The 144179-nt window shown below is 40.6% G+C and overlaps 6 protein-coding genes across 9 annotated transcripts in view; 1 reads left to right on the top strand and 5 right to left on the bottom strand.

The window, feature by feature from the left end:
* Nucleotides 1-293: 293 nt before the first annotated feature.
* sec14l7 (SEC14-like lipid binding 7) lies at nt 294-16973 on the bottom strand. The gene is made up of 12 exons (XM_022199804.2): nt 16809-16973; nt 14445-14520; nt 5861-5904; nt 5513-5575; nt 5234-5422; nt 4623-4718; nt 4491-4551; nt 4335-4418; nt 3194-3300; nt 2967-3106; nt 1677-1846; nt 294-808 (listed from the first exon to the last, which is right to left on the bottom strand). The coding sequence occupies exons 1-12, from the start codon at nt 16860-16862 to the stop codon at nt 675-677; spliced, it is 1218 nt and encodes a 405-aa protein (XP_022055496.2). The 5' UTR covers nt 16863-16973; the 3' UTR covers nt 294-674.
* A 1128-nt stretch (nt 16974-18101) lies between these two features.
* On the bottom strand, nt 18102-54754 carry zfyve16 (zinc finger, FYVE domain containing 16). The gene is made up of 18 exons (XM_051938754.1): nt 54558-54754; nt 49613-49721; nt 46587-48538; nt 44992-45088; nt 36716-36892; nt 36477-36613; nt 36057-36273; nt 33880-34002; nt 32989-33142; nt 32675-32901; nt 32137-32219; nt 31426-31530; nt 29038-29188; nt 28832-28912; nt 28591-28753; nt 27596-27701; nt 27324-27500; nt 18102-25991 (listed from the first exon to the last, which is right to left on the bottom strand). The coding sequence occupies exons 2-18, from the start codon at nt 49680-49682 to the stop codon at nt 25833-25835; spliced, it is 4179 nt and encodes a 1392-aa protein (XP_051794714.1). The 5' UTR covers nt 49683-49721; nt 54558-54754; the 3' UTR covers nt 18102-25832.
* Nucleotides 54755-57118: 2364 nt separating this feature from the next.
* Nucleotides 57119-68900, top strand: ube2l3a (ubiquitin-conjugating enzyme E2L 3a). The gene is made up of 4 exons (XM_022199798.2): nt 57119-57237; nt 60783-60878; nt 65526-65712; nt 68084-68900. The coding sequence occupies exons 1-4, from the start codon at nt 57211-57213 to the stop codon at nt 68236-68238; spliced, it is 465 nt and encodes a 154-aa protein (XP_022055490.1). The 5' UTR covers nt 57119-57210; the 3' UTR covers nt 68239-68900.
* Nucleotides 68901-76462: 7562 nt separating this feature from the next.
* On the bottom strand, nt 76463-82555 carry LOC127530951 (uncharacterized). Its single transcript, XM_051938956.1, has 4 exons — nt 79917-82555; nt 78601-78911; nt 77524-77853; nt 76463-76522 (listed from the first exon to the last, which is right to left on the bottom strand). The coding sequence occupies exons 1-4, from the start codon at nt 81361-81363 to the stop codon at nt 76463-76465; spliced, it is 2148 nt and encodes a 715-aa protein (XP_051794916.1). The 5' UTR covers nt 81364-82555.
* A 4720-nt stretch (nt 82556-87275) lies between these two features.
* On the bottom strand, nt 87276-95637 carry ckmt2a (creatine kinase, mitochondrial 2a (sarcomeric)). Its single transcript, XM_022199784.2, has 10 exons — nt 95568-95637; nt 93300-93494; nt 91559-91757; nt 91230-91325; nt 90914-91135; nt 89065-89150; nt 88707-88830; nt 88085-88219; nt 87688-87813; nt 87276-87585 (listed from the first exon to the last, which is right to left on the bottom strand). The coding sequence occupies exons 2-10, from the start codon at nt 93446-93448 to the stop codon at nt 87469-87471; spliced, it is 1254 nt and encodes a 417-aa protein (XP_022055476.1). The 5' UTR covers nt 93449-93494; nt 95568-95637; the 3' UTR covers nt 87276-87468.
* A 3424-nt stretch (nt 95638-99061) lies between these two features.
* rasgrf2a (Ras protein-specific guanine nucleotide-releasing factor 2a) overlaps nt 99062-144179 on the bottom strand; it is a 56315-nt gene continuing 11197 nt past the window's right edge. The window contains exons 2-28 of one of the 4 annotated variants that reach the window (XM_051938755.1): nt 131512-131618; nt 130480-130627; nt 130150-130239; nt 129810-130063; nt 127405-127484; nt 126634-126827; nt 126056-126165; nt 124414-124532; nt 124161-124324; nt 121850-121913; nt 121612-121748; nt 121439-121521; nt 120234-120482; nt 119991-120083; nt 118302-118810; nt 114707-114832; nt 114527-114616; nt 113647-113753; nt 108583-108695; nt 106111-106171; nt 105684-105787; nt 105305-105389; nt 101987-102184; nt 101834-101913; nt 101634-101751; nt 100125-100193; nt 99062-100028 (exon numbers count right to left, since the gene is read on the bottom strand). In XM_051938755.1, coding sequence (XP_051794715.1) covers nt 99933-100028; nt 100125-100193; nt 101634-101751; nt 101834-101913; nt 101987-102184; nt 105305-105389; nt 105684-105787; nt 106111-106171; nt 108583-108695; nt 113647-113753; nt 114527-114616; nt 114707-114832; nt 118302-118810; nt 119991-120083; nt 120234-120482; nt 121439-121521; nt 121612-121748; nt 121850-121913; nt 124161-124324; nt 124414-124532; nt 126056-126165; nt 126634-126827; nt 127405-127484; nt 129810-130063; nt 130150-130239; nt 130480-130627; nt 131512-131618 — 3648 coding nt within the window. In that variant the 3' untranslated portion in view covers nt 99062-99932. Of the gene's footprint in view, nt 100029-100124; nt 100194-101633; nt 101752-101833; nt 101914-101986; nt 102185-105304; nt 105390-105683; nt 105788-106110; nt 106172-108582; nt 108696-113646; nt 113754-114526; nt 114617-114706; nt 114833-118301; nt 118811-119990; nt 120084-120233; nt 120483-121438; nt 121522-121611; nt 121749-121849; nt 121917-124160; nt 124325-124413; nt 124533-126055; nt 126166-126633; nt 126828-127404; nt 127485-129809; nt 130064-130149; nt 130240-130479; nt 130628-131511; nt 131619-144179 lie in introns of all 4 variants that reach the window. The other 3 variants (XM_022199796.2, XM_051938756.1, XM_022199797.2) reach the window with 3 other exon arrangements.

The following is a 144179-nucleotide window of genomic DNA, read 5'->3' on the forward strand; positions in this document are numbered from 1 at the left end:
GAATGTAGTGTCATAAATGAAAGTTCTGTTTCAAATTATGCTACCGTTCAAAAGTTTGGGATCACCCAGACAATTTCATGTTTTCAGGGAAAATTCACACTTTTATTCATGTAATCATCAATCAGCTTTTCAACACCATTAGCTAACGCAATGTAGCATTAGAACACAGGAGTGATAGTTGCTGGAAATGTTCCTCTGTACCCCTATGTAGATATTCCATTAAAAATCATCCATTTTCCAGCTAGAGTAGTCATTTACCACATTAACAATGTCTTGACTGGATTTCTGGTTCATTTAATGTTGTCTTCATTGAAAACAAAAATGCTTTTCTTTCAAAAATATGGACATTTCTAAGTGACCCCAAACTTTTGAACAGTAGTGTATATCCATTAGGCTACTTATATCATGTAACATGACAGCAATACAGGCGTTCAAATAGTGCTGGTTGTCCTGAAAAAGGGATATCATGTTTTCATAATGTCATGTTGTGGTGGAACAGCGCTCATTTCAGCCTGGTGTTCACGTATTAATCAGGCTACAACAAATTAATTACTGAGCTCAAACTAACACTAAGTGGGATGAATGGGGCCTTTAAGAAGGCAAATCCAGCCCTGATGCTGTGGTGTTGATGTTGCTGTTGGGAATCTGTGATGTGTCCTTCAGGTATGGACGTCCTACTGCAGCCTCGTGTCTCCTCCTCTGCTGCGTGGACTCTGCATCTGTCCATCTGCAGGAGGAACAACCTCCACTTTGTAGCTCACCTTCTTGGACTGAAGGATACTGTAGCTGTTGTCAAAACACAGCACATCTACACAAAGCAAAGGACACAGTTGATTAATGTAATGACTGTATGCTAAATATGAAGCTACATGTTAGGCTAAAGGTTGCAGGGAAAACAGTGTATCTGATCTTTTGTGTATATACACTATGATTTGATTCAGCAGCTGCATTTTTATGTAGCATTTATGTAAATAACAGACTACATTACCAACACTTTGGGGCATAAAAATATATATTTTTTAAATACAAGAAAAAGGGAAATATGTTAATTAGCTGGCTGTCTCAGCTAGCTAGCTGGGACGCGCCGAGGTCAATCACTGCATTTTTGTTCTTAATATATTGTTGTTTTATATATATATATATATATATATATATATATATACACACACACATAAATACATACATACACAAATTACATTTCTATGACATTAAGTTCACATGGTTAGGTAAAATGTTCAGGGAAGTAAAGACAGTAGCTGGTTAGCTTAGCTTAGCTTAGCACAGCACAGGGACTGAGAATGGGGGGGGGGGGGGGGGGGAGCCTGGCTCTGGCAACAATATCTTCTAATGTGACATAAATCATTTTAAAAGAAAAGCTGAATTTCTTTGATTATTTATTTTACAAAATTGAAAAAGATTAAACTAACTCTGGACGGCAACATTTTTCAAGTGCCCATGAATGCTACAAATATTGGAAAAAATTACGGTTGCATGATCCTAATGAGGATTAAGTGGTGTATAGATAATGGATGGATGGACATTCTGTAATCACGCCTGTATAGAACTCTATATAACATTTTTCATCATTGGAGACCATCCTCATAGGAAGTAATACAGCCCGTCCTCCATATTCCAGCTCATGTGACTTTAATGTAAACTACTGTGCAGTCACTTACAGACTCCCGGCTCTGTACAGGTGAGGCAGCTGTCTTCTGGGACCAGGTGGGCGTTGTAGCGTTCGCTGGGCAGAACCTGCAGCATCTCAGCCACCTTTTGACCGCTGCCCTCTTTAGTCCGCCGGTACACTCCAAACCCAATATCTGCTCCATCACTGGCAAACTGCCATCTGGACAGGAATGAGGCCAGAAAGTTTTTATTTTATTTCCTGTATTTGAAAGATCGTTAAACTATAAACATCCTTAAAGATAAATCTGGATACCAGCAGACTGATCAGCATGTGAAGGATCAGGTCACTTACAGTTCTTGGGTGTTTGACTACATTTAATTCATGACATGATTCGTGGTAAATTTAAAAGATCCAACTTTGTGGGGCATTCAGTGTTTCTGTTACTCTGCTGTTCTAACTTTGTGAGCTCCTTGAGCATCATTTTAGCTGCCAGCTGTCACAAAGAACTCTCAGTTTCTTCTCAGCACAAATAAACATTACTTTCCATGAGAACTTGATGGTTTTCATGATAGTTTACTGTTGTTCTAAACGTACAAATTCAAAATTAGGTCTAAAAATTTCCAGATTTTCAAGAACACACAAGTACTAGTCCTGTCACAATATCAGAATTTCATTACATGATTATCACAGTCAAATGATTTACAGTCAAAATATGAGTGTAAGCAGGTGGAGAGCCTGTAAACAAAACTATACTTTATGTTCTTACAATATTACTACATGTGTATTATTAACTTCACATCAAGATTTCATTCTCTAAATGTCACAGTTATTGTAAATAACAGCAAACTGCAATAATTGTAGAGGAAAACATGTTTCTATTGTTTGTATTGCAAATTATTGTATTTGTTTTCTTGTGCATCTAAGTCTGAAATTGTTTTCCTGTTACTGTCAGTCACCTGTAAAATCATAAAAATGTCATAAAAGGTGCCTCACAAATATAGACTAAAACAAATAAACTCATTATGTTGCTTTATTTGTTGTTTACTTTCCTTGCCTTTTTAATTTTATAGTTGTCGTGTATTTGTGTGGATTCATGACTTTTGTTTTGGATTTGATAAATACTGAGATGTATCTAAGTATATATTGATGGGGTCAGTAAGATCACAGAGAGGTGGACTCATGAGGGATGATACCAGATTCAGACACAGAACCAAAGAAGATCTGCTGTATTTATGGATTTAATGTTTTACAGCTGCATTTATGAGGCCACCAATCAAACCCTGTTATTAAATCTGTGTTTTAGGCCTCAAACAGGTCATAAAGTTAAGTAGTCGTGTACCTCAGCAGGCTGCTGGCTGCAGGAACGTCGTACTCGAGCTGGAAGACGGAGCCTCGGCTGATGGTCACACTACTGTCATACTGAACCTTCACTGAGTCCTGCACGTAGTAAGACCGGGGAACTGTGCCGCCGTATTTTATCTGCAGTCACAAACACATCCAACCGTTCATCATTTCAGTCACCGTGTTTGAGCAAAGCAGCACAGCGCTTGTTCAGTCTGTTCTCACCATGGTTCTGCAGCGAGGGTCTCCATCAGGGTCGGTCAGGGTTCCTCCATACACCACAGGGAGCTGCTCCGCGTCAATGTGTTTACGCAGAACCTCCTGCCAGTTACCTGCAAACACAGGAAATGAGTGGAAAAGTACTCAGATAATTACTTTTTATAGTGCTTAATACTTCTACTGCAGTGATTTGACAGCTTCAGTGACATTCTTGTGTAGAAAAAACATATGCTGCAAATAGCACTCCAAAGGTGGAATGATAATGTGCTGCTTTTCCATTTTACTAATTTTATTTGTAATAATTCAAGCTGTTGGTTGTACAACAAAACCATTATGATGATATGAACTTCTGGTAAATATGATGCCATTTCTTACCATCATCTAAATTATTATAACACAAAAAATCAGTGAAATAACACAAATGTAATAATCAGATGAATCCACAGCAATCATTAGCTGCAATCCTAAATAAAATATTTAACAAACTAGCACCACCTTGACTAACTATATCAGTAAAACTTTTTAAGAGCTTTTAAATATCAATGCGTTACTGATAAATCCATTCTCATTAATACTGTTATTACTATTTAGAACTGTACAATGTCACAACAACAATTTATCTTCATTCATTCAATTTTCCTGACTTTATATGACAAGTTTTTCTATTTCAAGAACTTATGTAACAAGGTCTGGTCAGATTACTACATTACAATACAATGTACATGTACATTACTAGTTACATGTTTGTAATTTGATATGTAATAAGTTGAATTACAGAAACTTATGTAAATTAATGTGAGTACTTTAAGATTACTTTGGTCACAGCTGAGCACAGAATTTACACATTTTTCTGGTAACATTCTAAATGAAACGTGATTTTGATGACATGTCTTGATTTTTAAGCTTAAATTTGTTTCATTTTCTCAACACAGCATGACATGGATGATTCATTCAAGGACAAAATCCAACTATTCTTTCTATTTATACAGTTCCTGTCTGTGACAAATGGTGTAATTTTGTTAATTTTTTTTAAAGATCTGCTATCAGATTTTGGCATTCAGGGATTTAAAAAAGACAGCCCATTAGCATGCTGATGTTACTTCAAGCCTGAACGAATAATGCAGGATTAAAAGAAAAGTGGTCTTACTTCCTAAAACAATGATCTTGCGTCGTGTTTCCTCACATAGAAAGTGTTTGATCAGGTTGTAGGCCGTAGGAAACATTCTGGGAGCTGCGGCAAAGACACAAAATCATCAATACAATCTGGACGTCAGACATACACACAACAGAGGTGCTGAGGTACCTTTGATGAGGAACACTCTCTTCAGCCCCTCAGGATAGTTGTCTTCAAACATGGTGAGGATCTACAGGACAGATGCATGTGTTTAACATGGAGCAGTGGCTGATGTGACAGATGTGTGAGAGCAGGACAAACCTCTCCGTAGGTCTCAATAGCAGGTTTCCAGATGTGCTTCAGTCCAAGTCCTTCACAGTCATAAATCAGAGTGATGGCCTCAATGTTGGTCGCCAACTGAGACACAGGAGAAGGAACTTTAGAGGAGGCAAGAGAGGAAATAAGAAAGGAGACAAGGGGAGAGGAAACAGCAAAAAGACAAGACTAGTAGGCATGGAAGGAGACAAGAGGAGAGGAGATTAGGAGACAAGAGAGCAGAGGAGACTAATGGACATGTAAAGAAAAGAGGAATCCAAAGAGGAGGGGAAACAAGAGGAAATTAGGAAACTGGAACATCCATCCATTATCTATATACCGCTTTATCCTCATAGAGTCTATCACAGTTGCCTTAGGGTGAAGGCAGGGGACACCCTGGACAGGTCACCAGTCTATCACAGGGCTACACATAGAGATAAACAGTCACACTCACATTCATACCTATGGACAATTTAGAATCTGGAGATCTTCTAACTGCAAGGTGACAGTGCTAACCACTGTCCACTGTGCAGCCCGAAATGGGAACATGATAGGATTAAAACAAGAAGCAAAACAAGAGGAGGAAGTGAAGACAGAAGCAGAAATCAGAGTCTGACCTTCTCCGACTGCCTCCTGCACTCCCTCTGCAGCATCTCTGTGTGTCTGATCTTGGTCTTCATGAAGTCCTGTTTGGTCGCCGACAGCAGCAGGCCTTTAGGATCCAGAGGACCAATCACATCATACCAGATGGGACTTCCCTCCTTGTCATAGCCGCACATCCCTCCAGACACGTACTTCTCAATCACCTGAGGGACGAAGAACAAGGATAAACTGCTGACATGAACATCACAGTGCAGGAACTGAAGCTGAAGAGTTTTTACTCGCCAGCAGGTTACCTCTGGAGGCTTCCAGTCAGATATGATGGAGTCCAATCTCATCTGTCTCCTGAAGTCCACATGCTGCAGAGACACAGGGGAGGGCCAATCTCATCTTTGTTTTTTAGCAGGAATAAAGGATCATCGCATTTCTTTTAACACGACATGGGACTCAACTAGATGCATATTTTCTGTGAGGTGCTAAAAGTCAAAAAGCTTCAGATGCACTGTTTTGCATTGTACTCTACAAACTTATCTATGCTTCTAAAGAAATGCAATGTGCAAAAACAGCAATTTGTCTTTTTAAATGTTGTGTAGGAGCAGATTACTGTACAAAAAGTCCAGTGAAGTGACCAACAAAGATCTTACCTTTCTGACCATGGCCTCGGCTTTCTGAACATTGAAGCTACGAGCTGCAAAAGAAAAACATCCCACATCATTTGGGAATATCAAAACATTTTTTGGAGCTAAAATGTGTGAAATTTTCACCTAAAGTATTTATGATGCAGAATCAAAAGCATCTGTTCTTTTATAAAGAAAAAAAAAAAGTTATTACACTTTAAAATACTGAGTGTTTAACCCTGTGAGCTTTATGATTCTATTTTCTTTACCTTCAAGCTCTCATCCCTAGTTATTTTAAGGACTTTTATTCAGAAGAGTCTGGACTATCTAGATTTCCCATCATTAGATAGAATAATACAGGCAGATTTTTTATATTAAAAATGGGATATTTGTTGTGCAGGAAATTTCCAATATGACTGTCATTCTGCTATATAATTAAATTGTAAGCAAATATATTTATATAGATATGATACATAGAAATATATATGCTATTCATTCTCTTTAAGTAGGGTTTTAGACTTGTATCTATTTTGTATTGAACTGCAATCAGTGATCGTTTTTATTAAAGGTTATTCTGCTTATTATTTTCTTTATTAATCAACTAATTACTTCATTCGTAAAAAATAAAATAAAATAAAATACTGAAAATAGTGAAAAATGTTGTTACACAGACAATTAATAAAATGGTAGCCAACTTTCTGATAGTTGTCCAATCAGTTAATCATTATAGCAGTACTTGTATAAGCTGTTGGGTAGACTGTAAAAAAAATGGGGTTGCAAGGGTTCCCAAAAAATAATTTAAAAAACTGTAGAACACTGTTTTTAAAATTTGTAAAAAATTTGCGAAAAAAGGGGATTTTACAAGCTATCTGTAATTTAAAAAAACGAAAAACAAACAGGAAACGTCAGTTAAATATCAATAAATTGTTCAAAAAATGCAATGTTCATTTTTCACAGTGTAGCTTAATTTATAACAGATATCACATTTTCTGCCTGTGTTCAGCCGAGCAAAGAAACTGGTCCAGGCTAAGAGTTAATGTAAACAATCCCAGAGTCACCATCGATCTGAGCCTCCCTGAACTGTGGACCATTAAACAAACCGGTGCACTGACACGGAGTAACCAATACCAGTGTAACTCAGCACATTTACTCAAGGAATGCACTGAAAAACCATTTTAATATACTTTAAGTGCCTCCATGGTGCACTGCTTTCTTCTTCTCCTCCACTGTATTTTGTAGGCAAATACTGTCCTTTGCATTTCACTACATTTATTGTAAAGCTTTAGCTGCAGGTTATTTTTGTAGATTCAGGCTATTTTTATTATAGATGAGGCTACAAACAGATTATAAACTTATGTACATATTAACCTTAACACCTTTTTTAAAATATAAAATCTCATTTGTAGTTTTAAAATTGTGATATCCTTTTATAGATATCTGTGTGTAAAATTTTAACTTGCACCTCTACATTTTTATACCGCGTCTTGAATAAATCTTTAACAAACCTTTGCAGCTTAACTGGACTGTCAATTTTTTCGAGTGGAAAGCAAACATTTACAGTTTGCATATGGCAGTGAGTCGATCAGTTCGACGCTTCCTGAGTAAACGTTAATCCTCTGCTGTCAAGGACATGAAGTCAGAGCAGGCAGCATTACAGGAAAGAAATCACTGATTAACCAACAAAGCCCTCAGGATTTCATTCATTATCTGGTCAAATTACTCTTGAACAAGTTCATTTCATAGGAATGCTGGCTTCTACGTTCATTGCTAGCATCTCTAGATTTGCTACTAGTACAGGGTGACACAAAAATACGGGAAAATTGAAACTATTAATTGAAGTAATTGAAACTTAAAAACATGCCATTTAAGAAACAATGATGGAATTTTCATTTTTTTAAAAATTACTTCCTGTAGATGGCGTACGAATGCGTTCTTGAAATCTGCTGTTGAGATTCCTCATTGACCGCTGCAACATCTCAGCTGGGATACTATGAATTTCATCCTGAATTCTCTGTTTTAACTCATCCAGAGTTCTTGGTCGAGTCGCGTACACTTTACTCTTGAGATAGCCCCAGGTAGATTTCAAGAATGCATTCGTACAGGAGGACGCCATCTACAGGAAGTAATTTCTAAAAAATGAAAATTCCTATGAATAACATATTTTTCTTCCATCACTCTTGGTTTTATTGGATTGTTAAAAAGTTCCCGTTTTTTTTGTGTCACCCTGTATCTCTATGACAGGAACTTGTATTCCTATGTTGGCAATAATATCCCAAGGATAGAAACTAGCATTTCTAGGCTAATTATTTACTTTCTTAGGCTAATAACCAGCATCTCTTGGCTAGTTACTAATATTCCTCTAATAACTGCTATTACTTGACTGGTTACTAGAACCTGTAGGCTCAAGATTTGCAGTCTTAGGTTGGCCACTTACAACCCAAAACTAGCAACTAGTCATAGGCTAACAACTAGCATTCCTAGGTTAGTGGCTAGTATTCCAAGGCTGAGAACTAGCATCCTGAGGGTAGAAACAAGCATTCCAAGGCCAGTCACTAGCATTTCTAGGCTAGCTCTGAGCACTTCTAGGCTATCTGATGCATTAGCATTCCTGAGGAACATTATAGAACATTCATTTACACTTTGATTTAACTCAATTATGAGCACTACATTTACTTTTCTGAATGTGGTCAGCCTCGGCACATTATACACTGAGCACTTATAAATGTTCCTTTGGAATACAGATGTTAAAGGTCTTGTTTTGCAGTTTTGATCCAGTCAGTATCTGGATCATTCCAGAATTGGAGGATATTTTATGTCCCAACCATCAAATTTCAAATAATCTGTGTACAAAATACTAAAACATGCAATTGTTGTGTAAATGTACTTGTCCTGAGATCAAATCTTTAAAAAATAGGAGAAAAAAATGTTTGAAAATACATTTTAGATACATTTTTTAAAATACCAAATGAGCCTGGACTTCCCCCTAAAATGCAATTTTTCTCTTGTCCCATCCCCTTGATGATCTAATTGAAACTCAAATAAAACAGTTAAAATGAAATTTTAGCCTTCTTTTGTTCATTGATGTCTCTGGTTGTCAGGGCTCCCTCCTCGCCCCCATCCTTCCCACCTGACATCCCCAAATGCCCCCTTTCCCATCTGCTCCTTCTCCTGCTCCTCTCCCACTCATGCTCCCCTCTCCCTCTGTCCCTTCGGTCTCCCATCTGCTTCTCTGCCTCAGTCTCTCCCTCTGTCTCCTTGGTCTCCTGTCCACTCCTCTACCCCTGTCTCTCTCTGTCTCCCATCCACTCCTCTACCCCTGTCTCTTTCTGTCTCCCATTCACTCCTCTACCCCTGTCTCTCTCTGTCTCCCATCCGCTCCTCTGCCCTGTCTCTCCCCCTACAGCTCGGTGCCTGAGTGGAGTCCAGCTTCCCAGCTGACTCCACTCAGGCAATCAACCACCTCTACGGCTCCCGGACAGCTGAAGGACATCGACCTGATTACACACCTCAGCAATAAGAACCGGCTCATCCTTTCACTCCCTGCCAGATTGTTGAACAAAGACCCCACAGTCAGTTCGTTCTCTAGCCTCCTCTAAAATCTGTTCAGCTTGCCGGTTGTCTTAAGCTGTTTTCTCCTGCCGCTCTCCTAGATTCAGCTGTCCGGGATCCCCGCTGTCCTCCTTTCCCTCCGGCTCTCCCCAGACCTCTGGATACCAGTTTTCCCCCATCACTGGACCCCCCGTTCCTGCCTGGACCCCCCTGTTCCTGCCTGGACCCCCTGACCTGCTTCCCTCCCAACCTCCCGGAACCTCCAGACCGACCTGGCCAAAACACCCCACTACATCAGCCGCTCCCCGCTCCTGCACCCTGGTTTCCCCCCACCGAGCCATTATTCATCCCCTGCAATAAATCATTCTAAATCTCCTCTGGTACTGTGGCTCTCTGCTCGGGTCCAACCCGCTGATCCTTGACACTGGTAATTGTGGGAACACTTTTTTATTAATCAACATGTTATTTAAAATTATTATGCGTGGGACATGTGTGTCCGAAAACATGCACACAACGTTGTTAGCATAACGTTTTTAGGTAGAAGAAGAAAACAGTGAATCGCATGATATGCTGGAATTAACATCATCATCAACCAGTTTTCCAAAAGAATGTATAGAGCAAAGCTGTGTCCTCTCTTCTATTTTTAATGCTTTTTTATACAACATTGTCAGCTGAGACTAAATGTCTCATTCTACCTCATGCAACCCTGTTATGCATATAATCAGGAAAAGACAAATTCTTTTTACTTTTTTCTTTACAGTTTTACATCAGTAAGTTTGTCTTCTTGGTCAGCAGTAACAGCTAGCTAAATATCTAGCTTCTACTCCTGGCAAAAAGCTAACATTAGAATGGATTAGCAACCCTATTACTGTGATTAGAGTAGGATTAGCAAGCAACAAATAAAACATGGTGAAATATGGTAGCATTGATGTGTAAGCTGAGCCAATCAAGCCTTTGGTAGTTTATTACCGATTACTGATGAATACGTAACAGAAAATTGTAATCTTTCAAAGATTTTGATGCCCAAATGCCCTCCAGTTCTGGAACATGTTGTTTGTCCTGCTTTAACTACAGAGTTTAACTACACATATTAAGGGTTAGGGTTAGGTGCACATAAGTTTTTTTTTCAAGCATATTTAGCAAAAAATTTCATTCAAGATGAAACACAAGACAAATTTGGGCTTTAATCCAACAAACGCCTCATTAACCAAAGTGTCACAATGATTATAGATAATCATTACTTTATCATTACTCTCTCTGCTTTAACTGCTGCTGTTAGACTGTTCTGAATCACTGAGACTGATTCACAAAGACACACCTCACTACCTTAAGTTATGCAAATTAAAATACCACTGACAGTATCGGTTTGTAAGAGCTGAAGTGATTTGGGCTGTCACTAGCTGTGAGGAGTTATTTTTTTGTGAAGGCTATAATGATTAATAATGTATGTAATGGGATTTAGTAGCCTCTTTTAGTATACAAGGGCTAGAAAGTTTAAATAGTAATAAAAATTGAGCTGGCTTTAATTCTTAGGACAAGAGAAAGTGAATGATAAGTCATAATTATAACACACACTCTGAATTTAAGACCAAAACTCCTAGTAGTAGAAGTTTCACCTTTTAATTAGCTTTTAAAACACTTTGTGCTGTTGAATAATAAAGTACTGACACTAATTTATCAGTGTACCTCCATGGTGTGTGAACATGTTTAAATATTTAGCAAGTTACTCATTAATCAAAATAAAAGTCTGCATTAAACCAAAACAAATCTCTAAATTATTAGCAACCAATAAGCTACAAATATTTTGAATTAGAAATGTATAGCAGCTGCATTTGTTTTATAAAGTGCTCAACCAAAAAAAAAATTGCACACTCTAATATTTGTTGGTCTGCCTTTAGCTTTGAGTATGGCACTCATACACTGTAGCATCATTTTGATAAGCTTCTGCAATGTCACAGCATTTACTTCTGTCCTGAGATGGATTAATTTTTCACCAAAATTTTATATTGATGATGGGAGAGTCGGACCACTATGCAAAATCTACTCCAATGTATCCCAAAGATTCTCAGTGGCACCGAGGTCTGGACTCTTTCGAGGCCAATCCATGTGTGAAAATGACGTCTCATGCTCCCTGAACCACTCATTCCCAATGTGAGCCCCATGAATCCTGGCATCGTCATCTTGGAACATGCCCGTGCCATCAGAGAAGAAAAACTCCATTGATGCAAAGACCTGGTCATTCAGTATATTCAGGTAGTCAGCTGACCTCATCCTTTGGGAACATAACATTGCTGAACCTGACCAACCACAGATCAAAGCCCTAACCCCCACAGGATTGTAGGCACTAGGCATGATGAGTGCATCATGTGTATCTACCTCTCTTCTTACCCTGATGCCCCCATCACTTTGGAACAGGGTAAATCTGGACTCATCGGACCACATGACCGACCACTTCAAAGATGATGGTTCACCACTATCCTTCCAGGTTTTAATAATGCGTTGGACAGTTCTTAACCTGATTTGAGTAGTTTCAGAAATCTCCCTAGTTGTTTTCTTTGCTTGATGCAGGCCAATAATTTCACCTTTTTGAGACAGATTAACATCCTTTCTATGACCACAGGATATGTCTTCCGATATGGTTGTTTAAGAACTGAGGAGCTTGTCACTGCATCAGCTAGGGTTAAATAAGTGTTTGCAGCTGAAACATATTCATCACTGCAGTAATTATCCAATAAAAGGCTCTTACCTATTTGCTTAGTGAAATCCAGATAGCGACTTTTTTTCCTTTGGCCAGGTAGTGTAATTAATAAACGTATCATCATATTGTGTAAAACCTCTGCTCTTTATTATATGAACCCTTGTGAATAAGGAATGTAACACCCAAGAAAGGGTTTTAGCATTTATATTTTAGCAGGTTTATTCATATTTTAAAATGCATTGTTTTCAGATAAAATGTGTGTATTCAGTGCCCTCTATTGCAATAAATGAATCTAATTTATGCTTCTGAATATATTGGTAACAGAGTGTTCTCAACTTCAAGCCAATAATGAAGGTTCAGCAATTACACAAAAAGTTTTTTAAGTTTAAATATAAGGACTGTAAGGGGAATAACTGTTTGATAAGCAGTTTATTGATATCAACAACTGCAACTTCTCCTATGGAGATCTGTAATTCAAGCAGGTACAGAAACAGATGATGAATGATAATGTAGTGAAATATATTTGTAGTGGGTTTTTAACTATTCAGCTTTTATGCAAAGGGTATTGAGAGTCACCAGAATAACATTGTTATGCTAAAAATGTTCATATGTTGTACCGTATATTCTTGTGCAGGACAGTGGCTTACTGATGTAGGAGTGCTTCCATTCTTTAATTACTTCTGTTGCTTATTTGTCTTACGACTTTACTTACTTTTTAGATCACAAAATGAAACTATAAATCATCTTACTTTTGTTTTAAGAACTTGAAAAACTACTTCTGGGTTCTTATCTTTCCTTATCTCCTCCCAGATTTCGTCTTTATGTGTTTTGTCCATTGTCATCAGGACCTTAAATGCAACATGAGACATGCAAAGAGGACAGAAAAGTCCAACTAAACTGTGCTGCAGTTTCTAAAAAGTTGTATACAGAGGTTTGTTTTGAGAATGGCATCATACACATAAGAGCTTTTCACTTCCTCTGACAGGTATCGATACCTCCAGGTCTGGTATTTCCCCCACTGAAACTGGATACAGTGTGGGGAACAGGTTTGTTAGTTGCTGTTAGACGTCAGAGAGAATGAGCGTAGCCTCAGGCATTAGCTTCAACAGGTATCTCAGATATTCTAAGTAGTGACAGACCGCTGTCGTCGTTCAGAGGAAAGCTAAGTGGTGTGTTCAGTTTTGATCAGTTTCTCTCAGTCAGCACCACTGTTTACACAGCCTCAGTAAAAGTATTACTCTGGTGTCTCAGCACTATCTGATTGGTTACACGTTACAAGAAAAAGCCAATCAACTGAAACATAAATGTTAAAAAAAGATTTCTTTTGATTAAACATGTAAAAAATAAATAAAGGCATTTCAAACTTTCAAGTTTTCTTCTGGAATGTGCAGTATTCAAAATTTTTACAGTAAATGAGTAAATCAACTTCCAATATCATGCATTTGTCTCCTTGAATTCTAATAATCTGTAGCAAACATTGTGGTCACCCACTATGAGGGATTATATGACTCTCAATCTAGCAGCAGCTGGAGGAAGCTGTGCTACAAGTAAAGCATGTCAAGGGAGAACACTCAGCACGCTGGGACATCCAGAATTCAGATGTTTAAAAGAATCTTTATATAATGTAAGTTTGTTAAATTATTTTTGGGAATGTAGAAATGGACAGACTAATAATCTAACAATTAAGGCAATATTTTTGGTAAATCTCTGGATCTAAAACTGAAAGTCTGAACTTCAATCACACCTTGATTATTTCAGTTGAAATCCACTGTAGTGGTGAACAGAGGCAAAATTAGAAAAACTACATATGGATATGATTGTAAATACAACATTAGCATGTTTATGTAAACATATAGTTATATTATATTTGCATATAAGTAAAATAAAATAAACCCTTTCGTCATACTTTGGAAATCACTGCCCAGAAGTGGGTGAACGGTGCTGCTTCTAGACCTTTTCTTTCCACGAAGCCTGAAGTTGTGTAACCTGTGTTGCTTTAATTGTCTATGTGACAGTGAAATGGACAAGTGAGCACATCAAAGACAAAATCTGGAAGAAGATAAAGGAACATATAGGAAACAAGAACCCTAAAGCACTTTATAATACATTAAACAGAGACAAGGTGATTTATGGTTTGGTTTCTTGTTCTGAAACATACCTGCAGCTGTCAGATAGATGTCGTGCAGTAAAAAGTAACTCAAGCTTCTATTTCTGCTAGTCCATTTAAAATATTTTCAGGTGCTTTAACCATAGAAAAGGTGTCAGTCCTCAGATGTTTCTCTAGTACATTTGGCAAATGTCCTATCTCCTCTGTCTGTTAAGCCTGTCTGGGTTTCTGTGAGTGCCGGTGGCTGCAGGTCTCACCTCGGAGCCAGCGGAGGAGGTAGTGGTCATGCTGAGCAGGCAGACTGGGAAGGATGTCCTGGATTCTCCCCCGAAACTGCAGCCAGAGAACCAGAAAGAAGACAAAATGATCAGAAAGTTTGTGTATTGTTAAAGGAACAGTTTCACACTGCTGTAAACAGACAAACAGTTAGACAAGGAGCCCGGAGACAACCAGGAGATGTGTAGCTCTGCTTAGTATAAAGACAGAAAACTGGAGGAGGCATATTTCTGTCTATTAAAAACTGTGTGCAAAAACAACAATCTCCCAAACAACGAAAACCTACTTACAATTATCTCTAAAACCTTCAAGAAGCGTTAAACCCTCTTCTATGAACCCAGGAAGTCCCAAAGAGACATCTCCAATGACTACCAGAACATTGTGATTGACCCAGGACCTCCTCAATGGCCACTAAAACCTCCTGAATTATGAACACTGAACATCTTAAAGGGCCTGTACTTTTGGAACCCCATAAAGGCCCCTTTTAATCCCCTAAAAACATCTAGAACCTCATTTATGGCACTAGAACCCCAAAACAGACATCTAAACCACATTCAATGACCTCCAGAACCTCCAATATGACCGAGAATCACCTCAGTGACCATCAGAATGAATGTCACCATAGGCTTTTTCTTGAACAGTGAACAACTTGGAGGATCTGACCTGTTGAACGCAATGAAGGACCTCAGTTACCAAGCAAACCCCCAAAGGACATCTACAGCCTCTTCCATTTCATTTAAACTGCACAAAGGACCTAATGTGTCCACTGGAATAATTCATTTTGAACTATTAACACCTTAAACAACCAGCCTAACTTCATAATGGACCTCTACAAACCAAAGAAAGATGCCAGTACCTCTAAATCCCCTGAGAGACACCAACAACCTTGTCAGTGACTACTAAAACATGTTCAATGACTATCAGAACTTTTTACACAGCCCACAACCACCTCAATAATCTCTCGCCTTTTTTTTAAACAGTAAATACCTTTAAGGATTTGTAGAACTCACAACAGACCTCTAGAACACCATGAAGGGACTCAGTTACACAGTCAGCCCCCTGAAGGACTTCTGGAATCTCCTCAGTGACTACCAGAACCTCCTTCAGAACCTAGATCCTCCTCAAGGAACATGACCAAGAACCTTTCCAAAGACTTTATAAGGCACAGTAAGTGACATGTAGAACTGCATAGTGGACCTCTATAACTCCTTAAAAGATCTCAGTCACAACTAGACCCCCTAAAGGACATGTAGAACCTAGAGCAACCCCGAGAACCCTATAACAGACATCTAGAACTTGTTCAATGACTACCAGAACCTTCTCTAAAACCTTTTGAATATTGAATACATTAAATGAACCATAAAACTTTATAATGGACCTCTAGAACTCCTTGTAGGGCCTTAGTTACCACTCAAACCCACAAAAGACTCTCTGAACCTTGTCACTGACTACTATAAGACTACTAAAGAATTGTTACATTTTCAACTGTGACAGTCCTTGAACTAATTGTGTGTAATGTGCAATCCCATCCAGATAATTAACCAAACCTAAGCTTATAATCTTAATATTAAAATCACTTCATTCTGCATGTGCCACTTCAAATAGTCCAAGAATGAACTTACCTGGAAAAACACTTGGAAGAATGTTGCACATATTGATTCCACTTTTCAGCGTTTTTTGTGAGATAAATAACCATAGAAATTGCGTTTTTATTTATTCATCCGTTTTTATGATCTTCTGTCAACGTCCAGCCATGTTTGTATTGTTTCCACAGAAGTGCAGAAAAAATGTGATGGTGACAGATGAAAGCAAACAAAAAGTCCCAGTAACTGCTTGGAGTTTAGAGCCTGGAACTGTTCTTTACGAAATACTCTTTACAGTAATCGGATCATAGAAGAAAATGTGAATCTATGTCTAATATGCTGTGTATCTTTTTTTTTAAAACTGTTTTGGGGTCATTTCAGTACATTTACCCGTTTCGGTTCCAGAAACCATTTTTGTCAAACACATCTGTATGTTACAAGCCTGTTATATGCATTTATTAATAAATATGAACCTGACCAATAACTGTTAGCTATAGTTGTTACTTAGATGTCTTCAAATACAATTACAAAGTAGATTAAATCACAACTTTCCAGTAAGCTATATTCAGATAAACTGATACTTACTGATTAGTAAAAAAAAAAATGTTTCTGACAGACGTCACAATCTGGATCTGTGAATGACGGCTCAATAAAAGCAGCTTCCTGCCTCAGATACTTCCACTTGACAACTACAAACTAAAGCCACTCAGTAGAGTGTATATCTTGTTACTGGGATAATATGATCATAATATAATTTATTACCTCAGATAAGATTTCTGCCTGCTTGGGGCTTAGGTCTCCAACTCGTCCACTCATGTCTGAGTTGTGTCGTCTCTCCAACAGAAGCAGTGTCTGTGAATGAACAGCCGAGGAGGGTGATAGAGGTGTACTAGTGAAAACACCACGCCCCCTTTACACACCTTCAAGTTGTGTGTCCATGTCTTCAGAGGACATTAAATTCATTTTCTCAAGACCTAGTCCAAACCTAACGATAAGATTTACTGTCTAAATACCTTAAAATGAGACTTTACCCTAAATGTAATGATTTGCATCATAAGGACTTGGCTTTGGTCCCAATAATGTAACTTTATAAACCGGTTTAGACCCGCCCACAGTCACAACCACACAAAGAGGGCTGGACTTTCATCTCATAGCTCCAGGCTCTGCAGAGTCTCTGTCAACTGGTGAAACCTGAGGAAACCAACAGCAATATTTCATTACAGGACTGGCATTTCAAAATTTTAATTTACGTGTTATATGTATCATTAACGCAAGTCTAAAAATTCAAGTAAATAAATTAATACAGCTGAGTAATGACTACTGGTAATGACTAGATAACCTCTGTCTCTCATTGATCAAAGGTTTCTTGACAGCCTTGTAGGGCCTGAAGCCATGATCTGAAAGTTGGACACATACAATGCAGGTGGAACACTGGACACCAGTTTGGTTTGACCACTGCTACTGAAGCTAATGTGATGTCATTTGGTGGTTTTCTTGCACATGTGGATCAGAATGTGAAGTCTTGCTGAAGAAATCCTTGGACGCCCAGATCTTGGTTTGTCTTCCAAGGTGTTGTACCAAAATGATCCAATACTCAAAATTTCTTACATATTTTTCATGAAACCAATCAATTTTAAGCTTTTAATGGCTTTTTTGGGTTTTGCTTAGCATTTTGGCTGTGACTGTACTAAAAGAAGCTGCGCTTGAAGATCTAAGTAATTCTTAATGCAATATTGCACAAACGCATGAGGTGTCTGAAAACTTTTTTCCACCACTGATGCTGAATTTTTGGTGTTTCTTTTTTGTGGTTGGTCAAATAAAACAAGATATTCTGGAAATGATTATATGTTTTTTTTTCTTTTTTACTACTTTCAAACATTGTATGTACAAACCAATAATCAATGAATGGAGAAAAGGAATCTGGAACAAAATCCAATATTTCCCTGTGAAAAGTAGCACAGCAGAAGTAGAAAGCATTTCTAAACTATACTTACCTTTCCCCACTGGAAGTAGTTTTTCCTTTTGAAAATAGAAAGGGAGATTACATACAACACATTTCTTCCATAAAAGTCTGTTTATTTTTTTAATACAGATGCTATTCAGAAACTGGTCAGGGCCCAGGACCCCAGGGTCACGGAAATAAAGCTGGTGTTATGAATAAATAGATGATTTACAAGAAACAACACTTTAAAAACAATCAGAAAGCATTAAAGTGTTTCGCATGTTGACAGAAAGATGTCTTCTAGAAAGAAAAATCCATCATTATAATCACAATAATTTACCTCAGAAAATATCACCGCCCTGATAGTGACAACGGAAAAGAGAGTTTTTCCATGATCCAAGGTTCAAAAATGAAAACAGTGTGTACTTTGTCGAGATCAATACTTTTTCTACAAACTGCTGGCTGCAGTTTGGAGCTTATTTGCACGGCAGGCGAACCATGACCAACGTTCCTCCTGTGTTGAAAATGAAAAGTCACATTTCTTCCTTCAAACAGGCTTCGTGCTTCATCCTCAGGAAAACACTCAAATAAATGAGGGAATCTTTAACCCACAGCTGACACTGATACAGGCTCAGACAGAGAAGAGAAAGTCAACGGATTATTATGAAAGCGGAAAGTTTAGTGAAGATGTGCTCTGAAAACATGAACGGATCGCTGTCAGCTGACATTAGAAGAGTTTTGATTTTTTTTCTGTGCTGTGTGGAAAAATTCAAATATTGCTGGAAGAACAGTCAGAGGAAGTTTAGCCCCGTCTCCTAGGAATTCCATTTTTTTTAAGTTTCAAAACATTTTTTTGGGCATATTTGACCTTTTTCGGACAGTGCATATTGAAATAATGGACTGGAAATATAAGGGGCAACAAAGATGCATGACGTGCTACCAGGCTGCTCCAGACGTTACACATTACGAACCGCTTCAGTCTAACAGGAGGTCAGGGTAGATGGCAGGTGCAAAAAAACACCACAGAGAATGCACATTCAGAAGTCAGGGAAAGATAAAGGTTCTGGACGAACAGAAAAAAAACATTCATTTTTTTAGCATTAAATCAAAAACTGCAATCGTTGCAAAATCCTAACCAACAGCTACAAGACTCGAAACATAAATATAAAACAGCTTAATAAAGCTGCAGTCACTATAAGTGGACAATGTATTTCAAGAGAGGAACTTTTGGCAGAATCCAGCATCAACATGTTGCCAGATATGTAATAAAACACTTCCTCATTACAGATGTCTAAATTCTTCTCGGTCTGATGGGTCAGGCAGGGTCTCAGGTCAGCATACCAATAACGTCCAGCAGCAATGAATCCAATCGTGTGCTGCATCATATAAATTTGGTCAGAACAGGTTTTATTCTTGGTGTAGGAGGTGGAAAAAGTAACTTAAAACTGATAGAAATTTGCCTTTGCAGCTCACAAACAAAGCATTTCAGCTTCATATCTGTTCATAGAGCATTGTGAACCTCAACCTCACCAAATTCTCTCATTTTGGATAGATTTTTTTTTAGGTTTTCCACATGTCCTCTGAAACCTCTTGCTCATTTTGTTAATAAAAGCACATGTATTCATTTCTTTCATATTTTCTGTTTCATATTAGTTGTATATAATAAAGTGTGACTAAGATCAGCCAATATCATTGTCTGGTGTTATATTACAGACAAATCAGCATCAGCATACCTACTGTCCAATCAGGGCCAAAAGGAAAACTTTAAAAAATAAATAAATGCATAAAGCGGAGAAAAATGCTTATGGTGATTTCAGCATTTTACATAATAATATGGATATTATTCCTCTAGTTATGGGCCTCTCATCCACATGCAAAAACTTTAAGTCACACAGACTGAAATATTGCAGATTTATATGTAACCCAGTCTACATGCAAAATGGAGAAATTGGTAACAGATAATGTCACATTATAAATTTCAACCACCCAGGGTAGCTTGATGCAATGAGCATATACCTGAAACAACAACCACAGCATAGATGTACACTACCGTTCAAAAGTTTGGGGTCAGGCAGAAAATTTCATGCTTTCCATGAAAACTCACATTTTTGTTCATATGCTAATATAATTGCATAAGGCTTTTCTAATCATCAATTAGACTTTCAACATGATTAGCTAACAAAATGTAGCATTAGAACACAGGAGTGATGGTTAGTGGAAATGTTCCTCTGTACCTCTATGCAGATATTCCATTAAAAATCAGCTGTTTCCAGCTAGAAAAGTCATTTACCACATTAACAATACCTAGACTGTATTTATGATCCATTTAATGTTGTCTTCATTAAAAAAAAAATGCTTTTCTTTCAAAAATAAGGACATTTCTAAGTGGCTGCAAACTTTTGAGCAGTAGTGTATGCTGCCTTCGGTTAGCATCAGCAGTTAGAAATTGACAACATGACAATTCGGCACCATTTCACTGACACACAAAACCCTGTGTGTCTGTATTCACAATTTAAAGTCTGCAGAAGTGATGAAATGACAGAATGATCTTCTCTGGTATTTAATGTATTGTTGATGTAGACTGGTCCAGTATAACTGTTAGGCATTTGTAGCTGTTCTTGCGCATACAGACATATTTTGCTAAACAATAGTTGCGTGTATAAAATTATTTCTTTTTTAATCCACCTAGAAGAGTATCTGTATTAGAAAGAGTGCTGTCACATAGGTTGTCCAGCAGAGGGCACTCTGGGTCCACTGTCTAGAATATTCTCAGACCTGTCTGCAGCACATGTAGCAGAGTACAGCTGAGCAGAGGGTGGCGCAAAGTCAAACAGCATCTTCACGATAAGTTGCCATCTAGTTGGTCCCTCCAGGAATCGGTGATTCCGCAGATTTCAAAGCTCTCCGTGGAAATCAAAGCTGTCCGCGGAACATAGGGCGAGGTGCAGAACATTACATTTTACATGTAGTTTTCACGGAGAAGCATACTCACATGTAACCAATTAACGATGAAGACTCCATCCAAACAACAGCAAGTAACTTAAAACTTGCAACACTTAACTAAATGATTGCAGAACATTTAAGTGAAGTGACTTACGTATAAAGTCAGATAACGCATGGATATAACTGGCTGGGTCGGTCCTGGATAGACTCGCACACAGAGAGAACGAACACAATGTGCAGCGCTCAATTAGGACAAGAAACACTGAACAAACCAAAGGTTCCCCCCAGTCTTCTTAACAGGTATTGCAAATAATTTCTTAAGAGAATTCTTCCTTCATTATTGCTTTTTTTTTTTTAGATTTTTGTAATGCCCGCGGAAAATCAACTTTCAAGCCGCAGAATCAACACTTTTTCTCTGCAGATTCCTGGGGGGTCTATCTAGTTTGTTAAATATGCTGCTGGAAACAACTCAATCACTTTTCCTTTATAATATAACAATGTTCATGTATACACAGGGGTTTATTTGTATTTTAGCCAGTGTCAAAATGACAAGAACACATTTTTGAGTCAGTTTGGTTAATTTGGGTTTCTTTTACTCTCTAGCATAGATGGCATTGTTGTTTATCAAATGGTCAGAAATAACAGGAAAATGCATCGATTTATGCAACAGATTCATTTTCTAACAAGAAAAACCCTGTATACACATTTCAAATGTCAATATCAGAGTTTTTAACTCAAAATTTGATATCGGGCCCCTCAAAAAATTCATTATCAGTTTAGCTCTAGAACGTAAGCATAATTTCCAGGAGACAGGGTTACTAGGAGTGAACCTTGGGGGATAATAAATTAAATTTTATGTCAATCTATCCAACAGTTGCTGAAATATGTCCGCCATCAGACACACCATCAGCTAAAAATCTGCAGTCAGTTGTGGCAGTTGACCCTTCCAGTGTTTAGTAAACTCAACTCATGCTGGTTAGCAAAGTCAGCTGGTAGAAAATCAACTTGACAAATTCTGTGATGGAAAGCCCTGCAAGTACACCTCCATAAACGACTGAGAACTAAACACGAAGATCAACATGGCAGAAAAACTGTTTTTTACGATGCTAAGAAGATATTTTAGTTTTGTCAGGTTAAATCGCCTAGCTGTGAGCACTAAATATCAAATCTCAACAGTACAGAACATGCAGGGCTGTGTTTGCTTGGTAAATGGCTGCTGAAGAGGTTGAAACTCAGAGGGGTCTGTGCAACTGCTTTCGTTCGGTCTTCAGTTGCATTTTGGGATTTGATATTTTCCACATTATGACACATCATTTCTGGAATTCATTGGGTTTTTTGTTCCCGTCAAATATGTGTTACACAAACTGCAAAATTAATGTAGCCTACTTTCTATCAAAAATATTATTCTGAAGTTTTTATTTTAAACTTTTATACCAATGGTTCCAAAAATAATTCTTCAATATAAAAAAACAAACAGAAAACACAAGGTTTGATACAATCTCTATGCACACAGTATATCTTTTTATACATTTAGAATGAGAAATTCCTGACTGAAAGCTGAGATGCGACTGCGTTTTGCCCTAAAAATGGAGACCTGACCTCGGGTGATGGGGGTTTCACAAAGCCACTTCAAACAGTGCATGCTAACCTGGTTGTGTTTAATCGGAGCAGAGCCTCTCTTCAGCGGTATTTTCTGATTTTAAGCAGTATTTATGAACTTTCCTCTAACCACGGCACTTACAATGAGGAGATTGGCAGTTCAGATTTGTCTGACATTAAATTTGGTGAAAAAGAAGGGCTTTGATGCACCAACACACTGAAAACCTTCAGTCTTTTTTAATGCTTCGAAGGTGTCTTAAAGCTTCTGTGAAGATATATTTAATAAGTCTGAAACACGGTCTAAAGCGCTCCCTGTGCAGTAAAATACTTCAATTGACAAACTGGGAAATATTTGCTTTCTTGCCAAGATATGGATGAAAAGGCTTACACATCTTTGTAATAAATATTCAGCTAAATCCAGGGTTAGTCGGTGGTTAGCATAGATGAGCATAAAGACAGCTAGCCTGGTTCTGTCCAAAGGTAACAAAATGCAGTACCTCAAATTAACTCATATCTTTTTCGAGAGGTTCTGTGTTTCTGAAAGTCACAACCTTTTAATTTTTAACTCTTTGAGCCACACAATCTTCCAGTGGGATTGAAAGGCATGTCAGTTTTTCTAAATTACACCATTTATAACAGCCACAAACCGTAAAGTAGGAATTGTTTTGGTCAATCTGTGGCGTGAAATTCCGTCGGCAAACACGTTTCAAATCTAAGCAGAAAATCAAGATATTTAATCAAAATCACAATGTTCTACAAGCGTCTTTTAAAATTGCCATTGACCAACAGTCATATGACAAAAATTTGGGGACTTTTTGGCTGAACTGCAGGCTGTGTTTACACAGAGCAGAGACAAAGATCGAAACAAATTAAAAAAAAAAAAAAAAAGCAGTAAAAGCATCTATAGTACGTATGTGGAATCACTATGTTTTACCTGTATTGGTAAAAGCTGAGTGCTTGGAAAAATGTTGTACATACATTTTGTTTTTGTTGTACGTACAAAAATATAAGTAATTCAGTGGAGAGAATTACTTCTTTTCTTTCATTTTTCATGATTCATGGCTTACTGTCATACTGCACAAAAGCCATGGTTGTGTTGTGTTATATTGCAGTGAAAAATGAGCCCACGGTCAGTAAAAATGTGACAGGAGCATAAAGTGCTCAATAACTGCTTGTAGTTCATAGGGTTGAAAGGCTGATTTTGTTAGCGTCAGAGAAATTCAGGCGAGCTGTCTCCCTCTGCTGTAAGTGTTTATGCTAAGCTAGGCTAACATTCTCGTGGATTCTTGAGATTGGGATCCATCTTCTTGTCCAACTCTATTCCAAAATGTACTGTAAAAAAAAACCAAAACCTGATGACTTGAAAAATGTCTCATCGGCTGTGCAAAATCTGATTAAAGTGAGACTGAAACACTGAGAGAGAGAAATCACTGGTGTTTGAGTTACAGCTGTCAAATAGTGGTCAGCAATGAAAGGAGTGTTTAGCACAAGCATTGTGGCAGAGATCAAAGATACAGAAAATGAGCCTTTTGCCCCAGTCGGACAGGATTTCTCTCTCCAGGGTAGAATGGGTGACTTTAATACCACCTGCCCTGGTTGGTGACTTAAATGTTACGTACTACAGCTGAAGTTACATCCTGATTTTTAACAAATTTGCCATTTCACCTGAAATATAAATCCCTTCTGCTGCATTTTAATCAGCTCAGTGCAAACATTTTGAAAAAAATAGAGGAATTCAGATGTTGATGAAAACATTTGCGATCAAACATTAACACTATTAAGGCCTATTTTGGAACCAATGCAGAAAAAGAAACGAAATCCATAGGGAGAGTTGAACCTGTAGGCTCAATGTGCTGTTGTAGTCAGCTACAGGAATGATGCATTATGTCCACACATTCCTCCACAGATTTAATCATCAATCTTGTCTAAACGAGGCTTTAGTTTTAAGTAAAGTTTCAGGACAAGATGTTACCTCGGTCAACCAGACCGCACAAGGGCTGAAAATACAGCAGTCTGGTTCACTTCTAACCAAAATCCTTTGTGAATGAAGTGACTAATGGACAAAAGCTCACACAAAGCCTCATGCAGGAAAAACAACACAAACAGGTTTGTTTATGAGTATATACCAGTCAGAAGGAGAACTTAGAGTTAGAATTTGATAGAATTCTAGATTAATTTATTACATTAAAAATTAGTCTTCTTTTGTCCACAACTAAAATATATTCAGTTTACTGTCATAGAGGAAAGAAATAAGAAAAAAATTCACATTTAAGAAGCTGCGATCACAGAATTTACACTTCATTTTTCCCTGAAAAATTACTGAAACGGATACATTGATTATCAAATAGTCTGGGAAAGTAATTGATTACTTGTTGCTCTAATTTTTAAACCACTTTTTAACTGCTGTGAATGTGACAGCGCCACAATCACTATGCCAAGTGTATCAAGTGTGGAAATCATATATGGATACCACATCACAAATGCTGCTATATTTTTGCCCATAGATTTTTGACAGCAGGACTCTTCACTCTTTCGCACAGCATTTTTTATAAGTCAAACTGGCCTACAAACAAAACAGAACAGGTAACCAAATGGAAGCAATGTAAGGCTGTCAGATGCTCAAATGTTTGAACTTTATATGCGTCACGTTAAGATGAGCAACAAGCTGTGCAGAGTTCAGTAAATTTGATGAAAAGTCAATGAAGGAGGTAGAAAACGATTCCTGCATGAGGCTCGTGCAGCATCATCCTAAACCACAGTACGAAATGAGAGCCGAGTATCTTCAGAGAAAGTGAGATGAGATTTCTTTCCATCTCGGGGTGTACATTTTACCGGCCAACTATGGATGTTAAGCGGCTATATAGTAGCACCTGATCCCCTCTTTGCGTTCCCTTGCTTTCACTCAATAAGCCCATGGTAAATTATAATAAATACATCCAAATGAGACGTTTCAATTGAGCGTCCGTGGGAAACATTCACTGAGGAGCTCCGAGCAGACCCGCAGGGAGCCTGGAAGGCAAAGCAGAGGAGATCGGGTTGAACAGTTTGGTTGCATTTGGTCGTGTTGTCGTATTCCTTGTTTAGTGTTTGGCTTCTTGTATTAAAGCAGCTTTGGTGAGCATGAAACACTCAGCGGTTTCTTAAGAGAAAACCAAATCAGTTCACATCCCTCGCTTCAGAGTGGGAACGTCTGCAACTGGCCGCACATCCTGCAGCTGCTGCATTAATTCGACATGTCCTGCCACAACCAGCAGCTTCCTACTGCTTGTGTTCAGTGTGTTCAGAATGTGTCATAGTCTTCATTAGATGGTGTGTGTGATGTAGAAGATGAACTCCATGTCCATGGCTGTCTGTGGTACGCTAGCACTACCTCCGTGGATGACGGGGATCAGAGCGCTGTCCATCTCGTTCATGTAGCGCTGAGGTAGCAGCCTGCCTCTAGAACCAGCCTGGTACTCCACCTGAGACACGAAACACCGAGATACTCAACACAACTAGAATAGCTCAACAAAAACATTCATATCAAGACTTTAAGATCTTTTTTTGTTACACATTTGTTGTTCATCCTGAGATGCAGATAAACGAGATAAATGTGCGTTTAGGTTTTAATGTGATCTTTAGAGTAGACTTGAATTTGTTCCATATTTCTATTGAAGAAAAGCTCCAATACATTCAAAACAGCGCTGCTAGGATCCTGATGAGAGTGCAGAAGGAAGACCACATCACACCAATACTCCATTTACTCCCCTGGCTCCCCGTCTCCTTCAGAATTCAGCACAAAATCACTCTCTTCACTCATCAATGCATTCATGGCAATGCCCCGGATTATCTGAAAAAACTCCTCTGTCACCAATCATCTACATGAAACCTCCCCACCAATAATTGTGACCTCCTCCACCTGCCCAGAACCAAGCTCCAGACCATGGGAGACAGAGCCTTCAACTCAACTGCCCGCCACATCTGGAACTCCCTTCCTTATCACCTGAGAGCTCCACAGATAGTGGATGTTTTTTGTTTTTTCCAAAAAAAAAAAAAAAGCCTAAAGAGCTTTCTTTGAAACAAATATTTAAATGTGTCCGTGAAATTTTCCTTTGTATTTTACCTGTTTGTTTTGTTTTCATTCTTTTATATCTTTAACGTAGAACAGATTTTGTTGAAATGGAAAGTGCATTACAAATAAAATGTATTCATTATTATTACATAATGATGGTTGTATGTCAAAAAGTGTACAGCTGCCATGTGTTCATGCAGTAGAACTTCTATTTCTAGCCACAGTCATTCTGTTTGCAGGGAAATGCCAAACTTTCAATGTAAATAGAGGTTACTGCCACTGGGCATATCTCCAGCTTTATGGGTACATGTGTAGCCATCAAATGTTATTCGCCTTGAGGCAAGTCATCTGTAAACACAGGACCACAAGCACATCTTGTACCTAAACAATCATCTACCGTTTGTTTACAAGTGCAACAACTCACTCATTAACCAAAACAAATGATTCTCTGAGAATTCTTGGCAACATCTAATCTACAAATACATGAAACTGAAAATTTCTAGTTTACAGCTGTTTTGTTCTTAGTAAGGTATCTTCAAACATATCAAAAGTTTGGTACTTTTACATATAAACCTGGCATTTTGGTACACTTGTGAATGAGAACTACAGAAAGGTAGAATTATAAAACTGTTTTATGATTCAAAGAGTAACTATATCCTATAAAAACAAGAATTAACTTTGTATCTTCTGTGACTTTTGTTGTGGAACTGAATTCAAAACTTCTTAAGACTTTGCTATTTACCATGTCAGCCTGTGTGGAAATGCGAAGCGAGATCGAGTTGATGCCGCTGGAGGTGAGAACAGCGAGATGAGGTGTCAGAGCACTGCAGGTTGCCAATGCTATCTCCTTCTGGAACACGCTGCAGGACGACAGCACCGACGCCAGGCTGCAATCAGGAGACTTCAGCTGGTAGAACACCTGCACAGACATGAACACATCTCTACTGTAAGACTGAAGATTCAGCCAGTGCATGTCGGTGAGAATACGAGTGTTCATTAAAATGGAAGCTTCACCTCTGTGCATCTGATGGAGCGACCGTCAGCCTCAAACTCAGCGTCCTGCTGCATCCTCACACTGTGGACTCCATCCAAAGGTTTCCCGTCGACGCCACTAGTTTTACTGTAGAAGAACATTACAGTCCTAAAATCATTTGACAGATACAATAAATTTTGAACTAATAATTACAACAATTTTCCCACCCTATTTAGGGTGGGAACAAACTTTAAAAAAAAAAAAAAAAAAAAAAAAGAATCATTAAAATTGTTAAATTTTGTTAAATGGCAAAACTGTTTGTATTAGATCTGGTAAAAAAAAACAACAAAAAACTAAAATTCGGTATTCAATGGTATAACCAAGAAGCCATTAGCAACTCAGTGGTGACCAACAGTCCTGTGACAAAAAAATCTGGGACTTTTTGGCAGAACTGCAGGCAGCGTTTCCACAGAGCAGACAGGAGATGAGTAGGGAAACACATTAAAAACATAAGTAGTAAAATATCACCATTTGTCCCAGCAGTAGCAACTCATGGGCACTAGAAAAATCTTGTACATGATGAGTCCAGGTTTTTCACATTTTTAGAAAATAATCAGTCCAGCAAAATCACATTTTGTTATTTCTTTTCTGATTTATAGTTTTACAGCTGTCATACTAAACAGAAGACATTTCAGCGTTCTCTCTACTTCTAGCCACAGTTCTGCTGCTTTTGCAGGAGGTGCAAGACTTTATATTACAGTGAAAAAGAAGCCCACAGTGAGAAAAAAAACAAACAAAAAACTTACAGTTCAGGAGGGTTAACCTCCAGTTCACTGTGAAGGCTACTGTAATGTGTAAGCTTCTACATAGGAAATAAATTCATGATGAACAGGGAGAAAATCAGCTGAAAAAGACAGTCTATGCTAATGCACCCCCTCTACGTGCAGAGAGGGCACGGAAAAAAAAACTTGGAACACAAAGCATAACCAGTAAACAGATTTCACAAGAGTGTGTAAATAGCCGTTTGTATAGTTACCCTGTGTTGACAGGTGAATTCCAGTCAACCCAGCGGACAGTGACGTTCTCTCTGAGCTCCGCGCCATCATTCCTGCCACAGGGTATGTGGAAGTCTGTCTGCTCTCTCAGAGCTGAACGCAGAGACTCCATTGTCTCTGGAGGAATCTGGACCATTAACCCATCTGATAAATAACAAAACAGTTTAGTTATGTTTTCCCGTTGTTCACAGCACTGATAAAGCAACAAATCCAATATGTTACCTTCAACAATGCTGGACTTTGCAATGAAGCCTGAGGAGGCTTTCAGCGCTCCATTGAACACCACAAAACTGGCCCCAGTAACTGTAGGAAAACACACAAGAGGGTTACTACTTCATTTGTGATGTTAATTTACCAGCTCCTCCCTCATCCTCACTATTCCACAAACGGAAACTGGAGCTGTGATCAGTGTGACTCAGGATTCTCACCTGTGCGGGTCTTTCCAGGCATGCTGCTGGCCTGCGTCTGATAATTTCCTTCCTCATTCTGGAAACACACCAGGTGAGAGTCGGCCTCCGTGCTAAAACTTGCTCCGATGCTGATGACGTGCTCGTTGGATGCATTTACCACTTTCTGCATCTGTAAAACATAGAAAGAGATCCTCCAGTTGACCTCTGTGCTGTACTGTTGTGTGTCTACATGTGTACTTTTGATACATTTATATTCTGTCGACGTGGAGACACATGATTGGTGCCATTTTTCTGCCTGTTTATAAGCAAGACTATGCAAAAAGTAGCAAGCTGAATTTCATAAAAGTTGGTGGAAAGGTGGAGCCAGAGAAAGAAAATACACAGTTTAAGCAAGTTTAGGGCATTGGCCTTGGTGGGGGATGTGCTCTCTAGAGTGTCTTTCTGGTCTGACTTATTTAGCGTTTACTCCAGACCAACTGTCACCGTGTCAAAGAGGTCAACACTGCTGCAGTTTTGCAGCCAAAAAGTTTAGTATAAACTTTGTAAACAGCAGATTGTATATCACAGTCCAACAACCAACATGGCAGATCATCTCAAATCGGCAGGTTGTCTGTGTTACATTTTTTTAATAGTACCGTATTTTCACGACTATAAGGCGCACATAAAAGTCTTAGATTTTCTTCAAATTGTGCGGCGCGCCCTATGGTGCAGTGCGTCCTGTGTGTGTTGTTGTTGTTGTAAGGCGGACGTAGACCAGGTGGTTTTTTCCACGCATCACCATCGCTGTTGATCTGTGACTCTATGCGTGCCCATCTCACAGCCGATGTGAAAAAACAAGTGAAGCAAATGAACTCTGAGCTTGCTGTCATTCCGGGAGGCCTGACAAAGGAACTCCAACTGCTGGACATCGGTGTGAACCGGCCGTTCAAAGTAAGGCTGCGAGCGGCGTGGGAGCGATGGATGACCGATGGAGACCACAGTTTCACTAAGAGTGGAAGGCAGCGCCGGGCGAGTTACGCCACAATTTGCCAATGGATTGTAGATGCTTGGGCTAACGTGTCTGCTGGCACTGTTGTTCGAGCTTTCGCAAAAGCCGGCATCATTTCCGAGGCGCCGCACGGCACGGAAAGTGACTCTGACAGTGAAGAAAGTGAGCCTGGCATGTTTGATGGAGGTTTAGCGCAGCTGTTCAATTCAGAAACAGAGGATGAGGACTTCCATGGGTTTGATTGATGACGATTACCGGTAAAAAAAAAAAATGTGAATACCAAACTCAGTTTTGCTCCCGCTCTATTTTTAAATACGCACACTTGTGTGCTTGTTTAATCCGTGTGTTTTACCATGCCCGCGACTATTGATTAAAAAAATGTTAGTACTTTGTAATCAATACTTAAATAAAGCACAACCAAACTCAGTTTTGCTCTCGCTCTATTTTTAAATACGCACACTTGTATGCTTGTGTGTGTGTTGTTGTTGTAAGACCGACGTAGTAGAGGACACTATGAGAACGTTAAAGGGGGAAGTGTGGGCGTGGATTGTATATAAAACCCTCGCCATATAATCAGGTGCGCCTTATGTGTGTGTTAAATACAGTAATGGCACACATAACTGAGACTGCGCCTTTTGGTACAGTGCGCCTTTTGGTCGTGAAAATACGGTATTTGTGCTGGATAACCAGTTGATTTCACTCTATTTTCAAAAATTCTATGAATATGTACAGTTGATCTGCTCCGAGTTTGTTCCTGTCATTTCAGTATACAATACCCAGGTTGGCATGATTAAGTATGTCGCACATAGAAGGTTTTTATGTTGATTTAGAATTCATTGAGGCTAATAAGGCTAGCAGCTAGAGTGTAGAGGAACATTTCACTCATCTAGAGATGACCTGCTTTTTTTCCCCACCATGACAAAACTATTTCTGTCGACCAAGATTTTCTTTGATACAATACAACCTTAAAAACATACAGCGTCTGCCTGGATTATTGCTCGTGTCAAAACAAATTTTGGAACTCACTTTGCAAATTTAGATGACATATTCACGTTTTTCTTTCCACTACCTGCTCCAAACCCCCCTCCTCTATTTCAGATTTTAGTTCTGAGAAAAAAGATGTTGACCATTTCATTACATCCTATAAAGTTATGAGTAGCTCAGATGTACAATGACAACCGATGGCGTGTCTTTTGTCACAACATTTGGTGCGCCTCAGCACTGACATGTTACAGTCTGACACAAACTGCAGTCAAGTTGTTGATTAAACTCAATTCTTGTCTTCAAGGAATAGTTTGACATGATTGGAAATACTTTGATTGGTGTTATTGCTGGTGCCACCAGAAAGTATTAATCTGTGAATTTACAGATATTAGAGGATGTTTATCACAAAAATGATTCTTTTAAGGCTCTCTCACCTCATTAAAACTACTTTTGGGAATGTCGATGTAGCTGTGGCCCATCTCCATGTGGATCCTCAGGCCCTCCACGACTGACAGGCTGTACTGATAGTTCCTCAGATCCTGGAGGAAAAACAGATTTAAGTTGTGAAACACATATGCAAAGAAAAACATGTAAATATTTTATGCCCATAGCTGGTGTCACAAAATGTGACTTTGTTATTGTTCCTATTTGGAAATCACTGCCTGTGTCTTATACCTCTGCCTATCTGCCTCAGATATAGAAAATGTCTACGTTTAGATGAGCGCTAGTCAAAACTACATTGTTGTGTTGTGTGCTGTATTAGACAAGGTTGTTAATGATATGTTTATCATGTGATCAACTGCATAAAATGTTCTCAGATCAAGCTGCTTCTTTCTTTTCTCAACAACAGTAACTACGGATTCAGAGAAATTAGTGGAATTTTTCAGCAGCTTTAAAATATTTACCCGTTTACAATCTGTTTTAAAAAAAGATAGCTCTGGCAGTGGTCTATAGTAACAACACAATGGTGCTGTAAAGTGATTTTCTTTTAAACCACAACAATCTTCAGCACTGTTTGAGGAGTGACCTTATTGTCGGGAATGATTAACAGCAGTCAGCTGCTTAATTAAACGTGGCTTCAGTGGGATTAAGAAAATAAGTATGTGGCTTTAGTTCTGAACATCTGGTTGTCTGGTGGTACTTACAGCCAATAAATTCATAATGGTGTGTCCTGTCTCTCGATACACAGACTCCCGAAAACGCACACTTATCAGTGCCGTGGGATAAACTAAAAAAGAGAAAAGATTTAGGTTAGTTCATCCATGCATAAACTCTAAAGAATTTATTTTCCAAAAAAGCTTGTAAGACTATTCCAAAAATAAAGCAAAAAAACATCTGATTTGTCGCTTTTTGCAAATTGTACAATCTTTTGTGTATAATTTTCCAAAAACTACTGAAAGACCACAGTAATATAGTCAGTCTAATATGATGTATGAAGACAAAAAGAAACCTAATCTTCACAACTGAGAAAACAGAACTAGACAAACCTGAGTCAGTGTATTACTTGAAAAGCTACTTACACTCCCAATCAACAGCATGAGTGTCTAACTTAGGTCAATGCACCAACACAGCAAAGTAAAATTAGTCTATTAAAAGCAAAAGTCCTATATTAAGTCAAAGTACATAAGATTTAAGTGGAAGTTCTGTTTAAGACACAGACAGGATCGACAGTAAACTACACACCGCTGTATTCAGCTCCGAGCCGGAGAAGCAGTCTGAGCGGAAAGACTTTTGCCCAGGGAACCTCCAGTTTCTGGATGAGCAGGCCGAACAGGAAAGGCTGCGAAGGCAGAGTGAGTCCATCCAATGACTGACAGGTGGAAGAGAAGAAGAGCATGCCAGCGTGATCCTTACTGCCCAAGAAACTGCTCGTGAATGTCACGTTATCCAGCTCCTCCAAAAACTTCCCTGTAATAGAAGATGATAAGTCTGTAGTTCTGTGTTTTTAATAGGAAATAAAGTTGTTTTTTTAAATACATTTATCTTCACTTTCAACCTTTTGGGTGTCTTGGTAAATGCTGAGATAGAGGTTGAAGAGGTCTTTTGGCAGAGTTTTTTCTTCTGGCAAACACTCCAACAGAAACACCACTTCTTTCTGTCCTAGAGCCTGTAGTCCGTTAGATCCAAAGCACCAGCACTGCTTGCTGGAGTCTGGAAGATAAAATGAAACAAAAAAACCCCAGACAGTTAACAGGAGCTCGGTCTTCAGGAAAACGTGACCACTGTTCATGTGTGCTAAAAACATCCAAGGATTCTTCATCTCAAGGATTTACAATTTACAATGTGATAACAAATTTTAAGACTATTTGTGGTGCATGGAGTGTGTGATGACAGGACTTTGTGTGATTTTGTGCTCTGAACATCATGACCCGTGTTTCACTTGGTTTTGTGACCACTAGCAAGGTGCGCATTTGCACTTTCTCTATAGCGCTCAAATTTTTACAGAAAGCAAATATCTTTCTGGGGATCAGTGGTGCATCTGTAGCTACCGTCAAGAGCAGACACAGCAGTTTCCACAGTGGAAAAAGTGCAGTCTCTAAAACCGGGGAAGGTTTTCTGGCCGCAACAACATTGCTGTCCCTCTCAATCCACCCTACTAATCAGATCTGGCTCCCTGCAACTTCTTCCTTCTCTCGAAAATCAAATTCAAATGGATTGGTCACTGTTTCATACATTTTAGGAAATTCAGCTCTACACAGACAGTGTTCCATAGAATTACAAAACAATATTTTCAGGTTAAATTCAACTGCTGCAGAAGCACTGCTGTGTTGCTGCATAAGGAGAGTACTTAGAAGTGAATGCCAGTCAATAATAAATCAGGTAGGATTTATAATTTCTGGAGACACAGTCCCTGAACATTTTGATTAGATCTTGTGTATTTTACTTACTTGTAACCAGTTTGACGTTGATTAGGAGGTTGGCGTTCAGAATGAATGTGAGAGGACGAGGTCCTCCCTCCTCTAGTAAGTGCAAAATCTGGCATGGGGCAGGGCTTTCCTCAACCAAAACATCTGCACAGAAAAAAAAGCAGCATTAATTGATGTTTCTTGCATACGAAACAAGTCCATCGCAGTTCAGACTATAGGAGTTATTAAATCCTGATGAATTTTGAAATTAAGCCACATCACAAATCTACACGTATTCTTTTTCTTCTAATCTCAGACGTGCACATACTACAAGATCTGACACAAAAAGTGTGTCACGCTTGACAGAATAATATTAGGATTGTCATGACAGTGGGAACAATCGGGGAGCAGGGCACCACCTCATGATCTCATAGGGAAGCAGACGGAAACAATGGCGCAACAACTTGCTGTCACACTAATACTCTGACAAAAACAACAGGAGGATGTGTCAACATGGTTTGTCAACTCTTTCGTGAGAGCTGGAGGTAAGATTTTAACTTGTAATCAATTTTGATATATGTAGCTACTCTTACTAACAAAATTATCCAGCTTTTAACTCCTAAATATCAAACGCGTTATGTATTGTCAGGGCAGCTCAGATGAGTCTGTGACTAGTTCTGGAGGTTTCAGACTGGATCTGTTAAAACTTCACATGATCAGATTTATTTTCCAAATGTCAGGAGTAGGGCTGCAGCTATTGATTATTTTAGTAACTGAGTATTCTATCGATTATTCTGGCGATTAACCGAGTAATCAGATTGCACACTTGACATGGATGTTACAGCATCAAAAGCAGAAGTGAGCAAGCTGTGCAACAGGAATAACTGTCCTGGCAGAACATGGGCAGACATACACGCTGTGTTGTACATACATAGCATAGTACAGCGGTATTCAACTAAACTCAAAATATTTAGTTGGCGATGCAAAAATCTCATAAATATGTTTTTATGTTTAGTCCGTTCACACTGTTGATACTGCAGCTGATGGACCACAAATAAGAAAACTGATAAGTTTATTACAATTTATTATATTCAATCAGTGACATTAGTTTCACTTTGATTCGGCCAAAAACTGAAATAATGTCCTTCAATATGAAACGTGTCAGACCTACATGCACTTCAATGCAATATCATGTTTGAACATATGAAGTTTGATAGTTTTACTGTGCAGCTGTCTGTTATCAATAATCAGCTGCGTTGATTGGTAAATAAATACATTACGCATGTTTAACATTTTTTTTAACCAACATTCCTGTTTTACATCATTTCCAGTCACAGCACTTTTACCATTATATATATTTTATATTCCTCATTGTTCTCCATTAAAGCAATGACTATTTGCTGCAGCACCATTTTTTCATTTTTGTGTGGAAAATTAGTCAAATGATCATTAAACGCTCCTGTGGATGAGTTTGAAGCAGAAATTCTGAGTTAAAGAAAGTCGAAAACAACCTCCATACCTGATTACTCTGAGGTTGCAGTTTTTGTCGAGCTGACTTACACAAATATAACCTGACTATGTCAATCATCTTTTAAACTATTCATTTTATCGACAACTTTTTCATACTTGCTTAATTGCTTTGAGTGGTATACTGCACAGTGACTCGGTTCTGTCTTTTCTGATCTGCTGAATGCCATAAACACTAGCAAAGCTGCGCCACTTAAAATAGAAGTGTCTTGTCAAATTTAAAATCCCCTTATAATTCATTGATGATAGGTCCGTAAAGGATGAAGTCTGGGTCCCGACTATCACACGGTCACCCATAATAGAACTGGGGAGTATTAGTAAGCAGTTATTAAACGAAGCCTCGACTCAGAGAATTTTGTCTAGGAATTTTAGTAATCGAATTACTCGAATAACTTGTGGAATCATTTCAGCCCTTGTCAGGAGGGGTAAAATGGTGGTAAACTGTCTGGAAACTCCCATAGTCTGAGCAGCAGTCTTTCAGCAGTGTTCACCAGTGGTATAAGAACAGACTGAAATTTGATGTTTGTTCCTGTAAAATTTAAATTTAGCATCAAAACAAAATGAGACAAAGGTAGAGACTGGTTTTAACTTTTACTACTCACTATATGCGTCCAAATGTTGTGATTCTAGACACTTTGATGCTTTGCACTTTTGCAAAAGTGCAAAGCTCAGTCAACAAATGAAACACATACCTCCTCCATCATCCTCCCCGGTAATGATGAGCAAAGGAGGCAGCTCATCCTCATTATCTGGCAGCAAACTAGGAACCCGCTTCACTGAAGAACCTATCCCAGAGAGCAGTGCATAGTCCCAAGGTCCAGACACCGGAGGCCGGACTACTTCTACAGACTCAGGTGCCTCAGGGGCAGACGAACCACCGACCCCAGCCTCTGGACCTGCTGAGCCAGGCTGAAATGAGAAGGTCAGTGCTGTGATACAAAGCCTAGCCTACTTCAATCCTAGATTTATTTTAATTGGTCACAGTACTTAAACATTTTTACCCAGGAAAGCCTGGTGACAAACTGCCAGTTGAGAAGTTTCTCAGCAGCTTGTGGTATTTACGCAAAGGACGTTACAATATGCCAGCTAAACTGTGCGGATAATAGTCTTACTGTTGGGTCTGCGGTGACACCACTGAACTCCTGGGAGCTCCTGCGGCTCGTCACCGACAGTCTGGTTGTGTCTGCCACCTCTCCGTTGGGCAAGATGCCATCAGCAAACCACACGCGCTTCTGCTCACGAGGGCAACCTCAAAACACACAGAAGAAGAAACTCTTTTTAAACTTGCAGCTCAGGAAAACAAACAATCAGCAAGTTACACACTGTGTACGATATATAAGAGTAACCATACTGTCGTTGTTTGGGTGTTTGAGAACAGACACTGGCACCATGACGGTCGGCGGTGGAGAGTTTAGAGTGCCGGCGGCTCGAGCCTGCTGCAGAGGGGGGATGGTGCTGCAGTACTCAGAGGGGACATTGGGGTTTGGGCTGGGACCCGTAGGACTCATCATCCGCTCCAGGGCCTGGGCTACAAGGAGAAAGATACCATTAGAGGTGGGTTCATGTTAACCCTTTAAACTCATTGAGAATACTCTGAAATTCAAAATTTCAAAGTATTTCCTTTGGTAAACATTTGGTTATACTTTAAATAGCAGCTTTCAGGGAGTGTGGATGCCATCAGTTTCCACAGAAACGTTACGCCTCCCTAAAGAATCAATTGGAATTTAAACGAAACTGGACGCATATTTGTTGGAATTGTTTATCATGCTTTATTTTGCTTTCTCATGTTTTTGTGTCATTTGGCTTGGCCTCAAAATTACACATTTATTTAATGTCAGCCGCCTTCTCCTGACACACTAAAAGCTGATCGTGCTGGTGTGTTGGCTGGACATGACAACCGTGTTAGCTGCCTGGGCGTTACTGATGATGGCATGGCAGTTGCAACAGGATCCTGGGACAGTTTTCTGAAGATCTGGATTTGAAGCTTGAAGATGTTCTTCTAAAATTCCCTATACAGGAGGCTATAGGGAATTTTTTACTTTTGTGATTTTTTCAAAATTTTTAATTTTCATGTTGAAATTCAACATCAAAGAAGTTAACATACACGGTTCCTTGCCCGTTAGCGGTAAAATAAGTAAATAAATAAAAAATTCGAAGAAATGTATATATTGTCACTTTTCTTGGAATGTTTTTACAGTTGAGTAGTTGTGTTATGTATATACTATCACTTAGCACAACTACTCAGCTGTAAAATGCGTGAGTGTCGCCAACTAACCATGGTTTGTTTTGATGTTTCAACCGAAAATATGGAAGAGAACAGAGCCACAAGTCCGTCTTTTTCCAATTTCAGAGAAAAGAGGAAGTCTGATACGTTCCAGGTCTCTGCCGATTGGTCAAATGCCACAATGTCCTGTTCTGTAATGTAGAGCGATCTTGGAAGATTGGTTGGGCAAAAACCACATGCATCTCGACCTCACTGAGAGGCAGATATTTAATGTGTGTGGAAGTTACCAAATATGATCACTTGCCCCATAAAGGGTTAATGCAAATCTGATTTAAAGAGCCCATAGTTTGCTTTTAGGATTTTGCCTTTTCATGGAAAACATTCTGGAAAAAGCTTCAGAACAGCAGGTCATTTAGAGCTTGCTGAATGAAGAATTAGTTAAGCTAAAGATTTTGTTAGTCTTTTTAGGAAATTTCCTCAAAGCACCACTATGACCAAGTGCGGCCTCACACAGCTGCAGACTCTTAGCTTTGTTTACAAGAAGGGCATGTCTTAATTTGTTATGTGCTGGAAATAAAGTGCATAGCTCCAAATAGACTGGCTTTCAGTGGGCAGATCTGTAAATAGATGGGCTAGTTTGATTCATGCTCGAAATACCAAAACCAACCAGAGCTGTAACTGAAGCTAAAGTTTATGAACGCTGCTACCTGTATGAATAATATTAGTGTAACCTAATAACTTGAAAATTTATTGAGTTGAGTAACAGATACCAAGGCCTTTTGCAGTGAAGTCGTTTTGAAATGTAATTCCTGCCCTCTGGTGGTAAAAATAGTTTAATGCACTGTGGTGGAAGCTGTATAAGGGGGTACCTGAGGTCAGTTTCTTGGACTACTATGTTTTTTATTTATGGTTAACCCTTACACGCTAAAAACAGCTTTTCAGAGACATTGGTCCATAACACACTATGTCAGAGTCCTTCATATTGTTCAGATAATCAGTCTATTAAGCTGTATTTTCATAGCACCATTGTCACAGTGTAGCGCAGTTCAGAGTGGTTTTCACATGTCTGATAACCCCTGTTTTTGGACTGTTGGAGGAAGCTGGAGTACCTGGAGAAAACCCACACATGTGCAGGGAGAACATGCAAACTCCATGAAGAAAAATCCAAGGCCCAGGCCGGGGATCTTCTAGCTGCAAGGCGACAATGCTCAGCACTGACCCACTGTGTAGCCCTATCACTCAAACCAATGTAGTAATTCTGGAAAAAGTTTTCGATAAATGAATAGTTTAAAAAAAACGACTGATTAGTATATAACTGCAATCTTGGATAGACAATATGCAACATGTGTGACTACTGTATCAGTGGTTGTACAAATTCATACCATCCTCAATGTGTGAGTCAAACTTGTGGTGGTATCTTATTTTTTTAAATCTATCACATACTGAGCTTAGGCTTGACTATAATCGAATTGCAATATCTGTTAAAAAAGTCGCAATTCGAGATTTCCCCCGAATAGATCAGTCCTACTGCAGAGGCCAGTTCTAAGTTAACATTTAGAGACTTAAACACTGAGCTGCTCTCAGGTCTTCAGACAGAATGTTAAAGAGGCTCGAAGGATAAAAGCTAAAAGCTGCTTCACCAGAGCTTTTAGTTGTGCACTTTGGAACAAGTAACAGACTCGAGGTACAACCTGAGGGGCAGTCCTAGGTCATGCTCTGTAAGCATGTGAGATAAAATCATGAAGTATTTTAAAAATAAGCAAAGGAATTTCACAATCCATGCAGATGCTGACCTACATTAAGGCTTTAAAAGAGGTGTAATGTGTCGTCTCCTACTGGTCCTGGATACAGAGTTTTGAATCAGAGTCTGGTGATACCTGGTCCTTGCCCGCCACCTAATCTCTGAGGTGTGGCGGCTTTGTCCTGGCCGCCCTCCACGTGCCTCTATGTTTTTGTTGTTTTCCTTACTTAATGTGTATCTAGGTGAGATCGCTGTTTATTCGTAACTATTTGTATTTGTTTGAGTAAATTTATTTATGTGTGCTTTTCATTGTTATACTAACCCTCTGAACCCTAAAAGCTGCCAGGAGGTTTGAGAAGAATGTTTGGGTTTTTTTAAACTCTACACCAAAAATTCTGAGATTTTTCAACCGCTTACACAGAGCAAAAGTGAGAGAACTATGGAAATGAATAACAAATGTAAGTTGTACATCATCTACACAGTATGTAGAGACACCTCTCTACTTGGAAAACTGTTGTACACGTTGATTCCATTCTTAAAATTTTTTGGTTAAATGAATAATCATGAAATTAATCAAGAAACTTTTTCTTTTTATATGTAAACCATGGCACTATTACTGTCATACTGCACAAAAGAGATTTTATATTCCGCCATACTTCAAGCCGTGGTTGTTCTGTTTCCACAGAAGTGCAGAACTTTATTTTGCAGTAAAAATGAGCCCACAGTGAGGTTCAGAGGGGAAATACTGAAATTATTATCTGTGATTTAGCTGAAGTGGCTAACTTCAAATTAAGCCTTTTTCTGCAGGTCCTACTTAAAAATAGGTCACTCAAAATGATTGATAATCATCAATATCTGCAGAAAGGCAACATTTTATCATGCCCAACTTTTCAGCTACATGGCCCAGCCTGAGTTCAGTCACAAATTTGGAAAAAAAAAGCAATTATTCCAAACAAAAATCAGACACGTAAGATTTAAATCAATCTCTGACTGCTGAAAGCTGCTGAGCTCCATCTGCAGTTCATCATTTAGTGGTTCACTTGGGGCAGATGAATAAAGGACAGGCGTGAATTGTGACTTTCAGGACGGCTGGTTATGACTGAGAGGTTTTCTGGTCGCGCTCCCGGAAAGTGCTGATGCGGCACTCGTCTACATTATATTGATTAAGCATCATAGAGCTTTATCGATCGGCTGTGTACTGACAACAACAACTACAGCGTGGCTTACAAAAGCACAGGAGCACGGTCACACCAGGCTGAAGCGGTGGCATTATTATTCAGAACCTTGTTTATAGAGAAAAGTGAAACGGCATCACCACAAGCAGAGTTGGTTCACCTTGCTGAGCAGCAAAAGGATGACAAGGCACAAAAAAGCCACCCAGGGATCGAGGCTAATTACTTTAGGCAAAGACAAAAATACACAGTGAATGACCCCCATTTTCAATGCAGCTCTAATATACACTAATATTAAAAGAAATGTCAGCACAGATTACAAACGCCACAGCAACACACAGCAGCAGCACAAAGTTGACAAAGTAAGACGCATCTTACCTCATTACCATCCTCATTCCCTCTGCTAAAACTCCACAAATCCACATTCTTTATTATCACAAGTCTACCCCTCAGACTGACTTCATCACAGCTCTTCTGAAGCTGCTCCTCGCTGGTAGCAGTGAAAGGCTGTTAGCTGTAGGCTGGGGTGTGTGCAGTCAGCCTCACATGCAGCTCAACAGAAAAAAGAGGAAGGCAAGAGGGAGGAGTGGGGTGACGGAGAGGAGAGAAGGATCGCAGCTCCAGCATCTGCAAGCCATGAAAGTGGATCTCTTCTTAATTTAGACAGCGTGTGAGCATCACATGTCTGCTGCGTTAGGCGGGTCCGGTACGACACACACACACAATCAAGGACAAACGGCAGCGTCCTGCTATAACTCTCCTCCCTCTCTTCTGTCCTCTCTATCCATCTTTCCCCCGCCCAACTCTCTCTGTATCTGTGCTGCAGTCTTTAACCACAACAAGGTGCCTCTGAACATGACATCTACCATTAAACAGGAATAAAGATTTTCAGTATTTTTTTTTTTTTTTTACACTGAATGAAATGAAAAACACCAACCTGCTATGTGTCTGCAATTCCTCATGTGAATGTAAAAAAATAAATAAATTGTTTAGGAGGACATGAGACAGAGAGCCTTCAGGCCACCTTCAGGTCACATTTTTTTGTCTTTCATGCCTTAAATATTCATCAACTGCATAATAAAAAGGTGATTAAGCTTTAATGCCATCTAGAGAGTTCAGTCTATTTTAAGGTTTTAAAGGTGATTTGTGTGTTAGGGGTGACAAAAAAAACTTAATAGCACCATGTTTAAATATTTACTGTTACTGGTAAATATTACAGGTTAGAACAGTTTTGGTTACTAGGAAGTATATATTATCATCACGTTGTATTTTAGGTTTTAGGCTGGTGTGCCAAACATTGGGCAGATACAGAACATTTGTCTTCATTAGTTACTGGAGAAATATCTGCCTCTTCTTCAGCTAAAGGCTCCACTATACAACACTTTGGTGCTGGGCAGGTCGTGTAGAGAAGGTGTCAGAGTGTTTTTATGTTGCAAACAGCTGCATGCTACATCTGGAGGTTGTAGCTGGAAAACCAAAATGAGGAGCTGAAAGCTGCTACAGCGGTACAAAGTGTGGAGAGCACTTAAAGAGTCAGGTCATGTATTAATCTGACTCACTAGGCCATTCATGCCTTTAATTCATTATGACACATAATCAGAAATCTAATACTGACAAAAAAAAATCTGAGTTTCGAAAACAAGTTTTTGGCACCCCGCCGTCTGTGATGCTTACTGGCCTCTGACCCGAACTTATGTGTTTGAGAGAAGTTGAGATTGCAGCCCTACTTCTCAGTACGACATGTAACAGAGCTGACTCTGTGGTCCAAATCGTGTGCTGGTTGACTGAAACAGCAACATCAGCACAGGGAAAACGTCGGCTGTGTTCAATTTGTGTAATTGATTAATCCAGTATTGACTGATAGTGCTGCTGATTGCTACATTTAAAAAAGAAACTATTCAAAATCGACACCCCTAGCATCCTGGTACAAATGGTGTTGGCCTTCAGGAACCTTTGTGGCAGCACATTAAACAAAGGACCAGGGTTAGGTTTGTACTGATACCCATCAGTTAAAAAAAGGCCTTGACTGACCTATGAAAGATACTGATGCACCAATAAAATGTTCAGCATATTGGTAAATCAAAGTGGGCTTTCCTTCTTTCATTATAGATTGAGTCAAATGAACTAAAAGTAGCTTTTTTTTCTTCAGTCGCTCCTACAAACCTTTTAAAAATAGATGGTGGATTTACAAAAAAATAACTGTTATACTTTGTGGTGTTGAGATAACGCAGTTGTGGGTTGTGCGTGGTTCCATACATGATTCCTTTGTTGGGTTTGACTGCTAGCTTGCAACACAATTTGGTTGAAATATTAAATTGTAAATTGAGAATTTATTACTTGTATACACTTACGAGGTTTAGAGGAACAGAGTGTTGGCCAGGTTGTTTTAATAACCTACAATTTACAGATGTCCGCCAACTGCTTCACTTGAACATGCATCACAAGCATCAGCTGTGCACAAAGAAGCCTCTAACCTCCAATCAGCTTCTGCAGTGCAGCAGATTTGACAGGGGTGTGACTAAAATTCTGTTTGTATCGAGCAAAATTAGTTGCTCCAAAGTCGCATTTCCCGAAGTTAAAAACAAAATGACTTATCTAACTGGCCGCGTCGCAACGATATACACAGACAGACCTGCTAAATGTGAGGTGCATCAGTGGAAATAATGAAAATGCTTTGTTGCACTTGACAGATTTGAAGTGTTTAGCTTAGTTTAACTAGCAAGAGTTTCTGATGGCTCCTGTAATGTGTTCTACTGTGACAGAGAAAACAAGAAAAGCACTCAAAGAGCACAGTACTCCACCAACGCTGCTCAGTCATTGTATAATTTCCGATGGATAAGTCCCAATAAGTAGGCAGCGGTTGATTTGTAGCAGGATCACAGTCATGTCATCACTAGCAAGCAGCTGGCGTAGTGTTCACTTGTTGTCATAGTCAGAGTGACGCCGTGCCGCTATTTCGCAAAGCTACAGAAATCTTTAACAAATCTGTGGATCCAGACTATAAGCCGCATCACTGCCAAAATCTAATCATTTGGTCCTTGCATCATTTCTGACCTACACTGAAAATTTCAACCAAATCTGTTATTCCATTTTTGAGTAATGTTGCACAAAGATGGAAGGACAAATGTACACTGATTGTCACATCTCCACTGCGCTCCTTGGCAGAGAAATTGTTTCACAACGAGTATAAACGAAGTAAAAGGTTCATCTGACATCTGCACAAATGACTCATGGAGAAAATCCAAATAAATCAAATCAGACACAAGAACTGAGCCATCAAAGGTGAAGAAAGAAAATGATTCAGAAGGGGAAAACGACGTGCGACAGTAATTCAGTCATCCGTTTACACATTCAGTTAAAGAAAGCAAAAGTCAAAGCTAAAGAGAAAACACTGATCATCATGCATAAACAGAGAAGCTGTCTCTCTGACTGCTTATTAGTGAGTCTGTGCAAACAACAGTGCCAACTGCTGTAAAAGTGTCATATTAAAAACACTTTTTTGATTTTAGAATAGGCTAATGAAAAATCACAATCTAAATACACACTTATGCATAAACAGATATACAGTTTTAATATATTTCAAGGGTTTGACTATATTTTACAGCAGACGAGAGAGGGGAAAAAATAAAGCATCTCTGTCATCTATTAAAAAAACTTCAAACAACTCCTGAAAGACTACTGTCAACTAATGCACTGCAGAGGTAGGGGGGCAGGGAGAAGTGTAGGGGATATTAGGATCAGTTCATCGGTTCGTATAGTAACACCTGACGGGGGGGGACAAGGTGGGCGAATGCATGAAACGAATCCTGTTTGTGTGACATCGTCCAATTGGGGGGGGGGTTATTCAGATCTCAAAATTAATATTCGGATACCACCGTCACAACCGATTATTCGGATATTCGGGTCCATTATCATTAAGAAAATGGGAAAATGCAGAGCTGTTCTAACTCCATTTGTTCAGTCAAATGGTTTGTATTGATGCTAAATTTCACTATGGTTGGCTTCTCTTTATGAAGAAAGCAGTGTTATAGATACAAATCATTCATTTTCCGAGAGACTGCACTGTCTGTGTCGAACATATAGTTAGCCCTTGTGTTTCTTAGGTAAAGATAATTTAACAGTTTTTTTACTTAAAAGTTAATTTTGCAACATTTTCAAACAAAACTTATTAAAACCTATTTAAAGCCTTTGTCGACAGATACTGATGATTTGTCGATATTATTGTGCATCCCTAATAAAAACACATCTTGGCTCAAATATAGAACTGAACATATTTAAAGCAACTTGGATGACTATTCATTTATATTTGCACTAGTTTTACTTTCAGTAATTGTTTATTAAGATGTTTTCATGTGTGTTTTTAGGATGCATTTTGAGTATCTCAGGAAGAATAGCAACCACTGTGGAGGTTGCTAATGGAGATCTAAATAAATAAACATGGAAGCATTAGTTGAGTCAGCTTTTGTATCCAGACACAAAAAAGGTCCTACCCCTGTGTATGGTATCAAAGCAGACGACACACACACGAGCCTCCTTCTCCAGATACTTCAGCTTACACTTTCTGTTGCAGCACACAGCACAGTAAACCTGCCACAAAGCAGAGAAAAGGACATGTAAGGGTGAAAAAAGACAAAACAATTCACAGCATGTCCAAATGTGTTTGTGTATCGAGTCCCTCAGACAGCATGAGCTCCTGCTGTGAACAATAACAAGTCCTAAACGGTCCACTCTAATTCTGTTTTAATCACTGGCCTTTAAAAGACTTAGCTGCAGCTTTAGGACACACGGCTCTGTGGAGATCTATAGAGAAGCTGGAAAAAGAACTGCTGACTCATGCTCTCTGCTTCCATCATTGTGCTATATTTGGTGCTGGGATGTAATCTGTCTTATTTAACTATTTCTAAAACACGCAAGTCACGTCTCATTCATTCATGTCTGCAATTATACATTCAAAAGGGCCAATGGATGTGAAACAAGGACTTGAGCGATAAGACCTATAGGATTAAAATGTATTTGAAACACTAACAGAGCTGTCAGTAAACAAAAGTATGTCTCTGTCAGTAATTTGTTTGTGCTACAAGGAATGGATTTTTTATTTTCCTGCCCAATTGTGCTTATGTACACACAGAAACGCATCTATGTATGCCCTTATTCGACCAGATTCTCATAAGTCTGACAATTATCAGTGTTACTTTAACCAGGAGAAAGGTGCAACATCTATCAAGTTTTCCAAGATTAATCCACTATTTACTGGCAGGAGGAGGAACAAATTATCAGTGAACACCGCTGTGGTTTCACAACTTGAGCTGTAACAGTTAGTGAACGTTGAAGAAATCGTTGATATGGCTGTATTTTGTTCAAAGTGATGGACAAAAAATCGATTGTAAAGTTTGCAAACAGCAGTTCAACTTGTTTGTTATATTGCTCAATAGAATGGAAGGCAGGTATGGCAAACTAATTTTTAAGTAGCAAATTATCTATGGTATACACAGTCATAATTTTGTTCTATTATTCGTAACACCTGTTGGCATTTGAAAAGACATGTTGATTTTGTGTTTTTATGGAAGATAATGACATTTTTCAATTTTTGTAAAATAAATAATCTGAGGAATTTAACTTCTTTTTTTTATGACTTACGGCGTTCTGTGTCATATTGAACAAGTGAGACTTTTGAGTTCTCTCTACTTCTAGCCATGTATATGCTGCTTCCTTTGAGGTGCAGGACTGAGAAATGAACCCACAGTAAGGACAAATGTGACAGGAGCAAGAAATGCCCAGAAATAGCTTTGAGTTTGGGAATCTTTTAAGCCGAAGCCTCAAAAATAAACTGGTTTCAGCATATTACGTTCCAGTGTTTGTCAGTTATCTTTGTTTTCCAAAATAATAAAATGAATATCTTTAAAATTGTAAATGGAAGTCAATGAAAACAAGCACTTGAGTTTGCCCCCTTTAAATATTAACTGATTATTTAAGAAAAAAATGACAGATTAATGATTAGAATTTGTATTTACAGCCAGCCTGTAATGTCCAAGGATTTTCACACATATGTCAGTGTAAAACAAAATGGATTTGGTGAGTGACATACTTTCCCACAGGCTCGACAGTGATGCCGTCTCTTGGTAAAAGTGAACCTCTGGTAACAGTTCATGCAGTTGGGAGCTTCAGAGTCTGGCACCCACGCTGGCTGTCTGCTCCCCAGCTCCTCCGCTCCTTCCCTCTTCCAGTTCACCGCCCTGGCACCGTCAGTGGGAGACTCCCCGGGGTAAGGTGGGGGCTCTGAGAGTTCATCATACCCCACACTGTACTCCTGAGTGGCATATGTGGGGCTAAAGTTTGTAGGCTCTTCTGTTACACCGGGGCTAACAGGTGTACTCTCCTCATCCTCTGTTCCTGTTGTAGAAACACTGAGTGTCTGAGCCTGCTCCTCTCCTTCTTCTCCTGCTGGTGGAGATCTGGCAGTTTGGCAGTGTAGCTGTTTAGGTCTGGCACCTCCATAGGAGGGCTGTTGATCAGGGCTACTCCTGTGCTGGGACTGGAAAGTGTTGCTGGTCAAAGAATCGCTCACCCCGGATAAGTCTTCTTGGCAAGAGTCCTGTGATACTGACGGAGCACCAGGATTTAAGCTTCCCTCTACAGATATACAAATCGTTCTGTCACTTTCTGGACAAGGCTCCTCCAGCCTTGCTTGACCACAGCTCCTCAGCTCCTGCTCCACCACCTTGTCCTCCAGAGCCCCATCTGATTCTGAAAGAGACTCAGGTTGGGTAAAATCTCCAGAGCTGCTGTAGTAAGAAATGCCTGCACCCTGCTCTGCTTCAGTGTGAGCCTGCAGGAAAGCATCCAACTCCTCGTCTGTAACCAGAAGTTCAGCCTGGTCACTCTCAGGCAGATACTCAAAGCCAAACTCAGGAGGATCCACCGGGCTGGGTTCTGAAGAGGGAAGGTCTGCAGGAGGAACAGCTGCAGCAGGTTCAGGAGAGACAGGCTGTCCCTCTGGAGACAGCCTGTCCTCTGCAATCAGCTGAGGCACAGATGAGTTACCTGGTTCCTCTAAATGTGAGCCGTCTCTCCCGGCCTCCAAAGCTGACACAGAGTCTGCTTCTGTGCTTTCAGAGACATCCGGCTCATCACACTGCTCTGCAACTTCATCTTCAGGGGTCTTTGGATTAACCAGAGCTCCACACATAGACACAGCTATGGGCAGGCATGACAAGCCCACTGGCTCACTGCACGACGCTCCTGCAGCAGACTCTGCTTCAGAGGTTTCATGCGGCTCGTCCTCTTCATTCACTGAGGTTTCTTGAGTGCTATTAACTGGCTCTGGTTCATTGTGGTCTAAAGAGTTCTCCATTATTTCACTGTCCCTCTCCTCTCTACCAGCTGGCTCACTACTTGTTGGTGATAGTGAGTCATCGGTGGGCTCGCAGCCTCTCTCCGCTGCTGCAGGAAGGATGACGTCCAGCAGACTGAGTGAGGCAGAGTATCCACCGCTCTGCTCCTGGGAGTCCAAACTCAGCTGTACATCGTTCCCTGCAGAGGCCCGTTCCTCCTGGATTTCTCTGCAGCCACCACTGTGGCTTACTCCACCTTTCTCCTCTGTCACCACAGGGCTCTCAAAGTCCACCAGCAGCGCCTCCTCCTCCTCCATTTGCTTTTCCGCCACATCCAGTTCGCTGAAAGCATCGTGGCTGTTGGCTCTGACCAGGATGGCCGAACTAGTGTCGTTTACAAGGTCGCACACTGGCTTTAGAGCTCTGTCCGGCAAGGGAGGGGCGGAGCTTTTTGCTGGCCTGCGGTCCACTGATGACAGTAGGTCAACCCCGGTGAGAGGCTGACCTTTAACCTCTCTGTCATCAGCTCCACGGTTGTGACTACTGGAGCCGTCGGGGCAGCTGGTGGCAGAGCCATAATGAAGAGAGTTCAGGTCAGGGAGACTCTGTGGGATGGACGAACCCTCTGAGGGTAAACACTGAGGGCCCAGTGAGGAGAAGGGGTATGCTGAGGGTTTCAGGAAAACAGGTTTGCACTCAAGTTCCTCTGTAATTTAAAAAAAAAAGGATCAAAGTTAAACCCATATACACTTAAAAAAATATCAGAACTAACTTCAAAATAATTTTAGGTAGTACAACTATAAGACTGCACAGATGACATTTAGAAGTTCTCTCTGCTTTTAGCAATGGTTGAGCTGTTTCTCTAAAGGCGCAGGCTTTTTACTCGGTTCAAAAAATAAGTCCACAATGAGGAAAGACGTGACAGGAGGAAAAAACGTCAGAAGCCACTTGAAGCTCTTTGGGTTTACTAAGTGTACTTTTATGCATTTCACTGACATGGCTCTGTGAACTACTCTGGATCCCATTTTACCTTCAACGGCTTTCAGATAGGTCAGGCAGACAGGAATAAATCCAAAAGTTGTTGGAAAGGTCAAAGGCTTGCTCCTTCTATGAACAATAAATACCGCCACTTTGGTCACATCAGCGCTCAAATATTGAGACTGTTAGCTGTAGAGCTACATCGACACCGCATAGGATTTTCACATGCCATCTTGGTTGTTGTTTGCATTTCCCTCTTGCTAATCCAAGAACCACATGTACCATCATCCACTCTGCACCCTAATGTTTTCTTGTAAAATTTTAGAAGTTAAACATATTTGAGCAACTGTTTACAGAGTAGTTTCCCTGTGGGCATTATCAAAGTAATTACCAGCAGCTGTTCACCGCTTCTGATCAACATGCTAATTTAGCATGGGCCTCAGATGGCTAGTTAAAACAGACAACCACCAGAGAAAAACTAAGAAATGTTTACAACTTTCTACTACAGTGTTCATCAATATGACAGGTAATGACAGGTGGCAGTTTTTCTTCCTTACGTGCCAAGAAGCATTTGCTTTACAATTTGAGGAACTCTTACATGGGGTCAGAAATACACACCTGTTAGCTCCATTTAATTAGACAGTAAGAGGCTTCGTCTGGCGGCATAATTTTGCTGTACAACAAATCAAAGACACATTCTCTAACAGACAAACCACAAAATGGTTAAACTGCTTACAGGATTTGATGGATCAACAATGAATCATCAGCTGTTAGTATGCATGTGTTTTGTGAGTGATCTTACCAGTATTGAGCTCAAAGTCATCAAGCAGTTTGTCCAGATCACATACAGCTGCTTTGAAGAAGCTGTCCATGCTGGGCTACAACAAAGGGCCCTTTACCCCCTCCGATTCCTGAGATGAAACAAAAAGGCTGGTAGTAACATTATTTTTTTTAACTGTTATTTCTAAAGCTGTAATGTATTAGGCTAATATTGTCTCCCTTGGTGTGGTAGTGTGCAAATCTACTTAAGGAGCAAGAAAGTAGGTCATTTCTTGACACATTAACCCACTGCAACATTCCTGTTTACTTATTCTACGTGTAGCGAAGCATGCTGGTCAACTTCTTAGCAAAGGCAAAATCGCACGTCAAATTATACGACCAAATCGGCAAATATGTCATTAGATTTTAAAGTACAAAGAATAATTCAGCCTTAACTACTAAATCACAAAAAGCAGCTTAACCAGGCAGCACCATTATCAGATGTCACAACTCGGACAAACTTCAGCCAGCCACACCTTAAAGCTGCATAAATGTTTACTAGGTCAACCTAGATGTAGGTGACACACACACACACACACACACACACACACACACACACACACACACACACACACACACACACACACACACACACACACACACACACACACACACACACACACACACACACACACACACACACACACACACACACACACCTGACGCCAAGCTGGCAACAGTCCAGATGATGACTTTAGGCCCAGATTACACACTGAACTTTCTGATTTGTCATGCAGCTGAACTGTGACATCATTGTGTACATATTTATCTAAACAGGTGGACTTCACTGTAACGCAAATTTCATCATCAGAAAAAGACAACTTTTAAGATGTTTTGACAAGATTAGAGTTACAATTTATTTTTTTCTGGGTATGTGTGGCCCATGTTCCACTGCTAGCTGGTAAAAAGGTCTTTCAGAACAATTGTCTCACACCAGCTTCAGAATTTCATCTATTGGCTCCTGCTTTTTAATTGCCAGATTAAGGGGCAAAGAGTTTATCATTATTAGCCATAAAGATCTTCCTCCACCCTCCTCCTCTTCACATTACAGGAGAACAACATGCTGCTTAATTTAAAAAAAATACCAGCAGGAACACAAAAACTATTCCCTGAAAAGGATGTTGGTCAATTCTGATCATTTTCTTCATTTGAATAGATTAAATTTACTCCATTAAAGTTGGAAAAACCTTCATCTTCCTCCTCTTTTGTTTAATTGCCAGCTGAATAGATGCTTCACAGGGGGCAGAACCACAAGTCAAACACATAATACGATTAAAACGCGTTGGGGCATTTAGTTACGCATCTTGTAAGGATTATTCAATTTATCGTTGACGTGAACAATTACTAGGGCTGGCCCAAATAGTGGTTTCTGGCCTCCGAATATTCGGGCCCTATTAAAGACGAATATCCGAATATTCATTCCGCCCCATAACGTCCCACAGGGGGGGCGGGGTGGAAGCGGAGCGGGGCTTGTGGCGGCGGTTGCTTGTGGCGGAGACGGTCCGAATATTCGGATCCGTTAGTCTGGTCTCGGGTCCAAATTTTGCCTTCGTTTTGTCTTCAGTTAAACTGAAGAATTCCCAAACAGCGGAGGTCTTCAGTATCTTGTCTTGTATTTATTCAACGAAGTGAAGCGTGACTGGGGGCGGGGGTCTGGGGTGGCGAATATTAGGGATACCGCCGTAGCGAACGAATATTCAGATATTCGGGATATTCGGGTCCAGTCCTAACAATTACACTGAAATAAAATTAGAGCTTTTACAGCTAGTTTGCATCACAGCTTTAACATATCTCAGAAATCTCCTGCAGATGACAATATACATATATGACTGGTGCAAAACTAAATATAGAGGATTTGCACAATCTAATGTTTGTCAACAAGGATTAAATTGGCTGCTGGCACTCTGTTAGTCTTCGCATACTGTTGGAAACATTAAAGTTGCATTTAAATACATCCACAAAACATCTACAATATGCCTATAAATGAAATAGATTTGAATCTGAATTTTGAAAAGGCAACAGTGTACACTCCCTGCATCAAAAACAACTTCACCACCATCTCCACACAAACCAGTTTCAGAGCAGGCAAATCAAGCTCCATCATGTGATTTTCTTCCATCATCAGTTAACTATTTCTGTGGGAGTTTTTGTTTGAGGTCTGCCCACATGAGACCAATGTCATGAGACTTTCTTAGTTCCACAAGTCATAGTACGAGGAAGCGTGAACCAAAAAATGAAACAGTGAAACCTAAAAACTTTCGGTTCAACTCATGTGTAACATTACAAGGAGGAAGCCTGAACAAGTAGTGGTGCAGAAGTGTGGATTGATAATACTATAATTCCCACAAAGTTCAACTTCAGTCTCACAATCAATAATAGCCACAGGACAAACAAAACCTGCATACAAGTCCAGCTTTTTATCACTTCATCACTCCTTAAGTACAAATGTTTGATCTGAAACACTGCCTGAATTCATAGAGCTGCAATATCAGGATTGGAGAATAATTACTGGGAATGAAAATGGGTCAAATTCTAAGAAAGCACATCATTAAAGTGGCTGAAAATATCTCTCACTGAGAACAGAGTGGAAGAAAAACATCAAAATATTTCTAAAAATGGGCTGCTTGATAACAAGAGTTTGAATTGTCATTTTGAAAAGGACTTGTTCTAAAGTGACAAGCAGCTATCTTCAAAAGAACCTTAAGCACACAGCAGAAGTCTGTGAGATAAGGTTCTTGATGATGCTGCAATTAGAAAATAGAGTGTTGTGCTATGAAACGAGAATAATGTGTGAACGAGGTAACTTGAGCCTAAATCCAGAGTTTTTAGTGTCACAAAAAGTGGTTCTCATTCAACCTGCTCAATCACTCATGTAACTGAAGCTGTAGCGAAAACCTCCTGCACAAAAGGGAGTGTTTAGAGTTTGGGTTTTAAATCAGCTACAAGAACTTTCACATATTCTTTTCCCGACAATATTCTCTCTGAGCGATACAGATGCTCAGCTCAGGGAATAGATTTCATCTGCAAACCTGTTGAGAATTAGTAATTCCACTAAACAAAGCGGTGCAGCTTCAGCAGCCAAACTGTAATGTGTTGCGTTGTGGTTCTACGGGAACCTATGTGCATTCAGTTGGTGATGGGGAAAATTAATAATTATGGTGGTCCTAATTTGTTACCAAGCCTGTTTTACATTTTGGTGTTACAGGTTACATGCAGCTAAAATTGATCGGGCTATTGGCTTTTATCACAGAGAATATTCCATCCAATTCAATATTAAATAACTTCACTTTTATTTGACTAAAAGTTATTTTGACATCTCTTTCATTATGGGAAAAAAAAAATCTGACTTCAATGCACTTGTTAAATATCATGGTCAAATGTCCACCCATCCATGTATTTTCTGTACGCTGCTTTATCATGTCGATGGCCACGTGGGGGTTATCCCAGCTGCCATACTGCAAAAGGCAGGGATGTTCAAATGTCTGAAATTTAAAGCTTAACAGCTCTAATGTGCTGTGTGATTTCAGGAATAGGTGGTTGCATTGAGAGTGGTAAAATAAACATCAACACTTTCAGACCAACACTTTTTTCCTCCATCTATTACAGTAAGAGTATTGTTATTTGCCATAGTAATATATGTTTTTCATGGCTCTCCATTATAATAACTTGTTCCTCTGACTCAAGTAGACATCATGCCAATGTTCCACTCTGTGCAGAGGAAGTGTCAAATTACATGTCAAATGCCACTTTTTAAGAGAGTGTGCTCTATGTCTGACCAAGAAAACCTTGACTGAAGTTTATAACCATCATCGTGATAAACTTTATCTCTAATTTGGGTTTTAGGATATTATGATAAGCAAGCAAAGAGAGCCTGTCTATGTCAAATTTGCTTAATAGTCCACTCCTCAGGTCACAAATCTTATGCATCAGATTACTTTCAAAGAGTCTGAGGTTTTAATCTAATCATACATTTGACTGTGTTTTTCTGCAATAAATGGAATTCAAACAGTTCCTACAGCCAACAAGAAAGTTGTTGCAAACACTAAATCCACAGTGATGTCTCCTTTTTCCACAGCGAGCTTTTCCATGCCTCCTGTCTGCTGCTGTGTCACTCAGTAACTAGTTACCATGGAGGATAAATATTTATGGAAGAAGGAAGTCATTATTACTAAATACATCCTTAGGGTTAATAATCAAAGTCCATTCACTTGTAGTTGTTTATAAGACTCGTCTGATGTTTCTCTGATACTTGACAATTTATGAGGTATTCTTCAAATTTTAACAAACCACTGGTACCTAAGGACAGGTAGGGTTTGGCTAAGGAAGGCAAACTGTGCAAAAACTGGGTTAACCGTGGTTGGTTATGGCTTTATGTCACTGTCAGCCAGTTCTGCTGCCCGAAATGAGTCGGTCTGTCTAAATACTGTGAGAACACCGAGTTACACAGGACAAAGACACTGACTTTTCCTATTTACAGCTGAAGTCTCACAACCTGACGGCTCACAAAAAACCCTGAAACGTCGATGGCAACCTAACCAATGTTACCCAACTATTTTTACGACTTCACCTCATTAATGAACGTTTTTATATATCACAGAAAAGCAGTTTTTACATACATGTTTTAGTGTCGGTATGAAAGCGAACTTCTCTGTGCGAAATTAGCAAACAGGCTAATCAGTCTGTATGAGAGCGTTAGCAGAAAACATTAGCAACATTTCACCTAAACAAACCCAGTTAACAGTGACCCTCGGTGCTAGTTATCTAAGTGTACGTGACGAACTGCTTACATCGATAAACAGCCCGCAGTCTGTCAGGTGGAGTTACAAAAGCAGGTGAATCTAAAGTTAGCCTGTTAGTTGTTATTGGACGCGTTAGCTGGCTAAGAGCTAGCTGTGGGTTGTTAACCTGGTTTGTTTCTGGTTCCTTACCAGTGCTGTTTTATTCCATGTCTTCCACACTTATGTTCTCCTTAAGACTTAAATCAGGAGCAGACGGTGTCGTCGTGTCATCCTCTAAGCAGACAGCTGAAGCAGTCCAGGCAGCTCACCGCTGGATTAGTTTAACTGGAGAGGAACTGTTCCACTCAGGCGGCCATCTTGCACAGACTGTTGGGAGGTCAGAGGATCTGCTGAGCCTCAAAGCTGGAGGCAGTCTCACTTTACCTGCACACAAACTGCTGATAGTGGTACTCCTGTGCTTCCTTCAGGCGGCTATGTTCATTTTCGCAATATAATATCATAATAGTATACAACACATACGAATGTACAGTTATGGAGTTTACTAAAAATCGAAATGACTATTTTGCAAGTCTTAAATACAGTAACAACAACAAATTAGATTTTACTCATTTTTTTGACAATTTCGTTAAATGGATGATTTCTTCCTTTTTTAGACTCATGAATGTACTCATGAATGGAACAATTGGTAAGCATATGGAGGTGGATGGTGCCAGCGGAATTCATCTTAAAAATATCCCCTCAGTTACAGAAGTGAAACACAAAATGACTATAAAGAGAGGCAAGACAACCAAAATAAGATGGAAATGGTCACAAAATGATGCAAGATAGTCAGACAAAATTTCTTTCAAAGGAGTAAAAAGAGAACCCCAAAAAATGATCACAAAAATACAAAATTGCCAATATAAGGTGCAAAATGACCAGAATAAACACAACATGGACACAATGAAACCTGAAGTGACCAGAAAAAGATATTAAATGATTAATCAGAGACATAAAATGACCACAGAAAGATACATGTGGCCTAAAGGTGACTTAAACTAACTGCAAAGGTATGCAAATGATCACAAAAAGCTACAAAATGACCATTATAAGGTGCAAAATGGCCAAGCAATACATAGCAAAATGACAACAAAGAGAAGCAAAACAGCAATAAAGAAATAAAGTGAGGCACAATATGACCAAAGAGATACAAAACAGCCCAACTGAGATGTAAAATGACCACACAGGATTTCAAATGACCACAAAAAAGGGAAAAAAAAGACAACAGATGCAAAGTGATGGCCACCTATTCTGTTTTAGAGATGTGACGTTCGCGAACAAGTCAGTCATTAGAACAGCTCTTTTAAGTGAACGATGACAACCAGTTCACAATTGCGACCCATTCGCTTGTGCAAATTGCCTACAATTTTTCACTTGTCACCTGTTTGCCCTATGAGTCTGAGTTGTCCATGCTGCCTTCATGTGAACGACTAATGACCTCTCCTAATCTGAGTTGTCCATAGAAGCTCAATTCACGTGAACGCAGCTATAGAGGAAGAGGAGTGTGAGTGCAGACTGAGTCTGACTGACTGGAGACTAGAGGGGAGCTACATTTACAACTTTATCAGGGAGGAGGAAATATCAATGACGGAAAAAACAGAGTCAAAGAAAACGTAGCAGCATTTGGATGCACTTTTTTGGGAACGACACGAATAGTAGAACACAATGAAATATTTGTCAGAAGAATATCTTTCAAGGTCAACAAACAACTTGCACTGCTATATATATACAGAAAAAACACAGAAGAACATTTTAACAATGCAGAAACAAAATATAAAAAGAAAAAAAAGAATAAAATGTAGAAATAAATCTGAAATATAACATATAAATATGAAGCTAAATAGAATTTAAATTAAGTTTGAATTATTCTGATCCATATCGTATCTTTTAACTGCTACCAGTGATTGTTTCCTTGATAAAAACTAGTTACCACACCCCTGGTTGACTTCTAAAACGAATAAATATAACAACGAGTCAGTCTTTTAAATGGCTCTTTTGAAAGGAAAGGCTCCTCAAGATCCGGCTCCTTTCAAAGAGCCAGAAATCACATTTCTGTTTTGATTTGGACTTTTCCTCTCGTTAGTGCCACCGGGTGGCGGCAAAATTCTCGGCAGTTCATTTGTTTGCTCGCCTCTTGCTTGAACGCACAGAGTTGAGAACATTTTTATCATAAATGTGGTTACTTTTTTGAAAGTAACCTGGGCCGAATTAGCTCTTAGCAGTTTCTTTTCATGGTGCACCATTTGGTATCCTGACAAATATTACTGAATTTCTTTGACACTAAAACCTGTCCTAAAAACGCAATGATTACAGGCAAGTTCTGATGTATTCCAATCCGTGCCTTTAATGCATACAGTGAGATGAAAGCCGTTTTACTTGAACAAAATACGCTGTTAGCTGTTCCTTTTATCGCGTGAATTACTATGACACTGGGAAAACAAATCTTAAAACTTAAGGATTATTAGGCAGGTTTGGGGGCATTACAGCTTCTGCCCTCAGTACAGACGTACGGAACTCAGACCCGTTTTTAGCCGATAGTAGTCGGCGTTTCGAAAAGTCAGCTACGCCGACATAGCTATTAACAGCTTTACTTTACTATCGATATTTAAATGTACTGACAACTATTACTGAACCATTTTGATATTCTTGAATACAGATCCTGAGCCCTGGTCTGTCGTACACCCTCCAGACCGACAGGAGGCGCTAACGCAGCAGGGCTCCGCCCCTCAGCCACTTTCACCAAACTCTAAAGAAGAAAAGGATACGACAGAAGCAGGAAGAAGAAGAAAACATCGGTATCACAATGGCTGCGACCAAGAGGCTAGTCAAGGTAAGAAGAACCCCAAAATTTATATATTTATTCCACTTTGAGGGCGTTTAATCGACTTTTTTCTGGCTATGTTCGTGTATCTACGTCGCTGTGGGCCGAGAGAAAATGTCTGGGTGTGTGTGGTTCATGTGTCCGACAAAATGAAAGCATAATGACGTCCGACTGACTGATTGAGAGGGAACCCGTTGGTGAGTTTGAGGCGGCAGTGGGCCGTGATTCAGCACTTTCAGAGGGCTGTCAGCCTACCCGGATCACCCGATGTGTCTCCAGGCAGAGGCGAGCAAACGCCGGGTTAGAGACAGCTCTTCAAGCCGTTGTCACCGTTTGAAGGCAGCTGAGACGAAAACATGGAGACTTTGGGGCTGGGGCGTCACGTCAGGCCTCGGCTGAACTTGAACAATCAGTACCTACAGCGATTGTCGATCGATCCATTAAAGAGAAAATTACCTCCCAGTTTGAGTCGTTTGTAATCCAATAGCTACCGAATGTTGTTGTATTTGCAGGATTCTTTGTTTATTTAGCCAGAGTATCATTAACCTCCTGAACTCCAAGCTGTTTTCTGGATTTTTTGTTGCTTCTGTCACAATTTTTCCTCACTGTGGGCTCAATTTTTTACTACCTGTACCTCTGTGGAAACAACATAACCATGGCTACAAGTGGATGGAACTCAGAAATGTCCTCTGAGCATTATGGCACAACTAGAATGTCCTAAATTATCTGATTTAGTAGTAATGAAAGCTAATATTTAGATTGTTACAGTTGTTATCTATGTGTGCAGGGCCAGGATAACAACCCGTATTTCTTTGTTGTGAAATTTCTGATTTCCATTTAAAGCCCTCTTTGACTCGAGTGTAATTGCTGCCAGCTATTTAACCATTTTACTTTTAGTTTTGATTTCTTGGGTATGATGTACCGAATCCTCTGTGGTCAGGAATTTACCCTCTCGTAAAAACATCTGTGACGTGTGTAGTCACAGCTTCCTGAAATCCCCTAACAATCCAATTTGACAGTTCAAGTGAATGAGGAAGAAGAAGAGAAGTTCCTGCTGGCAAGGAGAAGCAGAAAAGGCTGCTCAGATTGACTACCTGCAGTCAGTAAACAGCACAAACAAATACCAGCCACAGGAAATGGCTGGGCCTGCAACTGAATATTGATTAGTCAGTATTTAATCCCAAAATACTCAGTCCAACTTACGTCAAACTTTCTTTAACATGACTAAATTGATGTAATAATTTTGCCTTGTTTGTTAACTTCACCTTCCACATATGCAAGCATCTAGTGTTTTTCTTAAAAATATCCACCTGGTGATCTTTGAAAAAATTCAGAACAGTTGATTTAACTAATATATATATGTGTGTGTCTTCTTTTAAAATATAAAATAGTTATGGAATTCAAAATCCTTGAAGCACTGGACACTATATAAAAAGACACATTATCTTTTTTTTTTCTCGCTGTCTGACATTAAATCAGACTAAACTGTTTCCTGTTTTAAGTCGGTTAGGATTACCCAAATTATTTCTATTTGCTAAATGCCAGAATAATGAGAGAAAGAATTTGTATTATTGTCTTGGAAGTCAGAAGTTTACATATATTTTTTCACTATTTGGTAGAATTGCCTTGGAGTCAAACATTTTGTGTATCCTTCCACAAGCTTCTCACAATAGTTTGCTGGAATTTTGGCCCATTCTTCCTGACAGAACTGGTGTAACTGAGTAGGGTTTGTAGGTCACCTTGTTCACACACGCCTTTTCAGCTCTGCCCACAAATTTTCTACAGAATTGAGAGCAGGTCTTTGTGATGGCCACTACAAAACATTGACTTTGTTATCCATAAGCCACTTTGTAACTAATTTGGTGGTGTGATGTCTGATGCCATCTGTTTTGTGGAGTGCAGTCCCTCCTGCAGCAAAGCACCCTAACAAAATTATGCTGCCACCTCTGTGCTTCACAGTCAGGAAGGTTTACTCAGGCTTCCAAGCTTCCTTCTTTTTTTCTCCAAATGTACCGATGGTCGTTATGGCCAAACAGTTCAATTTTAGTTTCATCAGACCACAGGACATGTCTTCACAAATTAAGGTCTTTGTCCCTGTGTGCATTTACAAACCGTAATCTGACCTTTTTTATGTCGCTGTTTGGAGTGATGGTTTCTTCCTCGCTGAGTAGCCCTTCAGCCCATGTTGGGACAGGACTTGTTTCCTCTAGATAATGACAATCTCTTGCCACCTTCATCCAGCATCTTCACAAGGTCTTGTGTTTTTGTTCTGGGCTTGATACACACATTTCACACCCAAACACGTTCATCTCTGGGACACAGAACCTCTCTCCTTCCTCAGTGGTATGATGGCTGGGCATTCCCATGGTGTTTATACTTGCATATAATTGTTTGAACAGATGAACGTGGAACTATCAAGCATCTAGAAATTGTACCCAACAATGAACCAGACTTGTTAACTCTAATGTTGTCAATTAACCTATCACTAGCTTTCAAAGCCATGACATCATCATCTGGGCCTTCCCAAAGAGTTTGATGACATAGTAATCTTAGTGTATGTAAACGTGTGCCCTTGAAGAAAGTAATAAAAAAAAAATCTCATTTTTCTGGCATTCAGCAAATAAAATAATTCTGATAATCCTAACTGACCTAAAACAGGAGAACATTAGTGTGATTTAATGTCAGACAGCGAGGGGGGAAAAAAGCTTATGTGTCCTTTTATACAGTGTATGTGAACTTCTAGTTTCTTTGTTTTTATGTTATTGAATTAAAACATTTTTGGTTGTAATCTTCAATATTTTTTATCACAGAGAGGTGAAACCATTAGTCGATTTAGTCAATAAGCAGCAATGTTATTACTCATTTTAAATTTTATTGTGAACATGTACTTGGTCAAACTTATTGGTTTTCCCCACTCCTTTACATTATTTATATCTATATATTAACCAAGAAAATAACCATTAGTTACAACTTTTTTATGGACACAGAGCTAAAAGCATTAGTTATCCTTATAAAGTGAACTTGTGACGGAACAGCAGAAAAATTAGCTGTAATTAGGCTGTAATGATTGGTAGTTACTGCCCTATTAATGTGTAATGCAGAAATACCAAGAGAATGTAAAGGTTAACAAACCTTTCACACCTGGTATTATTATTACGCAGGATTGTCAGGGGCTAATAAAAACATGAAACCCAGAAGAGCACAATGCAACCAGGACATCAAAACACTGATATATTATTAACGACTGGTTGAACTGTGCAGTTCGAAGGTCCTGACAGTCCTGCAATATTCATGTGAAAAGTATGGAAGCAGAAATTCATTTTGTGAGCAATAAAAGGAGCCGAGAAGGGCAGATCTGACTCATTGTGGAGAAAGTGATGTAACTGTTTGCCATCTGTCTGGACTTGGTCCATCAGGGCTGTATTACAGAGCTTCTGTAATTTACTTCTGGTGCTGTCTGGATAATAAATGTATATCTATGTTTTCATATCATGTGTATTCTCTGTGATCTCATGGTTCAATAGCTTTTCAAATTGATGGTGTTTTTGTTGCAGGAGCTCGAGGACCTTCGCAAATCTGGGATGAAGCAATTCCGCAACATTATAGTGGATGAGTCAAATCTTTTGCTCTGGCAGGGCCTTATTGTTCCTGTAAGTACTGAACTGCAACTATAGCCTACACTGTTCCCCTTCTTCCAATACATTGTAAATACGTTAAGGTTTCTTAGCTGTAATTTTTTTAATAGCAATCTTTTACCGATTTTCTGTTTCATTAAAATATAGATAATATCTAATACAAGCACAGGAAGAGTTTACTGAAGGAAAAAATGAACCAAAACTGTAAATAATGTCCACATTAAAAATCTGTTTTTACAAATGGTAATTTGTTGTTTTACAACACGTTACTACAGTATTACACCAAGGTTGAATTGTATTTTATCTGAAATCACTAGGGCTGGACCCGAATATCCAAATATTCGTTCGCTACAGCGGTATCAGGATATTAATTTTGGTATCCGAATACCACCCCACCCCCCCACTCGTCTCTTCCCTTCGCCTTCGGCACACATCGGCTCATCCCGTGGTATTCGTGTTCGGCTCATCTGGGCTCCTCCATTCGTGTTTGTTACCACCACCCGAATGGCCAGGTTGCTGCCGACTCTGACGTCACGCTTCACTTCGTTGCATAAACACAAGACAAGATGCTGAAGACCTCCACTGTTTGGGAATTCTCCCCCCTCCCCGGTCGGACGTTACGGGACGGAACGAATATTCGGATATTCGTCTTTAATAGGGCCCAAATATTCAGAGGCCAGAAACCACTATTCGGGTCAGCCCTAGAAATCACCTTATCCAGTGGCAGCTGGTGGTGAAATTTGTTGGTTGGGCTAACAAATGCATAATACCGATTAAATGGTTAACACAGCTGCAAAAGCAACATCACCTATGATACACACAGTTCCATCAATTACAGGTACACTATACTTTTTTAGTGCTCTACATCAACACTCTCACTCACACACACACACCACTACAAAACGTGTTCCAACTGCAACGACTGCCCACAGATAGCCTGCTGCAACTGTCTTATTACAACTGTTTGGCGACATGTAGTGCAAAACACGCCCTGAGTACAACAGATAACCTCAGCAAACACAAGGTGTCACAGTCCTTTAACAGGTCAACATGGGCCTACCTTATTTAAAAAGAAGCTCACATCGACGGCCGATGTGATCCCAGTCTCTTAACTTCCAGCTTTTCCTCCAAAGACATTGAGGAAAATGAACATGAAAGCAAATAATCCACCTCGTTCATGCTAACGCCCGCCATAACTTAACCTTTTCTCACTGCGTCAAAGGCCTGTGGGCTGCCTGAAGTTAGCCCAAATGATCAGTAAATCACGGGGGCGGGACATGACACCTGTCAATCACTCACAATAACGAAATGAATGAAAGCGGACTGTATCTGCTGGGGCTGTAAAAAATAAGCCCATTTAGAGATATTCTATGTTTTTCTTTTGACTGATTGGTGCTGTTGCTACTTTTGTTTTCACCTAAACTTAAAACAATGTGTTGTAAGTTATTTAAAAAATAATTTTCTTATCTTTTTTGTGTTGGCCTGGGAGGGCTTAGCCCTGTTAGCCCATTTATACCAGCCGTCCCTGACCTTATCCCTTGCTGGCTGACAGTGTCAGCTTGTTCCAGTTTTTCAATAAATCTCGTGTGTTTCTTGCATTGAGGAATTTGTAGCTCCCTGTAACAAGTTTTAGCTAGTGTGAAAGAAGAAACACCTGCAGAAAAATAAGAATTGAATGCAAAAAAAAAAACATATGTTTTTTGACCAGTTAATCTGGGTTGTATTTACTTAAACATAATGGATATTCCATGGATATTTATGTTAATGAAATGGTCTGAAATAACAGGAAAATGCTTACATTTCTGTCAAGTAAGGTAACACCGACTAGATTCCTTTACTGTATAAAGACTAAACATGAAAAAGCCTGAAATCAGTGTGGTGATTACACTGAGAGAAGGCTGACCCATCCGCAGGACATTGTTCGTTATGAAGTTGAAAGTTGCTTCTTCTTTTTTTGCCAGCAACAGAACCCATATGTGACATTCAGACCTGTCCTGTGCACAGTTAATACAGCCCATCAAATCTTGCATTAACCAATAAAATCAGAGTTGACCACTGAGCTCGAACAACAAACCAAATCATCTCCCAGGCAAATCTCTCTTTCTTGTCTGACTGAAAGCACACATCCTGTCCTGCAGCTTGTTGAACGAGTCACTATCCAACATCAAAGAGGAAATGAGCCCTGCTAACATTTTAGTGTCAGTTGCCTACTATACAAAAACACGTGAACATACCTGCAAATGTCACTCTGGTCTTTGATTAGTCAAATTTCCACCACAGGAACTTTCTCTTGAGGCTAAGTCAGCTCCTCTACCTGCGTTTTCATCAGAGAAACCAGGTGCAATGAAAATTGCAGCTTCTCAAGTGTAAATATTTCCTGAATTATTTTCTAGTCTTACGAGAGTAAACTGAATGAATATCTTTGGGTTGTGGGAAAAACGAGACATTTTTCACCACTTTCTGACATTTTAAAGACCAAATTACTAATTGACAGAAAATGATCCAAATAATTCTTTGTTTCCACCCAACTTCAGGTTGTGCCAGGTAACCTAATTTTACCAGACAAAAGAGAAAAACAAGGTAAAGTTACAATTATTTCCAGAAGATACTGAGCTGTAAACAGAACAGGCCCCTGTTTAATAGCGGGGCTGTTTGGGATGAAGCTGATAGCATCGTTCCTACACAGAACTGGAGTTACATCAAGTAGCTACTGCTTGTCATTGTATTAAATTGAATTAAATTTCAAATCAAATTTATTTGGCCCTGGGGGGCAATTCAAGGCACGCTGAGCAGTTGGAAGAAACAGTAGCACCAACAGTACAGTAGTACTAGCAGCAGCCATGTGGTAGTAAAAGTATTAGTATTAGCACACTGTTGTTGTTTTTGTTTGGGAAAAAATTATGATCGAGTCATTGTAGCAGCTCTTAGTTGGTTTAAAACTCCAGCTGACTTTTTAGAGACACACCAGCGCATGAATATAAATGCTCCGTCGACCTAAAGACACTAGTATAAGCTCAACACAGGAGAATAAATCAAGCTCTAATTCCGTAGAAAATTCCTAGAACTTAAATTTCAGGTGGAAACGCAGCTTTCTCTGCTGCTGTGTTCCTTCGATCGCACCATCAACTCGCTCTATGCTAATGACATCAAGCTACAGCACAAGTTTGTTTACTTCATCATGTGCCAGCTGCAGACAGAGGAAACTGTACCATTAACAGAACTAGGGCTGAGTACCGAACTTCGGTTCTTTAATGGCACCGACCGAAATGTTTCGGTACTAATGAGTATCGAAATAAGCCTCGTCTTTCGGTTCCATGTTCCGGTACTTATCACGTGATTATGATAAAGCAAACCTGTGATTGGCTGTAACATTACACGTGATTGCGGCAAGCCGGAAAAAAGCATGCTGCCCGTTCACAGACAGGTTTCACGTTAGGTACATTGAATTTACTGCAGTTGTGTAGCATGTCGTCGAAGTGGGAAAAGATGCCTCTGAGGTCTAAAACGTGGCTCTACTTTTGTAAAATGGACGCTGTAACAGGAGAACCTGTCTGCGGCTCTGCTCAGCACAATAACCACGGCAGTTCGGCCAATGCAGACAAAGTCTTTTATTCACTACACCGTCTCAATGTAAATAAAACGGTCTCTCTTCCTTGCCCGGCGCTACACCGGACCTCGTCCGGTAAACAGTCTCAACGTCAGCCGGCTCTCCGCCGGTTCTCCTCCGGTAAACAGTCTCGGTGTCAGCCGAATCTCCACAGGATCTCGTTCGGTAAGCTGCCCGCTCCACCGGACCTCGTCCTGTCCGCTGTCCTCCGCTCGTCCGTTCCCCCGTCCTCTCTGTCCGTCTGTCTTTTGTCCTCTGCTTCAGTCTGTTACTGCCGAGAGAATCAGGTGAGTCTAATTGGTGCCAGCTGCGCTAATTAACCTGACGCTGGTTCCACACACTCTCCTCCACACCTCTCCCCTCTGCAGCTGAGCTCTCCCACGCCCATCGCCACAGACGCCAATAGTGCGCGGTGCAGTATATGCCAAAGCGGGTGGTAAACTCCATCTAAGGCTAAATACCGGCACGAGACCGATAGTCGACAAGTACCTTAAGGGAAAGTTGACAAGAACTTTGAAGAGAGAGTTCAAGAGGGTGTGAAACCGTTAAGAGGTAAACGGGTGGGGTCCGCGCAGTCCGCCCGGGAGATTCAACTCGGCGGGCCAGGGGCGGCCGCTCGCGGGACCTCTCACCGGGTGCGGGCCGTCCCCCGCCTGGCGCATTTCCTCTGCGGCGGTGCGCTGCGACCGACTCCGGGTCGGCCAGGAAGGGTCCGGGGCCGAAGGTGGCTCAGAATGTACTGAACTGTACATTGCTTGCAAATGTTCTTTTGCACTGGAAATCACTGGAAAATTAAACTCAAGATGTGAAAAGTAATGTGTAATGCAATTTTCATTCTGTTAGAGTATATATTGTAAAACTGGTATCGAAAAAAGTATCGTTTAGGAACCGGTATCGAAGTGAAGGTATCGGAATTGGTACCGGTATCGAAACTTTTAGATTGATACCCAGCCCTAAACAGAACATTTTCCAACATTATTTGAAGTGAGAAAGGATGACTAAATTTGCACTTTTTCTGTTGTCTCCCACATCCACAACCCCTCGTCTTCTTCAAGGACTGTGCTCCATATGACAAAGGAGCTTTTCGGATTGAGATTGTCTTCCCCGGCGAGTACCCCTTCAAGCCTCCCAAGATCACCTTTAAGACAAAAATCTATCATCCCAACATTGACGAGAAGGGCCAAGTTTGCCTGCCCATCATCAGCGTGGAGAACTGGAAGCCGGCCACAAGGACCTGCCAAGGTGAGCCAAGGGAGGGAGCGTCTATGTTTCACTGCTGACGTCGGATAGTTGTCTTGAAAATGTGGCTTTTCTTGCTGGTATTTTTGATGCTTTATATTTAATGTAAATGGTTGTATTTATATAGCGCTTTTATCCAAAGCGCTTTACATGATATGTCACATTTACCCATTCACACACACATTCACACACTGATGGTGGAAGCTGCCTTGCCAACCCGGTCTCACGGGGATTCGTGAAACTGTGACGTAAGTTTTTGTTTCGGTTTCGTGCGCACCAACACGATGTCGTCATGTTTTTCGTGCAGCTCACCACGAACGAAACCCGCTGTGGTAATCACATCTGAAAGTGGTTTATACCGGCGGATTCATGATGATCTAAGCTGTCCATCGGTGTTTGCGGCAGCGGCCGCCGCTGCGGCCGCCAGACGTTCTTTAAGTTCCTATGCGAATTCGTCGGATTCATGACGATCTAAGCTGTCCATCGGCTTTTGCGGCCGCCGCCGCCGCCGGATGTCCGGCGGCGGCGGCGGCCGCAAACGCCGATGGACAGCTTAGATTCGGCGGATTCATGACGATCTAAGCTGTCCATCGGCGTTTGCGCACGAAACCGAAACAAAAACTTACGTCACAGTTTCACGAATCCCCGTGAGACCGGGTTGGCCATGCAAGGCGCTAATCACGACCCACCAGGAGCAATTATGGGTTAGCTGTCTTGCTCAGGGACACCTTGACATGAGCACGACGGGCCGAGGATCGAACCGGCAACCTTCCGGTTACAAGACGGCCACTCTACCCACTGAGCCATGCTGCCCCCCATGTATTGTAATGTATTTGCATTTTGTAACTGTTTGCTGAAGTCCTCTCCAGGAAACCACATAGACAAGTTTACTCACAGTTGAGCAGCTCTAATCTGTATATGCAGCTTTTCTGAAACCAATGAGAGCATCCACCATGCAGTATTTCTCCTGTGTGTGGAGGCCAGTACTAGATACGAAAGCCCTACAGGTTTTTTTTTCCACAATTAGTTGACTAAATGATTACTGTAAATATTGTTACCTTCACTATTCAGTACCAGAAATAAGTCAGTTAAAGTAGTAATCAATATACTATTAATTTACAGCGCTGATTAAAGGTTGTGTCTGAAGAGGAGACATGAACCTCCTCTTATCAGGATAACGTCCAGATGCTGTAAATCAGTAAGGTTACATATAACAGAACTTAGTCCTAGAAAATGATACTATACATCTGTAAGTTTGTGTTCAAATTAAAATGGTTAGGATATTAAGAATCTGATTAACTATTTACCCTCTGAAGCCCAACACACGCCTCCGGGTTTGAACGGCACGTTATCTTTAAAAGGTAGCCAAAATTACACTGCTTATCAGAGCCAAAAACTGTAAAACAGCTGAAGAAACGTATTGTCAGATTTTCAACATTGTGATGATGCTTGAACTATTCATCTCTGATGTGCTTCTTCATCAGAAGAATCAGCCACATCTAAGCTTACATGTGATATTACATCAGATGTTTTACGCGCGCGGGGGGGCGCGGTGCGGCGGAGGTGAAGTAGTGGCGGCTTGTGACACAGACGGCCCGAAAATTCGGATCCTTTTTCATTTTTAGAAAGTTCTGGCCAACATTTCCTGATGACAGATTGAACCCAGTGTAAACCGACCTTCGTTGCCTTCGTTTTGTCTTCAGCAGAGGTCTTCGGCATCTTGTCTTGTGTTTATGCAAGGAAGTGAAGCGCGACGTCAGAGTCGGCAGCCACCCAGCCATTCGGGTGGTGTTTACAAACACAAATGGAGGAGCCGAAATGAGCCGAAGAACACGGTGGGATGAGCCGAAGTGGGCCGAAGGCGCAAGGAAGAGACGAGCTCCGAATATTCTGGGGGGAGGAGGGAGTGATCACATAGACATATGTGTATATGTTTATGTGATCACATGATGAGATGAGCCGATAAGTGTCGATGTAGGCCGAAGGCGAAGGGAAGACGGTAACGCGGCATATTCTTTCCGCCCGGTAATGTCCGACGGGGGGGGGGGGGGGGCGAATATTCGGATACCAAATTAATACCCGGATAGTGCCGTAGTGAACGAATATCCGGATATTCGGGTACAGCCCTAGTTTCCACAGAGCAGACAAGACCACAAGAGGGACTGAGAGGAAAATAAAACATACTGACTGCATTTAATCTTATCAGTTAAAAACTGCTCCATTTTACTGCTATAGGAGTGTTTTGTCATTTTTAGAACAGTCAGACTTTTAATTTCCATTGTATTGACTGAGAATTCCATCATCTGTAACATCACTGGTTATGTGAACAACTATTTGTGTGTAGAAATGACTTGTGTTCTCTTGTGTCCTGCAGTGATTCAGTGTCTGATCGCTCTGGTGAACATCCCTCAGCCTGAGCATCCGCTGAGGGCCGACCTGGCAGAGGAATACGCAAAAGATCGCACCAAGTTCATGAAGAACGCAGAAGAGTTCACAAAGAAACACAGTGAAAAGCGACCTGTGGACTGACAACACAACACTGACCTGCCACCGGCCTCCTCTCTGTTCCTGTTCCAGCCTCTCTCTGTTCTTCCCCCACGACATTCACAGAGATGTACCTGCATTGTTTAGCACTCTCCAGCCACTCCTCCTTAATAGAGGCTTGTGTTTCTGTTTCACTTTGCCAAAAAAAAAGCAGGACTTTTTGGTGAATAGGCAGGCTCCGGCCTCTAGGTGTCACCTTTTGGTTCTTATTGACTTCTTTCTACTGATTTCTTTTTATAAAAAGAATAAGAAAATTGTCAGAGGTGGCATCCTGGAAAGTCAAATCAGAGAATTAAAAGTGCTGTTCTGCTTACTTATAAATGTTGAATGTTTTCTCGGATTAATCATTGGCTTATGCAGACCTGTTTACACATTTTTAGGCTTTGTTTGAAAATGAGCAGCATCTGATGCTGGTATTTGAATCTGTTGCCCCCTCCCTTTGTTTTTTCTTTAGTGTCTTTAGCTCTGCAGATACACTGTACTCTGAGGTCATGTGTTTCAGTACGTACAAATTAAAGTTTGTTACTGATGCTGAATCTAAATGTAAGCAATGAAGTTTATGAAAAGGCATCAACATTACAAGTCATTCGAATTGTTTTTGTATTTTGAAAAAAAAAATTACATTTAATTAAAATTCTTCCACCTCTGTTGGCGTCCTCGGAAAGTGCATATATTGAACATTGATGGAAAAGCAGGTGTGCTTCTGTTTCATGAGCTACTGCATGTCTGGATGGCAGACATGGTCCTACAGGCACCTATGTTAGTTTTGTCTTTTAACTCTCTGTTAAAGGTTATCCAGCTCTGCAGAAGTCAGACTTTGGCTTTAAAATTGTTTCTCTGTCAGACTTTATCCACTTTATTTCTACTCATCACAAAACTCAACAAACACTGACTGGTTCCAGTATTTCAGTGAACAGCAGTTAAACAGCTCAATGTCAGCAGCCAGTTTATGTTTCTATATCCATTCTAATTGTTGAACATAAATGCCAAGCAGAGAAAAACCAATGTAGGTGCTAAAAGGGCATCAGGGTTCAGTGAATGGGAAGTATGAAGCACCAAAGTATTTATAGCCACACAAGATCTTGATTTATAGTGCATCTATATTTGACCAATCGGCTTCTTCTGGAAATGTCATAACAGCAAACAAAGTAAGACATTGTGTTGGAGATGTTCATGATGTAATACAGCTTTTTTTTTTTTTTTTAAACAAAACAATTTCTTCTGAAATTGTTGCCAGTTTTTGAGAAAATGCAACTTCTATCACATTTCAAATGATCTTGGTAATTTCCACCATGTTTTAGAGTGTTCATGTCGTCTCCAGCCAGAAGAAACCTATTGATCAAAGAAAGATTCACTGTAAATCAAAATTTGACATTAGTAGGAGTCATTTTCGGTGTAATTACACACACACGTAGAACAACTGTAATTATATGCAATATCCAAATAAACTTTCTGAACACGACAGTTCAGACTCCCTGCATATTGCAATAACATACACTACCGGTCAGAGGTGGGTAGAGTAGCCAAAAATTGTACTGAAGCAAGAGTAACGTTACTTCAAAATAATATCACTCAAGTAGAAGTAAAAAGTAGTCATCCAAAAAATTACTCAAGACTAAAAAAGTATTTGGTGAAAAGACTACTCAAGTACTGAAAATACTGAGTAACTGATGGTAATGTCCGATTTATTTATTTTTTTTAGAAATGATGTGATCAGAGAGACGAAAATGTAAAATAATGTGCAAATTCTGGTATTTCCAAATAATAGAAAAAACTGCAAAAATAAACATCTTTACAAAATGACAAGTCACAAAAAACACAAATTTCCAAATCTCAGTTTTTCACAACATAAAGCTTTTGAAACAAACACCTGTAGTAAGGTAATGTTTGTATGTTTGAACAGTGCAAACTACTTCCAGTGATAAGATATACTGCTTGCTCATAGAGTCTATGACATAGACTGTATGTGAATGCTGTACCCCCCCCCCCTTCCCCCCAACATTTCAGTATTTTCCATAAATACCTGCATAATTGAAATAACTCCAGCAACCACTTTGTTACATTTGTCTTTGAGGATTTTAATGCACACACTCAACAGCTTCAAGTACACCACATCAGTCAATTAAACAATAAAAAGTGCTTAAGCAAAAAAAAACAACATATCGTCATAAATTATCCATTCACTGAACAGAATTACAATCAGACACTAAACTCTATTAAATGTCAAAACAATCCACGTGACTCTAAAAACTCAACAGCTTTACAAACTCTAAGATTAAACTCTCCACAAGGATCCATAATAAGCTAGACTTCTACATGACAGCTTTAATGATTCTTCATGTACTTCCTGAAAAGTTTGGTCAATAACAAAGACAAAAACTAATATTTTCAGACAGACTTTGTAATTTTTCTGTTCACATGTTGTGTTGTTGTAAACTTACTCTTTCAAATAAATACCCTCCTAACCCCCTGGAAACCAGTGTTTGTCCTGTTTTTGTGTCGCTCCTCGGCGACCCCAGACAGCCGGGTCATAATGTTTTTAGAGCAACACAGCATACTAGGACGTTTTTACAGTGAAGATTCTACTATGAAACCAGTTTGACATGTTCAGGCATTCTTTGTGTGAAAATTCCGAGATTTCAGGTATCAGAAGTGGTTTTCAGTTTTCTTTGTGAACTTTCTGCTTCCACTTTAAACTAAATTTACTTCACTAAGCCAGCCCTTTGGACTTCCAGTAAGCTGTGTTCCTATTGGCTGTCCAGGTGGCTGCTTGGTGTTATCAGAAACACCAGAGCAGCTCAGTGTCTTCCTGCTTTATGATGAGTCAAATATTTTCTCTGCTTCTCTCATGGCTTAAAGTATTCCGGCACCGTGCTGGAATTCCGGCGTGCGGTGCCGATGTTTGGCTCGAGAAAAAAAAAAAGATATTAGTTCGTCTACCAATGGAATCAGGGGAATGCAGCTTTTGCTTGCAACCAAACTAATAACACCAGCCAATGGGAAGTAGAGTGGGGGCGGGTCTTAGAAAGAAGTTGAGATCCAGCTGCGGGTGAGTCCTTTGTTGTCATGGTTACAGTGACGTCGTGGTGCGATCTTGCAGTGATACAGAAATCCTTAACAAATCCACTGATCCAGACTCAAAAAGCCACATCACTGCCAAAATCTAAACAGGTGGTCCTTGTGCAATTTCTGACCTTTCATGAAAATTTCATCCAAATTCCTTATTTCACTTTTTTGAGTAATGTTGCGCAAAGACAAATAGACGGAAGGACAAACGTACGCCGATCGGGCCCATAACTGCGCCACGTTCCTTGGTGGACTGAAAATAAATGGCGCTTCCCGTGGTTGGAAGAGTTAAACAGAGAGGGCAAGCCCTTTGGTTGCTGGTTCAAAACAATGAAGGAGCCCTGTGCTTGCTTCTGTACTATGTGCTCAAAAAAATTCATGTACGCAACTAGCGGCAAAAAGTGCTGTCAGGTCACAAGTCAGACCCTGGCCTTAGAGCTGCTGTCAGCTCTGAAGAGGCATGGCCATAGACTGTATATAAAGATATAAAAAGATTTATTTACAGTTTATGGGCATGACAAGGGGGGCTCGAGCGACTGGGAGGAAAAGGTCCGTCTATGCGGAACTAATTAGCTGAACTATTGTTTTAACATCGGCATGTTTTTCGCAGTGCACAAACTGTGCTGGACGTTCGCGTTCGTTTGGACTCGGACATACAGACTCCCGAGAACGGGAGGACACATCGTTAATGTGCAATTGGAACACCGGCGTACTTGATCACTTCACCACCTGGGTCTGTCTAACCCGGGATGACTTTACAGAGTGTAAAAAACTACAGAGAAGACATTAACTGTAAATTGTACATGTGTAAAACTGTAAATTTTAAATAATTTCTCGACCATGACAAGTTGTTTTGATAATAAGTAAAATACTAGATTGTTCAGTTCCAGATACCTGTGACTAAATGTTATATTCCTTTGTAGATCAACTCTGATCTGGCAGTTATGTAAATGATAAACTGAGGCACAATACTATTGAAATTGAACTTGCTTCTCTTATAAAATTTCGATGGGTTCAGGAATTGTTGTTGGGTTCCGGAATGTTGTTGAATTCTAGAATGTTTGAACATTGCTGTCTGGTTGAAGAATGTGACCTGAGGCCAAGATTTGAAAAGTGCGGAAGATTGGAACAATGTTGATGGTTTCCGGACTGTTGATGGGTTCCGGAATGTTGATGGGTTCCAGAATGTTGTTGGGTTCCAGAATGTTGTTGGATTCCTGAATGTTGATGGGTTCCAGAATGTTGTTGGGCTCCGGAATGTTTGTTGGATTCTAGAATGTTGAAGTATTCCGGATTGCTATCTGGTTGCAGAATGTGGCCTGAGGCCAAGATTCGAAAAGTGCGGGAGATTGGAACAATGTTGATTGTTTCCGGAATGTTGATGGGTTAAAGAATGTTGATGGGTTCCGGCATGTTGTTGGATTCTAGAATGTTGAAGCATTCCGGAATGCTGTCTGGTTGCAGAATGTGGCCTGAGGCCAAGATTCAAAAAGTGCAGGGGATTGGAAAAATGTTGATGAGTTCCGGTATGTTGATAGGTTCCAGAATGTTGTTGGGTTCCGGAATGTTGTTGGATTCCGGAATGTTGATGGGTTCCAGAATGTTGTTGGACTCCGGAATGTTTGTTGGATTCTAGAATGTTGAAGCATTCCAGATTGCTATCTGGTTGAAGAATGTGGCCTGAGGCCATGATTCGAAAAGTGCGGGAGATTGGAACAATGTTGATGGTTTATGGAATGTTGATGGGTTCCAGAATGTTAATGGGTTCCGGAATGTTGTTGGGTTCAGGAATTGTTGTTGGGTTCTGGAATGTTGTTGGATTCTAGAATGTTTGAACATTCAGGAATGCTGTCTGGTTGAAGAATGTGACCTGAGGCCAAGATTTGGAACAATGTTGATGGTTTCCAGACTGTTGATGGGTTCCGGAATGTTGATAGGTTCCGGAAGGCTGTTAGGTTCTGGAATTGTTGTTAGGTTCCGGAATGTTGATGGGTTCCAGAATGTTGTTGGGTTCCGGAATGTTGTTGGTTTCTAGAATGTTGAAGCATTCCAGAATGCTGTCTGGTTGCAGAATGTGGCCTGAGGCCATGCAGGGTTCTCACCAGGATTTTTTTACAGCATAACGGCAGGTCCTCCCGCACGCGCACACGCATGTGCACTAGCCTTCATTAAATCTCGCGAGCGGACGGCCCAGATGTCAGCCACTGAGCGTCACATAGATGCTCCAAATGCTAGTGATTTAAGTCACTATTCACCATACATGGCATCACGGAAACAACCGAAACATGCTAATTGTAACCCCGAGATTGGAAGCGACTCTTAATTTTAGACGGGAACGGGTCAATCAACAGGAAAGTACGGCTGAGGTGGGGAGACATAAATTAATCTAGATAAGCACCCAGTTGATAAAAACAAACGCACATGGCGTTATCTTTCAAAATAACAGCGTAGTGGCCCTAATCACAGCGTAATCTTTTAAACTGACAGCGTAACGGCCCGTTACGACAGCGTAATGGCCTGTTACACTGAAATGTGCTGGCGATGAACCCTGCCATGGTTCGAAAAGTGCGGGAGATTGGAACAATGTTGATGGTTTCCGGAATGTTGATGGGTTCCAGAATGTTGATGGGTTCTGGAATGTTGTTGGTTCCAGAATGTTGTTGGGTTCCGGAATGTTGTTGAATTCTAAAATGTTTGAATATTCCGGAATGCTGTCTGGTTGAAGAATGTGATCTGAGGCCAAGATTCGAAAAGTGCGGAAGATTGGAACAATGTTGATGGTTTTCCGGACTGTTGATGGGTTCCGGAAGGCTTTTAGGTTCCGGAATTGTTGTTGGGTTCCAGAATAAACAACAATAAACAACAGCCCGTCGGACGGCCGCCGGTGCCTACACGCGAAAGACATCGACCGGATTTTGTTTCCTTTTTGTCCCTTATTCATGACCATGGGACTCTCCTCAGCCACGGATAGCAGGTCACCGATAGAGGGTGCGACGACGACGACGACGACAAGGAGACGGGGATCCAGGACGAGTGGGAGGAAGAGGACAACGTGCTCCTCATGCTCACACCCCGCTCTCAGGACCCAGGGAGACCCTGAGGCTGCCGCTGCAGCTGCACAACAGCGACGACGACAAAGACAACAATGCCAACAGCGGCAACTGAGACAAGAACGACGAGAACAACAAAGAGAACAACGAGAACGCCGACAAGAAGAAGAACAGGAAGAAGAAGAACAAGAACAAGAACAACGACAACAAATAAAACCTCGAAAACCCCTTGTGAACGGGGAAAAAGTGACCGCTGCCGCCGCCACCGCCGCTGCCACTGCACAACAGCAACGACACCACCGCCGCCACCAACAATACTCACCACCACCAACAACAAGAACAAGAACCAGAATGGGAACGGGAACAACCTCAGAGTCCTAGGACCGAAACAGCCTTCTCATCCGGCCCTCCGCCAGAGTCGGATGAAGGAAGAACCACCGAGGTGCTGCGATTGACAACGCTCCAGTAGCAGCTCAATCCGCGATACGAGTACATCGGAGGAGGCGAACCAACCCCGAGGAGGAGCACTGCGCCCGACGACGACGGAGACGAGGACGAGGACGAGGGCAGCCCTCTTCTTCGCCTCCACCCGGCTCCGGGACCCACGGCCTTCGCCAAAGATGCAGCCAAAGACGTAGTCTCCATGTTCCTGGCATTCATCCGCCCCAGAGATCCAGGACACGGTCATAGAGATGACCAATCTCGGGGTGGAAGGTAGAGGCCGAGCTCCGGACGGCTGGAGAACAATGGACGGGATGTGGTTTCGAGCTTACCTGGGGCTCACTCATTTCTGTCCGCTGTGTACAGGTCCAGAGGCGAGGCCTGCGAGAGCCTCTGGGATTAGGACACCGGACGACCGCTGCTGCGCTCTGGCATGCCACTAAAAACGTTCAGGGCGTACACCAGCACGCTGCGGTTCGATGACAGAAGGACCAAAGAGTCCAGGCGATGCCTCTCTTCAGACAAGTTGGCCGCAGCGAGACAAGTGTTGGATCTGTGGCGAACCAGGTTGCCGGACATGTACGTCCCGGGCCCCAGACGTGACCGTAGACGAGAGGCTGGTCCCGTTCAGAGGTAATTGTTGTTGTTTTCTTTTCTTTTCTTATTCGTGTGTGTGTGTGTGTGTGTGTGTGTGTGTGTGTGTTACAGCTGTGTCTTTGGTAGCTCATAATGACATTTAAAATAATAATAATGACAATAATAATAATAATAATAACAATAATAATAATAATATTAATAAGCATTACTGTAATCGCTGTTTATTTTTCTTTTCCTTTCTTCTCTTTTCTCTCCTCTCCTGTGCTCTCCTCTCCTGTACTCTCCTCTCCTGTGCTCTTACTCTCTGATGACACCGCCGCCGCAGGCCAATGTCCGTTCAGGCAGTACATGCCAAGCAAACCGGCCAGGTAACAGACTCAAGATATGGGTCACCTGTGATGCCAGGTCCAGCTACGCGTGGTAGATGCAAGCGTACCTGGGAAAGCACGACAAATGGAGTCCGCCTGAGAAGAACCTGGCTTGTCGCGTCGTCATGGATCTGACTCGGGGGCGGCTGGGTCCGGGTTGGACCGTGACGTGCGACAACTTTTTCACATTGTGATCAAGCGGCTCGAGCGGTGGAAGAACAGTGGTACAAAGGCAGGCGGAGGCAGCATTTGAGTGGTCGACTTCTTTTCTTTTTTTTCCTTTTTATTTTCCAAATGTGCAAACATACAAAATATCAAAGTGCAAGTGCAAAAAGTGCAAGTGCAAAAAGTGCAGGTGCGTTGGAGGGTAGGATCAATGGCTTCTCCAGCAGCAGAACGCAGAACAACCAGACAGACAAACCGTTTTTTTCTGAATGAGGGGAACAGCCTCCTCTAATACTGGTCTGCTCAACAGGAATAAACCAATAAAACTCTGGAGGTAGATCACCTTATCCTTAGCTGTTACCACCTAAGTTAAAAACTCTCCATCATAAACCAAAACCCAGAATAAAGTAAACAAAAATGACTAATGCAAACTAACCCAACTAAACCCACCAAACTTAAACCAACAACACAATATAAAGTTAAAAGTATTGCAGCCACCCCTTCCGTATCCCTCCCCTTGGTTCAGCCCGGAACAGTCTTTTGGGCGTCTGGCTCCCTGGGGACTCTTTTGGCCAGACGCACCTGGACACAAGAGGAAACGGTAGGTTAACTGCACAGACCACTCATTCACACACACACCTCCACGACACTCAATACATTCACCGCATGCACACCACACTAAGAGAACCACCAATTTAAATTATCTCACAATATTGTACATTCCAATCTAAATTATGCTGTCACCTCCGCAGACCCGGCCGCCGCCATCACCCAAGGTGACGCCACCGGACCGGACCCACGGCCAACCTCAATAAAACTGTTTGGTTAATAAAATATTTAAAACCGACAATCGTGTACAAATTATTTACCAATTAGCTTCTCACAGTGTTGGGTGCATTAACATGCTAACTGAATGCATAAAGTGTCATGTGCAATGTGCAAACATACGTGACGGACGGCCCTGTTCGTCACACTTCCCCCTCCCTCTCCAAGGCGAAGCCTCCATCTCCATCCTCATTTCTTCTGGAGAGGCAGTCCGCTACCACATTTGACTTCCCAGGGCGGTACTGGACTGTAAAGTCGTACGGCTGAAGAGAGAGGTACCATCCAGTGATGCGACTGTTGGCATCCTTCATCTTATGCAGCCATTGAAGAGCACGATGGTCCGTCTCCAGGACAAAGTGGCGACCAAGCAGGTAGTACCTGAGAGAGTCAACAGCCCATTTTACTGCCAAGCACTCCTTTTCAACAGTTGAGTACCTGGTTTCACGGTCCAACAGCTTCCGACTGAGGAAAACAACTGGTCTCCTCTCCCCCTCCCTCTCCTGGATCAGGACGGCCCCCAGCCCACTCCGAGAAGCGTCCGTCTGAAGGATAAAGGGCTGACTGAAGTCGGGGCTGTGGAGGACTGGCTCTGAACAGATAACATCCTTAAGATCTTGAAATGCTCGCTCGCACTCCTCTGACCAGTGCACTTTATTGGGCGCTGCCTTTTTCGTCAAGTCTGTTAAAACTGCAGTTCTTTCAGAGAAGTTTGGCACAAATTTCCTGTACCAACCCGCTAGTCCGATGAATCCCCGCACCTGCCTTTTTGTGGTGGGGACCGGAAATGAGCGGATGGCATCCATCTTCTCCACCCGTGGCTTTATCTTCCCAAAGCCGATTGTGAAGCCCAGATACTGGACTTCGCGGTGGGCCACAAAGCATTTGCGGGGGTTAATGGTCAGTCCAGCTGCTCTGATCCTCTTCAAGACCTCCTGGAGGTGATACAGATGTTCTTCCCAGCAACTGCTGTACACGATCACATCGTCCAGATAGGCGGCAGCAAAATCTGTCACATCCCTCAACACGTAATCCATCAGGCGCTGGAAGGTTGCTGGAGCCCCCTGCAGACCAAATGGCATTGCTTTAAACTGGTACATACCAAATGGTGTCCTGAAAGCAGTCAGTTCCTTTGCTTCAGGGGCCAGTGCTACTTGCCAGTAGCCTTTACTGAGGTCAACGGTCGTAATATATGCTGCTCCTCCCACTCTCTCCAACAGGTCATCGATCCGTGGCATTGGGTACGGGTCGAAATTGGACACAGCATTCAGATACCTGAAATCAATGCAAAAGCGCAGAGAACCATCCTTCTTGGGCACCAGCACGATAGGACTGCACCACTCACTACTGGACACTTCTATGATTCCCAGCTCAAGCATTAGCATGATTTCTTTTTTCAGAACAGACACCAAACGTTCAGGCACCCTGTAACTCCTCTGCCGGACCGGGGCATCCTTCTTCAGCCTAACTTTGTGCTGGACCAAAGAAGTAAAGCCCGGCGTCTCTTTGAATAGAGCAGGATCAAGCAATGGCTGGAGAGCTTTCTGCTGAGAGGGGGAGAGATGGGACAGGTCAACCCCAACAGTTTCCACAGCACTGGTAGGGAAATATTTCTCAGTCACTTCTTCGTCCTGCACAGCTCGAACCAACAGCTGCTGCGCTGGCTCAGGACGAACATGAAACTCTTTCAATAAGTTCACATGAAACCCCTGATGCTTCTTTTTTCTGTCAGGCATATAGAGTTCATAGGTTACTTTCCCCACCCTTTTTGTAACCTCATAAGGACCATGCCATTTAGCTAGTAATTTGTTTTCACTAGTTGGCAGTAATAACAGTACCTTTTGGCCTGGGCTGAAGACTCTCTCTTTTGCTTTCTGGTCAAACCACACTTTCTGGTACTGCTGCGCCTCCTTGAGGTTGTCCTGCGCCAGTGCCGTCATGGCCTCAAGCCGCTCCCTCATTTTCAGGACGTAGGCTATGATGTTGTCTCCCTCGTTCTCAGTCCGCTCCCAATAGTCCTTCAGGAGGTCCAATGGCCCTCGAACCTGGCGTCCATAAAGCAGTTCAAAGGGGGAGAAACCCGTTGATGACTGGGGGACCTCCCGATAGGCGAACAGGAGATATGGCAGCCATTGGTCCCAGTCAGTGCCTGTGCTGGACACAAACTTACGCAGCATATGTTTCAGAGTCTTGTTATAACGTTCTGTGAGCCCGTCCGTTTGAGGGTGATAAGGCGTAGTTTTAATGCCCTTAACTCCCAACAGCTGATAGACCTGCTTTAGCAACTTTGACATAAAATTGGTACCACAATCTGTCAGAACTTCTTTGGCAACACCCACTCTAGAAAATAACTGCAACAGGCAATTCGCCACTTGTTTGGCTTTAATTGTGCGCAATGGAAAAGCTTCAGGATATCTTGTAGCATAATCACAAATAACCAAAATAAAGCGGTTCCCAGAGGAACTTCTCTGAAGTGGACCAACAATGTCCATGCCAATCCTTTCAAATGGGGTACCAATTATAGGCAACGGCTGTAACTGAGCCTGTGCAACTCCTTTTCCCGCTGTTAACTGACATTCTTGACATGATTTACAAAATTCTGAAATCTGTGTGTACATGCCAGGCCACACAAACCGACTACCAATACGACGCAGTGTTTTTTGAAAAGCCATGTGACCGGCCCATGGAATGGAGTGCCCCAGCTCCATGACCTGCTGTCTGAACTGGTGAGGCAATGCGAGTGCTTCAATTTTGTCATTAATTTGATACAGAATTCCATTTTTGACAATATATCTGGCTTCATCCAAACATTTAGCTTCCCCCTGATCAGTCACTTTCCCAAACCAAGCTTTAAGCGACGGGTCTGCTTTTTGCAGCACCCCAATATCTATGGGGATGTCAAACTCAACAGGGCTAAGTGGTTTCTCAACCTTGTTCTGTTCTTGTGAAGAAAACGCAAATTTTTCCTGCCTTCTCTGGGCTTTTGTTTTTCTGGGCTTCCCTGGCTGAGCCTCAAACTCTTCCTCCCAGAAAGGAAGCTCCTCAAACATGACTTTAGCTTTTTGTGGTCTAGTAAGGACATTCACAGGGTTCACTGGTTCACTTTCTGACTTTTTAGGGACAGAATCAACCTTCTCTTCCTCCAACAGGTTACTCTGGGACATCAGATCAACTAAAGTGGGAACATCATTGCCAAGAATGGCGTCATAAGGCAAGTTTTCTGCTAAGGCTACATTCAACAGGTAAGTTTGCCCTCCTACTGTCAAATAAACCTCAGCTGTGGGGTACAAATGCTCATCTCCATGAATACAGGTAAGTGGTGTTTTATCTCTGGACCACCTCTCCCCTGAAACCAAACTGGAGAGGACTACAGACTGAAAACAACCGGAGTCCAACAAAGCCTCAACTTTCTGGCCATTCACTAACACAGGCGTGGTGCACCCCTTCACCTCTACCGATGGTGACACAACTGGACGTGGGACTGCGCACAGTAAAGAGGGTTTCACCTTTTGCGCTGGACAAAACCGCTGTATATGGCCTAAGCCATTACAATTATGACACCTCAAATCCTGACCTCGCATCTTAAAGTTTGAGCACTTTTTAGCTGGACCTGGCTCAACCTGTGGAGATGGCTCATCAACATAACCCCCTGGACCAAGACCACGCCTATCACCCCCAAAGGACTTACTCTGCTTGGTGAAGCGAGGCTCCTGTCCGAAGTCCCCAACTCTAGTCCTCTTTCGCGCCGACAGAAACGCCTCTGCCAGCCGCGCTGCTTCCGCCGCGTCACGTGGAGCCCGCTCGCGGATCCACACCTCGAGCTCTGGACTGACCATGCGGAGAAACTGCTCCAGGATGAGCTTCTCCAGCATGTCGCTCTTCTTGGCCTTCTCGGGGTGGAGCCATCGATGCAGCAGGTCCTTCAACCGGACATACAGCTCCCACGGCGTCTCGTCTGGCTCGATTTTCAGCGATCTGAAACGTCTTCGATAGGTTTCATCAGTTATTTCATACTTGGCAAGAATAGCGTCCTTCACCTTCTCATAGTCATCAGAGTAACGAATATCCATTTGCACAAAAGCGCTGCGTGCTTTACCTGTCAACAACGGCACCAGACGGACGGACCACTCCTCTTCTGGCCACCGACAGACTTGGGCCATCCTCTCAAACGTGATTAAAAAGTGTTCAATATCATCATTGGCCGTCAACACAGGCAGTTTCGCCTCCCAATGGGACCTATAACCATGGCCACCATAGCCGCCTGGGTCGGGCCCTTCATCTTTAGCTTCCTCACCGTCATCAATCAAAGGCTGAACGGCTATATTTCGTCCGTGCACATTTTGCTCGTATGACTCAGACTGCTTCTGCTGCTGCTGGAGTTTCTGGAACTGCTCTTGCATAAATCGCCAACACTGCTCCTGTTTAGACAATTCTTCCTCTATTTTCTTGTCTCTTGCATTCTGGTTTTCAATTAACATCTTAACCAGCGCTGACAATTCCTCCACACCTTCTTTAGGACCAACATTAGCGGCATCGGAGTCAGACCCTGCAGCGCCCCCGTCATCTGACTCCACCTTCTTCTTGTTACGTTTAGGACTCATTTTCTTGCTCTTGTACTCACTATGGCAGGGCAGGACTTCTGACACCAAACGTACTCACTGTGGCAGGGCAGCACTTCTGACACCAAATGTACTCACTGTGGCAGGGCAGCACTTCTGACACCAAATGTACTCACTGTGGCAGGGCAGCACTTCTGACACCAAATGTGATCAAGCGGCTCGAGCGGTGGAAGAACAGTGGTACAAAGGCAGGCGGAGGCAGCATTTGAGTGGTCGACTTCTTTTCTTTTTTTTCCTTCTTTATTTTCCAAATGTGCAAAAATACAAAATATCAAAGTGCAAGTGCAAAAAGTGCAAGTGCAAAAAGTGCAGGTGCGTTGGAGGGTAGGATCAATGGCTTCTCCAGCAGCAGAACGCAGAACAACCAGACAGACAAACCGTTTTTTTCTGAATGAGGGGAACAGCCTCCTCTAATACTGGTCTGCTCAACAGGAATAAACCAATAAAACTCTGGAGGTAGATCACCTTATCCTTAGCTGTTACCACCTAAGTTAAAAACTCTCCATCATAAACCAAAACCCAGAATAAAGTAAACAAAAAAATAACTAATGCAAACTAACCCAACTAAACCCACCAAACTTAAACCAACAACACAATATAAAGTTAAAAGTATTGCAGCCACCCCTTCCGTATCCCTCCCCTTGGTTCAGCCCGGAACAGTCTTTTGGGCGTCTGGCTCCCTGGGGACTCTTTTGGCCAGACGCACCTGGACACAAGAGGAAACGGTAGGTTAACTGCACAGACCACTCATTCACACACACACCTCCACGACACTCAATACATTCACCGCATGCACACCACACTAAGAGAACCACCAATTTAAATTATCTCACAATATTGTACATTCCAATCTAAATTATGCTGTCACCTCCGCAGACCCGGCCGCCGCCATCACCCAAGGTGACGCCACCGGACCGGACCCACGGCCAACCTCAATAAAACTGTTTGGTTAATAAAATATTTAAAACCGACAATCGTGTACAAATTATTTACCAATTAGCTTCTCACAGTGTTGGGTGCATTAACACGCTAACTGAATGCATAAAGTGTCATGTGCAATGTGCAAACATACGTGACGGACGGCCCTGTTCGTCACACTGCTGGCTTGCGACCCGCCTATTCAGAGAACGAGGACTCGCCATCCTCGGCACCCATCGGCGCAACACATCCGAAATACCGCCGGAAATGCGCGATTGCAAAGGCAGGGAGGCGTCCTCCTCAATCCTCGCGATCACCACGGAGCCCGGAGCCCGGAGGAGGAAGAGGAGGAGGAGGAGGCCCTCGGCTGGGACTGATATCATATGTGGCCAAGAAGAACAAAAACATCCTCATTCTCACCACGGATCAGAGCGTCACCGTCGTCCCTCCTGCCCCCGCCCCCCCGCCCCCCGCCGCCACCAATCCACCTGGGCTCGCAGCAGGAGTAGGAGGAGGAGGAAGAGGAGGAGGAGAAGAAGGAGTAGAAGGAGGAAGAAGAGGGAAACCCGCTGCCATTCTCAAGTACAATCGTACCAAGGGAGGGGTGGACAACCTGGACAAAGTCACGGCCACCTACAGCTGTTGAAGAAAAACGTGTCACTGGCCCATGGCGTTATTCCACAACATGGTGGATGTCTCGGCCTACAATGCGTTTGTCATTTGGCGTGAACTTCACTCTGAGTGAATGAGTGGAAAACTCAACAAGCGAAGGTTGTCCCTGGAACAGCTGGGCAGAGCCCTGATCCAGCCCATGTCGGGTGCGACGAGATGACCCTCTACCATCCCCAGGGTGCCAAATGTCCGCGACCGCGTGTTCGCCACCGCCGCTGCTGCGAATATTTGGATACCAAAATTAATATCCGGAGACCGCCGTAGCGAACAAATATTTGGAAATTCTGGATATTCGGGTTCAGCCCTAATTACCACAGACCCTAAAGGTGAACACCGTTGACACCCACCTGAGGGAGATGCTGCCTAAGATCTCAGGGCTCCTTGGTCATGGCCTTCATCAACTACGTCTTCTTTTGAAGAGGCCCTCAGATGCTGCAATCTCTGACCTTAAGGAGGAACTGCGACTTTCACTCTGAAAGGAGATGGTGGTTATTTTAAAGACCCAGCTCCTGGTGGCTTTGAGTCAAAGTTAAACATCGATCAAAACGGAACTACAGACAGTTAAATCTGAGTTGTCGGTCAGTATTTCAAACATCAAATCTGACATGGATGCCCTAAAGCACGCTGTGGGTGAAATGGAAACTTCAGTCTATGGTGTCTATGGAGTGAACAGGGATTGTCTGCAAATTGCAAAACTGCTGCAACAGCAAAGACACACAAATATTCAATAACTTCACTCTGATACACTGTAGTGGTGCCAGAATCACTGCAGCCTTCAACTGGCTTCTGTTGACACCAATGTTATTCCTGCAACTTCAAAGACAGCTACTTTAGATAAAACTGGGTTTGTAGCACATTGTCTACCTTTCAACAATGGGAAAGAGACATCGTTTATGTTTTGACAACCTATATCTAATGAGTTACTGAGGCCAGAAGTCCGAACCTGTGAATATCTTTCCAACTTTACTGAACTGTGGCCCCAAGCAGCCGTGGTGGGCGTCCTTTATTTTCATTTCTGAAAGGTGACAACCCTATCTACGACTCTAACAGTTATTTATACTACTATTGCTGCTTGTACTTTTAGTATTACTACTACCGCTTGTACAGCTATGCTACAGCTACTATTAATCATCTGGTATTTGGTTGTCAAGCTGCTAGCTCCCATTAGTGTTTTGCTAGTGGCTAACTAGTTAGCTCTCATAGACTGGAAGCTCTCAACAAGAATTAATAAGGAAAAAAGAGCCAAACCTATGAAAAGTTATTACAAGTGACCTTGTCTCAATCGTATGACGTAGTGTGCAACTGTATGCAGCACAGTGAGATGGTATACTTCTTGTTTCCGTTTTCACACCGTCTACATTCACGGTATGCTCTGAAACTTTGCCCACACTAGCTTAGCCTCGCCATAGCACACAGCTCAAAGAGGTATCTACCGATTCACATTTACAGTTCCCTCTACCGATTCATATATACGGTCACATCTACCGATTCATATCTACGGTCACATCTACCGACTCTCATCTATGGTCCTATCCACTGATTCATATCTATGCTCACTAGTTTGGTCTGGGGCAGTCTCGATGATGACATTTCAGTAGGGTGACCATACGTCCTCTTTTGCCCGGACATGTCCTCTTTTGAGAGGCTGTCCGGCCTGTCCGGCCGGCGTTTATAAAATCCTTCAAATGTCCGGGTTTTTGATCTTGCCTAGCTTGAGCGCGTCACAGACCAGTGTATTTATCATTCACGTTGAATGGTTCCTTTGGAAACACGCTCTGAGAGGCGGAGTTTGAGCCGAACCCCAGAACGCTCCACACTCACTCACTCCTCGCAGGCTGACAGGCAGGTAGGCACACTGAGAGAGAACACTCGAACCGAAAGAAAATGCCGAAACGCAAATGTCATTTCACTGATGGAATGCGAAAAAAGTACCCCTGTTTTCGTCCGAGTCGTGTCAAATGGGAGGCAGAATGTACAGTCTGCAAAGCTGGGACTTATGTCTCTGTAGCTAATAAGAGAAGGAAAAAGAAGGAAAAAAGGACTGTTGACTTGAGGCATTATTTCTATATTTTTTCATTTGCCATTAGACACATTATTTTGAAGAATGGGCTAACTGAACATTGAAGAATAGGCTACCTCTCTTTTTTCTTTTTGTTTAATATTTTGAGGCATTATTTCTATTTTTACATAATTGATAATTGGGAGGTTATTTTGAAGAATGGTACTCTACCTCACTTTTCCTAACTAGGTAAGTAAACAAACACAAGACAAAAGATGGAGATAGCCATGCTAATGCTATGCCAGTGTTTTTGGACACCGAAGCAAGATGAAATTTCTCAAAAATGCCTAAGTTTTTTTCATTCCCTGTCTGCTATGTGTGAAGAGTTTGTGCTGCTATGCCGCTAATGTGACTGCACATCTTGTGAAATGGACTCACGTGATTATTGTTGCTTCGTCTGATTGGTAAACAGTCATGTGGTAGATCCACTGGGGCATCTCTCTGCAAAATAAAGCAGATCTAATGTGGTAAATAAAAAAAGTAACAGTGGAGAGTAGCCCAGTGTAACGGAGTAGGAGTAGCGTTTCTTCTTCACAAATCTACTCAAGTAAAAGTAAAAAGTAAAGCATTGAAAAACTACTCTCAGAAGTACTTTTTTTCAAAATGTTACTTAAGTAAATGTAACGGAGTAAATGTAACTCGTTACTGCCCACCTCTGCTACCAGTCAAAAGTTTCAGAACAATCAATTTTTCTATATATTTTTATTGGAAATTATACATGTTACGTCTCGTATTTTGAAATGAACCCGAAGAACCCAAAAAAAAAATTAGAAATCAAAATGTATTCTAAACTTTTGACTCATCAAAGTAGCCACCTTTGGCAGGTATAACAGCTGAACACAGTCGTGGTATTCCTCTAACAGTGGAAATCAAATATTCTTCACAAAGTTCTTCCCAACTCTTCTGTAGAAGTTCCCATAAATGTTTGGCACTTGTAGATTGCTTTGCTTTCACTCTTCTGTCCAGTTAACCCCAAACCAGCTCCATGGAGTTGAAGTCTGGTGACTGTGCTGCCACTCCATGTTTTCAAGCTCACCATCTTGTTCTTTTTCCCTAAGGTACTTCTGGCAAAGCTTGAAGTTATGCTTTGGGTCATTATCTTGCTGTTGGATGAACCCCTGACCAACTAGGAACACACCAGAGGGTGCTGCATGGTGCTGCTGAATGCTGTGGTAGCCATTTTGGTTCAGAGAATCTCTCACTCTGTACAAGTCACTGACCCTGGATCCAACAAAACAGCCCCAGACCATCACACTTTCTCCTCCATGTTTGACAGTTGATGTCACACACCGAGGAACCATCCTTTCTCTTACTCGATGGCGTACAAAAATCCTGTGTGATGAACCAAATGGATTTCAAGTTTAGATTCATTATTCCATAAAACCTTCTTCCAGTCTTCAGTAGTCCATTGGCGGTGTTTCATGACCCAGGCATGCCTCTTTTTTCTTATTCTGATGTTTTAGCAATGACTTTCTTGCTGCAACTCCACCTGTCAAACCTGCAACTCCACATCTTCTCTTCACAGATGAAACTGAGACTTCTTACTACGACCACTATTAAGCTGTGCTTGAAGCTGTTGTCCGGTGAGCCGCCTATTAAGCTGTTGACTCTCAGAAACTTGTCTTCTGATTCTGTTGTGGCTTTGGGTCTTCCAGACCTCTTCCTGTTCCAGTTTCTGAGTGCCTTTTGATGGTAAAGAAAACTCTACTCACTGGCATCTTGACCTTCTTTTGCAATTGCAAGACCTACATTTTTAAGTGTTATGTTCATTGCTTTTTCCTCACCATTTTTATAGCAGCACACTATTTTCTGCAGTACAATACTGTTCAAATAATGCTCTGGAGGGTATGGTGCCACACTGTGTTCCAGCAGTACTTTTATGCAGACAGAGAGGGTTGTAAGTAATCAAGAAAAGTTGACACACCTGTAGGATTTCGTAGTACCAATTTTCGAGGCTTGATCAACCTCCATTGCTGCAGAACCGCTTTAAGTTGCCATTTCTTGTTCCCTGAAAAAGGCCTTTTTGTAAAATTCTGAAATGCATATTATTTTTCAGTTTTGGGTAACCTTATCTTTTTTTTAAACCTCTGGCATTTCACCACTTACCTTTGTACCATTTCAAGCTATTCATTGGACTTGAACTACTTCAATCTCATTTTTAAAAAAAAGGAAAAAAGTGGGGCATTCTAAAACTTTTGACCAGTAGTGTACATGAGAAGTAATAAAGTAAATCAAAGAGTCCAAATGTTTCATATTGTTTATTTAGTGAAGTCGGGGTTTACAGTTAACTTGAGGTAGAATTTTCCCCTAAATGCAGATCATGTCTACGATTATTTTACCATAAAGATTTGTGACCTTTGTGGGAGATATTAAGAGACGGCCTCCCCTGTCGTCTGAGCTCCTCCAGCAGGCTCAGCTTACACTAATGAGTCCAGCTTTCACTTCCTGAACTGAGCGATAGGGGCTGGGACTTTAATGTCCTGACCCTTCTCCAGCCTCTTTTCACACTCGATCAGGTAGTTTACCCCATCGACCAGCAGCTGAACCAGCTCCACCTGGAAACACACACCACATCTCATTTCTGCAGCATGATGGTGGCTCAAACAGCTGTGTATTAGACTGTTTTAGTATGTGAATGTTTTTACAATAAATACAACCTCAGATTTGCCCAGACGGTCATTGTTGGAGATGTCGAAGGTGTCTCCAACAGCAGCCGTGTCGACTCCTCCTGTGCCTCTTTTCTGCAGCCGCAGGTTGTCGAGGATTTTGGTAAAGCGTGGATCCTGCAGAGCGATTTTCAATCATTTATAAAATGTGATAGTCACATTAAAAGCGTATTATCAAGAGCAGAAATAAAGAATTATTATATGTTGGTTTCGTTGCAAAATTTTTGAACAATTCTATGTGAAAAAAAATGAATGTGGTAGTAGTTTTTTTAAAGGGTGATGTAATTTCCTACACCAGCTGGCTGCTATAGTTTTTGCCATACATGACTCAAACAGGAGGCCATTTTAGCATTTAGAAGTCTACAGTAAATGCAGTGGTATATGTTACCTTGCTGAGTTTTGGCAGGCGTACGTGCACACCAGCCCTGAGGCCAGTGCCCAGGTTGGAAGGACACGTGAGGACGTAGCCCAGATGCTCGTTCCACATGAACTCCCAGCCTCTCTCCTGGATCAGATGCTCCACCTGTACCACACCATGTGCAAAAAGTTGAAATGTATGGCAAAGAAGCAGGTACTGAGTGTGATGCATCCAAAAACCTAAAATACTTTAAGTTTATCAGACAATTTTCTTCCAGCTGCAGTCAGAGCAAGTCATCACTAGATCATATATAACATTAATTCTGTCTTTTCCTGTTCATGTAAACATGCAAAGACTGTATTCTGATTTTTTTCACCAAAACATCTGATGTGAATTTGCTGTTTTTATGTGCAAATCTGGTTTTGAAAACACTATCAATCAATACTCAATGTTCACTTATTTCTTTCCTTTCCAACTAAAAGAAACACACTATTCAGCACAAGAAATTACTGTGAATCAAAGTTTGGCATCGATGTAGATAATCTGGGCCTAACTGTACATCCCCATCACTAAATGCTAGAAAAAAAGCTTGTATTGGTTCATATAAATAATCAGAATGATAAATGTGTTTACTTTATAGACTCCAGTGTACCTGTTTGAGTCCTCTGCAGAATCTCTCAAACACTCTCTTCATGTTGCCTCCCTTCTCCATGGAGATGACTCTGGTGTGGTCCTCTTCATTTACCCAGATCAGGAAGGTCTTCTCATTGTTGTGCCTGCAAAGAATTGGTTAAAGGAACTAAATAAAGAGCTGCACAGGTAAAACTCTACTTTCATGACTTCAGATTTCACTGTGATATTCATGCAGTGTACGGTTAATTTGAACATGCTTTTGTACCACAAAAAACACACATTATTTCTGTTGTTTTAAATGCCTTTTTGCCACCAACATATATAATCATAAATGGTCACACAGTAGTGGACATGCAGCCGAGCTGAATAGATCATACCAGATGCCTCTGGCGTCTGGCCAGTCTCTGGCCATAAAGGCACATGTCAACAGTGGAGAGACGGGCTTGTCAAACAAGAAGTGGTCCTACAGGAGGGGGAGGTGACGGAGGAGACAGAGGTAGAAGGATGTCAGAGTGTAGAAAGAGGACATGACACAACATTCTTATAGTGGGAAGGACAGCAACGGGCCTCACACACTAAAAGGACAAGGGAGGATCCAACAAAGTGTCTTCTCTCTGAGATGGGATTCACTGCGCAGTAATGTCCTTACCAGATCCCTCTGGCATCAGGCCAGTCTCGGGCCATGAAAGCCGAGGTGAGTAATGGAGACACAGGCTTGTCAAACAGAAAGTGATCCTTCATGTTGTCCAGTGTGAAATGATCAAAGCAAAAACATCCATAACTGACTGGAACTCGTCTATATGCAACCACTACATTGTGTAGTCTATTTCATTTTAGTTTCTGCTAGGTGTTGTCCAACAGGTTCACTCTCTGAAACATAAAACCGGCTTTTCCAGTGTTTGTAACCCCTGTGGTCTCTGGGAGAAATGCTGTACGTATTAATCCCACATTTGTTGAGTTCTTGTAAAATAAATGAGAAGAAATTCAATTTTCTTTAAGTACCTTTAAATAATTTATTTAAATGCTTTCATTAAAGTCAAATTAACTTTTTTCAATGTAGATTAACTTTTAGCATATTTGAAACAGAAAAGAATACTGTGCTTGTGACAATAATCTACTTTAGGTGACAAATAGAGCAGTGACACAACTATGCTACAAACATGGATACATACTGGTCTAAATTAAATTAAGACCAAAATTTTACTTTGTGACATATAGTACCTTCAAATTTAAACAGCATTATGCCACAAATAAATGTAATTTCTGTCTAAATTAATAATTAGGCAACACCACATTTAAACAAAAACTGCAACTGTGCTCTGGCTGGCTAGGACTAGCGAACATAGCTAAATTGACTTTTATATGTAGCTTTAGCTACTTTTTCGTGTTTCTTGCATTTTTGTATATAACATTATTTATTTTTATGCTGAAATCTGTTGGTAAAGTGTGTTTTATATGTAACATACAATGCAACAACATTAAATTATGCAGCAACTAAATCTAATCAAAATGGAGCAAACAGTACAGATTAGTGCTGCTTAAAGCTAACTAGCCTAGCTGTGTGACAGCTGCCTTTGACTCCAGTGAAATTCACAAGAATTACTTTTATGTCATATATTTAAATATTTTGAATTAAGGGGGAATTCATTAAACTTTACCTCATTAGTTCAAATAACCTGAAAGCTCCAAAAATACATGTTTTCTCCGTGAATATTTTTCCATTTAGCTTGTGCGTCCTGAAGTATTTTTTTAGGTTTTTAAGTAATATGTGACAATAATTAATATTCACCCTCAAGAAGCATAAAATCAAGGTTTTGCAACTTATATAACTGTTATGCTGTTCAGAAAGAAAGCCTTGAAATTCAGCATTTCTGCATTTTCTCTGTATGAAAATGTTGATTTGGATCTCACTGTGTAATGAATTGACAGACTTTTGTAAAAGAACCCTATTTCAATTTTTTTAATCATTTTATTTATCCACTTATTTTTTGCCTTACTTCATTTTCATTGAAGTGCTTTCCAGCTGTAACTGATGCACAAAAAATGCTTTTATCATTTTGCATATTTCATATCAACATAAAAAATACTTGCAATAAGAGGTTAAGTATAATGTCAGGGCCTTTAAAGCTAAAAAAAATAATAATTTAAAAGTTGTCATCCATACCTAAAGTTATTTAATAAAAAAAAAGTCCAAAGCAGATTCAAATCTAAAAGTCAGTAACTCACATCAATGAGCTGCTGCTGCTCCTTCTCCGTCATGTCTCCCAGGCTGTAGTAGCGTCCAGCCAGGTCTCCCTTCAGGCCGGCCAGGGCCGTCACAACCACCCGCTCCACCTCACGACGCTCGGCCCTCGAGCAGGCCGGGGGGAGGCTCAGCCCACGGATGCTACGCCCGGTCCGGACACGGGATGACAGAACATAATTCTCATCAAAAATGCCATGGGTGAGCTGGAGATTGAGGATAAAGGTAGGAGAAAAAAATGATGATTTTATATGTGCAGGATCAACAGATGGATGGACAGTGATGGGATTGTGGTACAACCTTGGAGGCGTCCAGGTCAGTGGGATGTATCATGGTTCTGGGGTCATAGCCGTTGTGTCTGTCTTTGATGACGGGGTCAAAGAGGTCAGCAAACACCTGGTGACAATAGCAAAGTCAAGAAAGTATGTAAGTTTGTTTTCAGGAGTTAAAAATTAAACAGCACCCTTTAAAACACCCAGATATTTTTAATCGTAGAGACTCGACTTACTATTTAAGTGAATTTGCATTATATTTTATACTGTACCGACTTAACCTGAACATTTTAAATCAAATTCAGTAGTTTACAATTTTAATAATAAAATTAAACTCTGGTCTTTGTTATGCGTTACCTCGTAGCTCTCCTCGTCTCCAGCCACGCAGCCCACCGTCTTGATGAAAGGATGTCCGGGGTTGTCCACTCCAGTCTGGATGGACTGATCCAGGGTCCAGTTGTTGGGGGTGACCTTGTCCCTCAATTTGGCATAAATGGCTGGAGTCAGAGCTGAAGCCATGCAATTGTTGTGTTTCCTCAGGTCAGGGAAATCAGAGCTGCAGGAGAGGGAGAATTAAAGAGATTCCAATTCACCCAGTCCAATAATCCTGCTAATAAGGACAGCCTGTGCATCACTGATGTAGCACAGACCTACAATGCAGCCACACCCAGTGGGAATGTCAGGTGTAGGCTGAGGTTCAAAAGTTTTGTACCTTTAAAACCACAAATGCCAGTGTCGTTTTGTTTTTCTCCTTGCAAATCTTGTGTGGAGTTACTCTTTAAATGGTCACAAACAAATCTCCTGTCAGAACAGACAAGTTTTCATAACCAAACTATGCACATTATAAGGACTTAAGTCACCTTTTTTGTATAGCACATCAAAAACAGCATTAGACAAAGTGCTTTCCAGTAGAGAAATATGATTAACAATTATACATTTACTTAACACAGTCATACATTAACCCTTACAGTGTTTTCTTATATAAATTAATCCAACTAATTAAGATTTTAAGGGTAAGAACTTACAATATTATTATTATACAGAACTGCCTGATTGATTTAAATATTGAGATGAAAATCCTACAATATTATTTATTATATAAATAATCTGACTATATTAAACATAAAAGTTTAAACCCTCCAATATTAAATATAATACAGATTTACATAACATTCAAATATTAGGGTTAAAATCCTATATTATCTATCATACAAACTGAGCTGAGTAATTTAGATATCAAGAACTTACATTATTAGTATTTTACACATTTACCTGGCTAACAATTACAGTTAAAACCCTACAAAATTATACATGGAAAACCTAACACATCAAAAGATTGGAAACAGTCTATCATCAGTTATTGAAGGTATGTCACTATACAAGGTCTTTGGTACTTTATTTTCTGTGGATTTTAACAGGTGAAAATTTAAAAGAGGGAGTCCAGTCTAAGGAAAGTCTCAGGTCCACACCTAATATTGATTGAGACTTTTTCTTGTTGGCTCTGCTCTATGTGACATTAAACAGTTAATAGAAACTTTTCACAGCATTTTTTTTTGTCCAGCACTGTTTCTATATACAGCATATATATAGCAGTGAAGACTGAAAGAGAGAGGGAAACACAGTGTGTGAAGTGGAAAAGAGAGTGAGTCAAAGGTAACTCAGATGTAACTTGAGAGCCTGGCTGATCCTCCCGGATGTTGCCTGTCTATCCACCTCTCATACTCTCAGAAGTTCAGTGGCAGTGAGCTGATGAAAACCACACAGTCACACTGATCCACAAATGTGATTAATGCTGTAGCCTTCATGGAGGCATAGCACTGTACTTTGACCACATGAATTAGTTCATGAACATCACCTTTCACTTCTGTTCAGGAAAACATAGCAGTGAGTCATTCTTCTGAAATGTGCATGTGAAGCATGTATTCAGATTCTGTGTTGTCAAGCCTGATAATTATAGTGAGGACCGTTCACTGGCTAGTCCAGACTGTCCATCCACTGCACTCACAGCTTTCTGTGTAGTCCTGTGTTATTTTTAATGAAATGAAACCATTACATTTTTTCACCATTGTCCAGTATCAGCTGTGTTGCCCTGTCTTACCTGGGAGGATAGAGCTTCTTCTTGGCCTCAGCAGCCAGAGAGCTGTTTTCGCTCAACAAGAATCCGGTGGCCATCGTTCCTACACCCAAACTGGCCAACGCCACAGCTGTGTTGCGGCCAGAGAACAGGCGTGTGAAAGAGCTCGCCATCTTTCTGCTAGCTGGGTAACTCCTCGGTATCTCAGTAGCAAAAGAACTGAAAATAAAAATGACAGAAGAAGATTTGTTTATGAACTATGAATGAATAGAAACATTTCACGTCTCGCTCAGGCTTTACAGTCACAGGTGCATTCAAGTACTTATCTCGTCATAGCAAACAGAGCCTCCACTATAGTCTTCTTGATGCAGGCCACGGCACTATTTAATATGCCAAAATTTAGCAACATAACCAAACATAATTATTGAAAAACGTTTCAGGGGTGAAGTAAATCCAGAAAGGAATAACATATCAAGCTCTAACTTGGTGAACTCTGGTAGGAAACTTTGTGTCATTGACCAATGGCTAACTGTCTTAACAGTGTTGACCTTTGAGGAAGCACAGAACTGGATATGGCTGTTCTACCCTATGTCACAGAACGATGCAAAACAGATGAGGAACTTCTAAAATCTTAATTTTTTGCTTCAAACTAAACTAAAAAGGATTAAATACTACACTACTACACAAATTGCACTTGGATGGTTTTTGACCTATTAGCTTTAGCCTAAACTAATTTAGCTACACTTTGGCAATGACTAAGGGTACACTAGAACCTCAAAAACAAAAATTTGCTGTATTGTATAAATAATAGACAAAATAGCAACAGCAGATTGAGTACTCCTGCTAAAATCTAACTAACCTAGCTCAGCAGAGCAGCAATAGCTGTTTTACTCTTCATTCATTTATTATTTACATCAATTAAAATGAACTAGAAAATATGGGAACTTGATATGAACAGCTAAAATTGCTAGAAACTACAATAATTATCTCTTGAAACAAGTTTACATGAATTAGAAATATAATTAATGCAATATTAAAGCAATATTACCCTACAATATTACATATTATCCCAACTAATTTGACATTGGTGGATCCCAACCCCTTAACAAGACTCAGACCTGCTGCTCTGACGACCCCCACTACCTCCCCTGCAGGTTTTGGTTCAGTACAGTAACAAGCTTAGAGCAGGAGGGGAACAGCAGAGGCTCTTAGCGTCTTAGCATGATCACAGTCTCCCAGCCACAGGACGAGTGGTTTCATATGACTGCTAATGCTTTGGGAATTAACTATTACCCAAAGAAGTGCTAATGAAATTTGTCCAAATGTTCATCAAAAAAGATAAATCTGGTTAAATAAAGCAGTTGTTAGATGTAAGGTTCTAGCTTGTCCTTCTCAGACAATGTCCAACAGACTGTCTTAATATTGAGGGAAACTGCGAGGACATCAGCACTCCTGGTAATCCTAGTCAGAGGTGAAAGATGGCTGATGAGTCCTGTGCAATACATTGATAACGGAGGAGTGACATGATTTTCATCTGCTGCTATTATCCTGCTCTGTGACGTTTTTCCTCTTACAGTGCGCTCTGTGGGTCAATGGTAACTTTATTTATAGATCAGTGGAGGGCACTAGTGGTGCCAGGATCTACTGCCAAGACCCAAGCCATGTCTGGCTCAGATACACTGTGACATTCTGAACTGATCACAAGATCAAGGCCACATGAGGCCAAGGCAGAAGGAGACAGGAGAAGGAGGGAAATTAAATGGAAATGTAAGGTTATCAGAGAAATCAGTCCTTGAGAAGCCTCTTCTGCTAACTGACGCTAAGGATCATGTGGTCTTATGGTTGTGATTATACCAAACTCACTCCAGACCCATTATCAGCCGGCCCTCCCCAGGCCGATGTGACCTTTTAACTCTGCAAGAGCAGCTTTGTCCTCTCCAGAGGACACAGGAGATATAATGCCACCACAGATATCAAGTACTTTAAGTAAAATATTCAAGAAAGGACTGAAAAAAGTGCTTTCTTTTAGTCTTTAATCCTAGTTGTATCACCTTGAAATATCATCTCATTCCCATAGCTTCCATCTACCTTTCCTAATTATATATTGAGACTTTTGAAACTCAGATACACCCTGACACATGATCTGTAAATGTGAAAAGCATGCAGAAAGCATATTAAAATTCAAGATGTACACACACTGCATCTTTATACTAGCTCTGAAGGTTTAATAGGTACTGGATTTTAAAGGAGGCTAATTTCGGATCAGAGAATGAAGAAGAGGAGCTACAGTACCTGTAGAGAAGCTGCTGCTTTCTTGCTGAAGGTCTCTGGTTAAAGAGCTTTTCACTCTCCTCTCTCAGGGGGCTCCACCCCCTCATGTGGGATTAAAAACTGGAGACCAATCATAAGTTCAGAGACAGTCCATTAGAAGCCAATAGAGGAGCTGCAGAGCTATGATTAACCATGACTACTAAGGGTCCAATATCACCGTCCAGTTTGACCTTGATATTTTGCATGATCTCCTCTTACTGCTGCAAATCTCACACAGTCTGACCCTGAGAGCTCTGCAGACTGCAGCTGAAGAAAAAAATGGAAAAAAGGCAAAATCCAAGGCAGGGAAGAAAGCAGGTTTACAGCATAAAACAAAGTTGAGTTAGAACAGAACTTTAGTGGTTCTGTGATTCACACGTTCAAGTGTCCTTGACAAAGATCCTGAGTGCTGAGGTGCTTTGGATAAAAGCTTTAAATAAAATATAATTACAGTTTGTTATTAGCAAAGCTAGCAAATTTTATTCAGTTAAAGTTTTCAGGAGGAAGATAAGTTTGGCTCATCCTAAAGCTGACAGCCCATCACTGATGACTGATAATCATTACATGACAATATTGTAGCTTTCTGCTACACAACTAGTACCAGCCAACTGTCAGCTCACTTGCAAAATCTTTGTTTGAAAGATCATTTTATTTTATTTATTTTGTTTGTATTGTATTGCCTTATTTTATAGTAACAACAGTACAGAGACACTGTAGATGGTAAGCTAACAGAGAAGAAGACATGTCCAGTGAAGCCAACCAAGAATCAGTGCCAAGGGTAACTGCACCTGTGTGATTATCACGATGTTATATAGTTCTGGCACATATCATCATAATCCATCTATTCATTATCTATACACCCACTTAATCCTCATTAGGGTTCCAGGGGGGCTGGAGTCTGTCCCAGCTGACATTGGGTGAAGGCAGGGGACACCCTGGACAGGTCACCAGTCTGTCACAGAGCTACATATAGAGACAGGTAATCACACTCACATTCACAGCTACGGACAATTTAGAATCCCCAGTTATCCTCGGCATCTTTTTGGACTGTGGGAGGAAGCCAAAGTATCTGGAGAAAACCCACTCATGCACAGGGAGAACATGGAAACTCCACGCATAAAGATCCCGGGAAGGCCAGTATGCAAACCAAGGACCTGCTAGATGCAAGGCAGAAATGCTAACCACCAAGTGCAGCCCTGTCATCATAGTACATCATAATATTATCATGTATATAGTATTATATCTGTGTTAAAGTAAAAACTAAGTACCAAACAGGGATGTCTTGGAACAACATCTCATCTTTGGATTGGACTGTTGTGTCCCAGATCTGGTCAAAACATATGGTGTCACAGAAGTCTTTGCCATGGTTGGCTAAAACCCAAGAGTGCTCTCTGCATGGTCACTCCTCAGGTCTCTGCACCATTAAAGAGTAAGTGGCTCCACCTGTTGGAACCACCGGGTACTACAGCTAACCTATGATACATTTTCTAACAAGCATGTAGAGAATACAGGTTTTCACCAGGTTTTGAAACCCTCTCTGACAATGTTGAGAACTAACATATTGAAACTGTCAATAATTTAAATTTGTTAGTTTTTCTTGCAAACAAAAAAAATATAATTTGTATTTGTTTGTGTCTGTCTAATGCAGCTACACCTTTTGAAACACATAAAAGATTTGTCCACAAATATTTCATGATATTTGAGATTTTGTAAAATTTTAAGGGTTTTTCCACCACTGTAGCTGTGTTTTCTCAAGCTGCTTTGTTTGCTCTTTCTACCTGCTACAACAACAATTTCACAAACAATATTACAGTTCAGACTTTTTGCTTTTATTTTTAAGTCTGGAGTGTGTAAATATCTGTACATTACACAGAGAAATGCATGGAAAACAAAACAGCAAAAAGTGGAATTACAAAGTATACAGCAGTGTAAGAAAGCAAGGGTCTGTAACACTAATGCATTTAAACGTTAGAAGATTCCAAAAAAAAAAACCTTTCCTACAAGGATCATTTAAAGGACAGAGGATGACGATCATGCTATATTCATGCTATAAACAATTTTAGAGTCTAATCACATTCTTTATAAATCAATAGTGCAAAGATACTATTTTACTAATAGAGTCAGTGAGGTTAAAAACATGATGAAATGATCACATTGACAAGAATTAACAATAATAACAATAATGGTGAAACATGTAAAAGAAGTGTTTTTAAATGTATGATTTTGTGGCATGTAAGAAAACCTTTCAGGCTGATTCTCTTTTAAAAAATGACACTTCTGTGTACAAAATTATTAAAAAACTGAAAAGATTGATTGTTTGTCAAGCAAGACAAGAAGGTTTTTAATTTGAAATTAGTATTTTTAAAGATTTGAAATGTGCATAAACTACAAAGATTTTTGCTGTGACATGCAAATGCAATACAACATAATCTGCAATGACATACACCTTCAGTTTTATGAGATGATATAAAAAGTGAAGCCCGAACCGATGTCTCCTGTGAGCCCAACGACGACAGACAAATCAGTTAGCATTAAGGTAGACAAAATATTTAAACTGTACTTCAGCTGTTTAGGAAACCCAGGGTGTCACTTCACACACATGCACACACACAGACACACATCATCACACGGCTTGATTATCAGCTCGGTAAAAGTACCTGCAACAGGAACCTTAACAACCCCAGGTTCACTGTGTGGCATTTGGTTTGTTGCAATATTACTGTAAATTTATTTGGGAATGTTGGTGATCTCTTAGCTAAATAAAACTGATGCTGTTTATTGCTGTAGCAGCTGATCATCAGGTCCTGACTCACCTCATCTGTCATGCTTTCCACTAAGTGTGCATATCTGCACACAGTCCAAACTTTGTGTCCATATGTACTGCTACATGCATACATGTGTTCAAAAAAATAGTGGTCAAAGCAAATGTTTGTCATGAGGTGAGATTGTATGAGGAGATTCTCTTTCATCTAAACGGCTGATTTTTAATAGAATATCTACATAGGGGTACAGAGGAACATTTCCAGCAACCATCACTCCTGTGTTTTAATGCTACATTGTGTTAGCTAATGGTGTTGAAAGGCTAATCGATGATTAGAAAACCCTTTTGCAATAGCTCAGTGGGTAGAGTGGCCGTCTCGCAACCGGAGCGTTGTGGTTCGATCCTCGGCCCGTCGTGCTCATGTCGAGGTGTCCCTGAGCAAGACACCTAACCCCTAATTGCTCCTGATGAAGTGTGGTAGCTTCCGCCATCAGTGTGTGAATGTGAGTGTGAATGGGTGAATGGGTGTGCTCCAGGGGCGCTGTACCGCGGCTGACCCTGTGCTCTGACCCCCCCAGATGGGGGGATATGCGAAAATCAGAATTTCCCCTCGTGGGATTAATAAGGGATATAAAATAAAAAATTTAAAAAAAATAAAAATGTAGCATTAGAACACAGGAGTGATGGTTGCTGGAAATGTTCCTCTGTACCCCTATGTAGATATTTCATTAAAAATCAGCCGTTTCCAGCTAGAATAGTCATTTACCACATTAACAATGTCTAGACTGGATTTCTGTTTCATCCAAAAAAAAAAAAAAAAATCTGCCTTTCTTTCTAAAATAAGGACATTTCTAAGTGACCTCAAATTTTTTGAACAGTATTGTATATTTCATTTGGTTTGTGCATTCCTTAATTCCAGAAAAAAAACAACTTTTTATTTAGTCAGAACTGAATACCAGAATCTGACTTTGAAATTTTACCTTTAATATTTTTTTTTAATATTTTTCTATAATCTATTTATAAGAAGCATCAAATTTCACAATGGTTACACAAACAATTCTTCTGCTTGTCTCCATTTTATTCTCATTTTCTCTGGGTATACAACCCATTTAGATCCTAAATTAACCTGCAAACTCCCACACAGCAACCCTGTGGCTTTGTATTTGTACACAGTGCACAGAGAGCAGGTGAAACTGGGGTCAGCAGAGGCCCAGAGCAGGTTCATTCAGCCATGATCATAGAAATAATGTAAAACTGATCTGACAGTGTTTATGTGCAAGACTACAGAGGCAGATTGTTTGTCATATACAGTGTGATAGCAGCAACTGGATCATTAGCTAACAGGATGGTACTACAGTCATTTCTGTTCGATTGTATGGCAAAGAGTCGCATCTTATACAGTCTGTTCATTAATTATACACTTCAGATATTCATTCAACAAGGCACATTTTCTCCTGAGTTTCCTAAGAACAATGACTGCTTTATGAAAAATGAAGCTTTGTTGTGTTAGTATTGTAAAAACATGTATATACATGTGTGTATAAGTGTGTGTGTGTGATGTGTTTGTGCATGAAATAAAGTTAGAACTATCCAGGTGGAACTCGGGGTTCAATTTTGAGTGAGAGCTCATAGAGAGTATCTTCGTCCATCACCAGGGTTTTATCCAGCAGGAACTGAGTCACCTGGAAGGAAACACAGGATATTTTAGGTTAAATTCTAAAACTTTACATTTCACAAACAGGTCAATAGTGAATTTGAAGGCATCTCATCACACTCACTTTGGGTTGGTGCTCTATCCTGTAAGGTGCTTGCTGAAACTGACGGATCTCTCGGATGATGTGAGAAATCTGACGGACCAGAGAGAGTTAAGCAACAATCAGCGAGGGGAGGTAGAGTGACTTTTACTATTACCTGCCCTGGCCAATGTGTTTTCTGTCCAGTTATAGTTAAAGTAGAAATATTTTACCAAACGTTTTTCAGTTGCACTGGGCAGATCTAACACGATCTGCATAAGTGTCTTTCCAGAATTGGAGGACATCTTACGTCCCACCCATCAAATTTCAAATAATCCATTTTCAAAATGCTAAAACATGCAGTTGTTGTGTAAATTTACTTCTCCTGAGACCAAATCTAAAAAAAAAACTAGGAGAAAATAATGTTTGAAAATATTTTTTAAAATGCCAAATAAGTCTGGAGTTCCCCCTAAAATGTCATTTTTGCAACCTCTCAGCTGGGATACAGACTGTGAATTTCATCCTGAATTCTCTGTTTTAACTTATCCAGAGTTCTTGGTCGAGTCGTGTACACTTTACTGTTGAGGTAGCCCCACAAGAAAAAATCAGGGAAGAACTCCCCTGGCCCCCTAGATCGCCAGATTTGTTCGTTTGTGATTTTTCTTGTGGGGCTATCACAAGAGTAAAGTGTACACGAGCAATTCTGGAATGACCTATATAACAGCACACCACTTTAGGCACATTTTCTTATCATATTTACACATTTTAAACTTTTCAGAAGTCATTTTTCAGTGTTAAAATAACATGCATGATGGTTAGGGTTAGGGTAAGAGTCATTTATGCAACAACATGCCATGCAATGAAATGCTAAATGCAAAAAAATGTGCTCTGAAAACACGCTTTTTCACGACACTGGCAGATCTGCTCAGTGTGAAATGTCGAAAATGTTTTGGCTAATTTGAGTTCAACATGTACATCAATTTGGGAATCAGTAGAATGCTGTTAATTTGTTGTCCTTGGCTTAAGGGTTGAAACAGACTCCCACACTCTAACTTGCAAAGACACACTTATTGGTGGTTCATTGCCAGGTCTCACACTGAAATGTTGCCCCAATAAATATATATTTGCAAGTTAGATAGTTTGCGGGAGTCCGTTTGAACTTTTTGGATATGCTTGTCTCTCTATGCATCTGCTCATGAAATAGACGTGCGAAGATCTCTTTAGGAAAGTCCTTTGCATAGACAGTAATGTTTGATTACTGTTGGTTGTGAACGTGTTAGCTGGAAAGCTAACCCGTTTAAATTGCAGCTAAATTACAGCAGATGACTTCCTCATGCTTTTGCTCTTGTGATTTTAAAAAGGCATTAAAAACAAAACACTACGGTCCAAACAAGTCATAAAAGACTGCGCTGCCTCCAGGAAATAACCATATCAGCTTTTATTCTAGCAAACTACCATCCAGTTATAAAAATTAAGGAATTGCTTCCTAAAAATGTTAACAATGAAACAATAATCACGTGACTGATGTGTGTTACTTCTAAGAGTATCCCCTACCATCCTCATCTTGGAGAAGTTGACCAGGCCCTCCTCAGTGAAGTTGGGCGTCCCCTCCTCGATGAAGGCCAGGTCAGTGAGGTACATGCCCAGGTACGGGACACATGGAGGATTACAGCTGCACACACAGGGCATCACATTACACAGCTGTTGTAAACAGATTCACACATTTATCATATCCTTTCTTCAGAAGTATTTACTTTTTTAGTGTCTCTCTGAGATTCTTGAACCTCCCCTCTGATGACACTGTCTTCTGCAGCCTGTCCATCAGCGCTTTTGTCTAGAAATGGAGAGAAATGTTAGAAAAGTCTGGTGCACAGAAGAGGATTTATTTTTAAGCAGGGGATACAAACCTGTTTGCAGACTTTGGCCCAGGTCTTCTTCAGCCGGTAGATGGCACTGCGGTTGAGGGCGGAGGTGATCTCCAGAACACCGTTGTAGTTGTTGAGACAGCGGCAGATGTCAGCCACTGCCAGCCACTTCTCTATGGAGCTGGCCCTGGAGCCTACATCCGTGTGGGTCATGATCTGAGACGCCACCAGGTTACTCATCTGAGGAGGGAGACTCATTCTAGTTTCTGGATGTTTGTGCTGCTGTTCAGATTGATCACTTTGTATTGAAAGTTGTTTCTAGTAAATCATCTCAGCGATATAAACTATGTGAACAAACATCTGTCGGCAACAGAATTAAACAGTATCACGAACAACTCTCTCCAAAATGACCCAAAGTTAAAGTGACACGTCTCACAAACTCAGTTTAACTACATGACTTTTGTGCTTAATTTGAAAACAGTTTTATATGGAATATAATTAAGTACATTTACTCAATAGCGACATTTATTTCACATCTTTAGCTACAGTTTTCAGCAAAAATTAAGATTTTGCAAACAAGGGACTTGTTGAGCTGATGTAACTGTTCCCATTGGACACTTAAAACTCAAAATGTCAAAATCTAGAATTTGTCCTCTTGGGAAGCAATGCCAAATTACCCTTTTTTATCCTTGACGGTCATAAATTGGTAAGAAACGCCAGTCAAAATAGGCACCTTGTGTTACGTAGTGGAACAGTTGAGACTCTGCACTGAATCCTACAATATGATGGACCAAAAACAGGATCTTTCTCTGCACACTGCGGTACAGTAGGTGGTGCTATGAACTTAAAAGTAGATGTTCGCTGGAAGTAGTGCCGCACATGCTCATAGCTGAACTCTGCATTTTGATCTGTGATATAATTAAAGTGTTTCTTGTGACAATTTATATGTTTGTTTGTTTTTTAATCAATTTTGAAGCATTGTGGCAGAAGACGTAGCATTACCGGTGTTGTGCTCTGTGTCATGAGAGAGCCATAAGTGAAAGCTGACAAAGTTTAAAGAAGCACTGATGTGTTGTATTCGTATCTGTGTTTGTGTGAACATTGAGGCCTGGTGGGTTATGGAACCACAAAGGAAGTGCGGCCTTAACCCAAAATGAACACCCTCTACAGATCAGACGGTCGGGAGAATTTGGAAATACAATAAATCTCCTCATCAGCAGGTCAGAGTGAGACCTGAAAAACTTACTTCTGTCTTATCAGTACTGTACATTAGAGAGTAAACTACAGACTTGTATCAGTGAGTCAGTGACAATGATGTCATTGAATTTGTTCTAAAAATTCGCAGTGGAAATGAACACAACACATGCTGCATCTATCTTAATCACAGTAGTGCCAGATAGCCTCTTCATCAAATGTACTGCGCTTTGCAAACGTCTAAAAATGGGATTTAATAACAGATACAGCCTGTCAGCCTGATACAGGGACCTCCGGGGTGGGAGGGGTTGAGCAGTACTTCTACCTATATTTGGTGCAGTTTTATCAGCCTTATGTCACCTGGGAGGAAGTTCTGCCTTAAAGGCTGAAGTCAGGGAACAGCGTTTGCACAGTAGACACCACAGGTTACATGAAAGACTGTAACACGCCTGATGCAGTCTTCCTCTATGTACCAGAGGGTGTTTTTAGATCAAAGTTTGCTGCTCTGGGTTCAGTGGGATACTGCTTGGACTCCATCAACACAAACCACTTTCCAAGAGCAGCTTCTATGCAGGGACACCAGTGAGTAGCTTTACTCATGTAGAACTTGAAAAAGCATGAAATGCATATAAGGACTGTGCAGCTCCTAATGTGGCTGTTTCTTGCCAACCTACCTAGCATGTGCTGTTCTTGTGAGACACGCTAAAGGTGGTGAGGTTAACCACACCCATGATAATCAAGAAAATTTTCAAACCAGATGTTTCAGAAGCTCATAACCCAAAAGCAGAAGAGACAGCAGCAGCTTAGCGTTTACACCTGCACTACATTAACTGAGATTCAATATAGATAGAAATTAAACATGCACTACTGTTCAAAAGTTTGGGGTCACCCAAACAATTGAATGTTTTCCATGGAAACTCACACTTTTATTCATGTGCTAACATAATTGCATAAAGGTTTTCTGATCATCAATTAGCCTTTCAACACCATTAGCTAACACAATGTAGCATTAGAACACAGGAGTGATGGTTGCTGAAAATGTTCCTCTGTACCCCTATGGAGATATTCCATTAAAAATCAGCTGTTTCCAGCTAGAATAGTCATTTACCACATTAACAATGTCTAGACTGTGTTTCTGATTCGTTTAATTTTATCTTCATCGAAAAAAAATGCTGTTCTTTCAAAAACAGCACTGGTGGCTGCTTCAGTTTCTGGACTACTAATCTGAAGGTCAAAGGTTCAAACCTTGATGCAGCCACTGTTGGGCCCTTAACCCTTTGTGCTCCATAACTGGGGATATGTGAAAAACAACATTTTACAGTGCTGTAAAATATATTTGTGACAATAAAGGCTTCTTTTTTTTCTTTCTAAAATAAGGGTATCTCTAAGTGACCCCAAACTTTTGAATGGTAGTGTATATTTATACACACAGCACTTAAATTGTGCATGAAATTTGCAAAGTGACATCAAATTTCTTTATACCTCACATTTTGCAACTATCTAAGGTGACTCAAGTGTTGTCGATATAGACAGGCAACAACAAATCTATAGTCAAAAAGCTACAAAAAGAACAAAATACATTTTTAAAACCAGGTTGTATAGTAAAATAGAGCACTACAAAAGAAAGAGAGAGCAGGATATTAATTGGTAAGATCAGTTTCCATCCATTATCCATTATCCATTCACAGTTTTATCCTCATTACAGTCGCAGGGGGCTGAAATATATCACAGCTGACTTAGGGCGAAGGTAGGGGACACCCTAGACAGGTCACCAGTTGTGAAATCAATTTGTAGAACAGAAAAAAATATAAAATTCTAAAATGTTAGGAACATAAAGAGCAACCAAAAGCCATTGAAAACATGTATGCCTAGTGATTTAAAAAAAAAAAAGGTTAATGAAGGAGAAACATTTGATTAAATCAGCCTCGTTTGTGGACCAGCTAAAAGGAGTTGTTTTTCCATCTCACATGGTCTCTGGACATGAGATGAAAGTATCAAGCAGCATTTGCTGTTAGAAAGTGGTTTATGTTGGTGGAGCACATGTCATTGTATGTAGCAGTGACATTTGCTGCTGAACCAGTAGGGAAACAACATCAGTCCCTCCAGACCTATCGAACATGAATCACTACACCTGAGCTCAGGAAGAAAGCCACGGTTTAGTCTTACATCGTTAAAGTGCTGGCTGGTCTTCATGATGTATGGAGTCCTCTCAGTTTTGTCGACCTTCATCCAGCCCTGACCCAGAAACTCCCTGCAGGACAGAAATCACACACACTGTATGTACAATGTCATTATCTATTCTGTATAAACTCTCATCTTAACCTGAGTTACATTAAATCACTATCGGGAAGTTACTTTTCTAAAACACTGTCTGACTGATTTTATAATGTACACATTTCTGTGGTCAAAAATGTTAATTGTCTCACTACACTTTCTTGACAGTGCACTGGGCTGCTGTGTAATATCAATATTGGATCAGATTTTGTACTGGCAGGTATTAATAAACCTGATCATGTCAAACAACTCTGTGAGTGCTGATACTGACTCATAGGGAATACTTCTGAACACGATGTGATCCAGCAGTGTGATCTGTTCTGCCAGCTCCATCGCCGAGAGCGACTCGAAACACTCTGCCTTTGGACTCTCTGCCTAAAAGCACACAGACACACACTAAATGTACACGAGTGCATTTTAACTGAGACTGAATCACTAAAAGCTGCAGCACACAAACACCTAATGACTCCACATGTTGGGAATCCAGCAGTTGGATGAGGGAGAATTCACCTCGACACACAGAAACTACACGTTCTCATTAAGGAGGGAGCTCTTCACAACAATAGCACGATTCTTACCACGATGAAGTGCAGAAGAGGGCAGCTTTTCTGTTCCACAATCAGGAGATAAATTATTTCAACAACTGTTTCAAATCTTTTCCTTCATGAGTAAATTTCCTACAGTGTGTAAATACTGACCATCTGTAAAATGTCCTCTATCCTCAGCTGAGTGTCGTCTTGTTCCTCTTGAGAAAGGGCACTGGAGAGAAAGAAAGTGCATTTAAACATTTTTTAACGATTTTCTAGGAGAAAGATTTCATTCATTATTAAGTATATTTATATAGCTACAGAACCAAACTGATGACTAAAATGTATATAAAGTAAGTTGTAGGATACTTTTCATCATCTAAAGTTTGGAGGCTTTCCATAGACCAAGTACATTTACTCAAGTACCATACTTAACCCTCAGTTTTGAGGTACTTGTACTTTGTATAATTTTCTGCTACTGTCGTCTTCCACTATAAGCTTTACAAATTACAACACATTACGAAAGATGACACCTTTAAGGCTTCTTCCAAAGAACAGTGAGTAGTCAAGCGCACATTTGAGATGTCTAAAGTTGTTAATAGTTCCACATAATAGTGATTTTTAACCTCTAAACTTCTCATATTTGGGTTTGGATAAATGTTTCGATGAACCAACCTGCATTCACCCCAAGTCAACTGGGATAGACCAAAGCCCCCCCACAACCCTATTGAGGATTAGGCGGTGTACAGAAAATGGATAGATGGACCAAAACTTCCATCCATCCATTCTCTATACACCGCTTTATCCTCACTAGGGTCGCAGGGGGTGCTGGAGTCTATCTCAGCTGACTCGGGCAAAGGCAGGGGACACCCTGGACAGGTCACCAGTCTGTCACAGGGCTACATATACAGACAAACAATCACACTCACATTCAAACCTACGGGCAATTTAGTGTAATCGATTAACCTCAGCATATTTTTGGACTGTGGGCGGAAGCCGGAGTGCCCGGATAAAACCCAAGCATGCACAGGGAGAACATGCAAACTCCATGCAGAAAGACCCCAGGCCCACCCCGGGATTTGAAGCAGGGATCTTCTTGCTGCAAGGCAAAAGTGGTAACCACTACACCACTGTGCAGCCCAGACCAAAACTTCAAAAAACAAAATTCAAAACAGATTTGTGGGTCAGAACCTGTTTTTCCTACTTATTTCACTTCCATTAACCATGTTTAAAGCCCTCAGATTTACCTTCTGTCCCTGTTCTGCCCTGCACAAGAATTTTGTGTGCAGCTGTGCCCCTTACTGATTTCTCCATAGAAAATGCTGTTAAAGCAGGGGATTTTCGAATAGAATTTTAGTGTTGGTCAGGCCATGAGCAGAGCCAGGTGCTGCTGCTTCTCCTGCTGTTTTTATTTCAGTGTTGTGGACTTGGACAGTACTTGTCTGAAAGTACCTAATTTGTTACCCTTTTCTGCTGTGTGCTTATGAATTGGTTATGTTCTGATTTCTATTTGCAATCTGTGCTTTGTTACAGATTTACGGTGAAAATGAAGTGATCTTCAATAACAAGAAAAGTTACGCCTTGGGTTTTAGGAATCACACCGTTAGCTAGCTGTCTTACCTATCATGTCAGAAAACTTGGGAGGATATAAAGTAGTTTAGACCTGCAGCAGCTGGTCTTATTATATGATACATATAATAATATATCAGTCACAGCAACCAAACCAAGACTTTTACTGTTGTACTTTACCTACATTTTGCTACTATGCTTACACTATCATTCAAAAGTTTGGGGTCACCCAGGCAATTGCATGTTTTCCATGAAAATTCATCAATTAGCCTTTCTACACCATTAGCTAACACAATGTAGCATTAGAACACAGGAGTGATGGTTGCTGGAAATGTTCCTCTGTACCCCTATGTAGATATTCAATTAAAAATCAGCCGTTTCCAGCTAGAACAGCCATTTACCACATTAATGTCTTTGCTAATGTGGATTTCTGATTCATTTAATGATATCGTCATTGAAAAAAACTGCTGTCACCCAAGTGTAAGTAAGTTTTTGAAATGCAACTACTTGTAATAGAGAATTTTTCTACTGTTGTATTGGTACTTATACTTAACTAAAGGATATGAATCAATGATTTCCATCACTGGCTATGACTTGCAACAGCTGGATCATGTGACCAATCAGCTATGTTAGCACTGGACATAGGTACTACTAATGTGTTGTTTACCCTCAGATAGCTCAGAAAGACGTCTTTGTGACAGTATGGAGATAAGAACAAGAACCTAAAGATGCTTTCAAACGCACACAGGCTGCTTTTCAGGATTGTAACTTATGCTTCCTTGTGTCCCCCCTCTGCCAGCATTGAGGATCTTCTTGGACACTTCTGGAGGAGCTTATAGTGAGACAAATCAGATGTGTCCTCCAAGGAAAATATTCATGAAGTAGTTTGATGCATAAATGCAGTCCCTTCAACAGTGTTGATTTGATACAGAGAGCTGATACAACATAGTATAAGCAACTGCTGTCGGATTTTTTCATTTGACAACTTTGACTCCTCCATTCTCACTGGGAGGACACAAGACGTGCTACACAAGGAAGCACGTCAGCATTATAATAAGCAGCCATGCTGTGTACCTTAGTATGTTTGTCGTTGCTTTCCTCTCTTGTGGCAGCAGATCTGGGTCTCGCAGCACCTCCTCCAGCAGGCTGATCACCCCCATCTTCAGCTCACTGTTCATGTCAAAGTCCTGAGGAGAAAACATAGTAATACACATTTACAGAGCAGCGTAGAGTTGGAGTTAAATGAGGATGGTGCAGATGTGAGGTGTATCCAATATCTGGATCTGGTCCCATTCACCCTCTGATACCTAGAACCCAACTTTCAGACAGGCCTGAGAAGAATAATGTCTGAATTTGAGCTTAAAATTGTGATATTTCTTTAAAATCAGTATTTTACATGTCACACTCAAACATTTGCCAAAAATAATCAGTTTGGACTAGATTCTGTGAAAACATAAACTCTGATTTGCTCAGCACAACTGAGAAGTAATGACTTACTCATCTGTGACCAACAGTCAGACCAAAAAATATGTTTTTAGGTGAATTGCAGGCTGTTTCCACAAAGCTGAGAGAAGACACAGAGAGAGACTAAGAGGGGAAAAATAACTGAATCAATAGAATAAATGCAGCATGGATTAAAAAACAGTACACAGAAGAGCAAGTTCTTGGACGATACATTCAGCATGGTGAAATATCTTAGAGTTGATGGGCATAGTAGTGGAAAAAGATTGTAGAGGCTGCAAAATGTAGATATTTAAACATCTTGCCATTTTCCCTGTATTGGTGACACCTGTGGACTCTTGTCCACAAATGTTCAGTAAGTTTGTTTCAAGTTTTTTTTTAAATTTTGTAAAATACATTCAACTTCTGCTTTTGTTTTTTTATGTATATATATATATAATTTATGGCATATATAGCTGTGTCACACTGAACAGAAGAATCTGAGTTCTCTCTACTTGGTTTGTGTTGTTTCCATAGAGGTAGAGGACTTTATATTGCAGTGAAAAATGAGCCCACAATGAGGGGAAATGTGACAGTAGAAAAAAACTGAAACTGACTGAAGTTCAGACACTAAAATATAACTGCAATACAGATATGATTTCTAGAATTTCTCCAACTGCCCCAAACTTTGCTCCTTATTTGTGTACATGAAAACAGTGCCCTCTAGAGGACAATAAGCCAGTGTATAAGCACGATAACAAGTTCAACCTGAAAACAGAAATGGAACTAAAGAATCATAGTGCATAACAACTGTATTTACTCTGAAAATGAATGAGACATCTGATTATAAATCACAATCAGAGTACATTTTATCTTATACCACCCTGCAGCTACATACACACGTGGACAAAATTGTTGGTACCCCTCAGTTAAAGAAGGAAAAACCCACAATTCTCACTGAAATCACTTGAAACTCACAAAAGTAACAATAAATAAAAATGTATTGAAAATTAAATAATCAAAATCAGCCATCACTTTTGAATTGTTGATTAACATAATTATTTAAAAAAACAAACTAATGAAATAGGGCTGGACAAAAGTGATGGTACCCATAACTTAATATTTTGTTGCACAACCTTTTGAGGCAATCACTGCAATTAAACGATTTCTGTATTTGTCAATGAGCGTTCTGCAGCTGTCAACAGGTATTTTGGCCCACTCCTCATGAGCAAACAGCTCCAGTTGTCTCAGGTTTGATGGGTGTCTTCTCCAAATGGCATGTTTCAGCTCCTTCCACATATGTTCAATGGGATTCAGATCTGGGCTCATAGAAGGCCACTTTAGAATAGTCCAACGCTTTTCTCTCAGCCATTCTTGGGTGTTTTTGGCTGTGTGTTTTGGATCGTTGTCCTGTTGGAAGACCCATGACCTGCGACTGAGACCAAGCTTTCTGACACTAGGCAGCACATTTCTCTCCAGAATGCCTTGATAGTCTTCAGATTTCATCGTACCTTGCACACTTTCAAGACACCCTGTGCCAGATGCAGCAAAGCAGCCCCAAAACATTACTGAGCCTCCTCCATGTTTCACCGTAGGGACAGTGTTCTTTTCTTCGTATGCTTGGTTTTTGAGTCTATGAACATAGAGTTGATGTGCCTTACCAAAAAGCTCCAGTTTGGTCTCATCTGTCCAAAGGACATTCTCCCAGAAGCTTTGTGGCTTGTCAACATGCATTTTTGCAAATTCCAGTCTGGCTTTTTTATGAGTTTTTTTCAGCAGTGGTGTCCTCCTTGGTCGTCTCCCATGAAGTCCACTTTGGCTCAAACAACGACGAATGGTGCGATCTGACACTGATGTACCTTGGCCTTGGAGTTCACCTTTAATTTCTTTGGAGGTTGCTCTGGGCTCTTTGGATACAATTCCAACGATCCGTCTCTTCAATTTGTCATCAATTTTCCTCTTGCGGCCACGTCCAGGGAGGTTGGCTACTGTCCCGTGGGTCTTGAACTTCTGAATAATATGAGCCACTGTTGTCACAGGAACTTCAAGCTGTTTAGAGATGGTCTTATAGCCTTTACCTTTAAGATGTTTGTCTATCATTTTTTTTCGGATGTCCTGGGACAATTCTCTCCTTCGCTTTCTGTTGTCCATGTTCAGTGTGGTACACACCTTTTCACCAAACAGCAGGGTGACTACTTGTCTCCCTTTAAATAGGCAGACTGACTGATTATGAGTTTGGAAACACCTGTGATGTCAATTAAATGACACACCTGAGTTAATCATGTCACTCTGGTCAAATAGTTTTCAATCTTTTATAGAGGTACCATCATTTTTGTCCAGGCCTGTTTCATTAGTTTGTTTTTTTAAATAATTATGTTAATCAACAATTCAAAAGTAATGGCTGTTCTTGATTATTTAATTTTCAATAAATTTTTATTTATTGTTACTTTTGTGAGTTTCAAGTGATTTCAGTGAGAATTGTGGGTTTTTCCTTCTTTAACTGAGGGGTACCAACAATTTTGTCCACGTGTGTAATAAGCCTTTCATTTGTATCATGTACACTACCGTACAGAAGTTTGGGATCACGTAGAAATGTCCTTATTTTGAAAGAAAAGCAATTTTTTTCAATGAAGATAACATTAAATGAGTCAGAAGTACAGTGTAGACATTTTTAATGGGGTAAATAACTATTCTAGCTGGAAATGGCTGATGTTTAATGAAATATCTACATAGCTGTACAGAGGAACATTTTCAGCAACCATCTCTCCTGTGTTCTAATGTAACATTGTGTTAGCTAATGGTGTTGAAAGGCTAATTGATGATCATAAAACCCTTGTGTAATTATGTTAGCACATGAATAAATGTGTGAGTTTTCATGGAAAACATGACATTGCCTGGGTGACCCCAAACTTTTGAACGGTAGTGTATGTAGTTTGCAGGCAGTTAACTAACTGTGAACATTATTTTGTCTTATATAATTTGCTGACAACCAGAAAATTAGACTAGAAATGGAGTATCAAGAAAGTAGGGGATGATAAAAAGAGAAAAACCAAATTCACTGTTTTTATAGAGTTAAATTTTTTTCCACTTTGTAGAACGATGGAGATTTTATTTTAAATATGTCTGTATTTTTGGAAAGTTGCAGCCACCTAATGCTCATCCTCCAGAAGTGTGTTCATCAATAAGTCCAGCATAAAAAAGTTCACTTTTAGACAACAGCATGCAGCTACAAAAATAGCATCTTATATAATCTTAAAAGAAAATGAGAGTCCTTTGAGTTTCCCCGGGGAGGAGGCTGACCTTTCTGCAAGCTTCCTGGGTGGGAGAAAAGACACGCAGAGCAAAGAGCAGCTCCGTCAGGGGAAAGAGTGACAGAGCGGAGACACGATGAAACAGACAACGGCACACTCTTTCAGGTGGTCTCCACAACGGTGCTGTCGTCTCCAGCTGCTGAGGCCACGTTCACATCGCAGCCCTCACAGTCTTAGTCAGGATCAGAGATTTGCTTCACTCATGCTGATGTAATGACACATTGTAAATCCAGGTGTAGTGTGAAGACTGTAGAGTTACTTGGGAGCTGTCTGCACATGAAAACATCATTTGTGTAGCAGTCAGGTGTTCAGGATTACTCATTGCATAAACTTTTTCTTCATTCTGACCGAATAATGTTGAATCAAAGGTCAAAATTTTGCTTATATCTTCTTAATGACAAAGGAAATGATACTGGATAATTGTTTAAGCCATCGCTGAGCCATCATCTGTTTCTCCTGTGTTTTCTGTTTTTGAAAGATCAATTCCAATAGTTTCCAGCAACATGTCCCAACCTAGTGTGTAAGAAAACACCTTCATTTTAGCTCTGTGGTGACAAAGTGTTTAGTTTATGGATCCAAAATGCTTCACGCTTCAAAATGTCCAGTCTTACTGTAGTTCACTTTCACCTTGAAAGACTAGAAATGATGTGGCCAAGGTCCAGAAAAACTTAAGCTCCAGGAGAAGTTAAATCCTGTCTCCTGATGCTGTCATTAGGTTCTTCAATTATCCAGTCAACAATTTTTCAATGTAGCAGAGTGAGAAAACAAATAAACATGTCAACTTGGATAAGATAAAAAAAATTACACCAATTCAATTACCTCAAATAATAACAGCTGTACATAAAATAGGATGACATTAGAAGATAAATTGCTCTAACTGATAAAAATTGGTGAGTGAAATGAATTTTCCAAGCTCAGTAAAAACAGCTGGCACCTGCTAGCTAATGCAGTCATCTGTTGAGTTATTTGAAATATGCACCTTTACATTAAAAGTCTGTTCCAAATTGGGAGTCAGATCTGAGGAGATGACCATTCTGTTAAAGTTTTACCTCTTACATACAAAAAACAGGCAGATGTGGTGGTGTGTTTTGATGTGTTGTTTCCCCATTAAAGTGTCTCTGAATCTCTTCCTTTAAATAAAAGCTTCTTCATAAACATCCAATAAATATAAATCTTCTTCATCTGTCCATGAACAATGGTTGCTGGTGTTGCTCTCTGTCATGGCTATTTTTATGGGGCTGTGAGGAGGCGATACCAAATGATGAAATATGCACAGAGATGCGAGACGTGAACATCTATGTCTATGTGTCAGATCCAGGACCATGTATTTAAGTGACCCATTGTTTGACCCGCTTGGGATTTGGGAAACTTCAACATGTTGACTTACCTGGGAGTGTTTGGAAACCCAGTGTCGCAGTACATTCAGAACTCTGTTGGTTGCAGCTCTGCGAATGATGAATTCTTTGTCACAGGCTTTCTCTGAATTACTAAAGCCTAGAAGGGTGAAAAATGTCAAGATTAATTCAGGAGACACATTTAAGATCAAGAACAGAACCTATTCCAGACAAACAAAGCAGCATCCCTGCAGCAGGAAACATACTGAAAGGCCAAAGAGCAGCAAATGTGAAAGTTCAAACAGTCCAGACATTATGTACACTACCAAAAAAAGTTTGGGGTCACGTAGAAATGTAATTATTTTTGAAAGAAAAGCAGTTTTCTTCAATGAAGATAACAATAAATTAATCAGAAATCCAGTCTAGACATTGTTAATGTGGTAAATGACTATTCTAGCTGGAAGCGGCTGATTATTAATGGAATATCTCCATAGAGGTACAGAGGAACATTTCCAGCAACCATCACTCCTGTGTTCTAATGCTACATTGTGTTAGCTAATGATGTTGAAAGGCTAATTGATGATTAGAAAACCCTTGTGCAGTTATGTTAGCACATGAATAAAAGTGAGTTTTCATGGAAAACATGAAATTGTCTGGCAGACCCCAAACTTTGTAACGGTAGTGTATACATGAATAAATGCATTTAGGTGCTGCTGTTGAACTTTCTGATATGTGCTTTGGTCCAAAAGGTAAAATCTTGTATTCAGACTGGACAATGTGAGTCGGACAGATGACTTTGCTTCAACTTTAACTGACGATTTAATGCCCCTCCCTCCATTTAACTGCAGCTTTACAGTAATGCAATTAACAGAAAAACAACAGTTCCCTCCCTCTGCTGTGAGCTTTGTGACCTTCATGTCTTGATGTGCTCACCCTGGGAGCTGCTGTGCCCAGCAGCAGCAGTGGCGATTGCGAATGCTGAAGCTGGTGACATGGTGCAGCGAGCGTTCTCCCCTGATGTGACTGAAAGGAAGCAGAGACATTAGAAATGGCATGAAACCCCAAGCCTGCTCCCCAGGTTACTAGAATGTGTGAGTCTGGTACGCTGTGTACCTCCTGACTGTCGGTAGCGGAGATGCCTCGGCGTGGAAGGAGAGCGGCAGGGAGACATGTCGCCCGGCTCGCTGCTGGCTGGTGATTCAGGAATAAACTTGTCCAGTGATACTGACTCCAGGACAGCTGTCAGGGGACAAAGTCACACCTCAGACATGAGTAACGGCGACTTTATGAGGGTTGAAGAAGAACCAGAATAACTGAGAGCTTTAGAGAAAACACACAAAAGGGTGGAAAGTATCATTAGAAACATCCAATTTAACCCTGAATTAACTGTTAGTTGTTTCTTTAGGGTCACAGTGTTACAGTGAGCATACGTTTGTGAGACCCTTGACTGACAGCTGAGAAGCAGATTTATGGAAGAGACAGAAAATGCATCAGTTTAACACAGTTTATAATCCGTTGACCACTGCTCCTCAGAGAGTTCACTGTAACTCAAAAAATATTTCTTTTTGTGTGAAACATAAAATTGGTGGAAACAACCCTTTTGCCTGTTGTTGACTATGGAGATGTGCTGTATATGATGCCTTCTGCTAACTGTCTTGGCACGCTGGATAGTGTGTATTACGGGACACTGAGATTCATTATCAAATGTGCCCCCCTTAGTCACCACTGTGTGCTCTATTCTAAAGTTAACTGGACATTTTTAAGTGCCAGACGTCTCAGTCATTGGTATGAGTTTATTTACAAAACCATTCTGGGTATTGTTCCTTCCTACTTCTCTTGTCTTTTAACAAGGAAACATGGAAGTCACAATCTCCGATCTCTGGATATAACCAGGCGTAAACTAACCGTGACGTCACCCGTTGGTTTCAACGGCGAGAAAATGAAGCCCGGATTTTGCTACTTCCTGGTCGCCGTTTTGGATTTTTTGGAGCCAGTGACGTAAAAAGCGTCATCAAACAGACTGGACCGGAGAGCAACTAGGGGCAGGATTGGCTGAGAACTCTCTTATCCCGCCCACGTTTTGCCGCAGAGGCTTCTGTTGCTGTCTATCAAGTATAGCCACGCCCCCTGGCTCCGCCAACTTTAACGATTTATTTAAAATTCAGTGTTGATTTATTTTAAGATCGGCCACCTGATCTCTCATTTTGACCATGAAAACTAACGGGGAAAAAATCCTGAGCTGTAGAACATCAGTCTATCAAATTTTATTTTTTCCAAAAATGAATTGGGGTCTATGGAGAAAAAGCTTTTTGGAGCCAGCCCTAGCGGACGGTGTGATATTGCAAGTTTTTGACACTTCCAGGTTTGCTTCAATTCTGGAGCCAGATGCTACGTCCACTATTTATACAGTCTATGGATATAACTTGTCGTCCCCAAAGTACGATCTGAACTGGGCAAGAAAGCATTTAGGTTTTCTGCATCAATGCTTGGATTAAATTAGAAACTCAACTTCAACTTCAAGCCCTTGTTACATTGAATGGGTTTAAAGTTCCAGTGAAATCATTACAGTCTACCTGGTCTGTGTGCAAGTGTTATATGTGGGCAAGTTTTAATGTTAATTTTATCTGCTGCTTACTGTTTTTAATGTGACTGTGCTGCTGCCCTCTTGGCGAGGTCTCCCTTGTAAAGGAGATCTCTGATCTTAATGGGACTAACCTGGTTAAATAAATGCTAAATAAATAAAAAGTTGGGAGGAGCATTTGAACTTAGACTTCACACCCACATAATATAACTCCTGTTTAACCATTACAATAACAACATATTAGTAAATGAACACACTTTCTCTACTGTGCACAAAGATTAAACATCTAGAAACAACAGTAACAAAAAGAAAGATCATTTCCCAAAGACATTTAAATTTATCTTTCCTTGGTAAAAGAAAAAGAAAAACTATGCACTGGAAAAGACAAAAACAAACAAAAATACTAGTTTTACTGAAAATCTGTCACATTTTCACATAAACTTGTAAATAATCAGAGAGTTTGAGGATCTATAAGCATTTTAAAGCATTCAATATAGTCAGACAGCTGTTTAGCTCATTCACTCATTTATTTTTTGAATTATCAAACTGTCATGTCCAAATACACAAGTGCAAGTGCAATGCATTTGTTTAAATATTGCTAAATTTGTGTTATTAGTATCCTTGTGTTCTCCAGTTTTTCTTATTTATGTTGTATATATAGTGTATATATCTTTGCCTTTAATTTATAGATGTGTTCTCTTGATTTTTCTTACTGTCATTTTGCTGCGGTCACATTGCAAAGTTCCTCTTGTAGGAATGATAAAGGATATTTTGCATTTTATTCTATTCTATTCCATTCTATTCTATGGAATTCTGTTGTAAACAAAAAGTGTTGAACACATCAGAATATGTTTTATATTTGAGATTCTTTTAAGTAGCCCTATTTGACAACTGCTAGAATCCATATTATGACATGAACCACTCAACTCAGTAAAGAGAAACGACAGTCCATCATTACTTTAAGAACTGAAGTTCAGTCGATCTGGAAAATTCCAATAACTTTGAATGCATCCCCAAGTGCAGTCGCAAAAACCATCAAATGCTACGATGAAACTGGCTCACATGAGGGCCACCCCAGGAAAGGAAGACCAAGAAATCGCAAGTTAAGAGCACCTCAGATTAGAGCCCAGATAAATGCCACACACAGTTCTAGTAGCAGAACCATCGGAGCATGTATTTGGAGCATGCTAATGTAGGCTGGTGGATCCTACACTTTTTATGGGGTCGTTAATGTAGCAGCATCTTGTAGCTACTTCCAGTTCCTGCAGCAGCAAACATGAATAATAATAATGTTCTTTATAATAATGACAGGTGACAAATTAAAAAAGTGCTGAAGCTGTTTAGGCAGCACATGGCACCTTATGACACTGATTGGTTGGTTTTGCCTTTCATTCGTCGCTCATCAGCGTTTGGGCTGACCTAGGTATTAGGAGTGTCTGCTTTGTGCTGCATTTCTGTTACATCCACATTGTGCTTTTTTCCCAGGACGATGAATATAAATCTTATTTTCAATCATAAATATTTAATCTAAAAATTCAGTCTGGATTAAAATAATCTCTCTTCAAATGAGCATGCATACAGACGGTGTGTCGTTCACGTGTCTCTGTGAACTTGCAGGTCAAAAGCTGTTATATTTGGTGCTATTGGAGGGCTCTCCATTTCACCCATTCACTGTCATTTTCCTCTTCGACGGCACTTCTACTGCCATGTAAGAGGCTCTGCTCGACTCTTCATTTTCTTCCTCTCCAGTTTGTTGTCAGTGGTTTTCTGACCTAGTGCTCCGCCGCTGTTTTTATGGCGAACAAGCTGTCTGCTGGAGCCAGATGGTGATCTAAGAGCACGATTATTCCTCTGTTGGGTAATGGTGACCCATTTATGTCTGCCTGTTTAGGCTGGCAGGCCACAACTAAAGATGCGTCTCGGTCTAGTGTAATAGTAGTAATAAATAATTCGAATGAGGAGAAATTAAAGCCATTTCTGCAGCAGATGGTAGAAATGTTGGAGCTATTCCCTGTTTTTAACTTCATAACAGTAAATCGACTCTCAGGCGTGTGCCCACACATGTGCTGATGTTCATATGGGACTGACAGAGAGTGAATCATATGCTTTTGTGTTGCAGCCACTCACCCCTGCGGATGCTGCGCCTCAGCTTCCCACAGAAGGCGTCGATGCGAGGCAGCTCTCCGCTGACGTCCTCCCCTGCAGCTGGACTCAGCTCTGGAGAGCTGGGACCACGGCTCAGGTCCAGCGGGGCCTTGGTGGAGATGGGGGGCGGCGAGGAGACCCCAGAGGCTTGGGGGAGGGTGGGAGAGCGTGTGGCAGTGGGCGGAGGTGAGGAGAAGCCCGAGGGGGGTCTGGTTAAGCCGGGAGGAGGAGAGGAGATGGAGGGGCTGTGGCTGGAGGTGGGGGAGTTGGCTGCTGAGGAGGAGGGGGTGGTGGAGAGGTCCAAAGCTCCTGCTTTCATACCGATCGGCGAGCTGAGGGAGAGCTTGCGGCAGTGGACGGGGGAGGAGGTGCGAGGGGGGATGGAGAGTGGAGGTGGGGAAGAGAACTTGCGACACAGCCTTGGTGATTTGTTGTTCAACGGGTCGGTTCCCCACACGCCCTGGTTGGTGGCGAAGAAGAGTTCCAGAGACCTGAGAGGAAAGGGACGAGTTGATCTGTTGCTCTGAGGAGAATCGGGCCAGGCTCTGACGTCAAGAGATCCAGGTCGATTTAGCCCTATCTTATACCAACAGTCAGAGAAGAAATCTGGTCTGAGATCTTGGTGTGAATGGGGGTGAAATGAGAGTGGTAATGTATCAATCTAATGATCAACAATAGAATGACATCCATTAAAATCCAAATATCTATTGTCATCGCACTTTGTCATTTTAAGTTAGCTATCCCGCAGCACTACACTCAGACCATGTGAGTTTGTTTACATTTGCTTTGTTCTGAACTTTCTTATTTTGATATGGATCAATATTGTGTTTCTTCGTCAAGTTCACCGTCAGAGAGACAAATATGGACAGCCAACCTCTGATTCCACAAGACTGTACTGCAGTTACACTTACAAGTACAGGTTAAGTGGTTACTTTGTTAGTTGTTAGTAAGTTGGCTCTAACTGACAAAAATAATTTGTTAAAATATATTGTTTAATAACTAAACATGTCTGAAATTTACTAAAAAAAATCCTGCTGTAAAGAGAAAGTTTTCAGTTTTGTTTCAGACATGCTTATCAGTAATAACAGCAAAATTACAGCTAGTACATTGCATTCATAAGAATTAGTCATGCTACACTGTTAAAACCTGCTTTGTTCTTTTTAGCTTCGTGTGTTGACTTTATCCTTTTAGTTGTGTTAAATCAGGGGATCTACAGGTTCTTTTTTGACCAGCTGCTGCTGTGAGATTAGTGTTGGGTCTTTTAGGATCCTAATCCAAGTGCAGCGCTCTGATATCAAACATATTTATCAGTTACGATTTGGATTATCACGCTACTGCCTGGAGTATCGGACACTGTTTTCAGTCCTTGAGGGTGATGTCAGCTACAGATATTAAAATTGATATATTTCACATCCAGTTCTCGCTAAAGAATACACCAACCACACTGACCGCATCTTCCACACATTTTCTCATTCAGACTTCTTTAGCCTTCTAACCCTAACCCTGCAGTGTGTGATGAACTGCTTCTTTCAGATACTGTTGTGTTTGCATATCTGATATTATAGAGAATATCTGTCAAGTTTCTTGTTATGATGCAACTTGATTTCAAAATCTGTCTCCTGTAGTCTGAGCCAGGCTTTAGTGGAATATATCAGCAGTGATGGTATTTACTTGGACTGGTCCAGTGCAAGCTGTGTGATCTTCAGACTGTAGTCAGGACAGAGGGACATGATGGACAGACGGTCACATGAATGCTGCTCGATCCTGGATGAGGGTGCGTGGGAGGATGAGAGGAGCACGTAGAAACAGAAAGGTAGACAAATGAAGTGAAGGCAGCCATGTGAGGGGACACACAGCGGGGATGGATGATTAGTAAGATGTCTGCAGCCACTGTTGTTACAAACGCACACGTACCTGACCGGTATGGAGGTGAACGGCTTCTTGTAGATGTCAGCCAGCTTGTCAATGACCACGGCTGCTGTGGTGAAGATCCTGTAGGTGTGGAGGAAGGTGTTGAGGAAATCTATGGAGAGGAAACGCAGGTCGGTCAGACGCTCCAGCAGGCGCTCCACACTGGCGTATCGGATCTGAGGGACCTTGCAGGAATTGAGCGTCTTGCTAAAGCAAATGTCGACGTCGTCCTTATGCAGCCTGGCATCAGACCTTTATGAGACAAACACAGTGTTCAGTTAAAACGGATTAGTACAAATCAATACAGATTTTATGTTACTATAAGCTGCTTAACCTCTTGATGATTGAATTTATTTACAAATAAATTTCAAAAAATACTTTGCGAGTTTTTGCTTTCCAGGTGGTGCTAAAATAAGTGGAGATTGTTAATTTGTCTACTACACATAGAACAGATATATAATAATAATAATAATAGATATATAATAATTAGGTCCCACTTCCACCGATCCTACAAGAAACCAGTACTTGGAAAAGGTTCTGAGGTACGTACTGAATATGCACAAGCTGGCATTGGGGGAATGGATGTGCTATTTCAGCTGAAGTCTGAATGAAAGTGTATGTTAAGAATTTGCGACAAATTATCATCACATATGGACAGAATTTGCAACATTTAATAAAAGGAATTGGTCAGCTACACATTTAGACAATTTGGACTGATGACCATTATTTCTTTAGGGTACTAGTGTTTCATTTGACTTGGAGGGTAAATTTGGCTACTTGGCTGCTACTAGACAGCTGCACCAGAGGAAATATTCCCAGGTAGAACAGCTGTAAACTTAGTATGAGATTTACTATCAGTACAATTTTGTCATTTTGGATACTTTGGATAAACAGATTTTATACAATCAATTTTGAGGTATTTACTGCTGCTTATTGTAGTGTGCATGTCCATTTCTGATGATGGGATTTACATGTAAGGGGTTAGATGTGCACAGTCTGAAGGATTATATCTGTCTGGCATGTTCGTTTTTACTCAGTTGTATCTGACGAAGGTTTAAGGACTGAAACATTGTATTCCTGGACTAACCTATTACCATAACAATTAAAAAATATGTATTTTAAAAGTATAATTATCTTCTTTCTTAACAGAATGTTGTGATTGTGTAGCTATATGCGTCAACAGTTAATCCCAAATTCTCTTTTCATACTTGATCATGTGCGGGACAGAAACTTTGGAGTTCTCCTCAAACACGCTGGTCATCAGGCCATTACACCGAATGTTATCGATGCACTGAAACAGAAAGCAGACAAACAGAAAAACATGACACCTGGTTTCAGGAGGTTTTATTTAAAATTTGTCATTGGATCTTTGACCTCCTACCTGGCTGATGTCGCTGGTCCAGGCAGCTTTCTCCTGACGAGACGGAGCCAAGAGGACGACGGAGAAGCTCTGACCATCAGGAGGCTCCACCACAATTTTAAACTCCAGATGGTTGAAGCCTTGACCTGCTGCATTGTCTGTGGGGGGAAAAAATAAAAAATCATGGATGGATGGATGGCCACATCTTAGGAAATTTAAGGGTGGTACAAATAAATAAAGACTGTAGGAAGATACTCACAGTCTTCATCATTGGCATCTAGTTCCTCAATCAGAGTGCACTCTATTAGAGACAGTGTTCCTCCCTGCTGTTACAGGGGGAAAATGACACATTTTTGTCATTTGTCTGTCAGTAAAGGGGTAGGGAAAAGCAAAGAACAAAACTAACATCCTTGACTTAACCAAACTTAGATTAAACAACACTTTCCTAAAGAAAACGTTCTTTCAAGCAACATGTAAAAACCTTTAGTTAAGTTTTTGAGATGTATTTTAGACAAGTCCTGTTTTTCTTACAAAGCCAGAAAAAGATTAATTCCTGCCACTTTTTAACTGCTTAGCGTTTACTGCAACTTGTTATACATGAATGCAACAGCACGTCTTCATCTGTCTGTTTAACACCATTAGCCACCAATTTTACTTTAAGATACTTTTAATCTGATCTTGGTCAATGGTCATACGCCTCCCCACTATTTAGCGTTTGCAAAATAGAAGATACATTTGTGACCCTGGATGAGTGTTAGATATTTGTAATAATCTGTCACACAAACAAATGCCAGAGCTTCTGCACCACATTAGAAGGCATGGACATCACAACATTGCTGTTTTGAATGTTACACTTCATGACGACATTGCTCAAACAAGGTGAGGATAGCAGATGTAACTATGTACTCTAAACTAATGTTCTGTTACACTTAGTGGCAGACTTCTTTTTCCCGTCCCCTTCCCTCTCTCTCCTCAGGTGGGTGGGTGTACGGTGTGTGGTGTGGGGACGGGTGCTGTCAATGAAAATCAGAAGAATTGGTGGGCGAGTAGGTGGTAGCGATAATCAATTTGCACTCCCTTACCGTCACTTCCCGGCATTACTCATGGCCAGATCATTGATCTATCTAGTCGGCACAAACCATAGTTCTCTCCAACTGCCTTGTTACTCTTGCAACTCATTGTTTTCTCCCTTGTTCTCACTCTGGATTTCTGCTCGACCGTCTACCCGGAGTCTCGTTCCACACCATGGTCTGCCTGAATCCCTCCGGCTTCTGTCAGCCCTCCACCTTCACTCCACCAAGACGGTCCCAGTCCAAGCGGCTCCTTCCGTTCCTGCAGCACCTGTCCGAATTTGTATCCCTTCCAAGCCACACACCAGTGCACCAACCACCCAGCTTCTACAGTTCCCCGCTATCCAAGTCTGCATACAGCTAAGTTCCCTGCTTGCCTTGAAGAGCCGTTCAGTTAGTTTTTGTGCTTTTCTGCTCTGTTACTCTGAGTTGTTGCTCTGCTACTAGCTTCAGCCAGTCCTGGTTAGTGTGTGTTTCCTGTTTCAGAGTTACTGGTGAACTTTTGCCTAGCACCAAATTCTTCAGTGTCCTGCCTTAGTTTATCTGGGTTATTCTTGTGGTTGCGGTGTTACTGTATTCTGGGGACAACTTGTTAAATTCTGTGTTTAGGAAACCAAGATTGGTAAATGTTTCCCATCGCTTGTCCTGCCCCCGAGTCTCTGAGCCCCGGTATCCGTAACATGTTCAAAAAAAATGAACCAATGTTACCAACGCAAAGCAGCCACTGACGAATGTTACTATACTGTAATGTAACACAACATTATCAAAGTTCAGACACTCAACATGACACCTGTCCTGCTTTCTGCTCTCCACTGGATGTCCTCACAACACTAAACAAATTGTCACTGATGGTCATTATTTCTCTTAATCCTCATCTGTTCCTGGACTCTGCAACAGCCTGCAGGCTTATATTTATAAAGCTGTGCATATCCGTATCAATTCTCAACTTCATTTTTAAAACCCAGCTTCGGTTTCATTTTCCAACACATCCGCTGGGGGACCAGTGTGCAGGCTGCTCTTTAACAGTTCATCACATTTTGCAACATATTTCTAATTTAGGAAGAGCAAATTAAGTTTCAAATATGATTACACTAGGTGCGTTTGGGGCTCACACAGTTGAAGACGAGCAACTCCATGTCTGAGACATCTAAGAAGTGCTATGCTCACCATCATTCCCACCACAGAAAATCATATTCCACCACATAAAAAAATCCCTTTAACTAGCAACTAACGTAAATGTCCAATCTTCTTCTCATACGAGCATGGACGATGGTCTAAGTCTGTACAGCCTCTGTATTATACTACGTGGTTGGTGAAATTTAAGGTTGAGAATTCAAACAGAACTACAAAATGGCTAATTGACTACATATTGGATGATATTGTGGGCAAGTGGATGATCCAAACAGTGAACAGATCTCCTTTCACAAAGAAGTTTCAAACCTCAATGGGACCATTAAGGTTGAGTTGATAATGAAATATTTGCGGACACATCAGGCGGACCTTGAGTAAGTGAAGCTTCCCTCCAGATGTTCGTGTACAGATGAGGAAGTGCTTGGTAAACAAGAAACACTGCCGCTCGCCTTCCTTCCTCAGGGACAGGGAGCCCAGGCGGACCTTACTGAGCATGCCCCGTTCACTGCTGGACGGCAGCTGGATGAGAGAGCCTGTTCACAGAGAGAGGCAGTCAGAAGTGAAATGATGGAGAACTAACACACAGCGTTGGTAGTTCATAAACACAGAGATAGAAGCTCACCTTGTCTGACAAAGGTCTGACTTGTGTCTAAAAGGATGTCACAGCCCTCCACGATCATCCGCTCAATGGCCAGGTTCTTCCTAATGTTCTCTGTGTCACTCACTTCATCGTGCATCATCCTGACAACACGGCCAAACATCAGGGAGTGAGCTCACACTCAAGCATCTCTAGTCATGATCAAGTTCTTGACATCACCTGGTTTTGTATTTGCACAGGTAAACATTACATGTAGATTTCAGAAGTTTGGACGAACTTTGACTGAATGATTTGGGGAAAATATCTAACTACGATATTTCTGACAGATACTGCAATTTGATTTAAGATATAACTGTTTAGTGCCCTCCCTCAGCTCAATATTTAGCGAGTAATACATCTAAAATGGGATGAAACAGTAGCAGGAGATATCATCAAAAGCCTGAATGTCAAACAGGACAAGTGCTTTATAAAAACACTGAAACAACAGTTCAACATTTTGGTCTTAGGTGATGCTACAGTTATTTCAATGCATTTCCAGGACTTTCAGCTAATTTCATGACCAAACATTCTGTGGTTTCTGTGTATATGTGAAAAAAATATCCAAAACAAATTCCATTTCTGTTGAGTCAGGATTCCACACAATGTTGCATCATCAACATCAGGACCTTTGATGCCTGTGTCTTTGTGACCACTAGCAGGTATGCAATTTCATTTGAACTTACAGAAAAAGCACCACAGCAAAGTTTGAGAGGATTTCCATTAACAGGTCCACCCTTCATGTGAAGGATTAGGACCGGTAACAAGACGTTCGTTTGCGGCTACCATCCAGAGACTAAACAACATTTTTAAGAGAAGAAGAAGTCACATTGTGCAAGAATGCAAAGTAAGCGTCAGGAGCACCTCGAGTATGCTCTTCAACACTCACACTATTTTGCATTTGTCGCCCAGGTACTGAATGTCAAGGCTACTGTAACGTCTTGACATGTCTAAAGGAAAACATTCAGTTGTGGTGCCATGATGTGGGGGCTTCAATATGACAACATACCCACTCACAGTGCAATAAAGGCAAGCACATTTCTTGGCCACACCAACAAAAGTGCAGTTCTCCACTAGCACTACTTGACCGATTGGCTTCTTGTGATTTCTTCCTCTTCTACAAAATGAAATTGAAGTTGAAAGGACACAATTGTGGGACAGTTTAGACATTGACCACTCATCACAGATGGTGGTTGACATATTTTTGTATATAATAGGATTTTGAGGGATCATTCCGCACATTGCAGGACCACTTGGAACAGTGTAGGGAGACTTGACTCTAACAGTGACAGTGGCCAAATTTAAACCAGGCACAATTTTGCGTTGGAGAAATTAGTAGTAGACCAATTACAATGGTTTGAGATCATTAGCCATATTACTTTAACTGTACCAGGAATATCATTCAAAACTGCCAGTTTGTGTTTGGAAGCATTACAGCCCTCTGCACAAATAGACTTCAGGCATATGGGTTCTGTAAAGCGTTTTGAGACAATCTGACCTGTAATTGGCGCTATATAAATAAAATTGAAATTGAATTGAATTAATAACTGCTAGACTCACATAGACAAGGCCGTGAATAACACCATCATTACTGCTTGGTATGTATCATAAAAATGGTGGGCTCACTCACTTTGACAGCTCCTCCAGTTTGGATTTGGCAAACTCCAGGCTCTTGCGCTCCACATGTTCATGAGGTGTGTGCGCCAGCAGCTCGTGGAGAGTTATGATGTATCGTGGGATCTAAAATATCAACGTAACATATAAATGGACATGCACAATAGATTTAAGCTTAGAGAGACATTTGTGTCTGAATATATGGTATATAAAACAAAAAAATAGGATGACCATCATTAGGTTAACCAAACAAATGTTGCTAACAGTATATTTAACAGTAGTTATTCTAAAAGTAGTAAGACCTGGGACTGAAGGATTTGTTTAAATAATAATTTTGACAGTCTGATAAAATAACAACCAATGAATTCAATCATTGAGACATACCTGCACATAGGTATTTTCTAAAACAAAATTTTTGCTCTTCCAATCTAAAAAAAAACTTCTGTCAATGCACAAGCAGGCAGATTTTTGAGTTACTGCATTTGTCATTAGTATAGTTATGCCTCAGTGTGCCTGTGTGTACCATTTACTGAAGAATAGTAAATACATCTCTCCATGAAGAGTAGTTACTGTCTAAGCATCGGTGTGTAGTACCTGGAACATGGGATAAGTGAGGAATGTCTCCAACATGCGGCCTTCACAAGCAGCGTTGGACTCGTACTGTTTGAGTAGTTTGTCGAAGTCTCTGTTCTGCTTACAGTTTGCCAGCACCTGCAGACTGTACTGGTGGTTTCGCACAAACTCCTGGTAGATGTTCAACATGGGCAGCAGGATGTCAAACAGGTCCGCTGGGTGGGAATAAGAAAACACAACTTATCAGCACTCAGCTTGAGATCAAAGGCATCATAGTAAAGCAGCCAACAGCAAAGTGATGGGTGCTGAATGCGTTTTTAGATGGATTTCCTTCCTTTAAGGCAGTCAGAGATTTATCTTAGATAAGGTTTAATTGTTCGTTAATGTAAGGCGCATGGAGGTTGTAAGTAATGGGCGAAAACATGCATTAAATGCTCTGTATGATTTCAAACTACTGTAGAACTGTGTGACTGTGAGCTCATATAACCCAATGTACCCAGTAAATTTATATGATTCCCTTTGGCCATGAAAATATAACAAGCTGATCCTGCAAGCAGGCAGTTGAAGCTGGTTGTGCAGAAGCTGATAACACCAATGTAACTTGTTCCTGTGCCTGCTTAAAAATCAAACTGTTTCCACCTATTGCCAGTCACTCGTTCAGACTCTGCTGTGTTCAAGTGATTCCTTGCACAAGTAAAACTTTGCTTTGACTTGAGAGGCAACTCTGAGTATTAATTTGGAGAAGTCAAGACTCCACTGAAGACTGTATTAACAGAATTTTACAATACTCACCCAGAACCAGAGTGGGCCAGTTAGCGATCCGAGCCTTTAGACCTTGGTGGAAGATCTCATGCAGAAACATGATGGTCTCACTGAAGAGAGAAAAAGGTTGTCAGTTTACTCTGAATGAGGTTAGTAGTCTAGCTCTGAGGACTGTAATTTTTTATTTGAAATTTGAACACCATGCGAGACATTGTTGACTTTATTCTTGGCCAAGGAATAATTCAAATTTTGTTTCTAAGAAATTTAACTGATTACTTTGGCAGAGAGGTCTAAATAAGACAATGTCTATGAGCTGTTACCACAGAGAAGAAGCCAGCCAGAGATGTGGTTGGGAACAAAAATGCTCTGCAGTTGCTGTTATAAAAGCAAACACACAAAAATGTTCACCACAGTTATTAAAACTGAGGCAGAATCGAGCTGATCCCTGCTGTAGATTACAATATCCTTTTTTGACAATAAAGACTAAAATTTTGTTATGCATGACAACAAAATATTTAAGAAGTACTGAGTTGACGTTTTTGTATTTTCACCACGGACACAGTCCAGTGGTCTGTGTCCAGGCTTGTCTGGAAGAGGTGTACTCAGGTATGGTATGCATCAGCTGAGAAGTTAGCTGTATCAAAATCACAAAGCATACCATTGATAAGGACATGATGTCTGTGTCAATTGACCACAAAAGAATCACTCTAGTCTCACAATGAAACTGAATGTCAGCCATAAATTAAGTTAGACAACAGATCAAAAATCACTTAGATTGAAGTCGTAACATTTTTGTCCTCCTCATCTGAACATGTAAAACAAATATGAAGTAATACTTTATTGTAAAGTTAGCCATAGGAATTGCTTTAACTCCATTTGGCACATGATGACGACACAAGTGTACGTTCCAGGTGTGAACTAACCATGACGTCACCCGTTGGTTTCAACGCCGAGAAAATGAAGCCCAGATTTTGCTACTTCCTGGTCACCATTTTGGATTTTTTGGAGCAAGTGACGTAAAAAGCGTCATCAAACAGGCTGGACCGGAGAGCAACTCAGGGCAGGACCAGTCAATGGGACTGTCAATCAAGTATTGCCAATATAGCTCCACCAACTTTAACGATTTATTTAAAATTCAGTATTGATTTATTTTAAGATCGGCCACCTGATCTCTCATTTTGATCATGAAAACTAACGGGAAAACATCCTGAGCTGTAGAAAGTCAGTCTATCAAATTTTATTTTTTCCAAAAATGAATTGGGGTCTATGGAGCACAAGCTTTTTGGAGCCAACCCTAGCGGACGGCGTGATATTGCGAGTTTTTGACACTTCCGAGTGGGTTTCATTTTTGGAGCCAGATGCTACGTCCATCTTTATATACAGTCTATGGTACGTTCTGAGCATTAGTAGGAACCTTGACCAGCAGGGGGAGTTGGGAGCACAGGTCAACTAGTTACATGTTAAACATGACTTTTAAGTGCCCTTAGTCTACAACCACAACAATCAGGGCAAACAAAACAAATGGAGAAAGGTCGACTCTACAACTTTGTCTGCTCACTTTTTTCCATACTAACCTTTAGGAGTCTCACCAGAAGCTCATAAAAAAGGCCACCAGCAGTGAGACACAAGCACCAATAAGATAGCACAATATATATGCAGAGACATGCCCAGTTATCTGGTTGTATATAAAGCTGGATGAAACCACCATGACATCACCAATAGACTTCCTCATTGTTGGTTTTGAAACTCAGTGTGACGTCTCCTGCCATCACCATCTTGACAGTGCCTGACTCCCCCCAACTCCTAGCTAATCCAAAACAAGGGTGGAGCATTAGTGCCACTGGCTTATGACATGAACTGTTTTGTGACTGCACCTACCTGTCACTCAAAGCAGTCAGGTCCTTAAATCTGCAGAACTCTATTTGGACTCTCAGCATTTGATGAACTGAAAACCCAGTGGATTACTTTTACTTTTGATGGTAATGTCCCCACAACAATAAGAAAATCCTTAGTGATAGTGGCTAATGTGGCTAATGTTACTGTTGACTTTGATAGTGTGCAACCAGGTCAGAGCTCTGTGAAAAGCTGAAAGACATTCAGAGATGGTGAAACTTTAATTTGAAGCCAATAAACAAGGACTCGGTGGGTTATTGTGTTTTCATGTTGCTTGCTGTGTTTCAGTGAAACCCAAGCGCAGGCGGTGTTTACATCTGTTTGTTTCTCTGTATTCTGTATTTTAATACAGCCAGATTCCTAATAAAGCCGTTTTCCTATGCTTCCCTGTTTCTGTTGTCAGACGAGAAAGAGATTTGAGCAACTGCAGTGTGTGGCACATCATAATGACTGAAGGAGTTTAAAATAGTTTGAACCTGTGACAGCCCTTGTGATTGTAAACAGGAAGCAAAAATATTAGTGTGAAAAGCTGATACTGGCACCTGTTGAGGAAGATGCTACTGACGTCATCATGGCTGATTGGAGGCTTCTTGGAGCTGGCTGCCATGCGGAGCGGCCGGAGGAAACAGTTGACCAGGATAGAGAGCTGGTGGACGTACTCTGTCTCAGCCTCCACCATGTTGAACACAATCTGGTTCCTCTTCCTCATGCTCTCGGCGTGAGGAGAGCAGATGTAGTCTTGGACAATGATCTTCCACTTCCTCCGGCAAAGCCAGCCACGCATGAAACTCTGCACCTGCATGGCCATAGCACATTAGGTGTCTCCCTTTATTCATTTTACTTAGCTTCTCTACACTTTGTAATGTGATTAAAACAGTTTACCTTTTTAATCTTTTTAATATCTGGATCTTCCTCCTCTTGGTTGTTCTGGTTAGGCCTCATCCTCTCCTTGGATTTATTCAGCACTACGATCTAAAACAACAGTCTGCATGTGAATATACTGGCACAGAGGATGAAATATTCATGGCACCACTTTAGAGGTTCAAAAAAAACAAATATCTCTTGCATGATAAGGAAGTAATGGGTCTCATCATGTCAGATGGATTTGCACGCTTTGATCTGCATATGCTCTGTGTGTGTGTGCCTGTGCACATGCGTGTGCGTGGATTTATGTATGCATGTGCACGCAGATGTGGATGCATTCATGCATACCTCAGCTTTAAGCCTCTCGATCTCTGTGTCCTGGTCCTCCAGCTGAGTGCGAAGCTGATTGGCTGCAATCTTCTCAGTCTCCATGATCTGGACCAGGTGGATATACTTCTGCATCAGGATCTCACGCTCGATGATGATGTCAGAGTAGCTAAAAGGAGCATGGGAAAAGGACAAGTGGATGATCATCTAACATGGGCAGGTATGTGACAATTACAAGCTGAAGCGACTTTGAAAAATCAGAAGCCATGTGCAAAGATGCAGGTGGCTTTCATTTTCCTGAGTTCCACATTAAAAATAGGAGAGACAGTCAGAGAGAGGCAGAGCAGCGAGAAATAGAGGTCGAGTGGCGAGATCAAGTCTGTGATGTAACCAGTGTAGCAATACAGCACCAGTGTGACCTAAATGTGAACCGCTGCGAGCGGAAAGCACACACACACACAAACACACACACGTTAAACAAATATGGAATAACACGTGGTAGCTGTGTCAAATGTGCATCAGCACAAAGAAACAGCAGGAAGAAGTTTGAATCTCTGGCAAGTTATTTAGCAGCCATCCTAACCTTCTGAACTCCAAGCAGTTTCTGGTCATTTCTATGCTCCTGTCACATGTTTACCCACTGTGGGCTCATTCTATATTGCAGTATAAAGCCTTGCAACTCAAAGGAATCAAAACAATCAAGACTAGAAGTACAGAGAACTCACAAATGTCCTCTGTACAGTATAAAATACATTTAAGGCCATAAATCAAAAAGTGCCCACAGGTGTTACCAATACTGAAAAATGGAGGCTCCACATACTAAAGATATTTAACATTTTCACAACTTTTAGAAACTTTTACTCTGTACAAAAATTCTAGAAAGATGTTTCACCATTATGAATGTATCTTATAAGAACTGTTAGAATGCCAAAATGTAGTGGAGGTAACAAGTAACATGTGGATGAAAATGTTTCCTAAATTGAGCAACATATTCATTCTCAAATAAATGCTGCAAATTAAACATTAACATTTGTAAATTGTTGATTTTCATACCTGGCCTGCTGGATGCACTCCACCCACTCGTTGCAGTCTGACTCTTCTTCTGTCCGCAGCTCCAAAGGTTTCTGTCCATCGTGGCCAAAAATGACCAAGAAGTAGTGCTGTGTGAGACACAACAGACACAACATTATCAAAAGGCTCTTTAAAAGACTTAACCCTAGCTGTTAGGTTTTTCAATGGCCTGCACATGGAAAAATGGCTGCTGTCTCTTGATTATGTTATTATTTTTATGAGATGGCGGTCATACTTTAACTTGTGTCTTAACCTGAAGTGATGTTTGAGCTGAAGTCACATAGAGCAGTGATCAGTCCAGTGCAACACACTGTATTTTTCATGATATACGCTACCATTCAAAAGTTTGGGGTCACCAAGGCAATTTCATGTTTTCCATGAAAACTCACACTTTAATTCATGCGCTAACATAATTGCACAAAGGTTTTCTAATCATTCAACATCATTAGCTAACATAATGTACCAGCTAGAATAGTCATTTACCACATTAACAATGTCAAGACTGTATGTCTGAGTCATTAAATGCTATCTTCAATGAAATAACTGCTTTGTTTTCCAAAATAAGGACAATTCTAAGTGACCCCAAACTTTTGAATGGCAGAGTAGGAAAGTATATTTTTGTTGACCAGTGACTTAAATAAACTTGAATAGGACATAGACTGTTTCACAACCCCTGGTACACTACAAAAATAGTATTTTCAGTCACTTTTCAAGTAAATTGCTGGATCTCAAATGTAAGAATATATTGTTTCCTATACTGCAGGATACCAACAGTGACTATCTTTTGGTTTTGGGTGAACATAAAATGCATTGTGTTAGTTGTAGCCCTACAGACCATCTCAGCGCTGTTCATATCTCCACCTCAGGCCTCCTTGTGTCAGAGTTCTTACTCTCAAACTCAGCCAGGAAGCACTAAAATAGCACAGAGACAAACAACAGTCCTGCTATCTTATAAGCAGCGGTAATTAGACTTTTATCCAAATGAGGTTCAGTTCATATATGTCTTTGTTAAGCTCAAAAGAGCAAGAAAATACTGCCACAGACTATTCAAGTATTAAAACTTCATTTAAGTACAACTTCATATATGATGTTTTATTTAACAGTCATACATTTTAAATACTCTGATTTAAATATGGTGTGTACAGCAATCTGAGAAGAACTATGTCTCAGCAGCTCGACTGATTTAACAAGAGGCGCTTAACCTGCATTAATAAATTATTTGGTCCATTTCAAGCAAAAACCTCAGTGAAACATTATTGCCTTGTAACTTTCCTACTCTATGGCTGACATGTTAGAAAAAAGTTTATTGTGAAAAGTTATGCACTCTATCGCACTACCCTAGCATGTACTGTTTATAAGCAGAACTATTTGCCCTAAACGGGAAAAGGTGCAAAAGGCTCAGAGTTTGTTTGGGATCCTGAATTGCGAGGCATGTGGAGGCTTAAGACATAAAATGGCTGTTATGTTCTGATACTATTATTATATTCTTGATCCCAACAACACCAGCTGTGACTGATGAACATTCCGTGTATTGTTTTAAAGAAAACAACAAATTATTTATGTCACTGCTGTAATATTTAGGTTCAACAGGGACTGCAGTCTTTTTAATCATACATACTGTACACGTATTTACTATATCCTGTTCAGGGTCAGGGGGACATTATAATCAGGATATACATACTTTATAAAGTACATGAATGCATGTGTAAATCCAATGAACATGCAAACTTTTGGCTTCCATGTGTTCATGCATGAATTCTTTCCTAATGCCTTGAAATTGCGGGAACAATATCACACTTTCAACACCGTGTCAGTTAGTGTTTTATTTACAAATTTAACCATGACAGAAACATGAAGGAGAATGAACCCTTCAAGCATTCAAACATTGACCCAGTAGCACCATAAATATTCTTTTATGTATTTCACTTCAATAATTTGATGACTTGCTAAATCAATACAGCTTAACATCCTAAACAAGCTTTGACAGACAGGCCTGTCAACGTTTGAGATTGTTTACATGTTAAAGTTGTGTACATGTGAAATTTCAAAGTATGTTACACAATGCAGGAGCAAAAGGGAAAGTATGTATTTGTCACCCTTGTATAATTTTCGACGGGTAAGTCCCAATAAGTCCGCAGCAGTCAATTTGTAGTACGATCGCAATCATGTGATCGTCAGCAGAAAGCTGACATAGTGCTCCCTTGTAGTCATAGTTACAGTGACACTGTGCTGCTATCTCGCAATGATACAGAAATCTTTAACAAATCCATGGATCCAGACTATAAGCTATATCTCTGCCAAAATCTAATCACTTGGTCATTGTTTTATTTCTGACCTTTCCTGAAAATTTCATCCAAATCTGTTAGTCCACTTTTGAGTAATGTTTCAAACAGACAGACAACAAACGCACGCCGATGGTAACTCCACCGCGTTCTTTGACGGAGTAATAAATAGGAGGCTGTTCTTACCAAATGCTCTCTTACTTAAGACATTTTTACATTTAAAATCAGAGAGTCTCAGATATTTTTTGAACTGCTGACTAATATTAAGTTATAAGTGGCAGGGCAGTGAATATTTTCAGATTTTCTACATTTTTTAACCTATTTAATTTTTCCATTTTTTTGTAGAATCTTAATCGAGTAAATAATCATCTGATGAATCAATAACCAAAAAAATTGTTAGTTGCAGTCCTATAATGAATTCTTATGAATGTTTATATTCATTACGCAACTCAGTAACAAAGAGATTTGTCTGTTTTAGTAGTCACTGCCTCCAATTATCCAAATAAATCCTAAGCTACACATTGCTGGCAGGACTTTGCTGCGTATTTCCATGATCTGACAGTGTAGTTTGCTGTGAGGCCGCTGCAGAGGGAAGCAGTTCTGTATAGTAATGATGTAACGATAAGCGGGTGAGAGACACTTGCTAGCGTGTGCCGCTACGGACCAGAGAGGCTTAAGGGCTTGTTTGTGTGTGTGTGTGTTGGGGGGAGGGAGGGTTTACATAACCAGCAAGGCTTGTACAGCTCCTTGCATTGCTAATGCCGCTTCCCCAACCACGAGCCTGCTTTAAGCTCAGGATAACAATGAGGGAGACGGACAGACAGAGAGACAGACAGAAACAGGGAGGTTTAAGCTGCCTCGCCCTGCACCCAGCATCACCAACGTCCAGTCACAAAAATCAGATCACCGTCTGCTCTGCACAGACAAAAATACAGTGGTGGAAAAACTTTTTGGACACCCTAAAAACTATTCACAATCTCAAATATTATCATGAAATATTTGTGGAAAAAATCTTGTTTGTGATTCAAAAGGTGTGGATGCATTAGACAGACAAGCAAATACCACAGATATTTTTTTGTTTATTGTTTCCAAGAAAAACTAACAAAATTAAACTCTTGACAGTTTCAGTATGTCAGTTCTCAACATATTCAGTACCAAGGTCAACAAATTACAGAGAATGTCTTCAAAACTGAACAAAACATAAATAGACCGTCAGATCATCAAATTAATATTCAGTAATTCTGCCATTAGCTCTAATTCTTGGCTGACATGTTCCCTACAAGCCTTTCACACTATTCTGGGGTAATCTTGTCCCATTCTTCTTGAATTACTGCTTTTATTTCCTCTGAATTCTTTGGTTTACGCTTTGAAACAGACCTTTTGATAATCTACCACAGATTTTCAGTGGGGCTCATGTCTGGGGATTGAGCTGGTCACTCTAAGAGCTGGATACTGTGCTTCTGCAGCCAAGTTCTACTGGATGTGTGGCAAGAAGCATTATCTTGTTGACACATCCACTATTGACCTGAACGGAACAGTGTCCGTGCAGAAGGGAGCATGTGGGTTTGGAGAATGGCAGAATGGCAGAGTTCAATGTGGCATCACAGACGGTGAGATGACCAACACCAGCAGCACTCGTGCATCCCCAAACCATCATACTGCTTCCATCATGCTTGACAGTAGGTACTTTACATGCTGGAGATCATGCTTCACCTGGCCTTCTGCGTACCCTCACAGTAGCAGGAGGAAGATAAAGCTGGAAATTGGACTCATCTGACCACAGAATCTTCTTCCAGTTCCTGGCTGTCCACTTCTTGTGTGCTTGGGCCCAACAACGCCGGGCTAACCTCTGTCTCTCACTGATCAGGGGCTTCTTGACAGCCTTATAGGACCTCAAGCCATGATCTAAAAGTCGGCCACGTACAGTGCAGGTGGAACACTGGACACCAGTTTGGTTTGACCACTGCTGCTGAAACTCCTGTGTTTTCCCTGCACATGTGGATCAGGTTGTGGTCATTTCTTGCTGAAGAAACCTTTGGATGCCCAGATCTTGGTTTGTCTTCCAAGCTCTTGGTTGGTCTGTATATCTTCCTCTATATCTTCCTGGCTATCTGGCGGCAGCTCTTTCAGGCGTGTTTCCTGTGTTAGGTTCCTTTTTTACCCATTTTTGTCTCTGAAGAACTTTCAAATGTGCCAGCTTTATATAGACACGAAGCACGGCAACAACACTGTCAATGTTTTTTAATAAAAAGCACAACCTGAATTAGTGGCTCACTGGTACCAAAATGACCCATTAGTCATAATTTCTTATGTATTTTTATGGAACCAACCAAATTTAAGTTTTTAATGGTTTTTTTAGGATTTGTTTAGTATTTTGGCTGTGACAGTGCTAAACAACATTGCACTTGAAGACCTAAGAGTGATTCTGACTCCAGTATTTCACAACTGCATGTAGTGTCCGAAAACTTTTTTTCCACCACTGTATGAGAACTACAGCTTGTAGACAATTTGTTGCTTCACTTACAACACAACAAGACCTGCTGTGTTCCACACGTCATCTCTGCAGCGAGCAGCAAACTGATACTGAACACTCTCACTCAGGTGTACAACTCTTCTAACTGTACAACAAATTTTACAACAAAGTTAACAAACTGAAGTTGATGAGATACATTTTCTTAAAAGAGTTTCATTAAGTATAAGAACTGCAAATGGCAAAAACTGTGCCAAAATGTCACAGCTTGTTCAATGGGCAGTTAACCTGTGGGACTGTTTCACACGTCCAGACATGAAACATTGCATGCGTGTAGATGTGGCCTATTCTGGCCATTAGTTGAAGTTTGGTGAAGGTCACTGTTGAGCAATTTTACAGAACCTGTGACAGATAACCTAAAAAATCTGCCTGAATCTGCCTCTGAAAATAGTTCCTAAAATGAACCATTCATTCCAGTTTAAGTAACTTTTACTAAAAGAAAGTCAGACAAAGTACACAACACAAATGAAGAAAGTAAAGTCCAAGGCTATACAACTTTTACAGGTGAGGCTGTGCTACATCCAACTATTCTGGCTGTTTCAACATGATTTTATGCAAGGTATCAAACAAATAGAACAAATATGTTCAATACTTTATACCTTTTCCTGAGACTGTGTGAAGAAATATGTTTTGTCGCCCAGTTTGATGACGAACATAGAAGTTGCTCCAATTTTGTGTGGCCACTACCACCAAAATATTTTTTATCATTTTCATTGTAAATACATTTTTTTTGATTGTTTAGCATTTAGTCAATTACCTGTATAGTCCATAAAATGTAAGAAAAATGGTAAAAAAAAAAAAAAGAAAAGAAAAGAAAATAAAAAAGAATGTCACCAAGATGATAAAAAGAGAAAAAAACATCAGAAAAACACTGAATTCTCATATCTGAGAAGCTAAAAGTTTACTGAGATTTATTTTAAGGATGTAGGCTGCTTTTTAAATCAAGAAAACATCTTTTTATCAATTTATCGTGCCCATTTGTTCAAAAAATTATATTCTCTTTACAATCATAAAGAGAAACAAAACATAAATTTGTCATATCTGAGAAGCTACAAGTGGCAAATCTTCCAACCTTCTGTGAATTTATTTTAGTCTTTCTGAAAATCATCATTCCCCCTCTTTCGCAACTTACCAGGAATACCAGGAATTCAAAGTACAGAAAAATGCCACATGCACTTTTAAAAAGAAGCTGCACTCAGAGACTTTATTATTTTCTTTAAAAATGACTCCACCTCAAAGAAATGAATTATGGAATATTTGGCTTGATTACGTTATTAGCTGACAACATATCAATTGACCGTTACAGAGTCCGGAACCAAAACATGAAATTATAGCAGCATGTTTCTCCTGCAACAATCATTCATACATTACATTTTAGGTAAGGCTGATATAAGATGTCCGATCAATATCAGTTTCATTTCAGATCTTTTCTTGACAGGTAGTGACCTTACTAATCTTTAAATAGTACTAAAATCGTTTGCTGGTGTGAAGGAATCTATAGAATTAGTTTTGAGGTATCTGACAGTATGAAATAAGCCTCTGTGGTTTTTATAAGAATATACAGATTCAAATTGTTCTTACTGTTACCATGAGTGTCACAAGGAGGACTTTTCATTCATTTGAACAACAAATAAAACTTTCTTCCGTAATATATGAAATATGTGCCCCTTCTGATATGGGTAAAGAAGCCCCCAATAGACATGAATGCTTTTCAAAACTCTAGTCCTGATTTGTGATAAATATTGTACACTAAACCAATCAGCCACAACATTATGACCATTAACAGGTGAAGTGAACAACATCGAGCATCTTGTTATAAAGCAGTGTTCTGCTGGGAAACTTTGAGTCCTGACATTCATGGGGATGTTTGACATGTACCACCCACCTAAACACTGCAGAATAGAATGCTAGAATGCAATCAAATGTGACAATAAAGCTAATCTAATACATAAGTACCAAGTTAGTTAAACTGCTGTGAATGCATTTTCATAATTGCATTATTCTTATGTAACTGGAGAGCAATGTAGGAGCTGCAGGATTTTAACTGCTAGTTGAAGCTTTCTTAAGACAATGGTACCACCACAGTTTAAGTCATGCACTGATGCATGAACACACACACTGGGCAGCTGCAGAATTTCACATATCTATGTGGCTTTGGGGTGTTTCCACACCTGAACTGTCTTTGCTGACTTACAGCTTGGAGAAGCAGAAATTAGGCCACTTTGGCTTTTTGTTCGGTGCACTTAAAGAAAGACAGACAGGTACACACATCCACTCACAGGACTGTAAAAGGTAAGCTACAAATAGCACAGGTACCAGCAGTGTGTGTTGGAGTCTGTGTGTGAGGTGCATTTATGTTGACTTGGTATTCAGACAGTGACTGCAGGCAAAAGGACCAGCAAGGATGCTATTCTTAGTCAAGCACAGCAGCATCCCACAGCAGCACCACATGTTAGATACAACCTCAAACTCAGACAGTACTACAGAAAAAAAATGAGAATCAAATGTGAACTTTGAATACCATTATAATGTGATTTAACATATTAGAGTCTCAATTTTATACGCAAAACACTGGACTCTCATTTTCATTTTCACATCTCTCAACTTCCTGTACGTGCCACAGCACATAAGCCACTTCAACTATCAACCCTTATCACCATGGAAACACTAAGTCAGGTGGTGCATGGGTGAGTAGCCTACAGTGGGCAGCAACATTAGCATAATGCTACAGTTTCAGATCTGTTTTTTTTGCAAAGTGCTTGAGGTACCCCAGAATAAGCTGAGAATTTGAAAAAAGTTTTCACTTCATCAGTATCTTCAAAACAAAAGATGACTCTTTGTGGCAACTCACAGCTCTTCAGAGCATTTTTGCCTCCTTCAGCTCATTGTTTTAGGTTTCACAACCCACAACTCTTATAATGCAGAAGACAACACAATAACAGTGATGCCAGGAGACACTGCAGTAAACAAAGAGTCGATTCAAATAATGCTGCTGTTTGTTGTTATTTGCTGCTTTGCAAATGGGATTAACCCTGAAATAGAGACAAGCATTTGCAGCAAAGCAAATCACAAACCTTTCCAAATGCTAGACTTCTCGGAACCTTTCAAACATGCACTCAGCCTAACTAGTTTGGACCTAGTAACATTTCCGCATCACTTTCAACATGACTGAAATCTAAACTGCACTCAGTCACATTAATAATCAGACATGTGCGACAAAAAATCACACTCACATTCAGAGCTATGGACAATTTACAATCGTCAGTTAACCTGAACATGTTTTTGGACTGTGGCAGGAAGTCGGAGAACCTGGAGATAACCCACACATGCACAGGGAGAACATGCCAACTCCATGCAGAAAGATCCCGGGAAGGTGAGAACCGGGGATCTTCTTACTGCAAGGCAAGAGTGATAACCACCAAGATACTGTGCAGTCCCCAAATGAAACAGTTGGGCACATTAATGTAGATGTATACTTCAGATATCTTCTGTTGTTGAGTGACTGATGAATGCTGCATGCATATCATGACTCTCTGCCTCACTTTGTGTCACCAAAGCCTGCCATGACACACATGCGCTCAATAACCACAGAGACAATTTCAGGGCACTTCCCATAGAAAGTTTAAGACCTTAGAATTTTATTGTGCACTGAGAAACCTAACAAATCCAATGATTTTCTTTGATCAGCACAAGGCGATAAACAAACAGGAAGCAGGAAACAGGAATTAAAGCTGTTAGAAGTCAAAAACTATACAGGGAACCGTTACTTGTGCTCATTTGAAGTTGAGCATTGCAGTCTTTCTTACTGTAAATGCCATTTTTTTAGATCAGAATCTGAAAAACTTTATTAATCCCTGAGGGGAAATTGCATATTGTAGACAAACTGGAGAAGATTTTTTCACAGACCATTCAGTGGTTAAGATAACCAGTAAAACATAGTGCAAACCTGGGCAGTTAATTCCTCTTGTGAGTTGTTGCTCTCTGAAACAAACAGCTGCGCATGATACAAGCAAACACACAGAAACACTCACACAACAATCCTTCAATTAGTTACCTCAGCTTTTAGCCTGGCTTATATGTTTCCACTTCATTAGGCTGCAATCACAACAGGGAATTTAATTCTCACTGACTGTTGTTCACATTTATTTGCCTGTTCACTTCCTCTTGTACTAATCCATTTAAGTCTCTGTGTTTATCGGGCAAACACTGGTCCAGCCTGTTCCTATCATTCCTATCATCAACACCTGAACTCAGAACATTCTTTATATTTCTCTCAGCTTAATGTGTAAATACTGTAGGATTTATATGACATTTCTGTGCATTAGTAAGCTAGCTTATTGCATTTTTAAAAGTGTCATGCACAGACAAGATGCTCACAAATTTCGAAGACATCAAAAGTATATTGGACAGGCAAAACAGTTCTTACATATAATATTACACTGGACACAAAGATTGTTCCTCCTCTCTCATGCTCTGCAAATAAAATCTGCCACAGGGAAGGTTCTGCTTTCAAAGTCTATTGAAAGTCAATGTAAGATGTTTCATCCTAATAACAAAGAAATGGACTTGTCTGCAAAGAAATACAGATAAAGCAGCTATTACTGAAAACATGAAGTAAAGACCAGTGGCATTCCAGGAAGTGTAAATCAAATCAGGTTTCATTCTCATATGAAATGTCTACTCCCAGCAATAATCCCTTGTGTTCAAGTCTAATGAATAGCTTGAGGTGGTACAAAGGTAAGTGATGAACTGCCACAGGTTAAAAAAGGTAAGTTTGCCCAAAACAGAAAAATAATGTACATTGCACAATTATACAAAAAGGTCTTTTCAGGGAACAAGAAATGGGTTAACAACTTAAAGCTTGTTCTGCAGCAATGGAGGCTGATCAAGCCTTGAAAGTTGGTGCTACCAAATCCTACAGGTATCCCAACTTTTCTTGATTACTTACAACTCCCTCTGTCTGCATTAAAGTAGTGCTGGATCACACTGTGGCGCCATACCCTCCAGAGCATTATTTGAACAGTACTATACAGCAGAAAGCAGTGTGTTGCTATAAAAATGGTGAGAAAAAGACAATTAACAATAGAAAAGAGACAGATCACTTAAAAATGTACATCTTCCCTACAGAGAAATTGCAAAGAAAGTCAAGGTGTCAGTGAGAACAGTTTTCTTCACCATCAAAAGACACTCAGAAACTGGGGAAGATTCTGACAGGAACAGATCTGGAAGACCCAAAGCTACAACAGAATCGGAAGACTCACAGGACAACAGCTTCAAGCACACCTCAACGGTGGTTGTAGTAAAAAGTCTCAGTTTCAACTGTAAAGAGAAGACATGGAGTTGCAGCAAGAAAGCCATTGATAAGACATCAGAATTAGAAAAAGAGGCTTTCCTGGGCCATGAAACACCACCAATGGTCCGCTGAAGACTGGAAGAAGGTATTACGGACTGATGAGTCAAAATTTGAAATCTTTGGTTCATCATGCAGGATTCTTGTAAACTGTTGAGCAGGAGAAAGGATGGTTCCTCAGTGTGGGACATCAACTGTTAAACGTGGAGGAGGAAGCTTGATGGTCTGGGGCTGTTCTGCTGGACCCAAGGTCAGTGGCTTCTACAGAGTGAGAGGTACTCAGAACCAAAACGGCTACCATAGCATTCTGTAGCGCCATCCAGTACCCTCTAGTATGTGCCTCTTCTTTTCCCGCTTCTCATTTTTCCCCAGGTGGGTGTGAGGGAGGTGTGTGAGTGTGGAATGTGTGCAGGTGCAATCACTGGATGATCACCTGAGCGGTCCACCCGTAACCCATCTGTGTCTGCCATAAAAGCCTGACTCAGACCACTACTCGATGCTGGACTGTTGAATAAGTCCAGTTAGTTACACCCAGGCCTTTGTTCTGCTTTTTTCCGTGTAAATATCCTGCATGTTAACTCATTGTCTCTTGTGCCTCATTTTTCAACCAACTCTGTCTGCGCCACCGGGATTCTGTCTGCACCATCAGCCCAACAACCACAGGTAAACTTGGCTTTCTCGATACTCATTCTGGATTCCTACCTCCTGGACCCTGCACCTGCCCTAGATGCCATTCCAACACACCACACTTCTGTTCTAGCCCAGCTCACTTTCCTAGCTCGATGTTACTGAGTCCTGGTTGGTTTTCTGCCACACTAAAATATTATCAGCTTTCTTAAGATTAAGTCTGTCTAGGTTTGTATTTGGAACCAGTGGACATCTGGTTAACTTTGTGGGCTAAACCCAGCTAACACTGAGCAACAATCATTCATGTTCATGCTGACACCTACAGACAACTTAGAATCACCATTTAACCTGCCAGGCCTTCTGCTGACCCAAAACACCTGCAGGGAGCTCAACAGGTATGAGGACATGCAAACCACTGCAGCGGGCACCATTCTCTAACACTGAAACACGTCATTCATGGCTCTGGAGCAGAAGCTAAATATCGCACTTTCTGCAAAGAAGGTAAATAAAATAATTTCAATAAAATATAAACTTTATGGCTATCCAAAGTTGCAGCCTTCAGAAATTGCTAATTGCATTGTTTTAAACTAAGACCCATGGAAATTTCGTAAAATATGAAAACTGCTGCATAGGTTTTCAACAAAGTTATCCAAAAGTTCTTTGTTTGCCACAGATCTAGTTTGAATATAGTAATTTGACCCTGTTGCAAGTTTGCAAAAACATTGCCAAAGTTTAATTACAACAGTCTACCAGATCACATCGATGAAAAATTTGCCACTAGAAGTTTGCCGCTAGCAAGCATCTTATTGTTGCCAGAATGTGGCTGGATCTTTGCCTCTAGTGAACGATTCAGTCTTTTTTTTTTTTTGCTGCAAACCAACCACAAGCTTCCCACAAATCTGCGGCAAACATTTTTGCCTTTTATGGGGGCTGTCCCTGACAAATGCACGCTGAAATTTAATGTTTCAAACATGCAATGATCAACACGCTGATCACAGCTTTGCTAATGAACATGGTTATTAGTAACAGCTGATTGTATGTATAATGTTGCTAGCAGAGTGTCTGTAAGGAGAGTGGACATCAAAAGAGCTTTGATGCTCTCTGATGTTTTGTATGACTTTAATGTTGCTCCATCAAAAACCTGCCTGATTCGTATCAGAGTGGCCTTCATTAACTGGACATCAAACAATGACCGTTTGTCATCAATCTTTTAGTCTGGGTTGCTTCCTCTCAGTGGCACTGCATCTCAACACAAAGAACACAATATCAGTGGCACCAATCTAAAATACGGAGGCGGTTACAACTTTATTGTTCCTACTAAACTGAGTCATGCACAGCTACAATAGTTGATTAGTCTATTTCCAGAGAATTAATCAGTAACTATTCTGATCGTCAATTAATTATAGAAGCCACTTTTAAGGAGGAAATGTGTTTCTAAAAAATCTTCTGGTACAGAAGAACCTTGTGGCTTAGTGGCAAGTATTTAAGCTCCTTTCAAATATCAGACAAAGTACTGATTCTGAACACTGGAAAATGAAGAATATCAGTTCAGACAGGACCAGGTTCACACTTTCTCTGGCCGGAATTCCTTTCAATTTGCTGCAGCGATCGACTGGAATTCCCTCCAAAAATCTCTGAAACTGCCATGACTTTCATCACCCTACATTTTTAAACAGAAGCAGCAGCAGACCCTTGTTGACCACTGCACATGCTGAGTGTTTTCACTGAATTTCTAGCATTAATTTAGGGTGTTTGTAATCTCTGTTTAAACACTTGTGTGTAATTTTTTGTATATGTACTTGTTTATTTGTTATCTTTCTTCCTGCTGGGGCCTCTTGCCAGGTCATCATTGTAAAAGAGA

The sequence above is a fragment of the Acanthochromis polyacanthus genome, chromosome 18, assembly GCF_021347895.1.
Source record: "Acanthochromis polyacanthus isolate Apoly-LR-REF ecotype Palm Island chromosome 18, KAUST_Apoly_ChrSc, whole genome shotgun sequence".
In the NCBI taxonomy this organism is placed as follows: Eukaryota; Metazoa; Chordata; class Actinopteri; family Pomacentridae; genus Acanthochromis; species Acanthochromis polyacanthus.

Excerpts from the sequence above, each read along its gene's own strand:
- zfyve16 (XM_051938754.1), bottom strand. The coding sequence starts at position 49,682 with ATGGACAGCTTCTTCAAAGCAGCTGTATGTGATCTGGACAAACTGCTT. Across the intron at positions 27,702-28,590 it reads AATTCACCTGTCAACACAGG|TAAAACTAGTGGCGTCGACG; the intron begins GTAACTATACAA and ends GTTCTTCTACAG. Across the intron at positions 27,501-27,595 it reads GCTCCATCAGATGCACAGAG|GTGTTCTACCAGCTGAAGTC; the intron begins GTGAAGCTTCCA and ends ATGTCTGTGCAG.
- ube2l3a (XM_022199798.2), top strand. The coding sequence starts at position 57,211 with ATGGCTGCGACCAAGAGGCTAGTCAAG. Across the intron at positions 60,879-65,525 it reads GGCAGGGCCTTATTGTTCCT|GACTGTGCTCCATATGACAA; the intron begins GTAAGTACTGAA and ends GTCTTCTTCAAG. Across the intron at positions 65,713-68,083 it reads GGCCACAAGGACCTGCCAAG|TGATTCAGTGTCTGATCGCT; the intron begins GTGAGCCAAGGG and ends TGTGTCCTGCAG.
- sec14l7 (XM_022199804.2), bottom strand. The coding sequence starts at position 16,862 with ATGAGTGGACGAGTTGGAGACCTAAGCCCCAAGCAGGCAGAAATCTTA. Across the intron at positions 1,847-2,966 it reads GCAGCCAGCAGCCTGCTGAG|ATGGCAGTTTGCCAGTGATG; the intron begins GTACACGACTAC and ends ATTCCTGTCCAG. Across the intron at positions 809-1,676 it reads CTGTACAGAGCCGGGAGTCT|ATGTGCTGTGTTTTGACAAC; the intron begins GTAAGTGACTGC and ends TGCTTTGTGTAG.
- ckmt2a (XM_022199784.2), bottom strand. The coding sequence starts at position 93,448 with ATGGCGAGCTCTTTCACACGCCTGTTCTCTGGCCGCAACACAGCTGTG. Across the intron at positions 87,814-88,084 it reads GCCTGCCAAAACTCAGCAAG|GATCCACGCTTTACCAAAAT; the intron begins GTAACATATACC and ends ATCGCTCTGCAG. Across the intron at positions 87,586-87,687 it reads ACCGTCTGGGCAAATCTGAG|GTGGAGCTGGTTCAGCTGCT; the intron begins GTTGTATTTATT and ends GTGTGTTTCCAG.
- LOC127530951 (XM_051938956.1), bottom strand. The coding sequence starts at position 81,363 with ATGAGTCCTAAACGTAACAAGAAGAAGGTGGAGTCAGATGACGGGGGC. Across the intron at positions 78,912-79,916 it reads AGTTGATCTGATGTCCCAGA|GCACTGACTGGGACCAATGG; the intron begins GTAACCTGTTGG and ends TGTCCAGCACAG. Across the intron at positions 77,854-78,600 it reads TCTTCAGCCCAGGCCAAAAG|TTTAAAGCAATGCCATTTGG; the intron begins GTACTGTTATTA and ends GGTATGTACCAG.